Here is a 127,072-nt window from a genome sequence, read left to right on the forward strand (position 1 = left end):
AGACAGGGTGAGAGAAAGAGCAAATACGTGTTGTGAAGGAGGGGGCTAGGGAAGGTGCACTCTGGAAGCAAAGTCAAGCCTTATGTTGGGGTCAGGAATAGCTGGAGCCAGCTTTTGAGTCAGGACTTCTTTGCCAGCTAACCTCCGCTGCCGGGAAGGATGAGGAGGACAAGGGGGACCAAGGGGAGGGAGGTGGCCGGCTTCCAAGGTCTGTGGCTTCTGATGATCAGGAGATGTGGGAGGGAGATGCTCTCAGCTCCACTGGAACTGAGACCAGTGGAGTAGAGCCAGGCGTATATAACCCATTTGATGCCAGGGTGGTATAACAATGAAAAGAAGGGGACGCAGCCTGTGCAGTATTTGTCCAAAAAGGAAAACAAGACCAGGGCCCTCGTTCCAGCCCCTCCAAGAAAAACTGTTCTTTTTCTAGCCTCCCCTGTCTTGCCCTGCGGTCTTGATGTTGAATCTGGCACACTGTGTTTTCTGCCTCCATTTGTTTCCATGGGTTTAAAACAGGACATGGAAGGAATGGGCTACGAACAGTGTAGAAGAGAGTGGGAGAGGAGCCATGCTGGCCATCCAATGAATTTCAAAATCCGTACTGGAGTAACGCATATATTAAGGCCAACACAAAAGGCAGACACAAACATGCAAGCTTTGGAAGCCAGCGTTCAAGGCTGTCGCCAACCATAATATCCACATGCCAAAAAGTAAAATTCAAATTTCAAAACAAATATAATAAAGACACGGAAGGAAGGGGGGGAGTTTGAACTACAATGACAATCCATGGAAAAGCACAACTGTCCCTTTCAAAACAGGCGCCATCTTGAAAGCACTTGAATATCAAAGGTCAGATTGGGTATCAAAATACAGTGGTGCCTCGCTAGACAGTTACCCCACATGAAAGTTTTTTCACTAGACATTGACTTTTTGCGATCGCTATAGCGATTCGCAAAATAGTGATTCCTATGGGGGAATTTCGCTGGACAATGTTTGGTACCCGCTTCGCAAACCGATTTTTGCTAGACGACGATTTTGACAGCTCCCTCCACGCTCACAAAACGGGTGTTTTCGGGACCTAAGCTTCGCAAGACAGTGATTTAAACAGTGATTGGCGGTTCGCAAAGCGGCTTTCCTATGGCCGATCTTCGCTAGACAACGACGATTCTTCCCCATTGGAACGCATTAAACAGGTTTCAATGCATTCCAATGGGGAAATGCTTTTCACTAGACAATGATTTTGCTAAACAGCGATTTCAGTGGAACGGATTATCATCGTCTAGTGAGGCACCACTGTAGCTTAAATGTCAAAGGATGCCCTAATTGAAAAAAAGGGGTTGCCTGATGATGGAAGTTAAAAGGAGAGAGTGAATCAGCTTAGCTGATCTCGGCAAGTGAGTTCTAGAATTTGGGCGTGACCACCACGTAAACCTTCTTTCATCTCCGCGCTCATAATGTCTTTGGGGACCGCAAGATCAAGAGCTGTACATCCCTGCGGCTCTTAAAATCTGGGAAGCCTATAAGGTCTTTCAAGTGCATTTATTTGATTTACAGCCTGTCTTTCTCTAAGAACTGGGGCTTACAGCCATTCACAACAAGATCTCTCTCTCTCTCTCTTTTTTTTCTTTAAGAAGCAGCATGAAAACCTGAGAAATTATAATGTGAAAACAAATTAAATATTAAACACAATTGATTAAAAAGCATCTCAGGAAAAAAAAAGCGGGACTCGTGTCGGCAACCCCTTCCTGAGTGGCTGGTCGACCGAAAAAGGCCTGCTTGAACAGCCTGCTTCTGAGTTACGTACAGCACTATAACCAGCTATTTGCGTTATCTCTGGAAACAAATATGTAGTCAGGTTAGATGTGAATGGCCCTTCAAAAAGAGGGCTCTTTGAAAAAGAGGGTTGTTCCCTGATGCTGTTATGTGCTGTCATGTTGCCTCCATCTCATGGCAACTCTACTGATGAGTGATCTTCAAAAGGTCCTGTCCTCAACTGCTCTGCTCAGCTCTTGCAAACTCAAGCATGCATCTTCCTTTGGGGAGTCATCCCATCTCACATTTGGCCTTCCTCTTTTCCTGCTGCCTTCAACCTTTCCCAGCATTACTGTCCTCCAGAGAATCTTGCCTTCTCACAATGTGCCCAAAGTAGGAGAGCCTCAGTTTCAACATTTTTTTGCATCCAGAGGTAGTTCAGGCTTTATTTGATCCTACTTGTTTGTCTTTCTGGCAGTCCAGGGTATCTACAAAGCCTTCCTCCAGCACCCCATTTAAAACATTTTTTCTTTTCCTGTCCACTTGCTTTACTGTCCAGCTTTCACACCCATACATGGTGATTGGATAGCCCTTTTACAGATAAAGGTAAAAGGTAAAGGTTCCCCTTGAAAATTTGTCCAGTTGTGTCCGACTCTAGGCGGTGGTGCTCATCTCCATTTCCAACCCATAGAGCTAGCGTTTGTCCGCAAATAATCCTCCGTGGCCACGTGGCCAGCGTGGCTAGACACGGAACGCCGTTTACCTTCCCACTGAAGTGGTACTTATTTATCTACTCGCATTTTTGCATTTTGCATGCTTTTGAACCGCTAGGTTGGTGGGAGCTGGGACAAGCGACGGGAGCTCACTCCGTTGCGTGGATTCAATCTTACAACTGCTGGTCTTCTGACCTTGCAGCACAGAGGCTTTTGCGGTTTAACCCGCAGTGCCACCACCACAGATAGCCCTTTCAAAGAGAGAACTGTTGCCTGTACAAAAAAACACAAAAACATGGCCACCCTACTTAACTGAGCCCAACCACCAATTTGACCATTTCAGATGAAGTTTCCAAACACTTTTGAGACCACCCCCTACCTGGGTGTGTCAGACTACTCCAGATGGGATGTAAATAAGGTACGTGTCCTTGGAGCCCAGTGTACCTCTGACTTCTTACTGTCACAATGCTACAAACCATCTGATAGTATCTCAAAAGTTAGCACATCTATTGTGGCTCAGCACGGAGTCATCCATCAGACAGTGCCCCACATCAACCATTGGTTGACCTCAGCCACCTTCCTTCTGCCTGCTTCTTCCCAGTGGCAGAGGGTTTGCGTGTGGGAATACCAGTAGCCTGTCCACCTGCTTCTGTGTTTGTTGTGTGTGTGAGAGAATATGACAGAGGGAGAGAAAGAAAGAAAGCCTCCAATCCATGTGTGTGTGTGTGTCTGTGTATCTCTCTCTGTGTGTGAACACCAACTTTTGCTGCCATCTCTGCCCCGTTGGCTGCAGGGTCTTCTGCCCCATCAGCCTCAAGGGGTCCAGTCACTACAATTCTGGCGTAAACTTCCAGGGGCTACACATTCTGTTTGAACACCTGCATTCTTAATCACATGGAAAGTTAATAGCTCTTACTGCCAGGTGTACACTTTAGGATTCCAAGTGAGATGACTTGAATAAGCGCAGAGGAGTTTGAGGTAAGATCCCCCTGGCTAAATAAATCAAGATGGAAAGAAGTCCAAGATGGACAGGCATTCTGAAAGATGAGTCACTAAAAGTTCAATCACAAACAATTTCAAAGAGGAAGAAAGAAAACTGGGAGACGTTTGTGTGCCTTCAAGTCAATCCTGACTTATGGCAACCCTTTTCAGTGTTTTCTAGCTAGAGAGTGATTTATCATTCTCTTCTTCTTCAAGCATCCCGGGACTGTGCAGCTTGCCCAAGGCTACACAGGATGGTTCTTCTCCATGGATGTACAGTGGGGAATCAAACTCTCGACCTCTGCCCAACTCACTGAGCTATTGGACAGGATATAAATGTTTAATTTTTTTTTTTTTTTAAAAAGAGACAGTTGTAAAAATCATAGATGAAAAGCATCATCTTAAAAGAGTATGTGTTCTTCACTTACCCCACATGGATGGAAATGTCTTTTCTAAAACAAGATTCTACTGAAATATATTTGTGCATTTAAAGGAGAATGAAAACATTGCTTCAGAACTATTTTCCCTATATGCAAATTTGGTTACAGAGTTTCTCAACTCAACTAAAGCAACTAGTAGACTAAAATCTCTTTAAACCTTAGTAAATAACAGTTAAAAATGCAGAAGATAATAAAACTATTCCATCTAGCAAATGTACAGTCTCATTACATTTATACTGGTAGTAGAGAAAGGTAATTAAGTTTCTTCTTTGTAAATGTCCCTCTCTTTCTCTGAACCTTAACTATATATGTGTAAATATATTCCTAAGAGTCGGCATTACTGTGGAATAACTACCACCACCTTCTTCAATATTAATAGAATATTATTCAGTATTAAGAATCACATCACTTACATGGATGTGAATCACCATTAAGAGGATGCATTGGGAAATGTGTGTGCGAGGAGAGAATCATTCCTGTATCCCATCATGACCGTGAGCGTGACAGGCTGCTTAAAGCGTGTTAAGGGGGTAACCAATCTGCATTACGTGATCTTCTTGCATATGTCCCGTTAGAAATTTCCCTGCTGTAGCTCTCCACCCAGCTAACCCTGATGGAAATTAATTCTCCACTAGTTTGTCAGTGGCTTCACTCACACTTCATTTTGTTGAGGCTAAATTGGACGATCCATCATGGCTTCAAAGAGACATGCTCCTTTCCCCGCCGTTAAGCAAAGCACAGAATAGAAGCGTCATTAAACTAGAACTTATTCTGGGCTTTCAATGATCACAGAAAGCAGAAAAGAGGCTCTTTGATCCCGGGGAGAGAGGCCTGGCCGAATAGTCACACTGGGCAAGGTGGTTGAGTTGGTACCCCTGAGGAGCATCTGCAACTCTGAAGGAGTCTTATTCTCTTGAAAAGGAGGTTGGGAAGATTGCATAGGTCTCCTGGGTTCTTAGACAGGAAAGGTTGCAGCTTAAAGGTAAAGCAATTGCTCTTAACACAAAAGTCCCACATTCAGTTCATGTATCTTCTCTAGTATAAGGCTGGAACTAGGGGTGTCCCAGGGATACCCAGTGTGGTGTAGTGCAGTGGTCCCCAACCTTGGGCCTCCAGATGTTCTTGGACTTCAACTCCCAGAAATCCTGGCCAGAAGAGGTGGTGGTGAAGGCTTCTGGGAGTTGTAGTTCAAGAACATCTGGAGGCTCAAGGATTTGGGAACACTGGTGTAGTGGATAGACTGATGGATTAGGACTCTGGAGGCCAGGGGTTCTAATCCCTGCTTAACCATGGGAACTCACAAGATGTCCCAGAATTTAAATGCATTTTTGTTGTTGTTGTTGTTGTTGTTGTTGTTGTTGTTGAAATCCAAATCTTAGTTTTCTACTTGGTTGTGAGTAGGATCATGTTCCAGATCTGGACAAATCCCAAACTGAATTGAACGTGACGCAGAGTGAGGTGTGTGAGGTCGACCCTGAAGCCAGATATGATTCCAGGACAAAGCAAATGGACAAATCGGTACAACACCACCAAAAGGAACCGCTGAATTTAATTCTCTCTTTTATATGAATACATCTTAGGGAGATCACATGAAAAAGAAGGCAGGGCACCCGTCCCTACAAGATGGTGCAGAAGAGAACATTTCAGCACACTGAGCGTGCAAGAGAAATCATACAATCACAGAAGCATGGAGTTGGAAGGGGCTTGTAAGGTCATTGGGCTGAACCCCTGCTCACTGCGGGAATCCAAATCAAAGCAGATCTGAGGGATGGTTGTCCAGTTTTGAATGGAAGTCCTCTTTTATCTGCAATCATTAAATTAAATAAGCCCTCTCCTGTTTTCCATCTGGCTGCCCTCCCCCCCCCTTATGTTCCTCCTGAAGCAACTGCCTCACTTCGCTTTACAAAAGGATCTGTTGGTTGTTGTGGGTTTTTCGGGCCGTGTTCTGAAGGTTGTTCTTCCTGACATTTCACCAGTCTCTGTGGCCAGCATCTTCAGAGGACTGGAGTAGGAACTCTGTCCATGCTCTGGAAGAACAACCTTCAGAACACGGCCAAAGAGCCCGAAAAACCCACAACAGCCATTAGATCCCGGTCGTGAAGCCTTCGCAAATACAATAGGATCTGTCTTACTCCTCAATGCTCAGATTTCACTGAGCAGGATCTCCAAGGGACCTCGGATCCCCACCTCAATCTATATGCAGACCACCTCTATTTGCAAACAGGTGTGTGTCTGCCTCTCCTCATATTTCACCTCTTTCTTTTGGGGTAACACGAGGGTAGCCACAGTAAAGACCCAATGAGCATGTAAAATGTGGAACGGATTTTATCTGCCCCCAAAAATGGCATAGCTAAATGCCTGCCATATGCAGCCACATACCCTCTAACTCCCTCCAACCTCTGAGGCACCAGTACCTCTATGTTGGTTGGTTGCGGTGGGGCGGGGTCGTCTACCAGGGCTCTCTCATATCTTTCCTGGAGGCAGCTGTTTCTCAGCGGTGGGTGACCAATTTCTGAATAAACACTCTTAAGATGTTATGATTATTTTTCCTGCTTGGAGGCCAAATTGACCATTTAAAAAATTAACTCCACTGCTACCTTTTCCTGTGTCGAAACTCTTTTCATTACACCCTGGAAAATGGGTCTTAATTGGATTAGGCACTCATTTGTCAACTAATTAATTGGCTTTCAGAGATACCTGGAGCCATTTCACTTGAAAAGATGGCTATGAATGCAGACAAGTGCATTTTCTGATGGTGCGATTATCTTTCATGATGTGCGCCTGCGACAGAGAGGAGGAAAGGAACACAAGGGGAAACCAAACAGCCAGCCGATTTCCTTAAGAACATTCCTTCGCTACCATATAATGTGCTTAATGTTTTTTTCAGGCATGACTGGGCTAGAACTTGCAAAATTGTGAGAGATGTCACTCTTGACTAGCTCAACTGTGACCCCGGGCAGTTTTAAAAAGTGGATAGGAACAGTATTAAACGTCTTCCCTACCGAAAATGTATTTAAAATATTCAGAAACACTTAACAGAGATTACTTATCCTTCAGTGGCAAGAATCCTATTTCCAGTTCACACTTGCCCAAGGGAGATCATGTACATTTCGGCAGCAAAATGACGCTCGCTCCAGATGCTGGTGGAGTTCCTGGACATTTCCTTGATTGTGCAGCTGGGTGAATGGGCAGGAATCCCACCAGCATCTTGTTCATGAGTAGCAATTTGCTGCTTAAGACTCACGCAGATTTCCTTCTGTGAACGTAAACTGGCAACAGGTTTCTGGCCCATATATCTTAACTTACAAATATACTACGGGTTCTGCCAACTCTTACTCAGACTTTACTGACTGGCTAGCCTTCTGTTCTCAGGAAGGGTTCAGTTACACAGTTGAAGTGTTACTAATCACAAGCAAATACAGGAGTAACGCTTCTGAAGAGGATTCCAGATGAGATGGGAGACTTGTAATGGGTATATTATTTCAGGCTTCAGGAAGGCAAGTGTGCATGTACAAGTCTATATGTTTAAGGTAAAGATGGAAAGAATGTTTGCTAAATTCCTTGTTCAGTCAGGATGGACTAAATGTGCCCCCCCCCCCCCCAAATATAGCCCTCAGGAAAAGAAAGAAATTTGCTCTAAACATCTCCTTGTCATCTATAGAGGGTAAGAAGCAATTTCCCTACATTTAGAGCTGCCTTAACCATTTTAAGGGGGATGTGATGGCGCTGCGGGCTAAACCGCAGAAGCCTTTGTGTGCTGCAGGGTCAGAAGACCAGCAGTTGTTAGATATAATCCATGCGACAGAGTGAGCTCCCGTCGCTTGTCCCAGCTCCCGCCAACCTAGCAGTTTGAAAGCATGTAAATGCGAGTAGATAAATAGGTACCACCTCCGTGGGAAGGTAAACAGTGTTCCGTGTCTAGCTGCTCTGGCCACGTGACCACGGAAACTGTCTTCAGACAAACGCTGGCTCTACGGCTTGGAAATTGGGATGAGCACCACCCCCTAGAGTCGAACATGACTGGACTAAAAATGTCAAGGGGAACCTTTACCTTTTACCTAACTATTTTAAGCAGAGATGCATAATATTTTCTAAAGTAACTTTCAAGGTGTCATGAGCAATGTTCTCCAAATTAAAGGGGTATTTTAAGGCACCGTGAGAGATGTTTTTCAAGCTTTATGCTATGCCCTTATTATTCCTAAATGGGCAGAGATGTATTCTTTGTTCTTGATTTTTTTTTTGGTAAATATTTACAAGGTGCAATATCAAAATTGACCACTAAGGGGAACCATAAAGCATTTCCCTGTGTTCTGCCAGGAAGTACAGTGCAATGTGTCCATTAACACTATAAGAAAAAAGATTAGGTGTACCATGGGAACAGCATTAATGTCACCTTTACTGTGGAGAAGTCAAGTTCCTTCTAAAAAATAAAGTTCCAAGCAGTCTGAAGTAATACAGCCCTCCCTGGGAACTAGGCCTCCCCAGACTAATTTTGTGTGGGATTGCGAGACAGCTCTGAAACTCGCCAGGGAAATGGTTTCACCAATTAGGCCATTAATGGGGATCATCTTAATGGCTCCTCATCAGCCACGTTCCTATTTCCTTCACCCTTCCTTTGTTTCTGATTGGACCACAACAGCTGAGAGAAAGACTGGCTGACAGCTGTGGGAGACTTCCCAGCAATGACGGCAGGCAAAGAAGAAGAAAATCTTTTGTTTGTTTGTTGCATTTCCTGGAAGCTGTGTGCGGATGAAGGCATGCACTGACTGCCAAGTTTTCACTTCTAAAAAAAAAAAAACTTTGGATTGCTGGCAAAGCTAAGAAAAGTCCCAAGTGTTTTTATTCTGGCTCCCAGAAACATTCAGCCACCTAGGCAGAGGGTAGGTTGGCTTCTGTGACTTGCAGTCTTAAAAAAATTTAACTTTTCCATTTTCTGATACGCTGCTGAGACACACCTGCTGTCTTTCTGTAAAGCACTCGCTCGACAGCCGCACCTCCATAACCAGTTTGCAGTTCTCTCTGTGGAAAGAATGTTGCACATGCTCAGATGCACCTTGTTGTCCTCTTTTTTTTTGTTTCACGGTTTATATTCTTAATTTGATTTGTTGTTGTTGTTGTTGTTAAGTCATGTCTGACTTTTCGTGACCCCACGGACCTGAGTACATTTACAGGATAGCACTTTTCAAATACCTGAAAGACAGTCATACCAAAAGAAGGGCAGGATCTGTTTTCAATCGTCCCAAGAGTACAGGACACATGCTGTAGTAATGGGTTCAAGTGACAGGGAGCCAGATTTTGGCTGAATATCAGGCAAAACATCTTAACTGTTAGAGCAGTACGACAACGGAGCCAATGACAATGGGAGGGGGTGAGCAGTGCTCCAATGCTGGAGGCATTCAAAAGGAAATTGGACCACCACGTATCTGTCAGATCGGCTTTGATTTGGATTCCTGCCTTGAGCAGAAGGTTAGACTCAATGGCCTTATGGCCCCCCAGCCTTTCCAACTCCATGATTCTATGATTCTGCACCCCACTTTTCTTTCAAGGAGCTGAAGGTGGTATATATGGTTATCAAAATCTCTCTTGAATGCCTCCAGTGTTGGAGCATTCAACCACCTTCCAAGATCATTAGTTCCATTGTTGTACTGCTCTTACCATTTTATCTACACAAAAACCCTGTGGGGGTGGGTTAGGCTAAGAAATCCTAACTGGAGGAAAGATCTATAAATGCAATCGAGAGAGTGCCCAATCCTTTGCCTCAGGCAGCAAAATATATTGGGCCAATCGTACCTTCTTCCTGGGGTCATGCAATTAAAAGAAAGTTGCTTTTTGGACCACAATACCCCCCAAAATGCCAACAGCCACAACAGCTGTGGGGTTGTGTGCGCGCCGTCTGAAAAAGTCTGGTGATGGAGAGGAAGAACATAGTTGAGCCGTTTCATTCTCCATCACTGGTCTGAAGGTCACTTGCTTTCTCCTTTGGACACCCTAGGTTGCTCATGTCTTCTAGAACTATCTTCAGTTCCCACATAAGCAGGCTATTTTTAAAAAAAATCTCCTTTACACTGTGAAGCATTCACAACTTTCCTTGAAAAGGAGGGGTGAGATAAAAGGAGAGGGTGTGTGTGTGTGTGTGTGTGTGTGTGTGAGAGAGAGAGAGAGAGCCATTCAAAGCTGGCTGAACAGCCTCTGGAGATGTTGGAGGGCATGGCAGCCCTTCCTGTGAAGTGGTCCAGGTCAGGCCGTGAAGGCTTCCTGGTTCCTAAATGTGGATAAGAGAACCAGCCATTTTTTCAGCATGTTCTGTCTGTGGTCAGGTCCCCTCGCGGGGACAGAGAAGCTGCCTGGCAGCAGGTCAGCGTCTTGGCCCATCCGTCTCATGCCTGCCTCCTCAGAGAGGGTTGTCAAGTCTCAGGGAAATTGCTCTGTCTCTCCGGGCCTCCAGGCAGGGAGACAGTTTTCTGGGTGAGAATGTCACTAGGAGAAAGTTGTGTTTTGGGGGTAGGTGGGTGGGTGTCTTTAAAGCGTAGGCACCCATTTCCACGTCACCAAGGATTGTTTGCTGAGTGAGTGTCAAGGTGGTTGTGTGTTCTGTGCTTGACTGCCTGTGCAGGATCAGTCCATCCCCCCCCACAAAACCACCAAGTGAGCTGGAGAGAGTTAATGGAGGCATTAATTAGAGCTGAATGTTGTGGGTGGAGCACTAACTTTCTGACTCCTGAATCTTCTTGTTAGAGAAGCCCTATGTCATGGTGCAGGCTCTTGGGTGTGTGTGTGTAGAAATGTCTGCGGGCTGAGGTGGTGAGCCTTTCACATGACCCAGCAGCCACTTGGGGAGGGTGTTTTTTTTTCTCCTTTTCTTTGAGGAAAAGACATGCATGTGCATGATAGTTAAGGCCACCTAGGTTATGAGCTCACACAGGAATGACAGCACCTGCTTGCAGCTGTTGAGCACATTCAGCCATCTGCTCACCTGCCAAAACTGAGTTTTCCCCTCATTCTGGGGTACTGTATTACCTTATTAAGCATGGATTTAGAGCCTATATACCCATGTTATTCTCATGTACATCTGCAAAACAGTCCTTGCCAGCCCTGCCTCTGTGACATCATAAGGCCCTGCCCTGTGACATCACGATCCTCTAGCCCATGACATCATGAGGATCTGTAAGCATAAGGACCCTCTCCCAGACTCATGCTTTGCTCCACCCATTTCAGGGCATGAGATGACCCTGACTTTGCAACTCTAGCTGGGATGTGTAGTGTTGTGGGAGCCAGTGTGGCCTAGTGGTTAGAGTGTTGGACTAAGACGCAGGAAATCTGGGTTCAAATCTCCCTTTAGCCATGGATTTCATTGGCTCATCTTGAGCTACTGAGACTCTCCTAATGTTGCCTGCTTCACAGGGTTTTTGGAGAATGCGACTCACGTTTACCTCCTTGGTTTGTTGAATGAAAAATGCAATATAAATGTAACTAAGTAACAAAGGTGGGTTAGGAATTGGGCCTTGAGCTTGTGGGAGGACAGGCAGTCTATAACCATAATAAACAATACAGGAGTGGACCATTGCCATTGAATTTGGTGCAAATGTCTGGTTATTTAGTACAGTGGTTCTTAACCTTTGTTACTCGGATGTTTTTGAACTGCAACTCCCAGAAACCCCAGCCAGCACAGTTGGAGGTAAAGGCTTCTGGGAGTTGCAGTCCAAAACTCCTGAGTAACCCAAGGTTAAGAACCAGTGATTTAGTATGGCATACAATGTTTTCTGCCCAAATTAAATAAAATTAAAAATCCACCATCCTCACCTCACTCTTTTGCTTAGGTTGCTAATTATGAAATGCTGATCTTTATGCTTTTGTGAAAAACGTCAGTTGACGGTTTGTAGATGGGGTGGTCCCATGTGCTGAGACCCATTTGTTGTGTTGTGGAGAAATGAAACTAAAAGCGCTTCTCATGACCTTGGTCATCAACCCTTTTACTTACGAAGGCCTAAGGAGGAAATATGGAAGGCAGATGGAAACCAAGGCTGAGCACATCATGAGAAGGCAGAGTTCCCTGGAGAGTACACAGTCATTCTGGGAAAGTTTGAAGGCAGCAGGAAAGAGGAAGACCAAATATCAGATGGACTGACATGCAGTCCGTGTTTGTAAAAAATGAGCAGGACTGTTGAAGGAGGGACATTTTGCTCATTCATGGGGTCACCATGAGTTGAAGGCGATTTGATAGCACAAAACTATGACAGACAGAAGGCATATACCCTGTCCCGTTGCTCACGGGGAAGCAACGAGTCTCCTCATTGGGAGAAGGTTGGCCTATAATTGTTGTTGTTGTTTAGTCTTTAAGTCGTGTCCGACTCTTTGTGACTCCATGGACCAGAGCATGCCAGGCCCTCCTGTCTTCCACTGCCTCCCAGAGTTGGGTCAAATTCATGTTGGTAGCTTCGGTGACACTGCCCAACCGTCTTGTCCTCTGTCATCCCCTTCTCCTCTTGCCCTCACATTTTCTTAACATCAGGGTCTTTTCCAGGGAGTCTTCTCATGAGATGGCCAAAGCTTCAGCTTCAGGATCTTTTCCTAGTTTGTCAGTGGCCTATAAATAAATAACTAACTTGATGAGGCCACCTGAATTTATGTTTCGGATGGCCTTCAATGCATGTGATGGTGGACCTTGTCACAAAATGTCAGGGGAAATGACCTAAGGGCCTTGAACCATAGCTAGGAAATGTTTATGTTTGGGCTACTATTCCCAGATGTCCTAGCTGTGGGATTCTGTGGATCGGAGTCCAAGAAAAGCACAGTTTCCTGCCCAGTGTGTAGAACCATTCCCGTGGTACAGAAGGCCTTTGTATGCACACAGCGAAGAAAAATACTTTTGTTCCAAGGTCAATTTTATTGCCGGTGATATTTCTTAAGGGTCGGCTAGTTATGAAACAGAAGGGTGAGTGAGTCCATATAACATTGTCTCCTTGTGCCGCCTGCCCTGTTCTCCTTCAAGTCTTCTGCAACCCTCACGAGCTCAAGGCCTTCAACCCCACGGGCTGTCTCTTTGCATCTTCCCTCCTCCCTACCCCTTAAATGTTTTGCCATTCCCCCATAACCTCACTATGATTAGTGCCTCGTTTGCATTCCATTTGCATAATTAGCACTATGGCGATTACAAAGCCGATTACAGGGCAATTTCCAAAGGAAAATAAAAATTTAGACCCAATAATGGGCACAGGAGCCAAAGAATTTAATTGGCAGGGAGATGTGAGGTCTAGTGGTTAAGCGTATGCAGGCAGAGGGAGTAGGAGGGCTGGGAGCCAAGGTTCCTGAATGTTGACCTTGACTCTGGAAGGAGAATGCAGTCTAGTGGTTAGACGGTGGTGGTTTGTTGCTCTTGTTTCCTGCTTAAAATCCCATTGCAGAAAACCATGTCGGACAAGTGGTTTTCTTAGTTTGCCAGTGGTTGGCTGGGCAGCTGTGCGCTCAACCAGTCATGCGATCAATGGCACATTTGGAGAATGACTACGCATGCAAAACAACAGCCAGTAAAATGCCTCTCAGAGTTTGCATTAACATCTGTACACAATCATATAAAGGCAACAGGATTCTGGCCTACAGCTTAACAAATTACACGGAGAAACTGCATGCGTGTTTGGAGGGGCAGGAGAGGGCAGGGGGAAAGGATATCATTAGACAAGGGAGGGGAAATCTATCCATGTCGTCTCCTATGCACAGACTATTTGAAAGCTTGAGTTACTGTCTATTGTGAATAGGAATGAGGCAATTTGCACAAATATTGGTACATTTTTGGATAATTGTTTGTTTGCATTTGTTTATAATATTTCCCCCCACCTTTCCCCTTAAAAAGGACTCAAGGTGGCTTGCATCATTAAAAGATGATAATTAAAAGCTAAAAACAGAAAATATAGATAGTAAAAAGAATCAATCAAACACGATCAGTTTGCGAAGCAGGGACCAAACATTATCCAGCAAAATTCCCCCATAGGAATCACTGTTTTGCGAATCGTTATAGCAATTGCAAAAAGCCAATGTCTAGTAAAAAAACCCTGTCATGCGGGGTAACTGTCTAGTGAGGCACCACTGTACAAAGGTAAAAAGGCACTACACTCCATTTAAAAAACCCTCCCAGATAGTCAGTCTCTAAGGGGAAGCCTGTGTGAGGTGAAAGGTCTTCATCTGCTTGTGGAAGGATACCAAAAATGAGGCCAGCCTGGCCTGTAGCTTGGGTCCAAGCTCGAGGACCATGTCTCCTTTTATTTTATTTATTTATTTATTGAATTTATACCCGGCCCATTTATGAGCCTGCCTGAGTGTTAAAATCATCAAGGGGAGGCCTTTCACTCTATCCTACCATCTTTGCAGATGTGTTTGGTACGGGGAGATGGGAGAGGGCCTTCTCGGGCTGTGCCCAGACTCCAAAATTCCCTCCCACAGAAGGCCAGACTGGCCTCATCTTTGCTGTCCTTCCTAAAGAAGGCAAAAGACCTTTTCTTTTCAGGTGAACTTTCCCTCAGGGACTGGCTGCCTGGGTGGGGATTTTAAATGGATGGTTATGCCTGATTGCTTTGAATGTGTTTCTGATGTTGCTTTTGTTTGTCATCTTTTAGTGTTGTATTTGTTCGGTCCTATTTATATCCTTCTCCCGCCAACCTAGCGGTTCAAAACATGCAAATGCAAGTAGATAAATAGGGACCACCTCGGTGGGAAGGTAACAGCGTTCCGTGTCTAAGTCGCACTGGCCATGTGACCACGGAAGAGTGTCTTCGGACAAAACGCTGGCTCTACGGCTTGGAAACGGGGATGAGCACCGCCCCCTAGAGTCGAACACGACTGGACAACAATTGTCAAGGGGAACCTTTACCTTTTTATTTATATCCTTGCTGTCTTTAGCTTTGCCTATTGTCTTTTGATGATGTAAGCCACCTTGGCTCCTTTTTAAGGAGAAAGGCGGGGTAAAAAATATTTTAAATAAAATAAAATACTAAACTGTGTGTGAGGGTGACAAGCTGCTACAAATCACTGTTTTGGCCAGGTCTGATCAACTTATCAATCGATCTATCAATCAATCTATCTATCTCGTCTTTTTGTCTGAATCCCCTAATAATCTAACAAACCTGCTCTAATCTAATCATGTCTAAAGCAGCACTTTCTCTCCTCCCCGTTTTGCTCTTTGCTCTCCAGTTGATAGCTGGGTGGATTGTCATTCGCACTGATGGGGAGGGGGGAAAGACGGAGCGATGCAGAGGGAGGAGGGCTCTGAAGGCAGAGAGAGAGCTTAAGGCAGGCAAGCATGCAATCCGGCGGTCCTTGGGCATCTCCTCGGTGACCCAGGCGACCTGGCTGGAGACAAGAAACAGTACGGGGTAGGAAGGGGTGGGGAGACAAGGATGATTAACAGGCCTAGAAAGGCCCGGAATGATGGAATCAACTTGCTGTGAAATTGGTGTCGAAGGTTGAGGAATGAAGAGCGGCTGGCTGATGAGATGGCAATAAGTGGCGACCAAGGAAAGAGGAACGGGCTGTCACAAGGCAGGTGCTTTCTCTGGGGCTGGGAAAGCAAAGGGGCGGGAAATGCTCCATGGTAAATCTCAAAAGTCCACTGCTAGGAAGAGGTCTGCCCAATCTCAGGGCAACCCTCGGAGTATCTGCCCTGCTTTTCTGGGTCTTCCGCTCCCAACGAACAGCACCAGGGAGTGGGCAGATCCATTGATTGTGTGTGTGAGAGAGAGAGGTAGTTGTAAAGCCATAGCAGTGGTCCCCAACCTTGGGTGTCCAGATGTTCTTGGACTTCAACTCCCAGAAATCCTGGCCAGCAGAGGTGGTGGTGAAGGCTTCTGGGAGTTGTAGTCCAAGAACATCTGGAGGCCCAAGCTTGGGGACCAGTGCCATAGAGGGCATGCTTTGTCCACTATTCCTAGCAAGCACCAGAGCTTGCTGCCTCAGTTCATGAGTGTGTGTGTGTGTGTGTGTGTGTGTGTGTGTGTGTGTGTGTGTGTGTTTATGTTGTGTTGTGTTGGCTCCCCTCCAGAGCCTTATCTGCCCTGCCCTCCATTCCGTGAGGCCCCTTCCTGACATTCTGATCTTGACCCTGAACTCACAGTGAATGGGGCACTCCTGACCTGGCAACCCCAGCTGTGAGAGACACTTGAAGCCGCCCTCACCCGTTTGCCTTCTTGAGGTGGCACAGGAAATGCTCCTCTTCCCCTACCTATGAAACAGAAGAGAGCCACGTGGCCAAAACGAAATGCAAATGCAAGAGTAGGGGATATCTTTATAGAACACTAAAAATACCATCATACAATATGCAAGCTTTCATGGATCAAGACCACTTCATCAGTGTGAAGGACTCCAAAAAATTACATCACATCCACAACAAAACACACTGATCACCCTGTCTCCTGAAAAGGACAAAAGCTGTCCCCGCAGCTACAAGTACTCAACTATCCAACAAAACAGCAACAGAGCATGGACAGAGTTCCTACTCCAGTCCTCTGAAGATGCCGGCCACAGAGACTGGTGAAACATCAGGAAGAACAACCTTCAGAACATGGCCAAAGAGCCCAAAAAACCCACAACAACCAACTCCAAAAATTCATGGCAAGATGGATTTTGCCAGGAAAGTTACTCATAGATGTAAAGTCCAAAAGATGGATTTTGCCTGGCATGTCTTTATTGGATGTCAGGAAAGATTCAGGCAGCATTTGAGTTGATGTTTCAAAGGTAAAAGGTAAAGGTTCCCCTTGCCTTTTTTAGTCCATTCGTGTCCGACTCTAGGGGCCGGTACTCATCCCGTTTTCAAGCCGTAGAGCCAGTGCTTGTCCGAATACAGTTTCCGTTGCCACGTGGCCAGCGTGACTAGGGAACGCCGTTTCACCTTCCCACCGAAGTGGTCCCTATTTATCTACTTGCATTTGCATGCTCTCAAACCGCTAGGTTGGCGAGGAGCTGGGACAAAGCAACTGGAGCTCACTCCGTCACGTGGATTCGATCTTACGACTGCTGGTCTTCTGACCCTGCAGCACACAAAGGCTTCTGCGGTTTAGCCCACAGCGCTAAACCGCTTTAAAGTTACAGCTAAAGCAGCTGTGGGTTGGATCTCATACCCCGTTTCTTAAAACAAAGAAGTATAGGGCATGTGCTTGCGTGCCTGCTCTCTCTCTCTCTCTCTCTCTCTCTCTCTCTCTCTCTCTCTCTCTCTCTCTCTCTCTCTCACACACACACACACACACACACACACACACACACACACACACACACACACACACACACACACACACACACACACACACACACACACACACACACACACACACCCCTTCCTTTCTATTTGGCCTTTTTTTTGGAAATGTACATGTCCCCTACCAAGTCATGTAATATGGCACTCTGTTTTCTTCCACATTCAGATTTTGCTGAAATCACAAGTTCTTTCCCTCACAAACATGAAGAAAACAAGTTCAAGTCTTGTTTCCCGATGTTGTTGAAGACACCAGTTACACCACAAGTAACATAAAATGCGAGCATTCTCTGACTATTCACTGGCTATCAGTGGGTAGCAAAGGCTATGATGCATCTAATAAAGGGGTACAGTAACTATCCGTTCCTCATCACTGTAAATTTATTACTCTAAAATGGGGCCACCTGGCTATCATTCTCTCTCTCTCTCTTTCTCTCTGAGGAATAATCAGGCCAACATGGATTTCCCGTTTACTGTTGTGTTCGAAGCCAGTCAAATGCATGCTGTGGCTACGGCTCTCCTGAGACTAATTCCAGAGAATTTGCAGAGGGCTAATAAATTTGCCGACAGCAGCCTTTTGATTCCATGTGGGGAATGGAGGAGGGGATTCCAAGCGAGTCATACATCAGCTTGAATGCCTCCATGAATAAATGATCAAATAAAAAAAGGAGGAAAAGCACCCCTCTTACAACTTAGTAGCCATTTGGAGAAAATGATGTTCCTTTTTTCTCCAGAGAGCATCATTTCCCCCCAATTGCAGATAAAAGAAAAAAGAAAATATTGGGATACCAAACGACCAGAACGGAAAACCTCATGTAGTTGGCTGCTGCGTATAGTGTGTTCTACACAGGAATGTAGAAATAGGACAAATTCAGACCCAACTTTGGTTTTGGAATTAAGGTACTGTATTCTCTTGTCTCAGGACCTGTGAGCCCGTGTTTTCCAGCAAGGTTGTTCCCACATTCACTAGGAAGCTGTAGGGGGTTGTATATGTGTGAATGCAGCCTTCACCTAGCAGGAACAAATACGAATTTTGTGTGCTGAAGTTTCTTAAATATTCTAACTTTGTCCTGAGTTCATTCAAAAGAAGTTGAGAATTTTAAAAAAACTGAGAGAAAAATCTGACATATCATTGAAGTGGTTTTCTTTTTCTTTAAAAATGTATTTAATTAAATGAACATCAAGCATAGACAATATAAACCTAACACCACAATAAAATACAGTTACATAATGCACCAGTGCCACCTTCACCCTCAGGACTAGTATTCATAATATTTTCAAATTTCGTTCAATCCATTTTCTCTCCTAAAGTTCATTGTTTCTTTCCTCAGCGTATACTCCTTTCCCCTGCGAAATACAAATTTCAGAAATGCAATCCATGTTTTCTTAAAATCATTATTTTTTGATAGACCTCTTCTTATTTTCATATCACATGTCAGTTTATCATTAATTGCCATATCCCATGATTCTCTATACCATTCCTCTAAATTAATTTGGTTATCATTTTTCCAATTTCTTGCAAAAATTAACCCTGCTGCCCTAACCATTATTACAATTAAATCCTTTTTTTTTTTCTTTCAGCAATTGATCCTGCTTGACCATATTCAATAAGGCCATTAACGGGGACATTTGAATATTTAATCCAGTCATTTCCCTTATTTTTTTTAAAGATTTGCTTCCATTCTTTCTTACTTACTTCACATAACCACCACATATGTAAATACATCTCTTCTCTTTTTTACACTTCCAACATAATGATGATAATTTTTATTTATTGTATTCAGTTTTACCGGCATTAAATACTACCTCCATCTTCCCTTATACCAATTCTTTTCTGTGAAATGCTCTGAAATTTTTGTTTGTCTTTACCTCACCTTTCTCCTTTAAAAAGGACTCAAGGCAGGTTACAAAAGACAACATCTAAAAAACAATATGTATGCAAATATTAAAAAGAATCAAACAAGTACCACATTAAAAATTGCAAATGAAAGCAACATGCAAAACAGATTCAAAGCAACTATCTCAGCACATTCTGTTCCGCTGGTTGGGCTGAATTAGCATTTTCCTTCCTTCCTTCCTTCCTTCCTTCCTTCCTTCCTTCCTTCCTTCCTTCCTTCCTTCCTTCCTTCCTTCCTTCCTTCCTTCCTTCCTTCCTTCCTTCCATTCCATTCCATTCCATTCCATTCCTTCCTTCCTTCCTTCCTTCCTTCCTTCCTTCCTTCCTTCCTTCCTTCCTTCCTTCCTTCCTTCCTTCCCTTCCCTTCCCTTCCCTTCCCTTCCCTTTCCTTCCTTCCTTCCTTCCCTTCCCTTCCCTTCCCTTCCCTTCCTTCCTTCCTTCCTTCCTTCCTTCCTTCCTTCCTTCCTTCCTTCCTTTCCATTCTATTCCATTCCATTCCATTCCATTCTTTCCTTCCTTCCTTCCTTCCTTCCTTCCTTCCTTCCTTCCTTCCTTCCTTCCTTCCTTCCTTCCTTCCTTCCTTCCTTCTCATTTTCAAAAGCTCTGTGGTACGACAACAACAAAATTAATATAGAAGCAAAAACAAAATTACTGTTAAAGACTGACAGATTTATTTGTATGAACTTCTGTGGCTTAAAATCTACGGCTTCACCCTTATCGAGTGAAAGGCTGTCCTACAGATTTATATATTGTGGGAGTGGGGATCCTGTGAAGATGGATACAGTCCCTGAAAATGAAATTTCAGAAGTTTTATGCGCATAACTGATGAATATTGGAGAGAAGGGGTAGTCTTCAGCCCAGAAATACAGCTCCTGTACCTTTAAAAGTACATGGAAGAGGGAATTTCAGTAGGTTGAACCTGCACAAAAAGCCACCTCAGCTGAGATCCCTTCTTCCACTCAGTTATTATTATGATAAGAACAGCTATTGACTCATGGTCTTAGCACTCACATATCCGAGCTGGACCGCCAACAGAGCAGCCTGGTAACTCTGCCCCAACAATATTCTTGTCCATTCCCTCTCTCCAAGTTCTCCCCCTTCTCCTACAGCCTGCTGTAAGTCTTCTCTGAGAAGAACAGAGTCATGTGGGAGACCTCACACTTTCTTCATCTCTCATTTTATTGGCAGACATAAAACTAATCAGAGATCCTTTGGGTCACCACCTGGCGTTTCTAGAGCAGCCACTCTGCGAAGAGCACAGCGTTCTGGAATGGAGGAGATTTTCGTTGTGTTTGTTCCTTCAAGGTTCTCTTACAGTTGGAGGCTGGCCAATCCAACCAGGAAGGAGATCCACAGTGGTTTATAGTCCGAACTTTTGCATCCACTCTCTGAGCTGTTGGACCATATTCCCCCCAAACGGATTCAGAACTTTGAATAATCTTGTAAGAGAAAACATGGATTCACTTCTTCTCCACTCCAATACTCCCCAGACTTACCTGACAGTTCAGTGATTTAAGTAACTGCAGAGCCAGAATTTGAGCATTCGATTTCCCTGCTGTATCTTCTTGACAGGGGCTGAAAATGATGATCCATAGGGTCCCTTCCAGCTCTGCAGTTCTAAGATGATGCTGATAATGCTAGTGTTGTGTGAAGTCTACACTCAAAAACATCCACACCACTATTAAAATCACAGGAGCCGTCATCTGTCTTGTAGTTGGCCACTTCTAAAGCAGTGATTCCCAATTTTAGGTTCCAGAAGGTGTTGGATTATAACTTCCAGAAACCTTGGCCAGCACAGCTAGTGGTGAAAGTTTCCGAGAGCTTTACTTCAAGAACCTCTGGGGCCCAGATTTGGGATTCATTGTTCTAAAGTCTTACAGAACTACAAACCAGATCTACTAGTAATCTGGAGGTACATGAATCTCTTTGGGTGAATATTAAAGATCAATCGAGACCCTGTTAGATTTGATGCTGGAATACTTAAGGGTAGGGGTGCCATTGCTTAAAAAAAAAGATATTGACCTTTTTCCTGTGCATTTAACAGTAGATGAGAATTAATCACCTGAGATTTCTCTCCTCCTTAGCACAACAATACACCCACAACAAGACACACTAATCACCCACCTCCTGAAAAGGACAAAAGCCTATCTCACAGCCATAAATACTCCACTCCCAAGCAAACTCCACCAGAGCACAGAGTGCTGTCCTCTGAAGATGCCGACCACAGAGACTGGTGAAACGTTAGGAAGAACAACCTTCAGAACATGGCCAAAGAGCCCGAAAAACCCACAACAGCCATCTGAGATTTCCTTATCCAAAAATGCTTCTAACAAATGGATTTCTGCAGATTAAGCCAGGGAGAAGAACTGGGGGATAAGCTGGTGACGCCTTCTGAGCAAGGGTACTCTGCCCATGTTCAGAGGCGCGCTTGCTCAGTAAGGGTTCATGGATTTTCCATGAAGGGCCGAGTGCCATTGTTCCAAAGAGGTTCAGCAAGTCGGCTTCAGAACATCACAAGCAGGAAGACTCAGCGAAAGCACTCGTGTTTAACTTCTTCCTGTAAATAAATATCTAGACAGAAGTTAGACCCCGAGGGATGCTCTGTCTGCTGTGCAGACCCCCCCTGGCACTTCCTGACTCTTCTGTTGAACGTATTCCCACGTGCTCTTTGTATGAAACATTGATGCATTGACAAACATGCTGGAGGCACATGGAGAAGAAGGGGGGGGGTCCACTTGGCAGCTGCTGCTGCAGCATATCAGGATTTCTTGGGCTTGGGTACCGCGCCCCCTGCTGGGGATTCCCTGGCTTTGCAACGCAAAAGGGCTGCTCAAAGGTTAAATACATTTGTAGGCCATATAGAGTCGCTGGTCCGTTGGGGTGGCAGCACACGGGAATGATCACAGCCCAGCTATATGGAAGGCAGGATGGGGAATGGCATTTTTCTAGACTACAAATCCCAGGATGCTCCAGGCAGCAGGGATGGTGAGAATTCCAGGAATTGCAGTCCAGAAAAGTTTAATTCCCCATTTCTTGTGAGGTTGTTCTGCCTGTTTCTGACCAACTTATTCCCCATATTAGAATTTTAAAAACAAACATTTAAACCCGTTTCTTTCCATAATACAAAGACATTTGTAGATGTGGGATTTTTTATTATTATTCTTAAGACACCAACTGAAATGAAATTCTCTACTGTGCCAAAGCATAAGGTAGTCAGGGACGGGCTTGGTTTGGGTTAAGATTGTGCCCAAGAACCCTATCCAACTCGAATATATCCCAATTTAATCCAGAGTGATTTAACCCAGTGGATGTTTTGGATGTGAGTCAATTTATAAGCTTTTCATTGACTTCCACTGGAAAACCAAAATGATTTTATATATATATATATATATATATATATATATATATATATATATATATATATATATATATATATATATATATATATATATATATATATATATAATCAACCAAAAATCAACCTAGATTTCACACTGATGTACAGTGTGAAGTAAGAAATAAACTTGCCAAATTTTAGACACCCCATAAGAACCTAAGAAGAGCCCTGCTGGATTAGGCCAAGGGCCCATCTAGTCCAGCTTCCTGTATTTCACAGTGGCCCCACGAGATGCCTCTGGGAGCACATGAGACCACGAGATCCCTGTCTCCTGACCCCCCTCCCCTGCATCTGGCCTTTTGAGGTACCTTCCTTTTAAGCCTAGAGATTGTACATCCCCATCATGGTTTGTAACCTGCAATGGACTTTTCCTCCAGAAATCTGTCCGATCCTCTTTTAAAGGCATCTAGGCCAGATGCCATCACCACATCCTGTGTCAAGGATTTCCACAGACTAACAGAATAACAGCCCATTTTAGGGGGTTTGCATTCTAAGCATCTTTAGTTATTTAGGCATCTAGCAGTCCCTTCCAGCTCTAGTTATATCATCATCGTCGTCGTCCTCGTCCTCCTAGTCGTCGTCGTCGTCCTCGTCCTCGTCATCATCATCATCATCATCATCATCATCATCATCATCATCATCATCATCATCATTATCAAGTAGACATTGGTCTAGATGGGTGGGGTAAAAATTTAATAATGATGATGATGATAATTACTACTACTACTACTACTACTACTACTACTATTACTACTACTAAAACATAGATTTTTTGCCATCGCTATAGCGATTCGCAAAACAGTGATTCCTATGGGGGAATTTTTCTGGACAGTGTTTGGTCCCTGCTTCGCAAACCGATTTTCGCTAGACGACGATTTTGACAGCTCCCTCCGCGCTCGCAAAATGGGTGTTTTCGGGACCTAAGCTTCACAAGACAGCAATTTAAACAGCTGATCGGCAGTTTGCAAAGCGGCTTTCCTATGGCCGATCTTCGCTAGACAACGACAATTCTTCCCCATTGGAACGCATTAAACAAGTTTCAATGCATTCCAATGGGGAAATGCTTTTCGCTAGACAATGATTTCGCTAAGCAGCAATTTTAGTGGAACGGATTATCATCGTCTAGTGAGGCACCACTGTATTATTATTATTTCTAAAGGAACCGGTAGGTTGAAGTGATATGTACCTTCTCTGCTTCTAGAGATGTTTGTACCCTTGATCTGAACCAGTTTGTGAATTTGCTTCACTTCAACTCAGAGCTCAGTCTTCAATCTGGACTCCCTAGAAAGAAATCACTCTGCATCAAGCTGATTTGGTTTGGCATTTGCAATCTGTCCGAATCTGGTACTGAGCCTCTGTCCGTATCTTTTACGTGGCCTGCATCCTCAGACAATGCTTCCCCTGTCCCTTCTCGGCCAGCTGAGGTCACTGTTGCCGTGTGATTCCTCACCCTGGCTCATCCTTGCACTTACATTATCCAAATCCCAGCTGCGTTCTGTGGCCACTGACAGCACAATGATGCTGCGAGAGGGCATCATCGCATGCCGAGGCACACGCATCCCAAGGAGAGGAGCGCAACAAGCAGCTGGATGGACAGTAAGCGGTTGTTTGCTTTTCCGAAGCAGCAAGGGGCTCGTTCTGATGGCCAGTGGGGAGGCTTCTGTTCTCATTGATGCATTGTTTAGAAGTGGCAAAACATCTCATCCAAAGAGTCACGCAAACAGCCCGCTCAGAGAAACCTTCCTGATACAAACTGATGAATGGCATGGAAAACAGACTTATCCTGCCACTGTCTCTTTCTTTCTGAAATCTCTACACAAGGCTATGTCCTGAGCAAGCTAGATGTCCAGATATCTTGACCATCCCTAAATCTCATCATGCTTTCTCCAGGGCTAGATTGACCCATCTTCGTTCTTCATTACTAGAAAGGCAAAACTGTAGCATCCCATGTGAAGATTGGATGTGTTTTTGTAGGAATCAAGTAATTAAAAATTGGGCTCTTCTTGCTTTTTTTTGTAAAAAAAAACCCAGCTTGTTTATGTATTTGATGTAGCCTTTGGGAGGGCAATCAACATCTTTGCCCATTTAGAAGGAAATGCCCTGAACTGTAGTTCCCAACTTTGGGTCTCCTGATGTCCTTGGACTAAAACTCGCAGAAGTCTTCACACTAGTTCTGTTGGCCAGGGTTTCTGGAAGAACATTTGGGGACCCAAGGTTGGGAATGCTGAGCAATCGTTAACATTCTACAGTGGACCCTCTACTTACGGAATTAATCCGTATTGGAACGGTGGCTGCAAGTCGAAAAGTCTGTAGGTCGAATCTCCATTGACCTACAATGCATTGAAAACTGATTAATCCCATAACCAGTGGTTTTTATTCTATTTTTGTTCCATTTTGGTTTTTTTCTGGTCTGTAAGTCGATTCTCCGGCTGCAAGTCGAATCTAAATTTTGCGGCCAGAGAAATCTGTAACTCGAAAAGTCTGTAAGTCGAGCCGTCTGTAAGTCGAGGGTCCACTGTACCTGAAATATTTCTTGGCTATACAACCCACTTCACAACAAAACAGGTTCCTTTTTCTGTCATAAGGACTCCAGAGCAGATCTTGCAGTTTCAGTCGATTACACTGGATTTGAAATACATGGATGTTCTAAACAATGGTATTCTTTGAATTAACAACATACATATAATACAAGTATTTATCATATGTTTATTTCACAGAAAACCTCTCAACAGTTTTTGTCTCACAACTGGAATGGTGTTTTCAAGGGGGGGGATTTATAATTTATAATTTAAAAAACAAACACAAATAGACTATATAAGTTACAATATAAGAGCAAAACTTTTTAAAAAGAAAACAAACAAACAAATAAGATGTGGGAGGGGTGAGAGGAAACTACAGATTTACAAAAGGCCTGTGGCGAAATAAATAAACAACCCAGAACACTTATCCTTGGAAGAAGAAAAAAAAGGGGGGGGGAGTTGCTTCTCTTTAGGTCTTAGGCATCCTTCAGTCCCAAGAGACTATGGTAATGTGCTCTGAGCTGGAGTGTCCTCTCCAGAGCACGAAGCCTGGGTAAAATCATATGGAGGATAGGCTGTTACCCAAGCAGCAAATCCCCCCTCTCCACGTTGCTGACTGTCCTGTTTTCAGAATGTTGATACACGAAATATAGGATATCGCCTGTTGGCGTCATTTTCACTAAGGGGAAAGACACTGTTCTGCTAAATGAAGCATATGAAACAACCCTAGTGAGACCCCTTTCTTATTTAGCTCAATGCCTTTCGGTTATATGAAGTTAGATCTTCAGCACCTTGGACAGAGGTATATCTCAGTCCAACTGCCTTTGGCCCTTTAGCTGGGATTGAACCAGGGGCCGGAGCATGCAAAAGTCTACATCCCATATTTGAGGTCTACATCTTATACAAGCTGCTGCTGATTATGGGAATGCCAAGGCCAGTGGAGGAATCAACAACCCCAGCCGCTTCTGCTGCCTTTTGCAGGGCAGGTAGGCCTGAAGAAGGCCATGGGCATCCCCTGCCCCAGAGGAGGATGTAGAAAGATAAACGGGGAGGAAGGGGTGTGAAGTATTCAGGAGGGAGTGATTTCTTCCAAGGACAATACAGCACATTGGAAGTGCCTTTGTCAAGAAAGCTAAATGATTGTGAATTACTATATATCTGCCTGGCTTCTTGAAAAGTCTGAGGACTGTGATTTCTTGACTTCAGCGTATTCTGTTGGGGGATTTTCAGAAGTCACTTTTTGGTGGGGTTCCCGTGGAATAAATATAACAGAGACGTAATTCACAGAGTCAGGCTCACTGTAGATTTCATCAGTGCCTTTTCCCATCTTTTCTTGTGCTTGAGAGACGTTCTTGCCTTCCTCTTGGTTACGTCCTATGCTGTTACACTCCTATGAAGTGGAAAGGGAGGAAAACACAGAGTGAGAGAGAAAAAAAATATATACAAAGCCTTGAATTATGTTCATTTTTCAGCCTACAAGAGGGCTGTGATTCTTATGAAAGTCTTTTTAATTCCACAGTTCCAGATATCAGAAGACACACTCATTGGAAGATTCTAGGCCAGCTGTCCGCCAAACCCCAGCTGACATGAGCTGGGGAAAGTTACTTTTTGGGGCTACAACCCACTAAATCCTCCAGCCAGAGGCTCAGAATCCTGGCTGTGGAATGACCTCTTTTTTTAGGCCCAACAGGGACTGACTGTCCCATTTTGACGTCAAGTCTTCACCCAAACGTTTCAAACCTAGTGATCATAGTTTGACTGGTTATTCCTGACTCCCTGCTATTTCTTCTTATTTTAATGTTAGCTTTCATGGACAAGTCTACTTCCACAGAGATGAGAGTGGGACAAATTTTTATGCACCTATACATGGCCCACAAACAAAGAGGGTGTTTATTTCCTGGGCACAAGTTGTTGATAGTGAAGCATTTCACACCTGGCAATACCCTTTAAGACCTTTGTCCGTATTCATTTTCTGTTCCAGGAAGTATTGTTCTATAAACAATGATTGGGACTAAATTAATCCCAAGCTATAGACAATAAACAGGAACATCATGGTAATAAGTATCTCTAACGCTGCTTGTGAGGTGGCGTTGGTTAATTAGTAAACACAGCTGGGAATTACAGCAGATGCAACACAATGTTTTACATTGGATCAGAACTCTAAGAACCCTTGGCTTATATTGAGTCCACTGAGATGGGTTTTAAACATATGTATATATTTTATCTCAGCTGTCTTTCTCTGGATAATTTTTTCTGCTCCAGAATGGCAACTTTCAGATCTTGTGAAGAATGCCCAGATAAATTAAAATGGTGTGAAACAGGTTTATCTGTATTTCCCTTCCTGATGTCAAATTGGTGTCCATCATTTGTGTACGGTGTATACATTAGTGTTGCAATGCACCAACATACACAAGTGACGTGTAATGCTGAGAATCTCCCAAATCCCCAAAGCAGAAGTGGACGTCTAGACCTTGTTTTGCTCTCCTAATTTAAACAACAACAACAAACTACACAGACTCCTGGTGGAATCTGTTATCTAAGTACTGGGGGGGGGAATACAGGCCCACTACCATTGTCCACCTTAGTTATCAAGGGACAGCAGCCCACTTAAATACCAAAGGATCCACTCAAAATGACTTGAAGTCCCATGGCTAGGTAAAGATGGCCCAGGCTGGTACTTGTATAGGAGACCTCCCCAAGGAATTCCAGAGAACTCAACAGAGGGCTTGGGGGGGGGCGATCCTGCTTCAAACAATGACTAACTTAGCACAAGGCAGTTTTCTGCATTTCTAGACACAGTTCTGATGTGGATGGCTTAGAAGTGGCAAGGAAGAGGAAGCGCTACAGACCTTGGCAACTGGGGAGTTGATGCTGTGCATTCTTTTCTGTTCTGTGTAAGATTCCATGTCAATCACTACTTTTCCTTCCCTTTCGCACCTGTAAAGAAAGTTCATTCACTTTACTTTTAGCTGAGCCCGGACCATCTCCAGTCTGCTCATAAGACACCTCTCTGTTATTCATATGAAAAATCTACAGGTTCCACACCACTGCCAACAAGAAAAGTGACGGAAGTGCTGACCCTTAGGGTAGGTTTAATTGCCAAAAGGAAAGTCATGATTAGCAGCGATGCGGCAGCCAAAGCATCATAGAGTTTTTGAGCATGGACAGATGAACAGACCTTGTTCCTCACCTCGGAAAAAAGGTTGTGGGGAAAGAAGGCTCAGGGAGAGCCTATGGCACCCCTCTATGTAAGGACCCTTTGCAAACAATCCTTTCTACAGGGATGTTCCGCCTGCTGTAGGTCTTATTTAATAATAATATCCCTTCTCCTTTCATCTCTCTGTTTTTCTTATTTCCTTTATTTATGAATCTGATTACATGCAGACTAATAAATATTTGTGAGTTAAATAATGTGATAAATGAGAGGAGCGGCCTCTTGTTGAAAGGAATCTGAGAAAACCGAGGGCGTATTAGTCATTCTGAGAAAACACATTGATTCAAGCCTCAGGCATCAGAATGTTTTACCGAACGACAACTCAGGGGGCTGCGCGCGCCCGACTCTGTTATATCAAGAAATCTGTACGGAAAAAGAAATCAAGATGGATTGCGAAAAAGACTCGTACATATATTTATAAACGGGCAACCACCATGAGGAAGGAGGAACACCTTCCCCAAGAGGGAACCTTAGATATGCATTTCAGTACTTGGGCAAGTCGGGTTTTCTTTATTACGACGCTTGAGATCCCCCAGACAGCCAAAACATGGGGTGAACTCTCCAGGAGACACTGTGAATTTTACTCCTTAACAAAAGTAAGTTTTACTCAGTGACGAAAGAGTCTTTTGTCCCCTGTTTTATGAAATATCTCTTTTGCAGCCTGCTAACTAGAAAGCCTCTGTAGAAATGGATGGTAACAGAGGATATTTAAGTTGATCAATAAGAACAATGGTGCTCTAGGAAATTTAAAAAAAATGCTACTGCCAAAACAAGGTGGTGTACTGATAAACAAAGGGGATTCTTCCCCCCCCCAAACTTAATAACACTCCCCAGAAGGATAAACTAACTATATCAGAATCTAATGAGGTTGATATTGGTGGAAACATTCATAAAGATTTCTTATGCGAACTGAAGACTTTGAAAATGTGACAAGGAAAATAAAAGGAGCAAGAATATATTATCATCAATGAGACAGTAAGAGGGGAAAACGTAGCATATTATCCTCTGTAGGAAATGGAAGAGAAGCTTTTTAAATCAATTGAAAAGATTATACATGTTGCATAGATAATATTTCCAAAAACAAAGGAAGAAAATACACAAAGCCAATTTGTGTTTTAATGTTATGGACCACTTTTCCATCTGTGGAAATTTCTTCATCTGCCGGACTACCATTCTCATAACTTCCAGAGAGAGTGAGTGGATGGGGATAATGGTCTTTGTACTACTCCTAAGCATAAAGAGGTTGTGGGGAGCTGACACAGAAAGGTGGGAAAGATACGACTAAATACAGGTACAGACAGTAGAGATGTCATGTGGAGTGACCAGGTTAAATTGTTGATGGGATATTCTTGATGATGATCGTGATGATGACAAAGTCCTATTGCCCATTTACACATTCATAAGTGAAATCACATTGGATACATTGGCAAACTGCTGCTAATTAATAAGATGCTACTTGCATTGCTGGTTGTGTGCATCATATGACATGCTCAGATGTGCAACCAGGAAAGTGGAAAGAATCTTGTTAATTAGCAATGATTCCCTGATACATCACTGGCCAAAATGACAATTTACCAGCAATAGGGAAATTTCTTGTGCTGACATCTGAGGTATGCATTTATAATGTTCGAGTAATCTTTGTGAGAGAAGTTGAGAGTCTGCAAAAGTTCCCTAAGGGGTAGGGGCAAAAAGGGGTAGAAATTCCCAAGAACTGGTACAACTTTCAAAGATCAAAGTGGAGGCAACCATTTTTTTTGGGGGGGGGACTACAACTTCCAGAATCCCATGGCTGGGGGAGTAGGGGAGTTGTAGTCCAAGAAAGGTGTCGTTCAGAAAAGGTTGCCTCCCCAGGCTTTGGGAATAACAAAGCACCTTAGCTCAACATGACTCATGCTTCATAATTAGGGCCACACCAATTGGATCTAAACAAAAACTCCAATTATGCCAAACTGTGAAGATCACAATTCCTTCCTGATGGGGGGTTGTTCCTTTCCAGGATGTGCCCCCCCTCTCCCATTCTCAGCACTCCGCAAATATTAACAACACGCGACTGCTTACTTTTTGTACATCAAGATGGCTGCCACGATGAGCATGATGACGCCAATCACAACGAGGCCGACGATCACTCCATTAATGACCGTTGGTGACCAAGCATTCCTTGCTGGTTCAGAAAGGAAAAGGGAGAGTTAACAGGAATATAAATTCCTTTCCTTGTTCTTCCCAGATACCTTTAATTTTCCCTGTTGATTTCCCATTTATACACTAACCAAGACTTAACTCTGCTTAGATTTCAAATCAGTGAGATTTGTCTCTTAGTGACTGGGTTTTTTGGGTTACAAATCCCATAATTCTCCATTCTTAGAGTTCTACCTGCCAGACGGACACCTTGGAGACCCCAAACCGTGGCTCGCCTGGGAGAAAGGCCTAAACTTTGAGGCTTTGAGGCCTAGCTAGGCCTAGTTCTGTCCAAGCTTTCTGTTCCTGCCCCAGTGCTTGCTGGGAGCTTCCTTTCTGCACAGGAAGCCAAGTAGAGCTAGGCCTAGCTAGTGTCTTCCAGTTCAGGTCCTTTTCTCAGGTGACCCACATTTAGTGTTTACAAGCTGTCTGTCAGACAGAAGGGAACAAAGGCTATGTCCTCCATGGGGAAAAACACATTTCAGCATTATTATCTTTTTCTGGACCATATGCAGTGGTGCCTCGCTTGACAAGGATAATCCATGCCGTTGAAATCGCTGTTAAGCGAAATCCTCATCAAGTGAAATTAAAAAGCCCATTAGAATGCATTAGAAACTGGCTAATGCGTTCTAATGGGCGAAATACCTCATCGTAAAGCGAAGATCCTCCATAGGGCGGCCATTTTTTGGTGCCTGTCTTGCAAAAAATGCCTCCTAAAAACAGCGGGGGGGGCATTTTGAGAGCCAGCAGCCATTTTGAAAATTGCCAATCAGCTGTTGAAAAAACATCGTTTAGCAAAAAATCGGTTCCCGAAGCAGGGAACTGATCATCACTAAGCGAAAAAAAAACCCATTCAAACATAATTTTGCAATCACTTTTGCGATCGCAAAACATCATTGTGAAGCGGATTCATTGTTAAATGGGGTAATCGTCAAGCAGGGCACAACTGTATTTCTGATTGTGTAGTCAGCTTCAATTCATGGAGGAAATGAAATTTCTCCCTGGCATGCTTTTTCCCCTACATGCAACACGGTGTTTCCCTTTTTCCCCTTGTTCTCTCACACCCATCTCACAACACTACCTTGCAAGGCAGGCTGTTAAGATTGTTCCTATACTGCAGGCAGAAAAACAGGGGCAGAAGTATTGCAGGTCATCCAAATCTAGCAGTATTCACAGCTATGTTCAGATCAGCATAAGGGCCTTCGAGTCTCACAACTTTGCACATGCTTACTTAGAAGTAAGCTCCAATGAGTTGAATAAAGCTTATTTTTTCCCCTCTCCTATCCCCAAAGGGCTGGGCAGAGTGTCTTTTATGAACACCCTAATACGTCTTCCAATGGCCTGTCTAACTTTAAATGAGAGGTAATTGCTAATGTTATCCCTCATTAAAATAGCCCCTTAAAACACTGTGATGATTTTAATAAATTGAAAGTATTATTTCTACAATTAAAAATAAATACATGGAAGTACTGTTGCTAATCACTTCCCCCCCCCCCCCAGCCATTAGACGAAAATAATAAACTTTTAATAGTTCGGCAGTGAATTATTCTAATAGCAATCATTTATCTCTAAAATTAACGTTATTAACAGAGATACACTTAATAAAATCTCACGCAGGTTTGCCTTCTGGCTAGATGTCGAAAAGCTCTTTAGGGAATTGGGTGAAAGGATCATAAAGTCCTCATTTTAAGAGCACACGATGACCCAGAAAGGAGCCTGGTCATCATTTCAGTTGCGAAGTTCACCCCAGAAACTGTTTTCAAACCTCGTCTTCAATTCTGACTTTTCAGGGTAGAGAATATACAGAAATGGTTTACCCTTCCCTTCCTCTAGCCCTGGGACTGTGCAGCTTGCCCAAGGCCACCCAGGCTGGGTCTTCTCCCAGGAAGTATAGTGGGGAATCAAACACCTAGAATTCTTTGAGAACAACATCATACTGAGCTTCACTTACATGTCACATAGAGGCGAAAGGTCACACTGGGAGAGCCCTCTGTGTTTTGCGCTTGGCACTCGTATTCACCTTCATCTTGCATTGTGACATTCGTAAGCCTCAGTTCATCATCCAAAGTCTCATTGAACCTGGAGGATTGTGGAATCTTCTGCCACGTTACAATGGGCAATGGATTTCCTTCCACCTCGCAACGTAACACGACAGTGTCACATTCCTCTACTGTGAGCCGGACGTGATTTGTATAGTTCTGCAAACCTTCCAAAAGATTTTTGGATTCAGATGCATCCTAAACAAGATGTTTGCTTTTGTTTCAAAGCGTCACCAGAGTAAGCCAAAGAGATTTTGCTGCCGGGAGCTGCCGGGCACCCTCCCTCCCTCCCATTCTACATTGAGAAACAGATAGGGCTGCAGATGGAATTCTCAAAGGAAGGGGAGAGGTGAACTCGCCTCCCACTGGATAGAAGTCATAGTCCCAAAATATGCACCCATATGGGTTGAGCAGTAACAAAGGTTGCAAGGTGGGTGCACACTGGAACATGGTGTTTCATTTTGATTCATAATTCGCGAAGGTCGATGAAACACAAATAATGAATTCACATTTTTTTCCTGACAATCAATGAATTTGTTGACTCATTTTAAACTTTAAAACTAAAATTAACCTCCCCCCCCAGCACCTGGAGATGCCAAAATTGCACAGAAGCTTCCCCTGACTTTCCTGTACAAGCTCTGCACATTTGGTGAATATTGGGTTATGGACATTTGAGTTATACACCCACAAACTGGGCCCCCCAGGAAAGTGCCCTTTAGCAGCTAGCTTGAAGGAAACCCAATATTCACCAAAGTTGAAGGACTGTAGAGTCAGGAGAAGCTTCTCTGCAATTTTGGTTTCTCTAGGTGCCTCTAGACTCCAATTTTGGTGTCTTATAGCCCAACAAATTGACAAATCAAAAATTGCAAGAAATGCATTGATTCGTATTCGTTGGGGGGCATTGATTGGTACAAATACAAATCAATGAATTAGCAATTTTTGTGAAGTTTTGCAATTCGTTTTTAAATTCGTTCCCATCTTTAAAGTAGTATTGGCTGGTATTCTATTCTCAGCATCAGGGAAATCTAATAAGTTTTCTTCCATTCTAGCAGACTCAATATCACGTGACTAGCCCTGTGGCCAGTTGCACACAACCCACCTTGTAACCACGGCAAGATTGGGCATGTAACAGGGAGCCCATCTGATCTTGGGGAGCAATTAGGCAATCACCTCCAGACATTCCTACAATACCACAGAGCACTGGCCAAGAATTTCTCCCCTACCTACCCCACTTTGAGTTGTAGGAAACCCAAACCCAATCTATAGGGGTGCCCTCATTTTCCTCTGGAATCTTGGAAAACATTTACATAACGAGGAAGCCACTATCCCTAAAAGGAAGAGAGAATGGAGCATAACACGGGACCACACTTCCCTCCTTTAGATCACTATTACACCCATTTTACAGATGGCTGGAAAGGATGCTCATGGGTAAACAAATGAGGTGGGAATTGTCTGCAGGTCTCTCACATGTCAAATGCAACACTCCAGTTTCTGGGATGTGCTACTTTCTAAAATAAATATCCACATCTGCAGGAAAATCATGTGTTTTTTTCCTCCATGCTCTTTGCTTCAATCAGCTTTGGATGAACCATCTCTCTTTATTTTAAAGATCATTATAATAATTGGGAGCATATTCAAATACCCAAAACCTTACTTGTATTCGACCGTATAACTTCTGCATTGATCCGTAGCTTCTGGGGCGCGTCTGTAAGAGAAGAGCAAGCCTTTTAAGGTGAGTGATTCCTTCCAGCAAGGATTTAGGAGAAACATTATGATCCTACAGTTTCTATCATCTTCTTAACCCCCCACCCCTCTCTCTCCAGGCCAAGGTAAGGTGGGCTGCTTCTCGAAAAAGGTGCATCATTGGCGAAATCAGATCATAAAGGGGGTGTCCTTTTTTGGCCACAGCAGAGAAAAGTAGCAACACCTTATAAAAATACTTGTTGTCAAGGGATGTCACTGGAAGGCTATGAGCCCGAAAGGAGGTATTGCTCTATCGTTATGTAGCCTCTCCCATTAAAGACATCACTCTCAATGTCATCAGGACTTTTCCCCAAAGGACCAATATGGGTGATCCCACAAGTGTGAAAGTGAAACTAAACATTACAAAAAAAAAAATTAAAAATTAAGTTCTTGAAAAAAAATGTATCAAATACCCATGGAAAAGAGAAAGGAACTTCTCATGATAAGGTTCATATCATGTAGTCTATTGTTTGGGTATTAACAGGGAGAACTGCAGTATAAACAATGGAAAGATATTAATTTAGTCATGCTTGGAGCTAGCAATGAACTAGGAAGTCTTCCTCGCTAGTTCATTCTCATCCCCAATGACCATGAACGGAGGACAGCCTTTGGCATAAAATGACAGTCAAAGTGGTTCTAGTGGGAAAGAGGTATTGACATCAAGACCAACTCACAGCTGACGTTCAGATAGACTGTTTCATTTCTGTAAAGCGGGTCACGCCCTTCTTCGCCATAGGTGACTTGGCAGGTAAGTTCCCGGCCATCGTCTGCAGCTGAGGGTATGAAGCTGAACACAGAGATGTGATCCTTGAAGTTGTTTGGCTGTGTTACATGGGTCCCAGTTTTGACTTGATCGGGAAAGCCTGTCCAGCTGACGTGCGGTCGCTTCAAGGCACAACTTTCTGGAGCTATGCAAGTGATATTTACTTGATGCCCTGCCCGAAGATTCCCCGGCATCTGTATTTTGGGGTTTTCTAGTTCTAAGAAGACAGAAGAAGCGTCAGTATATATCTCTGCCCATCAGCCATGCAATCGCGCCCTCCATTCCCAGTGTTAACTAGATAAACTAGACGTTTTCAGCTGCTCTTTTCATCCTAGAACAGAATAACGAATCCAGGCATTTTATATATGCCTGTTTTCTCAAGAGACGAGGCACTGGTAGATTCAAAGGGATGTGTGAGGGAAGGGGTCTTTGCGTTGCAAACCGGGAATGCTAATTAATGAGCCAGTTAATTATGCGCAAGACATTTCAGGAGGGAAAAGGCCCTAAAATGGTCATGCTTGAGCAAAACATTATTTTAGGATACCAAGATTTACTCGCTGACTTTTCTTCTGAGGTCAGTGTGGGGAGGTACCACTCAATGCTAGAGATGGGCACAAACTGAACTACAAACAAACAAAAAAAAAGCCCCAAGCTGGGCTGATTTGTGGTTCGTTTCATGCAACCCATTTTGCCAAATGAAACGAACCACCGAACTTTTCTTCTGCTTGGCACTTCACTTTGCTTCAGGAAAACCGGTGCCTCCTGCCCCTTTCCCGATGCCCCTGTTTCCTCGCTACCTGGCGTGCCACCTCCTCCTCTTCCAGGAACTGAGCCGGCAACAGAGTGGCGATGGGAACAGCAAGAAAAGGGCAGACCGGTGGGCAGCAGAGGGGTGGAGGTGTCAGGTTCTCCTCTCCTCAGGCAAATTTTGGAAAAACAAACCATACAGCACGCAGTTTTTCCAGGGCTCAAGGGTGGTTTGTGAGTAGTCAAAAACCACAAACTGCCCCGATTTGTCATTTTCTCCAATTCATGTCCATCTTTACTCTCTGCACAAAAGCAGAGGCTACAGAGAGTGGCTGGTGTCTCTTCAGAAAAAAAAGAGTCTCACCATTTCTGTATTTGTGTTTTAATCCAGGATTCTCCTGCAATACTGGTAATAATGGAAACTTAAGAGAACATCCATTTCCTAAATAGCATGTAAAAATCTATGGGAAATGGGCATTGGTGTGATACGACGGAGAGAGCACATTAAAAACAGCAACAACCACACACAATGTTGTGATACTTCCAAGAGCATTAAGAACATTAAAGTGTTAAGGACTCTGTGCTTTTGCCTGTAGGTGATAGATGCAGGAGGGGAAGGGGTGTGTGTGCCAGCTCAGAAATGAGGATTTGGTCATGAGCTTGCAAAAAGTCAAGGTCCCCCCAAAGTCTGCTAAACCTCCATTGTTTGCCCTGATCCCCATTTACTGAGCCACTGAGGTCAATGACACCCCTATTTACGTAAGTCTACAGAGACTGTCGGTTCAACAGACAAAGGCTTTGCAACCCTGAAAAGGGTGGGGCTGGAAATGAACAGAGCATCCATGAGGCATCTCCATGGAGAGACTATTTGGGAGCAAGTGGGTTTGTGCCTTGCTGTATCTGCATGTCAGAGGCCCAAGGACTGTCTTCCGAGCAGGGATTTGCCAGGGGAGAGAGGGGTGTTGTGCTGAAAAAAGGCAAGGTCGCCATGTGGCTGTACCTTACTGTTCTTTCTTTGGTGACCTCAGTTGAGGCTAGGACGATCACCCACCTAAGTATCCTTGGTCCAAAACTCTGAGCCGCCTCTAATCCTGATACAAAGAACAGGGACGACATCTACAGAGAATCAAAGCTTTGTCTATGATTTTTTAAAAGAGTGATGAAGCCGAGGTCTAAAATGCTGGTTTCCATTAGTAAGGTGAATTAAATGCTGAATCGTTAGATAAGAATTAGATAATCTGCCAATAGATAATAAGGCTGCAATTTTATGAAGTGTTTTGTTTTGCTGTTTCTGTCTATTTAAAGGTCATTATTGTTTGTTATGTCTATGGTTCTACGCAATGCATTTGTAATAAATGTACCATATTTTTCTGTGTATAAGACACCCCCATGTATAAGACACCCCCCACTTTTCTAATCCAAAATTAAGAAATCTAAGTGGGGCTTAGCAAGTGTAGGGGGAAAGGGATCAAAGCGCTGCAGGATCGCTTTGATCCCTGCTTTCCCCTCCACTTGTTTTTGTTCTCTCCTCAGCTTACTTCCGTGTATAAGATGACCCTCAATTTTTAGTCTAAACATCTTAGACAAAAGTATAGTTTTATACATGGAAAAAATACGGTAATAAAAAAACAGGTGTGAATGAATCAGGGATGTCCCCCTGAAGGAGAAAGTGAGAGGTCTTGAACTGAAAGATCCTCCTGAATCCTTTTTGGGTACTCTCTAAGCATCCTGGCTTCTTCTCACACCGTACGACAAATGTGGCACAGCATAGATCACATTTTCTGGAACAGTGTCTGTACACTCATATGCATGTACTTGTGTGTGGAGACCTCTGTTGTGGAAGTGAATCACTTCACCCATTTTGTCGTCCTTCTTTCCAGCCCAGCCCACCTCAAAGCCGCCCCCCCAGTGGAGACTTTCACCAGGGAGCCAGGCATCACTGTTGGCACTCACTTGTCACGTTCACAAAAGGTTGGACATATTTTGGTCGAATGTAACTAAATTTTGCATCGGGTTCTTTCTCCATTCTGAAAAAGTACTTCTTCTCATCCGTTTCTTTGGCATCCCTGATGATAAGGGAGCAGTTCCTATTTTCTACTTCCTCTGAGAGATTAAAGCGACCACGAGCATAATTCTTGATAGGTTTCATCTTATTATTGGTGGCCACTGCAGGCCGCTCCTCCGTCCATTTCCCTTCCTCGTACCAATAACCATACAATGGGGAGCCAGAGCTGGCAGCCTTTGTGTCATACGTGAAATTGCAGGGGATGATGACGCAGAGACCCTCCTGTACTGACACCGTGTCTGGGGCATGGATCTTATACTCTTCATGAACACATCGCACCCCTAAAAAAGAGAAGACATAAAGCTCAATCATCCAAGCAGAGGACAATAGCCCTCTCCCCCAGAACAACCATTACTGAAAAGTCCTGGTCGGTTCAACGGCAATCTCTTCTTTGTTCCCATCACTCTGCCCTCTCTTTCTTTCCATTATCCTTACCCTTCCAAAGAAGACACATTGAAACCAGACCAAGACTCAAGAATTCAAGGAAATGACCCATCTTCCGTTCTTCCTGAGACTTCAGTTTCTTGGCAGCTCTTCTGGGTCGCCTGTAGGAGCCTAAGAAAGAGAAATAACGAGGAGAAAAGCAGAGTGCAAAAACAGAACAAAGTTTGTTCACCATCAAAGCCTGGTGAACACACTTTTTGGTCTTTGAAACAAGGTATTCGAGCCAAGCCTTCCCCACCAGCTGTGCTGGCCAGGATTTCTGGGAGTTGTAGTCTAAGAACATCTGGGAACTCAAGGCTGGGAAGCACCGGTTTAGAGTGAAGGATGGCAGAAGAAACTAGTTAGAGATATTATACTTACCTGTAACTAGGTACCTGGGTGTAGCAAATAATAATACAGTTGCTTCTTAGGTGAAAAAGATAGCACATAATGTAGGAAACCATTCGAAAGTTACTTTTTAAGGGCATTTCAAGCATTTTAGAGGTATTTTGATAGGAAATAGTCAGGCTTTATGCCATTTATTAATTCTAATTGTCAAGGAGAGTATACTTTCATTTTGTGGTTTTATAAATATTCCCACCATTTGCTATTGGAATAGCTCAGTGATCTGCGTATCTGGCAGCAGACCAGGAGGTTGGGAGTTTGATACGTCTCTGTGCCTCCTTGGAGAAGAGTCAGCCTATGTAGCCTTGGGCAAGCTACAAAGTCCCAGGGTGCCCCCAGAAGAAGCTAAATGATTAACCACTTCTCAGTACAGTGGTGCCTCGCTTAACGATTGCTTCGTACAATGAAAAATTCACTTAACGATGGCTTTTTCAGAGTGATCTTGTGCTTCACTTAACGATTTTCCCTATGGGCAATTTTCGCTTAACGATTTCGGGACCATGCTTCACTTAACGATGACAGTTTTAGGTCCCCTTGTTTCGCTTAACGTTTTTTTTACAGCCCCGTTTTTGCTATTTTTAAAATATTCTAAAATGTTTAAAAAATGTTTAAAGTGCTTGGAATCGTTAGTGCACCTAATAAAACCTTCGTTAACTTAATTTGGCTTTGTTCTCAGTCTTTTTGAATTTTTTGTGAATTTTTTCCCCCATTGAAATAGGCTTCAATGCATTTCAATGGGTTTCGCTTAACGTTTTTTCCTATGGGGATTTTTGCTTAAGGATGGTAATCCATTCCAATTGGAATGGATTATCCGGTTTTCAATGCATCTCTATGGGAAATGGTGTTTCGCTTAACGATGTTTTCACATAGCGATGTTTTTTTGGAACCAATTAAAATCGTTAAGCGAGGCACCACTGTATTGTCTACCTGGAATTGATGGCACATGACCAGAACTAGCCACTAGAGGGAACTAGAGAATATTCCCCCTGTATTCTTCTGGGTGCTTGATAAGACCTCAAATCTACTAGCCAAAATTATGTTGTGTATGCTTGATGATGTCATAAGCTATGATCATTTTTCTGAAATCAGAATTTTCTGATCACCCTTCCCCGAAAAGTACCACTCCTTCTGTGGGATCCCTTTCGTTGTAAGGCAGTTGCTGGAGGCTGTTGGATAGGGGAAAGGTCAGATCCTGGTGCTGATAATTTTCAGAAGTCAACAGTTCTCCTGTTCTGAAGCCCCCCAATAGCCTTCTTATGATGAAAGGGATCTCAGAGAAGCTTTGGGTCCTTTTGGCAGGGATTGAATCAGCTTTTATTAATTGCCAAAATAGGATACTACAAATGATAACATCCTCCATCTTACAGGGCATAAATTGCACTTCTGGACAACCGACTAGCAACCCGCTATACTGATGGATTGTTTGTACAATGAGACAGAGAAGGGAGAGCATTTCAGAGAGGGAACATATATATCATCATGGCTAACATGTTGACCATTTCCTATGAATTTGATTTATGGTTGAGAAGCACTTCATGCTAGTGAAGACTGAAGACTCCAGTGACAGTGGGACGAGGAATCCAGTCCATATTTTACAGGAGCTATCTAGAATACTGAGCCCTAAACTCCAGAACCTCGGAACCTGAACTCAAGGCCATTTCAGTTGCATGAGTAGCAACCACAGCATAGCATTTAATTCTGAGCACTGAGAGAGTTTACCTTGGGGCTGCAGTGGCAGGGGAGGAGAGATTTAACCCTTCTTTCCCCAGCTGTAATCACACCCTGCTTTCTTTTCTGTACACCGTGGCCCCAATAAAAATCACTAGCCCTGGGACCAGAATCAAGTTTAAAATATCTGGTGAAAATGTTGGCAGACAAGCAGTAAATGTAACCTCTTGTTTCTCCCTTAATCTCAAAAAGTTGGGGGTGGCTTTCTCACTATACAAATGCAGCCACAAGACCGCTGGGCATTCACCCTCGCTAGATGTAACATAGTACCATCAAGTCTAGTGCAGGGTAGGTACAAGGGCTTACCAACAGAACTGAGAGTTTGCCCATGTGGCCAGGGAAAGACTGAATCCCTGCAACACATGCTATTTTACTGTACACTGTACAAGGACATCCGTCTGTCACATCTGACGGCTTTTCTCCTCTCTCATTCCGGATGGGCAGACCTGAGGAAAATACAATACCTTCTATGTGACCTTAGTAAGGAAGTCACTCTATCCACTGCTAGATACGTCCAGGCCATTATTCAGAGACGCCGCAACATGCTTCCCCAAAACGAGGGGCTCCAATTACGATTTCCTGGCACCTCCTCTTGCCTGTAATGAATCTTTCCCCAGTATTTTATTGTGTTTTTATGTTATTTATGCAGCATGCCAATAAAGGTTTCTGTTTCTATACAAATGCAAGAGTAGGCGGCACCTTTATAGACCACTAAAAACAAATCATCATACAATCTGCGAGCTTTTGTGGATCTATCCACTTTGTCAGGCATGTACCAGGGTGAGGAATAAATCCAAAGTTCATGGCAAGATGGAGGACTCAGGTTTTCTCTCTCTCTCTCTCTCTCTCTCTCTCTCTCTCTCTCACACACACACACACACACACACACACACACACACACACACACACACACATCTCTGTTTCAAAGAAAGGTCGAATGGGGAGGTTTGTGTATATATGGCCTGCACCTCTTTATTTGAAAAACTGGGCTGTGAGAACCAATCCACAGCTGATATAGCTGTAGCTTTAAAACAACAGCGCTAATGCAGCCTGCATCTGACCTGACCTACACCTGAGAAAGATATGCTTGGTGAAATCCACCTTGCCAAGAACTTTTGCACCTTATGTTCTCCACGCTGGTACACACCTGACAAAGTGGGTGGTTCTCATCCATGAAAGTTCAAAGACTGTATAATGATTTTTAGTAGTCTTTAAAGGTATAACCTGCTGTTGCATTTGTATTTTGTAATAACCACGTGGCTCCCTTTTATTTCACTGTCCAAAGTCACAGTTCCTCTTCGTGACTCTATTTGCATAACAGACTTTGCTTTGCATCTTAATGACTTCTATAGACTAACGTTCTAAAGCTGTGAGGAGGACTTTGTATAGTGAGAAACAGTCCACGCCATTTTAGGGTGGGAGGGATATTTTTTAAAAAATAGGAAATTGCTTAGAACAGCCCCCAAAGTGCCAAAAAACAAGAAAACTGATGGTGAGAAATTGCTCCACACGGTCACTCTGGAGAGCAAGGCGGCTCTTTCAGTACACAAACGAAAAAGAAAAATATTGGAACAAGTTCCAGAGGTGAATATAGGTAAAAGTTCCCCTTGCCATTTAGTCCAGTCGTGTCCAATTTTAGGGCGCAGTGCTCCTTCCCATTTCCAAGCCATAGAGCCAGCGTTTTGTCCGTAGACAGTTTCCGTGGTCACGTGGCCAGTGCGACTAGACACAGAATGCCTTGACCTTCCCACCGAGGTGGTACCTATTTAGCAACTCACAATTTTGTATGGTTTTGAACGGCTAGGTTGGCAGGAGCTGGGACAAGGGAAGGGAGCTCACTCCATCATGTGGATTCGATCTTACGACTGCTGGTCTTCTGACCTTGCAGCACAGAGGCTTCTGTGGTTTAACCCCCAGTGCCACCACAAGAGGTGAATATATGCAGCCCTTAATCTCTGGACTCTGTGCACTCTTAGTTAAAAAGACATTTTACTGGTAATCTTCACCAAGAAACTACTGCCCAGTTTGTTCTTCCTTGCTCAGCCTGTCTACTTCTAAGTAAATATGAACCCTGCAAATCTCCATGGACCTCTCTCCCATAATGATGTGAAGCGCTGTAATGCTGCAGCTTGAACTTTATGCATTCTACTCTCTGAAACCCTCTGCTCGGCTCTGCTCTGCTCAGGTGCAACAGCCAGCCTGCTAATAATTCAACCACCTATTAAAAGAGCAAGAACTTTACCCTTCTCCCTTCTTTGCATCTGGTTCCCCCAGTGATCTTCCTGGTTCAACTGGGGCTACAGAAGGAAAGAAACAAGATAACCAAAAGGAGAAATGAGCAAGGGTGTCTCCATCTCTCTGTCCTGTTATTTCACCATTTGAGTTCAGTGTTTCAAAACTTGGTATTTTTTTGGTATTTTCTGGGAAGTCACGGTTTGCCTTACGTGGATTGTAGCGCTTGTTAAATAATCGCTTCCTTGACCCTTTGGATATTAAAGTTAATGTGTTCTATGTATATATGAGAAACAGGCCCTTTGGGGGAGAAACAAGCCTCTACTTTCTTGAGAAGGGATGACTATACCCCATTTAAAAATGCCTTTTTATGCAAATATGGAGGGTGTCATAGCTTACTTGCTATTATAAAAGGAGGTTGTGATTCAAAACAAGTTAGGAACCACTGATTTAATTCATTGGATGATGATGGGTTCTGGCCTTATGGGTGTATGTGAAAGAAAGAGGGGAATGAATGAATGAATGAATGAATGAATGAATGAATGAATGAATGAATGAATGAATGAATGAATGAATGAAATCAGATGAGGATACAGTTTGGGTTCTGGACAGCTTGTGGCAAGGTCTAGTGCCAGCTGTTTCCTGAAGAAGAGATTATATACAGGAGATTGTGAACCAGCCTGACCCTGCTCTGGACTCAATCCAGATGTTTTTGATCCATTCAAAAAAAGGGGTATGCATTTTTGGAGCTGCACTGAAGCCATTCCTGTATGCAGAAAAATATTGCTTTAAGGGAGATTGCTTCTAAGAAAGCAACTCTTTTCAATGCAATCAGACACAAGACTTTATTAAAATTCATCACACCCAGAGAGAGAGAGAAAGAGAGAGAGAGATTCTCTTCTAGAGAGCTTTGCAGATACTCTGGATTGACAGAAAGACAAGCAAAGGGGTCCTAGACCCAATCTAGCCTGAACTCTTTCTGAAGCTGTCCTACTTTGGCCACATTCTGAGAAGGCAGGATTCTCTGGAAAAGTCAATAATGCTGGGGAAGGTGGAAATCAGGAGGAAAAGAGGAAGACCAAATATGAGATGGGTTGATTCTCTAAAGGAAGCCATAGACTTGGTTTGCAGGAGCTGAGCAGGGCTGTTGAAGACAGAACATATTGGAGATCACTCCTTCATGTTGCAGTCGGTCTGTGCCATCAAATCACCTCTGACTTATAAATTGGAAGCAACTGGACAGCATGCAACAACAACATTAGAATTGTCAAGTCAAGAGAGACAATTCTCAGGGCAAACTATTCAAGTGTGCAGTAATTTTAAAGGCTGAGTGCCCATCCCTATGAATCCTGAGCTGGCACTTTTACACATTTTGCCTCCTGCCTGGCCGGCCTTCAAAGGGGCAGCCACTCCCCTGCCCCATCCCCATGCCTCTGAGTTGCCCTCTTAGGGCAGACCCACACACACATAAGGGGGTGGAGAAGGAGAGAGAGGGACACTAAGGGGTGTGGGAAGAGTATGAGGCTTGAGAAAGAGAGAGACACCAAGCCGCAGCCAAAACCAACCAGACATTTTGACTAGGTCAGCCTTTCTAGAGGTGCAAAGGAGGAGCACACACACAAGGGTGGGAGAGAAGAAGAGGAAATCACAGAAGGCATACCAGTAAGTGGCAAACCCCACCGACCCAATTTATACCAACAGAGGTGTTCACATACACCAAAATGATTCGAAACAATTTGAATTGACATTTGAGTTAAAATAAATCATGCTCTTGCAGATGAATAAAAAATATGATTCTACATCAAACAATTTTCACTTCCATGTCCATTGGCTTAGTCGCCATTTTTTTTAAAAAAAATCAATTTAAAACACGGTAAATCCCATTCAACTACAGAGATTTCCCCCTGCCTGCCCAGTGTATAATCACGCTTTAAATTAAGTAGTTCTCTGTTGCATTTTAAAACCACCCCACTAGCTCAAGTCCTCTTGCCAGTTATTAGAGAGGAAGTGTGCCGTTTTCCCCACAGCTCCTCAAAAGCAGGTCCCATGGAATGGTGGAACTGATTTTCTTGTGTGTGTGTGTGTGGGGGGGGTTGGATTGTAACTCATGTTCCATCAAACTGGGAAGGACTCACATTTTGAATAAACATGGCTTTGTCTTTGCGGCAAGACCAAAATAGAGAACTCAAACCACATAAAGTTTTTTCCCAGCACACGAGGTTCCTTACAACATCAGAACATCTGTGTTTATGCTTTAAAGCAATTTCCTATGCTCAGATTTCAAAATCTTCTTGTGATTTTAGTCAGAGCAGTTACAGTAGCATAAACCTGTTGATTCAATAGGTCTACTCTGTTTGGGGAAACCAATCCGGTAGGTGCCTTTATGTTTACATTTTAAATATTAGAGAGGACATTTAAAAAATCGTAACTACCCATGACATTTATATTTTCCAGTTCTGGGAACCTTGCTTACATCCGCTTGTGCTTCACATACTGCCCTATTGGGAATCCCACCTATTGTGGTGTCTGATTTATCTATCAGTTAGTTTTATTTTAATTTCATTGTTGTGTTTTATTTTCTTGCTGTAAACCATCCAGAAAAGTGCTTTGCACGAATAGGGTGGTGTACAAATCAATCAATCAATCAATTAAGGGTCAGTTGGATCCGCGAGAGGATCTTGAAAAAAAATATCAAGGTTCAGATAGAGATAATGAATTACATCTGTGAATGAATTTCATTTTTTGGTGTTTTAAATTCAATTACCATAGAAATGGGACTGAAGAAGGGTGCAAAATGCATGAAGAAATAAAATCTGGAAGCAGTCTTGGGCAGGCAGAGGGAGGAATGCTCTGATATTTACCGTATTTTTCTGTGTATAAGACGCCCCCATGTATAAGACGCCCTCCCACTTTTCTAATCCAAAATTAGGAAATCTAAGTGGGGCTTAGCAAGTGTAGGGGGAAAGGGATCAAAGCGCTGCAGGATCGCTTTGATCCCTGCTTTCCCCTCCACTTGTTTTTGTTCTCTCCTCAGCTTACTTCCGTGTACAAGACGACCCTCAATTTTTAGTCTAAACATCTTAGACAAAAGTATAGTCTTATACATGGGAAAAATACGGTAATAAAAAAAAAACCCAGGTATGAATGAATCAGGGATGTCCCCCTGAAGGAGAAAGTGAGAGGTCTTGAACTGAAAGATCCTCCTGAATCCTTTTCGGGTGCTCTCTAAGCATCCTGGCTTCTTGTCACACCGCACAACAAATGTGGCACAGCATAGATCACCTCAACATTTTATTAAGAGGACAGACTTGGACCGAAATGATAGAAGATCAAGATTTGAGTGACTGGGAGGGACCTTTCTGGCCATGGGAGGACTGTCAATCTAGCCAACATGAACCAATCATTCCTCCCCACCTCTAAATTCAGAGAGAGTCCCGCCTCTCTGTGGAGTGCTGTTCTCTTTCCCCCTCTGTTGGAAGCAGTGTTTGTTTGTTGTTGATCTGTTCACAACTATAATGACATTTTTTAAAATTCTTCCTCCGATAAATGTCTCAGAGTGGGTTACTGAGACTCTAAGTGCTGGTTAAAGAGAAAAGAGTAGCCCATCTAGACAACTGGAATACTGTATATTCTCCTTTGTGAATCTTTGTACTCCTGCTATGTAGTGAAACAAATTTTACCATAAATTTAAAATTCAGCAACAAAGCCTGGATATAAAAATATCTACAATGGATACATCCATATCCAGGGTTGTACCTAAGGTGATGTGACAGGAACTTTCACCCTGGGCACCAAAATTTAGAGGGCAGCAAACTCTGGCAGTGAATCGACCGGCAAGCAAACAATAAATAGAATCGAGACAAACTAGAGCCCTTTAAAATGTATAGGGTCTCAGTGCCATTTCTTTGGATCCGTAACTAATTGAAAGCAGAACAGTAATTAGGAGCAGGACTTAGAAATTCCCCCAGAATCCTCTAGGCAGCCAAGCAAGGATAACATTATAAAGTTAAACCCTTCTAGCAGTTTCTTCTCGTGCCCAAATCATACCCGGTTGGATGAGAGAAATTTCTCCTTACCTTTTTGTCAAGGTAGGTCTTTGCTCCAGCCCTGCTGAATCTTCTGTGCCTCTTGTGTGTGTTTCCTGCTCTTTTATCAGTGCCGGAGGCAAAAGAGCTTCCGTAGAAAAGAATACCTGCCGAAAGCAGAAGTGGTTATACTTCCGAAACCCATCCTCAATCCATTGCGACATCAAATGAACAGTAATGACGGGTTTGATTTGGCAACTGACAACTGTCAAGGATGTCTCGTTTTCAGAAATGATTACTAATGGCCCAGCTGGGCTGGATATCTCAGTGGTTACGGTCTCTGCCTATGGACCCAGAGGTTGGGAATTCGATTCCCCACTGGGCCACCTGGGAGTAGACGCATCTTGTGTATCCTTGGGTAAATCTCACGGTCCCAGGTCGGCCCCAAAAGAAGGAAATGGTCAACCACTTGTGAATATTCTCTACCTGGAAAACCCTGGAAAGGGTCAGCGTGAATCAGAATTGACATAACGGCATGTGATTACAGTACAGTGATGCCTCGCTTAACGATGATAATCCGTTCCAGGAAAATCACCATTAAGCGAAAACATCGTAAAGCGAAAATAAAAACCCCATTGAAATGCATTGAAACCCATTCAATGCATTCCAATGGGGTAAAAACTCACTGTCCAGCGAAGATCCTCCATACAGTGGCCATTTTTGCTGCTTGTATAGCGAGGAATCCGTCCCTAAACACAGCGGGGAGCCATTTTAATTACCCGGTGGCCATTTTGAAACCGCCGATCAGCTGTTTAAAAAACATCATTTTGCGAAGAATCGGTTCCCGAAGCAGGGAACCGATCATCGCAAAGCGAAATTCCCCCATTTAGACCATCGCTTCGGGATCACAATTGCAATCGCAAAAAGATTGTCGTAAAGCGGATTCATCGTAATGCAGGGCAATCGTAAAGTGAGGCACCACTGTACTAATAATGGCCAACCTCTACTGGTTCTAAGTAGGGGTAGGTGAAATTTTTGTTTCAAGATCATTTATTCTGTAAGAATCTAACAAAATCCACAAATGTATTCTCAAAGGCTTTCACGGCTGGAATCCGATGGTGGTTGTAGGTTTCTCAGGCTGTTTGGCCGTGCTCCGAAGATTTTTCTTCCTAACGTTTCGCCAGATCTTGGATTTGATTATTGCAACACAAGTAGTTTTCACACCTCCTAAAACTCATTGAAAGAAAAAGCATCTCTTGCTTCAGGAATATGTGCATTTATGAGGCTTCCAAAGAATGATGGAGAAATGCAGAAATTAAATAAATTATGCAGATATTTCCAGGGCGATTCGTCATAGCCAAGTGGTTCCCAGCCTTGACATTCTCCATCACCTGTGCTAGCCAGGATTTCTGGGCATTGTAGTCCAATAACATTTGGGAACCCAAACTTGGGGACCTTAGGTAAAGGTAAAGCTTCCCCTTGACATTTAGTCCAGCCATGTCCGACTCTAGGGCATGGTGTTCATCCCCATTTCCAAGCCGTAGAGCCAGCGTTTTGTCCATAGACTGTTTCCCAGATCATGTGGATAGCGTGACTAGACATGGAACACTGTGACCTTCCCACCGAGGTGGTGCCTATTTATCTACTCACATTTTTATATGCTTTTGGGCGGCTAGGTTGGCGGGAGCTGAGACAAGCGACGGGAGCTCACTCCATTGCATGGATTCGATCTTACGACTGCTGGTCTTCTGACCTTGAAGCACAGAGGCTTCTGCAGTTTAACCTGCAGCGCCACCACGTCCCTAACTTGGGGACCACTTTACCTCAGAAACAATGCAGTGTTTTAGGGAACCTTAAAAACTCATTTTTTTTTTTTATTTGGCACAAGCTTTCTCAGACAGTGGCCCACTTCTTCAAACCAGAGCTTACATTTCTGGCCAGAACTTCCGCAATTCTCTAACCAGTGTGATCATACGTGGAGCAAGCAAAATTAAGAAGCAGAGTCATGTGTTTAGAAGAAATGTGCAAAAGAGGTGCATGAACTTCCATTCAGGAAAGGGAGGACTTGGGCCTGGAGACGCAGAGAGAGAAGAAACTGCAAGTGAGATTTTTTTGGAAGAAGAAAATCACACAATGAAACCGAGAGACAGAAAAATTCCCAGTCTTAGTGTTTAGCTATCACATATCTGACTTCAACCACAGTGGTGTTTTTCTTGTGGATTTTTAGTATTTATGTGCTTGTGGGTGGTGGATGGATAGATGCTTTCATTGCTGTTAGCCTCTGAGAGTAGTGCTTTGTTAATAGATGGGTGAGATACAAACACAATAAAATAAAATAGTTGTGATTCTGAATTAGGGTGTGTGTGCGCCCCACTGTGTCTTTTTTTATTATTATTATTTTTAAATTCCCAACCGTGGGTCCCCAGGCATTCTTGGACTGCAACTCCCAGAAACCTGTGTATCTCAAGGGCTTCTGGGACCCAAGGTTGAGAACCACTGATTCAAGCAATCACACATCTGAACCGATGCAAATGGATCCGTTTTTCCAGAAAGGAGAAGCTCCAGCTTTGGAGGCAAAAACTATGGATTCAGAGGCAGAACTTGAGGCTGATTCCCATTTCCCTTTGCATCATGTGGTCAATGGGGGGGAAATGCAAATTGGCCCACCCCAATCCTCTAGTGCTTCCAAGATTTTTCCCCATTGTAGTTACAGCAGAATGTCTATCTGAAATTCATGGGAATGAACCCCTTAGCTCATATGCTGTTAAAGTGGAAACGGAGATGGGTTCAGCCGGTTTCCTCCTCACGGGCAAGCACGAATTGTCCTGGATGACCTTGCTGCAATCATCTTCTCTCAGGCATACTTAATCTTAAATGAAAAATATGTATCAACCAACCGCAAAAGGATCCCAGGAAATGAAATGATTCATGCTTAAGAGAGAGAGAAAAAATGGAGGCTTTCTGCCTGCACCGATTTCGTCTCTGCATGAGTCGTGTTGATTGACTTGCCTGTACGAGTGCTGATGAAATCACTGAGGTGCTCTGAATAGTCTAGCTGAGATCCTAGCTTTGGCTGATCATCATCCAGTGACTGTAACCAGAATGAAAGCTGCACTTCCACAATCACCACCTCCCTGCTTTCCTTTTTCTCGTCCCAGATCTGAGGGACTTCCCCAGAGACTACCAACCCAAGGGCGTTGTGCAGCTGCTCCATCTTTTAATCCCTTACATTTGAGGAAGGGAGAGATATTCTCGTGAGCTTGAGAGCAGTGAATGAAAATGGAAGGGAAGGTAGAAGAAAACCCAGGAGTATTATATGTTATTATCTGGCTCGCACATTAAATTCTGGAAAATTGCACTGGATAACTGCAGAACCGACAGCCTTCTCTGGAAGCACCAAACTTGGTTGGTGCTTGGGAAAGTGGCTGTGTTGGACTACAGCTCCCATTTTCCTGTAGCCAATCCTGGCTGGGGGATTCTGGAAATGGTTGTTGTGGGTTTTTCAGGCTCTTTAGCTATGTTCTGAAGGTTGTTCTTCCTAACGTTTCACCAGTCTCTGTGACCGGCATCTTCAGAGGACAGCACTCTGTGCTCTGGTGCAGTTTGTTTGGGAGTTGAGTACTTATGGCTGTGAGATCAGCTTTTGTCCTTTTCAGGAGACAGGTGATTATGGTGATCAGTGTGTTTTTGTTGTAGGTGTATTGTTGTGATAAGGAGGAGAGATTATCTGTCACTGTGGTTGATGGGTGTCGTTAGATTCTGGAAACTTTAGTCCTAAAAAAAAAAATCAAAGCAGCCACATGAAACAGGTGTAAAAAACAAAAATCTGGATTCAATAATACCTTTAACCAGGTCTCTAAAGAATAATAATTGTGTACTGTCCAATAAAGTCTGACTTACGGTGACCCTTTTCAGGGTTTTCCAGATAAAGAATACTCAGAAGTGGCTTACCATTTCTTATTCTTGGGGCACCCTGGGATTGTGCAGCTTGCCCAAGGCCACCCAGGCTGGCTCTTCTGGGAGGCACAATGGGAAATGTGAGCTTTTAAGTCCTGTTCAGTGGGATCAAAAGCAAAGACTACCTGAGAAATATTACATGAATGCAATGGTGTCATAAGAATTTCAGTCTGCGCCATAAAATGCATGTTGATGCATGAATGTATACGTCAGGCATCAATAAACTCCTCCATTCACTCATTAACATGAATGTTGTGCTGACTCACAGGGATTTGGCCAGAGGCCAGAGAGGAAACTGTTTTGTCTCATCAGTGTGTCAATGAGGTTGGTGATCAACCTGGTGCCATAAGCTGGGGTGGAGGAAGTGGTAGGGAATTTTTAGGCCCTAGCTCGAACCCATCCCTCTGAAGATTCTCAGAAGACCATGTTCTCCTCCTTACGATACCAGAGTTTCATAGCTGCTCTGATTCTATGCATTTTTTCCCTACTCTAAAAACAAAATGACTCTCATAAGCCTCAGTTCCTAGACATCAGAGCTTTAAGATAGTGTTTTGAGTCCTTTTTTTAAAAAAAATCTTTGGTACCAACATGCTGCTGGAATGTAATTCCCAAAGACCGTCTCGGAAACCAAATTTAGCTCTTGGGCTGATATAATGATATATTGTTGATAACAACCCATCATTAAAGCAAAATTCATGATAGTGTTCCATGATGTGGTTCCAGCATTTGTGCCTGAGAGAAAACCAGACTTTTAAAGAAAAACAAACAAAAACATGCTCATGTTGTGATGACCCATCACAAAACAAAGTAATTTAATTTGCAAACTACAGGAGGTGGGAAAAGCTCCTGCTGTGACCATCACACTCAATTAGCACTCGTAGAGTTTCCTTTTTGAATAATGGGTTATCTGCGACATACAGTACATTCCAGAAGTTTCCCTCTTTGGTGGAAGAGACGTGCAAACATCTAGCAAACTCGTGGGAAGAGTGGGCCACTAGAGAGGGACACAAATTCCTTGAAACTGGAGTCACCAGCAGGCTCCACCTTAGTGGTTCCCATCCTTGGGTCTCCAGGGGTTCCTGGACCACAACTCCCAGAAATCCTGGTGAGCATAGGTAGTAGTGAAGGATTCTGGGAGTTTGAGTCCAAGAACATCTGGGAGCCCAAGGCGGGCAACAACTGCTCTACTAGATAGGTCCAGGAAGGACTAAGATAGGCCAGAGCTTGGAAGGTCACCACACTCCTGTTACCCTTCTTCTTCTTAGGCATCCTTCAGTCTCGAGAGACTATGGTAACGTGTTCTGAATGGAGGACTTGGAACAGCGTCTAGTGCAGCTGAGGAGGCCAATTTGAGAGTGATTATCCCTTCCACACTGAAGACAAATGCAATCTGTCCCCTGTCCAGCTCCTTAATTTTGCTGCTTTTGGGACTGCCTCTTTGCCCCTCGGCCTGCTGGACAAGGGTCTCTTCAAATTGGGAGAGGCCATGATGCACCGCCTGCCTCCAGGCTGAATGCTCAGATGTCAGGGTTTCCCATCTGTTGAGGTCCATTCCTAAGGCCTTCAGATCCCGCTTGCAAATCTCCTTGGATCGCAGCTGTGGTCTCCCTCTGGGGCGATTTCCCTGCACTAATTCTCCATTCAGGAGATCCTTTGGAATCCAACCATCAGCCATTCTCATGACATGCCCAAGCCAACATAGACGTTGCTGTTTCAGTAAAGTATACATGCTAAAAATTCCAGCTCAGTCTAGGACTACTCTATTTCAAAGAGTTTGAAAAGCAACTATTTGTCATTAGCCTTTATGATGTCACAAAAATACTCATAAAGAGAGATTCGTTTTGGCGGTTCGTGCCAGTTTGTCCTTCGAACAAACAGGTGTTAAATGCTTCCTAGCTCTGCCTCCTCTGGCAACTGTCCACTTAGAGGCAGGGTCGAGAGGAGGCGGGGTAGAGAAGCCAAGGTGTTGCCTCAGAGCAGGTGCCTGCTGAAGTAGGTGAGTCTAGGAAGTGCTGAACACCTGTTCATCCAAAGGGCGAACGTGCACGAACTGCTGAACTGTCCGTTTGTGCCCATCTCTACATCATGCTACTTGCTGAATGGCTCATTCTTTTTGTATTACAGTCTGATATTTTTTTTCTTGAAGGAAAATAGTAATAACAAGTGGCATGAGACTTCAAAAATATCCTACCAACATGCTTCTAGAGTGCCCTGAAACATTCTGAATAAGTTGGAAGTAACTAGAAGACTTTTATAAAGAAAGAAATTCTATATGTAAAGATGGGATGTGTTTTGCTCATGTTCCGAAGCGTTAGGCCCTCATCTCTATTTTCTTCACTGGTTCTCTATCTCAGGCAATTCCTTTCTTAAGGGACCGTTTCCAGATAGTCCTTCACCATCCCTCCATGCACTGTCAGATTTCGGCCCATGGACATTTTTTTCTCTCACAGTGACACAACTAGGAAAAGTCACCCCCTCCCGGGACTTTTTGCTAGAATGGCAAGAGAGATGAGATCCAAAATATAACGACAATAATCTTAGAACAGCAGAGCTGGAAGGAACCCTATGAATCACCACGTCCAGGTCCTGTCAAAGAGGTCCAGTGGGAAATTGAACTCCCAGGCTCTGCTCTCATAGTCAGAAAGCTAAACCACTGAGCTATCCAGCATTTGTCTCTCAGGAGGGCACGGCAACGGGGTGGGGAAGGGCTGGAAAAGGCTAGGAGCTTTATCTTTGCCAGGTTTGCTGTGAGATGAGGGTGGTACGCGCAGGAGGAAATGTCAACGAAGCATTTAACGGCCTGGAACTAGTCAAGAAAAGAAAGGTTGAGGGAGTAAAAATAGATCTGGGAGTCATTGCCATAAAGGGTAATGGGTTTCGATTTATAAGACACCTGGCTCCCAAGGGCCTAAGGAGAACAACGTATGTGGAGAGAAAACGTATGTGAATGAGAAATACTTCAAGAGTTCGTGATTTTAGAATATTGTTTACATCGCTAAATACTAGCAGGAGCTGAGGGAACTTTGGCTGCTTTTGTCTACAGCCTCGGGTCTAGCTACAGTCGAAAGGGTTCTTCTCATTGACGTCACTCAGCACAACATCTTGGAAATATTTCCCTTTCCGAGGCAGCCGTCAGTATAAATGGACAGAAAAGCCAATGGCTCGAGGTGTTACCAGGATAGCTCTGTTATCAAAATGGGAGCTGGTGTGGTCTAGTGCAGTGGTCCCCAACCTTGGGCCTCCAGATGATCTTGGACTACAACTCCCAGAAGCCTTCACCACCACCTCTGCTGGCCAGGATTTCTGGGAGTTGAAATCCAAGAATATCTGGAGGCCTAAGGTTGGGGACCACTGGTCTAGTAGATAGAGTGTCAGGCTAGGCCTCAGGAGAGCTGGCCAGTATTTCTGGGAGTTGTAGTCCAAGAACATCTGGGGACCCAAGTTTGGGAAACACTGTTCTATATGTCATCAAAATGGGAGCTGGTATGGTCTAGTGTAGTGGTCCCCAACCTTGGGTCTTCAAATGTTCTTGGACTACAACTCCCAGAAGCCTTCACCACCACCTCTGCTGGCCAGGATTTCTGGTAGTTGAAGTCCAAGAACATCTGGAGGCCCAAGGTTGGGGACCACTGATCTAGTGGATAGACTGCCAGACTAGGCCTCAAGAGAGCTGAGTTCAAATCATCTGATCTTGGAAGCTCACCAAGGAGGTGGCAAGGGCGATATCTCACAAGTCCTGAAAACCCTATTAGGACTGCCATAAGTCAGAAATGACTTGACTACACAGAAACAACACCTACATAATCAATATATTGAATATTCATGACTGGGGTTAATAATGCCATTGTCACTTCAAAGTGCATCACCAAAGTAACGGTGCCCTTCTTCTTACCTCACTTAGTTCTCCTCCCACAACTGTGTCTTTGGTGTATGTGGCTTACCACATCTGTCCCACGTGACTGAGAACATGCATTATAAACCATGGAAGCTCACACCGAAATCGATCGGTTATTCCTTAAGAGAACACAACAATTTTGTTTTTGTATTTGCGAAGGCTTTCACGGCTGGGATCTGATGGTTGTTGTGGCTCTTTGGCCGTGTTCTGAAGGTTGTTCTTCCTAACGTTTCGCCAGTCTCTGTGGCCATCATCTTCAGAGGACAGGAGTAGCACAGAGTGGTTCCACTTTACAGTGGTTCCGCTCCTTCCTGACTGACCATGTCCAGAGGGTGGTGCTGGGGGACAGTTGCTCTGTTCCAATGGTGTTTATGTCATGGGGTTCCTCACGGCTCGATACTGTCCCCCATGCTGTTTAACATCTACATAGAACCGCTGGGAGAGGTCATCAGGAGGTTTCGGCTGAGGAGTCAGCAATATGCTGACGACACTCAACTCTACCTCTCGTTTTCCACCAATCCAGGTGAGACGGTTTCTGGAAGCCCAGGTGGACTCAGTGGCCAGGGGCATCTTCCTTCAGCTGTGGAAATTATACCAGCTACGGCCCTACCTGGACAAGCACAATCTCATGACAGTCACGCATACACTGGTAACAACCCGTTTAGACTACTGCAATGAGCTTCACATGGGGCTGCCTTTGAAGATGATCCAGCAACTACAACTGGTTCATAATTGAGCTACACAACTGGTGAGTGCAGGGTAGTATCTTTGAATTCACTTCTAACCAATATATCTCTTAAATTCTTAGTCCTTTTAAAGCAATGGTCCCCAACCTTGGGCCTCCAGAGGTTCTTGGACTACAACTCCCAGAAGCCTTCACCACCACCTCTGCTGGGCAGGATTTCTGGGAGTTGTAGTCCAAGAACATCTGGGGACCCAAGTTTGGGAAAGACTGTTCTGTATGTCATCAAAATGGGAGCTGGTATGGTCTAGTGTAGTGGTCCCCAACCTTGGGTCTCCAGATGTTCTTGGACTACAACTCCCAGAAGCCCTCACCACCACCTCTGCTGGCCAGGATTTCTGGAAGCTGAAGTCCAAGAACATGATGATCCAGCAACTACAACTGGTTCATAATTGAGCCCTGCACAACTGGCAGGATTTCTGGGAGTTGAAGTCCAAGAACATCTGGAGGCCCAAGGTTGGGGACCACTATTTTAAAGGATATCTGTATTCCTTCTTCAAACCCCTCAATCTTCTAGAATGTCCCAGTGCCTTTTTATGCATTTGGTCAGTTAATTTGTTACATGGTCATATGTCAGTATACAGTTTACACGATTCGTAGGTGTCCTTACTTTTTTATTTAGGAGATTGCTGCACCTCGTCCTGGTGGCCTTAGCAAGTCTATTTTCTATGACCTCATCCGGATAGCCCCTCTCTTTTAGTTGGTCTTTCAGCATTTGGGATTCCTGCTTACAGTCCTCTCTCATGGTGCAATTTCTCTTTATTCTCGAAAATTGGCCATAGGGGAGATGCTGACACAGAGGTCTAGGGTGGAAGCTATCAAACCTCCGGTAAGTATTGCAGTCTGTTGGCTTTCTACATAAACTAGTGTATAATTTCCCAGACTCTTTCTTGATGGCGAGGTCTAAAAAGCGTATTTCATTAAAGTTGTATTTGGTGTCAAATTTGATATTGCTGTCCAGAGTATCCAGCCACCCACAAAATTGCATCAGTGAGCTCTCTGAACCCCTCCAAATCATAAAGATGCCATCCATATATTGGAACCATTTGATCAATTCCCCTTCGTAAAGGTGTGTTCCAGAATACATCCTATCTTGCAGAGTCTGGGCAGCATACAAGTCGAATAAATAAAATAAAATTTAAAAGCAAACAGACGCAGAGCCAGAAAGAATTTGTAATGCTTCCTGAAAATAGTTCTAGAAAAATAGAATTGTGCAATATTTATTTTTAATGCTGAACACTTCCTTATTGATATTTTCGTTCTCCCTTACTAGGGAACACACATTCTGTGACATCACGGCAATTTAGCCAACCACTCTGAGGACAGGCAATGATTTAGAAATAAAGACACACATAGTTTGCCACTGTCATTCAGTTTGTTGTTGATGAGGTAACTAGCTAAATCCATTGTCGTCCACCTCCATCTGGTTCCTCCTTTTCAGCTTATGGGATCATGGACACCCACCCAAGAAGGACAAGAACTGCTGTAATGTCCTCCTGTTCCAATATCTGCTGTTTCTTGAGGCTTCTCCCACGCTATCTTCTGGGATTTGGAAAATGATGGACAACAGAGTACCTGAAGATTTTCTTTTTATCCCTTCTTACCCCATGCATCAGTTGGATCCATCTCCGTTGTGCACTCCTTGGTGAGAAACATTCCATCCAGTCAAGATTTTAAATAGTCATCACTGTGCCACAGGAGCTATTCCCCCGAGACCACCTTGTGGACAGCTGAAGGAGAAAGCCTTTATTTCGGTTTGACTTCCGAATAATCCACAGAGTCTTCCTCTGGAACCAGATTGCCTCTCTTTTTCGGATCGAAGTCCAGAGATGCATAATGGAGATCCTCTGTCTCATCCGGAGCCGGAGTGGGAGCAGTGGGAATCGGGCCCCTTTTCGGAATCTTCTCTTCTGTGGCTTTGAACTGACCAACGTGAGGGGTTCTTCGACCCTAAAGGAAAAGAAACAAAGATTGCAGTCTTCGCTGTACAAGCAACACACATCCGCCCTGAAACCTTCCTGATCAGAACGTACCGCTAACCTCACTGGATATGCCAAAATATTGTCCGTGCGAGTTTAGAGAGGACACATTCACAAGAAATGCAAAGATAACAATGAAGACATTTGTATCAGCTTTTTGCCCAAGGCCACACAGGCTGGCTTTTCTCACTGGGGACAAAGCGGGGAATCGAACTCCCAACCTTTGGCTCCACAACCAAATACCTAAACCTCTGAGCTATCCAGCCAGCAATTTCTGGGAGGGAAAAGGAACAGTGTCATCATCACAGTCTATTTACTTTATAGTCTAGGCATAGGCATCCTTCAGTCTCGAAATACTATGGTAACATGCTCTGTATGGAGGACTTGGAACAGCGTCTAGTGTGGCTGAGGCGGCCAATTCGAGAGTGACAATCCTTTCCACACTGAGGACAAATCCAAGCTGTCCCCTGTCCAGCTTCCTGATTTTGCTGCTTTCAGGACGGCCTCTTGGCCTCAGCCTGCTGGACAAGGGTCTCTTCAAATTGGGAGAGGCCGTGATGCACTGCCTGCCTCCAGGCTAAACGCTCAGATGTCAGGGTTTCCCATCTGTTGAGGTCCATTTCCAAGGCCTTCAGATTCCGCTTGCAGATATTGTTGTATTGCAGCTGGGGTCTCCCTCTCGGGTGATTTCCCTGCACTAATTCTCCATATGGGAGATCTTTTGGAACCCGACCATCAGCCATTCTCACAATATGCCCAAGCCAACGTAGATGTCACTGTTTCAGTAATGTATATATGCTCAAAATTCCAGCCCGGACTACTCTATTTGGAACATTGTCCTGCCAGGTGGTCTAAGGAGATCCAAAATAACAGAGCTGCGTTCGATACCTACCAGAGGTAAAATGTTGCTGTAGATCAGACTCATGTTGGTTGCTTTTTGGGGTTCTGCATGTACAGGTTCTACAGCCTCGAAGTGTCCTGGGTTTGACAGCGTTTTCCTCCGCTTATAAAACCTAAGGGTGGATGGATTTCGATACTGTAAGTGTCTCTCAGCGTAAGCCAGTGTTTGTTGGTGGTTTACGTACATTTAACTTCCCATGATTAATTGCAGCTAATTGCCAAGATGGTGGGGAGTATCTTGGTGGTGCAATTGGGAGCATGAGCCTGTGCATGACTAAGAGAGCCCCCCCCCCATTTTATCTGCCTGTGGATTATGGGAGTTGTAGTTCAAAAGAAGTACATGTTCAGTTGTGCTCTGACTAATAAAAGAAGGGACTGCCACTGATGATCCTAAGCAGAGAGGCAAGATCCAGGGAGAATCAGGGGTAGAAAGAAGAGAGGCTAAAACTCACGTGAACAGAAAGAGGCCGATCAAGAAAAGACTTGCCGTGAGCAAAACGCCACACAAGCCAGAAACGACCACCGCCTTTTGGTTTTCTGCAATGAGAAATCAAGATCACAGGAGAAGCAAAGTGATGGGTGTTCAGCAATCTCAGTTTCTATCCTCCCTCCAGTTAAATATTCCTTGTTTCCCCAGGAAGGATCTTCCAAAAACTATGAGCTTTTGGAAAGAAATGCTAGCAACATTTTCACTGTGGAAGCCCCTTTTCCTTTGCCATGCAGCTGTTAACATTTAAGCCCACAGGTCTGTCGGAAGGATACAAACAAGGTTGTACCTGAGCCAGGATTTGCTAAGTTGAACTGCTGCGACAGAGCAGGGATAATAATGTCATCTTATGATCCTCATTCTTCCCTGTCTCTCCTGATTTAGCTACAGTCCTCAAATACGTAGTTGGGGGGGAAACCATTTTTTCAACAACAACACATAGCTGTGAATTACATCACTTGCATTATCCTGGTTTTGAATCACCAAGATCCATTAGCTGTACAAAAGACTTGCTCCTGATAGGAGATTCATAGAACTGGTTTGTGGATATGGAATAAACCAGCTGCTTGTATTTTTGGACTCCCCGTGAGGGCACCACTCTGATGAGTTGCAGGATACCAAATTTACCACAATAATACTGGTTCTAAAGTGTTTATTTCACTCAGTGTCTAGTTCCTCCAGAGCTGAAGGGTTATCTTTGTTTCTCCCATCACTTAATGCTTTGGCACCGTGATACAAATGGATCAAAGCCGGGATAGTGATAAAAATGAAGGTGAGATGTCAAGAACCAAGGTTTTAGATCAACCCACATCTCGTTGTGTGGCTTCTGGTTTGCATTGCTGGCCATCTACCAGGGAGCACCTCCCAGCAGTGACACCATGGTCTCCGGGGTCCCCTTGCTTGACAATGGTGTCTCCAGCTTCTCACTGTTTTTTTTCTCCACTCAGAGCAAAGAAACGTGGGGTAAAAAGAGAAAGGGAAAGAGGCTTTCCTTGTCTTGCCTTCACGCTTTATTTGGGGTGGTGAACCTCTGGTTCTCCAGATGTTTGAGATGAGAACTCCCACGTTCCCTTTTTTTTTGGCCATGTAGGGTTTGAAAGAATGCAAATGCAAGTAGATAAATAGGGACCACCTCGGTGGGAAGGTAACAGCGTTCTGTGTCTAAGTCGCACTGGCCTTGTGACCATGGAAGATTGTCTTCGGACAAAACGCTGGCTCTATGGCTTGGAAACGGGGATGAGCACCGTCCCCTAGAGTCGAACACAACTGGACAAAAATTGTCAAGGGGAACCTTTACCTTTAGGGTGGAACTGATGGGAGTTATAGAAAGAAATATCTCAAGAACCAAAGGTGCCAAGTGATGGGAATTGGGATCAAAAAAGGCAAACAAAGGCGCAGCAAGGAGGAGGGAGGTGTATGGAGGGAAGGGAACCAGGGAGAACATCTTGCCAGTAGTTTAGGGCATCTGGCTGAGGAACCAGAGGCTGGGAGTTCTAATCCTCCACTGTGCCTCTTTGACAAGGTCTGGATCAACGATCCATAGGATCCCTTCCCTCTCTGAAGTTTTAAGATTAAAACTTGGCTCTAACACTTCCTCCTCATGTTTATTGAACAGGACTTGGTAAAAAAAAGTGACAGGTTAGCTCTTTGAAAATCATCGGTACATACAGATTGGATCATCTCATTCTAGTTTGGGTACATCACAAGGCGACAAGACTCACTGGGAAAAGATATGAATGCCGAGCAGGAAAAGAGGAAGACCGAACATGAAATAGATTGACTCTCTAAAGGAAGCCACAGCTTTGAGTCTTCAAGACCTGGGCACTATTGTTAACTACAGGTTCTTTGGAGATCACCACTTGATAGGTTGGAGACAATTTGGAGACACAGAGCCACATAGTTGGGTATGCCTCAAATGACAATCATATTCTGGAATATATTTTGCTTTGAAAGATAAGAAGGATGGGACTAAAATCTAAAGGACCACAAATATCTGAAGCCTAGTTTTAGCTGGCTCTAATTTCAGCAAGGATTAAAGGGAAGGAGCTTCTGAGATCACGAAAGGAGTCCAAGGCAGAACTTATAACTATGAATATAGTTTCTGGTCCTGGGATTTAGGGATTGTTATGAGGGTGTGTGTGTGTGTGTGTGTTTTGGTCTGGCTCTTTGTGAATTTCGTTGTATGTGTATACGGTATATATATGTTCAATGACAATACAGTGGTGCCTCGCTAGACAGTTACCTCGCATGACAGTTTTTTCGCTAGACACTGACTCTTTGCCATCACTATAACGATTCACAAAACAGTGATTCCTATGGGGGAATTTCGCTGGACAATGTTTGGTCTCTGCTTGGCAAACTGATTTTTGCTAGGCGACGATTTGCTTTTTGCTAGACAATGATTTCGCTAGACAATGATTTCAGTGGAACGGATTATCATCATCTAGCGAGGCACCACTGTAAATTGAAATTGAAATGGTAGATTAAGGAAGACTGAATAACAGTCATATGTTGCAAGAGCATCTCTGAGCATGTACGGGTTAGGGTTGTCTCTCCTATGATCTCTGTGATCTCCTACTCATTTGAGATGGTGGAGCCAAACACTTAGCACAGGAGAATTTATATTTCCAAGTCGTGGAATGCTTAAAAAGATTTTAAAAAATCTTGGAGAACTGCATTAGCATCAGCATGATGTACCATCAAGTGACTTACGATGACCCTTTTCAGGGTTTTCCAGGTAGAGAGAACTCAGAAGTGTTTTTTTCCATTCCCTTCCTCTGGGGATGTCCTGGGACTGTGCAGCTGGCCCAAGGCCACCCAGGCTGGCTGTACTTCTCAAGATGCACAATGGGAATTCGAACTCCCGACCTCTGGTTTGGCCGCAACCACTGAGCTATCCAGCCAGCTACCTGCTAGTAAAACGTACTTAGGATTGGGGTTTTTAGATTAGATTTTTCTCCTACCTTGGGAAATGTGAAAATAAATCCAGACCCTGGAGGCGCGCCTCACCTGTGGAGGAGGAGGAAGCGACGGTAGAGGCACTAAGAAGGAATTGCTTGGCGAAGACTCCAAATGCATTACGCCCAAGGCAGGCGATTGTGTGGTCCACCTGCCGGCTGCCGGTCCAGTTGATCGAACTGGTCACCTCGTTGCCCTCAACCAAAGCAGTGATGTGGTGATTCTTTCTGCTGCTGTGCCCAGTTACAGCCTCCCCATCCACTTCCCACTGGATGATGAGGCGAGGGTGGGCTTGCAAGGAGCAAAAGCAGAGAAACCCGTTGTCTTGAGGCCAACAGGTGCTATTTCTTTGGGGGTTCCTGCTGAGCCTGGGGGCATCTGGAGAGAAGCACCAAAACAGACACAAAACATCCATGATGAATTGTACATAAGAACTTCCTTGCAGAAGTACAGTCTAAATTCTTGAGAATTTTATTTGATGTGCCATGCTGTGGCCCCAGCGCCCTCCTCTGAGCAGAATCTGGAAGGGTCCCACTTAACGAAAGTGCTTGGCTTCAAACAATCCATCTTGGGCTGACATTCAAGCTTAAACCTATGGGTTCAGCATCTCTGATTTTAACAAATAACTACCCCATAGGCTGGGCAGGAACAGTGGAAGGAAAACTGTTGTCCTGTCGGTTATCCACTCCAGCCCTGTTACATCCAGCATTTATTGAAAGCTGAAGAACCTATCGAGAAGTGGATTTGGGAGACACCCTTCCAAATCAACAGAATACAGTGGTACCTCGCTAGACGATGATAATCCGTTCCACTGAAATCGCTGTTTAGCGAAATCATTGTCTAGCGAAAAGCATTTCCCCATTGGAATGCATTGAAACCTGTTTAATGCATTCTAATGGGGAAGAATTGTCGTTGTCTAGCGAAGATCGACCATAGGAAAGCCGCTTTGCAAACAGCCGATCAGCTGTTGAAATCGCTGTCTTGCGAAGCTTAGGTCCCGAAAACACCCGTTTTGCAAGCGCGGAGGGAGCTGTCAAAATCATCATCTAGCAAAAATCGGTTTGCAAAGCAGGGACCAAACATTGTCCAGCGAAATTCCCCCATAGGAATCACTGTTTTGTGAATCGCTATAGCAATCGCAAAAAGTCAATGTCTAGCGAAAAAACTGTCATGCGGGGTAACTGTCTAGCGAGGCACCACTGTATGGGTCCCATACTACTCAGTGGCTGGGAATCACAGTAAGATCTTTACCCCAGCAGATTACCTTTATAATTTAGAAATTACGAGACACTGAAGAGCTTTTACCCTGGCCTGTTTCAATCATCTACCATCAGCCTTTTTTCGAGAGAAGATACTCCTGTATCCCTTAAGCCAATGTTTTTGCCCCTGCCAATTTGGTATGGTGGAAACTGTGGAACACGCTCTGCTTTACTGCACCTTTTTTAAAGATTCATGCAACCTACTTATTTCCCTAATTTTAAAGCATCATCCAGACAGACTCAATGATTTTTACATTTCTTTTCTCCTCTCCGATTCCTCGAGTGCAATTACAGCTGAGGTTGCAAAAAGTCTGAGCAGCAACTTTTGCAGGAAGAAAACAGACAGCTAAATAACTGCGGTAATCAGATTAAAGAGCTCCTTCTTAATTGTATTCTGAATTATAGCCTGTTTTGGATCGATGGCGAATACTATATGTATTTGTCATTGGATTTTAGTCTTGTAGATCTAACATGGCTGATTTAGGGTCATAATAATCATTTTTAAAAAACTATGATGAATGAACTGAGGCGCAAGAGGTAAAAATGCTAGTTGCAATATCAAGGTCGCTAGAAGCAGTTCGGAGATGGTGAATCGTAAATTTATATTACATTTTATATCATTTTGTTTGTAATGTAAAACTGTATATTTTAAATTGTTTTTATCTTCTAAATTGTGAGCTGCCCAGAGTAGACTATGTCTAGATGGGCGGCATATAAATGCAATAAATAAGTAAATAAGTAAATCAATCAATCAATCAATCAATCAGTCAATCAATCAATCAATCAATCAATCAATCAATCAATCAATCAATCAATCAATCAATCAATCAATCAATCAGTCCTCTTGGTCCAGAGCACTAGTTCAAAGCCAGGGAAATGCCAGCCTTCCAAATATTTTATACTTCAATGACTGTGAACCTCACCCCAATTGGTCAACGGAAAGGAATTATGGGAGCAAACGGTCCCAATTTCTCCAATACTGTGATCCTAATTCCTTTGTAGGGCTTCTTGTACAAGAAGCTCCCCTGTAAATATATTGTCTTTTCTCTTGGGTTCATTTTTAAAAATTATGGAAAGATTTTGCTATCATGGTTTGCATAACATTAATTGCAGCATGGAGGCAGGAATGAAAGTAGCATGGTATCTTTTCCCAATGTCATCTACCTGCACCACTAGGTCTTCCCAGGTAATGATCCTTCAGAAGACTACCCCAAAGGAGGCCAGGAAATCATCTACTAAAAGCAGGGCCTTCTTCGTGGTGGCACCAACACTCTGGAATGAATTCCTGGTAGAGCTGTAGGTGGCCCTCTCCCTCCTAATATTTGCAAGGCGCCTGAAAACACTGCTTTTCAGAGAGGCCTTTCTCTGTAACACTGTCTGGGAATATGCCTTGTATTCCCTTTTTAAAGCTGAAGATCCTGCCTCTTTGCATTTATTGCTATTCTCAATGTATTTTTCTTTTGGTTTGATTGATTGTTTAGTTTTATTGTTGTAAACCATCCAGAATAGTGCAATGCACTAACAGAGAGGTATATTAATTCGAATTAATAGATCAATTAATTAATATAGGTAAAGGTAAAGGTTCCCCTTGACATTTAGTCCAGTCGTGTCTGACTCTAGGGCGCGGTGCTCATCCCCATTTCCAAGCCATAGAGTCAGTGTTTGTCCAAAGACAGTTTCCGTAGTCATGTGGCCAGTGCGACTTAGACATGGAACGCTATTTACCTTCCCACCGAGGTGGTCCCTATTGATCTACTTGCGTTTGCATGCTTTCGAACCGCTAGGTTGGTGGGAACTGAGACAAGCGACGGGAGCTCACTCCGTTGCGTGGATTCGATCTTATGACTGCTGGTCTTCTGACCTTGCTGCACAGAGGCTTCTGCAGTTTAACCCATAGCGCCACCACATCCCTATTAATTAATATATGTTATATAAATTAATTAATATACCACCCTATTAGTGCAGTGCACTAGTCTGGGTGGTTTACAAGAATAAAACACAATGACCAATACAACTAAAATAAAAGCACACTGAGAATAGCAATAATCAATTTAATTATTAATTAATTTTAAAAAAAGAGAGAGAGATGATAGGACCCAAAGTTGCATTGGTTGACTTTCTCCCCATTACTCCAAAGGTGTGGAAGATTGTTTAAAAAGGGAGATACTGTTCCAGTCGCTGCTCAGGCAGAAAGTAATTTCTTTAGGTGATCAGTGCTTCAGTACTGAATCTCAGCTACATCCCACCAAAGAGAAAAGGATGGAATTCAGTGACCGAAGCATTTTCTCTGGAGCACAGAGTTGCAGAGGTCAACCCCAGTCTTCTTCATTCACTCACATGCTACACAGAGGTGGAAACTCCCTTGCACCGATCCTCGGCCATTCGCGGCTCGGCATGCGTACCAGCCCTCATTCTTGACAGTCAAGTCCATCACTTCTAGAGTGCTATTAGGCCAGTTCTTCCCATCTGGCTTGGTCCAAATTGCTGAGACTGGAGGGTAGCTCTCTGCGTTGCAGAGGATCCGTAGGGAATCTCCTTCCTGAGCCATCAACTGAGAGCCATTGGCCACTTCTCCAGGGTAATCTGTAATCACAATAATGTTGAGTCGTCACTACAAAAGAAAAAAAAATAGCCTCCTGTTGGAGACAATCTCACTATCAGATACTGGCTTTCGCAACATTAGGCTCTCTTTTACCATGAATGAGTTCTGGGTTTCTTGCTGAAGGTCGGGAGATGCTGAAGGCCACTGTTCTGGGAGCATCTGGAAGAGACAGATCAAATGAACAACAATGGGTATGTTATGCCCATCTTTTCCCATCTGGCACCACCTAGAGCAGTGGTGTCCAACCTTGGGCCTCCAGATATTCTTGGACTACAACTTCCAGAAGACTTCACCACCACCTCTGCTGGCCAGGATTTCTGGGAGTTGAAGTCCAAGAACATCTGGAGGCCCAAGGTTGGGAACCACTGACCTAGAGGCTCCTTGCCATACCTAGCATGGCCAAGAGTCAGAAATGATGGGAGTTTTGGTCCATCCAAAATATAGGGTGGGTACCAGGCTGGAGAAAAGTGCTTTGCACTAATGAACTACAGTACCTCTGGATGAAACAGAGGGTTTCCTAACAATCTTCAAGGAATGCTGGTCCAGCAAAGGCTCTGGGATGAAACAGTTACTCATGTTTAATGTGCACTGGAGGTGTGTACGAACAGAGGTTTGACACTGAAATGTCCTCAATGTTAAGATTAGAATCCAAAATCTGTTTTACACTCCATCCCCTAGAAGATTAATTAGGATTTTCCTTAATCTAGATAACATATTATAAATGGTTTTTTAATTGTACATGATATCGTCTGCTCCATTCATTGTTTATATTTCCAAACCACTGCATTTTTGAATTGGATTTTAGAGGGGATCTGAGAAAGAAAAAAAAAATACAGATTGAATTCTATGCTGTGTTATTTGGGGGGGCGCACTGTGAGGACCAGCCATTTGATGTTAACTAAGTAAGTAAGCAAGCAAGCAAGCAAGGAAGGAAGGAAGGAAGGAAGGAAGGAAGGAAGGAAGGAAGGAAGGAAGGAAGGAAGGAAGGAAGGAAGGAAGGAAGGAAGGAAGGAAGGAAGGAAGGAAGGAAGGAAGGAAGGAAGGAAGGAAGGAAGGAAGGAAGGAAGGAAGGAAGGAAGGAAGGAAGGATGGATGGATGGATGGATGGATGGATGGATGGATGGATGGATGGATGGATGGATGGATGGATGGATGGATGGATGGATGGATGGACTTCCTGAGATCCAAGCCAGCTATCAAATTCTGCTTTAACATATTAGTCCCACAAATGGGTGGCACAGAATACTGGCAAGATTTGTGTTAACGAACAGAACAGCAATAAAATAAAAATAAAATCACAGTGTACACAGAACATCTATATAGAAGACCATATAAATAACTCCTTAAACAGAATTAGCTTCACCTGCCTTTCCATTGAGGCCCTTTGGGGCATGTCTCCCTTCTGCAAATACTCTTAAGTAACTGGGAGAAATCTTATCCAGCAAATATGCACGAAGGAGTGAAAAGAAAAGAAATATGAACATTCATAACCCATGTAACGGGAGGCGAGCGGAGAGAAGCACATCCTGTACTCTCTATATGAAGCTGGACAGTTTTTAAACAAAACATATCCATGTGCCCTCTTCTGGTGGAAGATAACATTTCTCTTTGCAAAAATGTGCGATTTTACCTCCAGAGGGCACATTTCTTCAACTGTTAGCAATGCTCTGTAGGGTTGATGGGTGGTTTCTGAGGCTTTTATAGCTCCCCTGATGAATAATAGCTATAATGTGCCATCCGGTCAATTCTGACTGAGGGTGACCCTCTTCAGGGTTTTCCAGGTAGAGACTCATCAGAAGTCGTTTCCCCTCCCCTTCTTTTGGGATCTGTGCAGCTCGCCTAAGGACACAGAGGCTGGTTCTTTCCCCAAGAAACACAGGGTGGAACCAAGCTCCCGGCTTCTCATTCTGCAGCTGGAGACCTCAACCTCTGTGGATTTCAAATCCGTAATGCCTTCATTGTGGGACATGGTGGTGCTGTGAGCTAAACCGCAGAAGCCTCTGTGCTGCAGGGTCAGAAGACCAGCAGTCGTAAGATCGAATCCACGTGACGGAGTAAGCTCCTGTCGCTTTGTCCCAGCTCCTCGCCAACCTAGCAGTTCGAAAGCATGCAAATGCGAGTAGATAAATAGGTACCACCTCGGTGGGAAGGTAAAATGGCATTCCCTAGTCACGCTGGCCACGTGGCAATGGAAAATGTCTTTGGACAAGCGCTGGCTCTACGGCTTGAAAAACGGGATGAGCGCCGCCCCCTAGAGTCGGACACAACTGGACTAAAAATGTCAAGGGGAATCTTTATCTTTAATGCCGTCATAAATGTTTTAAACTACAATTCTGTTGGGGGGGAAAAAACCTGACCGCCCGAGGCTGATCAAGCAAGCCACGCTCATACATTGGATGGGGTGCCTCTTGCATGACCACTCGCTATACCATCAGTGGCGTGACTGGCTGTGTGAGGGGCTTCGCACCAAATGGGGCAACTGCTTGCAGGATTACCGTTGTGTGTTTTCCCCCTACAGTAGGATTATGGGCTCTGTCTCTAAGTTGCCAATTTCTCCTTTCAGCTGTACTGACACCGTTTGCCATGCAAACACATCTGTGCACATTTCCAAAGATCTCAACAACAACAACAACGGAGGGCATGTTTGAGGAAATTAGAGCATCTATCTTATGACACAAAAGCTATGTAGGAAAAAAAAATTCTCCATTAGGTCTCCCAACAGCCCTCCCTTACATTCCACAATGACTGTGACGTTCTCCTTGATGGCTCTGAGACGGTTTTCTGCTTCGCACTGATACTCTCCGGCATCCTCTGGTTTGATCAAGGAAAAATGAAGCAACCCATCCATGGAGATCTTAGTGGTGGTGCTCAGCTTCATCCAGGTCAAGGTTGGTTCAGGTTTGCCCCGAGCCTCACAGAGCAGGTTTAATGAGTCACCTTCCTGAGCCACTACATGCTTCAAACTCTGTGGGGATAATAAGTCTGCAAAAGAAACACAGCTTGGTTATAACAGTCTTGGGGAAAACCCTTCCTGTTCAGAAAACCTCTTGTGGCTTTTCGAGATGACCTTTTACACCACTCCGGAAACATCTGTGACCCATGAATCCTACTGCAGCCTCTCCCTCTCAGTTATACATTGCTGCGACCCAGCATGTTCTTGAGAACTTGCTTTTCTCCAGAAAAACAGTAAGAACAAGCTGTAGGTGTCGTGGCTCTGATACATAGAATCTTGGGATTTGTAGCTTCGTGAGATACAAATACAGTGGTGCCCCGCATAGCAACGATAATCCGTTCCAAAAAAATCATCGCTATATGGATTTGTCGCTATGCGGGGCAAAAAAGCCCATAGGAACGCATTAAAACACGTTTAATGCGTTCCTATGGGCAAAAAACTCACCGTTATGTGGAAATCCTCCATACAGCCACCATTTTCACTGCCTGGTAAGCAAGGAAAGGGCACGAAAACACTGCGGGCAGCCATTTTTTTTTTTACCCAGCAGCCATTTTGGAACCACTGATCAGCTGTTTAAAAAAACATTGCAATGTGAAAACTGGTAAGCGAAACACCGATCATCGCAAAGCGATGTTTTACCATTAAAAACATCATTATGTGATCATTTTTGTGATCACAAAAAAATCTCTATGCGGATTTGTCGTTAAACAAATCGCTCATTATGCGGGGCACCACTGTAATTCTTTGCTAGACTGGTCTAGTGCAGGAGTTCTCAAACTTGGATCCCCAGATGTTCTTGGACTGCAATTCCCAGAATTCTGCAATTCCCAGAATTCTTCTCCACCAGCTGTGCTAGTCCATGAACACCTGGGTGACCCAAGATGGGCAACCACTGCCCTGAAGGATAACGCTAAAGATTGGCTGCTGAGGACAGACCCAGCTGTTCTTGAGATCCTAGGTTTTGTCAGTGCAGAAAGATTATAAGGGATCACAATTTTATGGCTTCATGAGGTGGCTTTCGGTAATGACTATTGGAGAGACAATGAATCCAAACATTTGACGTTTACATATGGAAAGGTGCAGTGCTTCGTTTTAGTACTGAGTTTTTACTTGGAAAGGAGGGATGGCTGGCCCAAGAGCATACATTAAAAAGCACTTGAACATCCATATTTTGCATGCAGGGTGACACAGATGTACGAAAGCGTTTAGCGTTTCAGATCTCACCAATATGTTGATCGTCTTCTTTCTTTCTGATTCTGACGATCTGAGGTTGTTCTAAAACACAAGATGGTGACCAGTTAGGCTACCAAAAGAATTGCTGGAGGAAAAGGCGAAGAGTAAAGTGGACCAGGGCTTGATCCAAAGGCTAGAGGCTGTGACAGTTCATGGCCAGCTTACTTAACATGTGTCAAAGTGGAACACAGTTCCCATGGCCCACAGCAAACTGAGATGCTTGCAGCAGAAGGCGCAATACAAAGGATGAGAAGTCTAACACTCAGGATTGCAACAACTTTCAGACCGCCTGACGGTGTGAAGGGAAGAGGAAGTTCATGTTTCTCATGCTTCCCCTTCCACAACCACAACATGACACCAGAAACAGAACACTCAGGTGTATTTCGACGAGAGTGCTCCTGCGCTTGTGCAGAGAGCCGCTAGAGATTAGGGTCCCTTGTTCCCTACTGGCCCAGGGGGCACTTGGAGGGGCCCTCCCGCAGTGTGCAAAGAAGTCTTTTTGAGCTGGACTTGGGGGTCATTTGCCCCCCAGATGCTCTTGGATTACAGTGCCCATTACCCCCCCTCACCGGTTTTACTGGCTAGGCCTAATGGGAGTTGCAGTCCAGCATAGTCAAGCAAGACCATGCCTTCCAAATAACTGGTGGAGAGGCAGCGATCCAAACCATGCCCGCTGTGGGGATGCATCCTGCGCAACGGAATAGAGGCGGTTGCTCCCGCCTGGGGCAGAATACAATCTGCCTCAGAGCGATTCCCCTCCCATTTGGTGTCTATGAATCCCGGTGAAAAGGTTTGTGAGCTTCAGCAGACAAAACGTGTCCAAAATCAAAAAAAGGAAATGTCTACTGGAGACATTAGACTAATATGGATGAGAAGGAAGTGCCGTTTTTCTACTTGATGAAATCCTATTTCTTAAGGCGCATTCAGATAGCAGTAAAACTCAAAATTTGGACCACGTAGTCCAGTATGAGCTATTTTCCAGCAACTACAAAACATAAAGGAGATCCTGACTCTCCTCCATATTCAGTCTGGATATTTTCAGTCCAGAGGCGGGATTCCTCTCTTTTTTTAATCTTTTTTTAATCTTTTTTCTTTTTGTTAGACAGGCTAGAGTGATCAGGACTGGATCACATGTGAACAAAAGGATTGCTTTAAAGGAGATTGTGCCCAAGGACCTTTTCCTGGATGATCCGACACAATCCTATATCACTGTCTGATCATGCCCAGAATTACACCAGTGAAATTTCAACAGTGTAAATTTTAGTAGCGTATTACTACCAGTTAGGAAGTTGCAGCTTGCATTCCTTGCCACAGGCCAAGCCCTATGACCGGCGTGTGACATGCAGTACGAGTGCCGAATCCCTAACCTGTGGTGAGTGACCTTTGAGATTTACATCACAAGACTTATAAAAGCAGGCATAAGTAGTAGGATTTTGGCTCTTCTTTTGATCTGTTTTTATTACGTTTTTGTTTTTTTAAAACTGTAAGACGCCTTGAGTGGTATCTTTAAGAAAAAAGGCAAACATAAATGTCATAAATAAATGATCTCACAGTGCTCAAAGATGTTGCCCAAGCTGCAGAGAGGTATTTTCCCATCCCCACAAACTTTTTTTTAAAAAAAGTGGGATATCAATATATTAGCAGGAAACACTTGCCTGTCATCATAATGCGAGGTGAAATGTGTTTTGGAGGCGAATAACTGTACTTTAGCCAGCCGCTCCCGTGAATTCTCAAGTAGTAGTTCCCCTCGTCTTCGGGTTGGGCATCCACAATGAGAAAGGAACAGTTGCCTTGATTTGGATCTCCCACTCCAAAGAAACGGTTTTGAGTCCATTTATCCACAGCCTGTGGGTTTGTGGCCATAAGAATACCAGGAAAGCACCTTGATGGGCTGTAATCAAAACAGTGTCTGGTTCCTTCTGCAAACTTCAACCAGTAGACAGTTATTGTCTCCCCCAACCAGTAAGCATCTCTCCTGTTATATGTGAACTGGCAGGGAATGTAAAGGGAGGAGCCTTGTTGCACATAAGAGGAGGGAGGCACCGTCACCGTATACTCAAATGATGATGCTTGGCTCAGCAGACCTACCAAAAAGAAAAGGAAAAGACAGCAAAATTATTGGAACAAAATACTAATGCATGTAGCAGGTGGTTTTGTTTGGGACTATGAACAGACTGATACTCAGATTGACCAGACTGCTTCCCCATCTTGGCTTTTCTAGATCTAAACTCAGATTGGTACTCTTAGGTTTTCTTCATTCTTTCTCTGAAGTCACTTCTGGGTGGTCTCATCTCATCTTCCATCAGAATAGAACAGCAGACTTACAAACACAGAAACCAGGTTTAGAAGCTTCTGTAGTTAAGTTTAGTGATTCTTTTCTTCCTTTGCTCTCCTTAAATTCCCCATAAAGTCACAATAAGCTTCCTTTTTACCTTGCTGTTCACAATAAGTATTCTATGCAATCAAGTCAATTCCTTACCAAGACAAGACCCTTTGGAGGTTTTCTTGCACAGAAATGGTTGAACAGCTCCTCCTTCTGTTAGTGCTTTGAGATCATGTGGCTAGTCCAAGATACTCAAGTGGCAAGACTTGTAAGCATATTAGCCACACACTGTCCAGGTGTCTTCAACCGGCCCCTCACCTGGGAGGTCCCATCAGAATTCATACTTCTCCCCCTTGGCTCCACAGAGAGGTGCCCCAACTCACTGAGCTACACGATTTCCTTTGCTTTATTGTAGGAAAACGGGGTGGAGGAGATCTCTCATTCTGATTTTGTGATGCATCTCTGAATAATACCTACACAAACACACATTGCGTTTCCTTCCCAACCTGAAATCTATGCATTTTGGTACTGTTTTTTAAATAATATATGTATTTCCCTGCAAGCCTTATAAATATATGAATTCTCAAAGTCAGGTAAATGTCTTCCTGAAACGAATCTTGAAAGGTCTCTGGACCTTTAAGCAAGACTATAAAATCCAACAAAATTCTTTTCCATTTCTATCTTCTTGTTGGTGATGTGTGCTAAGTCAAAACTGACTTATAGTGATCCTAACAGGCTTTTCAAGGTGAGATATTTAAAGAGTGACTTTCCATGGCTGAGCAGGGATTCAAACCCTGTCCTCCAGAGTTCTAGTCCATCACTCCATCTACTACACCACACTGGGAACCTTCTATCTTATGTAAAGGTAAAGGTTCCCCTTGACAATTTTTGTCCAGTCGTGTTCGACTCTAGGGGGCGGTGCTCATCCCCATTTCCAACCCATAGAGCCAGCGTTTTGTCCAAAGACAATCTTCCGTGGTCACATGGCCAGTGCGACTTAGACACGGAACGCTGTTACCTTCCCACCGAGGTGGTCCCTATCTACTTGCATTTGCATACTTTTAAACTGCTAGGTTGGTGGGAGCTGGGACAGGCAACGGGCGCTCACTCCGTCACGTGGATTCGATCTTACGACTGCTTGGTCTTCTGACCCTGCAGCACAGGGTTCTGCGGTTTAGCCCGCAGCACCACCACGTCCCTATCTTATTACTGGCTCCCAACTATTCAATAGCTATAAGCTCTGCCACACTATGTCAGTAAATATCAAACAATACTGATGAAAGTTAAGCAGAAACAGACAGAAATCAGTTCCAGCTCTGCACAAAGGAAACCAAGCACTGTAAACAATCAAGTAATATGAGACATTGCTATGTGATTACTGTAGGTTGGATAGCTCAATGGTTCGGGTCTTTGGCTGCAAAGCCATAGGTTGGGAGTTCAATTCCTCACTGGAGCTCCTAGGGGAAGAGCCAGCCTATGTAGTCTTGGGCAAGCTGCCACAATCCCAGGGCACACACACACCCCTGAAGAAGGGGATGGTCAACCACTTCTGAATATTCTCTATCTGGAAAACCCTGGAAAGGGTTGCCATAAGTCAGAATTGACTTGGTGGCACATCATCATCAGATTGGAAAATGGTGGTAAAGCTCAGTGCATAACAGTATTTATTTCCAATGTTTTCTCCCATGCGATCATTGTTCATACCTTTGCACAAAAAAGCAAGGATCAGGATTATCTGCATCACCCGCAAGGAAGACTTCTCCCATGGGAGGTCCACGGCCTGCCATGTTCTCCCATCTTTTGCCATCTTCTTGGGAAGAAATGCTGCTGTTGAGGACAGAAGCTCTGTAGTGGAGGAGAAGCAATGGGCCAGAATCCAGTGAATACTTGTGTAATGTCTGCCTAGGGCTGCGGCCACATTGGCAAAAGAAACTGGACAGATATTTTTCCAAAGTTCTCCATAACATGCAAACACATATACACATCCCATGGAAACACAGTCGTCTGATGCAATTTGTTGCAGTTGTTTCTATATCATATCAGTTTTTATCTCTTTCTTTTCCGGTTCATGAACTGGTAATCTAGCGCTAAACTGTGTAGTGATACGGTGATATAGCGCTAATCTGGGTAGTTTGTTTAAATATCCTGGTTGCACAATCAGACATATAACTGAGATAGGCCCATCAAATACCTACAATTAGGTATTTGATGGGCCAGTAACTGTTGGCAAGGATGGTCCTGGAAAATGATAGGTCATGGAGGAAGGAGTGGGGGAGATGTAGCCGTCCAAATAACTCTTGGAAACTGTTCAGCTCCCATCTGCCAATGAGGGAGAATGATGGGAGTTGTAGTCCTGCATCATTTGAGCCACACATTCTTATCCCTGTCTGTGAAGAATGAACATAACCCCAGAGGGAATGAAGTTCAAAAAGTTCATCTTGACCATCAGCACATGGGACGGAAGCTTGGGTTGCCCTCAACAATGGGGCGATCATGGTGGTCTATCTCAAGAGGGCAGGCATGATCTATTTTGATGCTAAGATGGAAAATCTAATAGACTAGCATATAAAATAAGTACATAAATAAAAATTTAGTTAAATTTGCATTTTGTCATCGTTTGATAAGACTTGGAACTGCTACCTGAAATGGATGTGTTACTTTACCCCTGGGGCCTTTGCCTTATAAAGGAGTTGAAATATTTGCAAAGGTCATTTCAGGAAAGACCTCCACAGCACAAAGTTTTTTTAAAAAAAAATGCTAAAGAGAGTGTGTTTTGTTGCAAAGCTTTGAATTTTGGTTGAATTCGTCCAGCTGCACAATAAAAGTGCAGGGACTCCCAGAGCAGAATAGCTTCAAGTTTTCTCCAAATAGAACACCCCTTTTTTCTCATCAACTGGCTGTCTCAATAACTCACTCTGAGACATTAGCAAGAGAAAGAATGGAAATACTTCATTACTTACAGTGAACAGATAATAGCAAACTAAGAAGCATGACTGCTTTGAGCAACAGGACCCACTGACTGCAATACACAAAAGAAAAGGAACGAAGGAACATAGCAGAAATAGGAAAGGGACTATTGGTTAGTGCTGTTAGAGACTGGCAGTCACCCCAGTCAAGAAGACTCCCTCCCAGCCACGCCTACTAAAAGCAGCAAGCAAGGTTGCAAAACTCCAACATGTTTCATGTATTATTACACAACACACAAGTGAGCTGAAGTCTGTTTGAGTGGCTGGGCAAGAAGGAAAGATCAAAGTCTTCCACCTCAGCATCAACCTCCCCAGAAATCCTGACGATGGGGGAAAGGAAAGAAGGGGAAACCCCAGCTCAGCCATTTCACCCGACTTTCTCTTAGCAAAATGTGGTTCTTTGTAAATCTGTACAAATAATACAACTACCATATTTTTCGCACCATAAGACACACTTTTTTCCCACAAAGCAAAGAAAACAGATTATATTTTCCTGTTTTCTTCTCCTAAAAAATTGGTGCGTCTTATGGAAAGGTGCGTCTTATGGCCAGAGATAGGGAACTTGGGGCCGTCGTTCAACTTCATCTCCCAGCATTCCATAGCATTAGCACTACTGGCTGGGGCTGATGGGAGTTGTAATCCAAGCCACACTCCCACAGAATACATCCCCTGCCATCTGTCCCACCATATGCAGAGGGCAAGTTAAGATGTACTCAAGACATGGCCTTTTGACAGCAGGTTGCAAACTGCAGGGTTGGTGCAGGATTTGATACCTGCGCCTTCTTTGTTTTATTCATTAACATGATTTATTTGTTACATTTACTCCACATCTTTCTTCTTCTGACTCCGGGCAGCACACATATATTTTCTCTTCCACCATTTTCTATCACAACAATAACCATAACCCTACAAGGAAGTAAGAGAAAGGAGAGAAACGGCAATTGATTAATTTCCACGAATCCCTTCCTGCACCATTTTCCAATCAATCATAAACACTCACCACAGTTTGCCCCACTAAGAAAAATGGAAACCAAGGGTTTGGCAAAAAGAATCAGCTTAATTAACCAGACATAGACAAAACATTCACAGTAATATTTAAAAGTAGTTGGCTGGATAGCTTAGTGGGTTTACGTATCTGGCTGGCAGTTTTATTCCTCACTGTGCCTCTTGAAAAAATAAAGCCAGCCTGGGTAGCCTTGGGCAAGCTGCAGTTCCAAGATGCCCCAGAAGAAGGGAAGGGTCAACGACTTCTAAATATTCACTACTTAGAAAACCCTGGAAAGGTTCGCCATAAGTCAGAATTGACATGACGGCACACTATGAATCTGTAAAAAGGAAGCAGACCAAGAAAGACAGTTGAAGAACCGAAATGAATGTATAGAATTCATATGCTGAGGAAAATAAATAACCTTGAAATTTTGGTTGAATGAACCATGGAATCAAGCCCACACCACAGAAATCAGAACAGACATGACCTGGATTGCTTTCCCTAAGATTTCGAATGTAAAATGTTAACAAAATGTTAAAACTGGAATTGAAAATACACATCATACAGTGTTATGCATTCTTAATCTACTGAATTAATGTTGAATCATGAACTTTAATGCCAGCTACTATAAGTAAGATAGAAGCACTTAAAATGTGCATTTAATGCAGGCTGCTGACGATTTCTTGGACTGAGAAGGTGACCAAGGAAGAAGCATGAAGACAAATGAACGAAGTCCGAGAAATCCTGAAACAAGTGAAATGTAGCAAAGCTAGCATACTTTGAAATCCACAAGCACCAGCAGAACTTCAACAAAAAAGAGGAAAGTTTGAAACTCAACAACAGTTGGCTTCCAGCTCTCAAAATTACAGCGTGCAAAAGGTCAATGAACTCTACCCAGCCACAAGGACAGGGGATCACTACACACAAAAGACCAGCTAATGACACCCATCAATCACAGAAACAGATAATCTCTCCTCCTTATCACAACAATACACCCACAACAAGACACACTAATCACCCATCTCCTGAATAGGACAAAAGCCTATCTCACAGCCATAAATACTCCACTCCCAAACAAACTACACCAGAGCACAGACTGCTGTCCTCGAAGATGCCGGCCACAGAGACTGGTGAAACGCTAAGAAGAACAACCTTCAGAACACGGCCAAAGAGTCCGAAAAACCCACAACAACCACTAACATGCTTTGTTCCCATAGGAAGAAAGGGAAAGATTGTTACAGTGGATCGTTCAAGATAAAATAAATGGGGAAAGAAGCACAGGAAGGTGAAAAATGTCTCAGATGAGGAATTTAGGGGTGGGTGGATTTGGAGGCCAACCTAATATCGTTGATTAGAGCTACCACATCTGAAGTCAAACAGTCTTAATGGCATCCAATCTCTCGTAGAGGTAGAAGAAACAGAAAAAGTAGAAAAAGACATAGATGAGTTGCAGATCAGTCACATCACGAATCACAGGAAATATAACACTCTTTCAAAATGCCAAGCTGGCCCTGAGCTTAAATTAAGACAGAGACAAAGCTAATTTAACAATCAGACGACATGTGAAGCCAGTCTGTCCCTCCCTCGTCCCCCGGCATTTCTTTTCCTCTTTATAGTTAGTACGAGCTGCACTAATCCTGCCCTGAATTACACCAGCACTGCAAAGCACTCAAAGAGAAGAATATCTAACTATTTCCCCATGCTTCCTGCATTGATTTATACCCTGCCAGATGTTATTTGCTCCCATGGGGAAGATGAAGCCTCTCTGTGGCATGTTTCAGTCTGTACCTCTTTCCACCCTTCCTTCCTTCGGTTCATTTCTTCTTGCCTGCCTCAATTTCCCCCCCATCCTATCGGGACCGAACTTTCCCCATTTCTCTCCTCCGCCAGGCACACTTACGTCTTCAGCAGCAAGAAAGGAGCCCTCGGGGTTTTCGTCCGACTTCTGTCCACAGACTGAACTCCCCTGAGAGAATTTGGCTAGAAGCAAAAGGGGAAATAATGTGAAGGAAGTAGAGAAAGCAGATGTGCCGGCCAACGGCTTGAGTAAGAAGAGGGGTGATGTGTTTCTGAGATACGCTTTTGGGTATCATTATGGGAAGTCTCCAACGTTATCACTCCAGAGCTACTAGCTTCGTATAAACTTTGAGCCATAGCTTGAAAAAGATAATTTCTTTGGGCAACATGACGCTCAAAGATCAGACTGGCCACGGTTCTTGGAGGTGGAGTTCAAAAAATAACTATTCCAAGATCTGTCTTGGGTAAAGAAAAAGCAGTAAAGACGTGGAGAGGAAATGAAAGGAAAACTGGGTATCAAGTACCCTTCTCTCTAAAATTTAGATCCTGCTCTCTTTCTGTTTTGGAAGTCAGTTCTTTGGAACCTTTATATCTCAATGGTATCTCCTTTTCTAGGGTTGCCTGGCTGGCCGCTTTCCATCCCCTGAGATTTGAGGGCCAGATTCAGGAAGAGGGAAGAGATCCTTGTGATGTCCAGGTACACAAGGGGTCCTTCCACGCTTTGCACCACAGATGCCAGGACTTGTCTTGAGAAGGAGGCTCAGGAGTTGCGATGCTGGTGCTCTGTACTCTGTTTTGCCTCAAAATGGTACAATGGGGGTCAACTCTTGCATACCTCAACGCTAGGAATGAGGGGAAGACACTGGAGAGAGTGAGCTGGTTGGGGCATACAGTTGATCCTAATGTGTGAATTGGAGTTACACACACACACACACACACACACACACACACACACACACACACACACACACACACACACACACACAAACCACCACTTCTTCAAGCTGAGCCAACAAACCCTGCCACCAACTGTGAGGTGGAGGTAGGCAGTGGAAGTTCAAATCCACCTCACGCATACAAACCTGAGACAATTTTCTCCAACCATTCTGCTCGCCCTGAGATTTGCAATTCTTAACTGTTAGTCATGCTGGCTCCGACTTATAGGAGATGATATCCAAAATATCTGGCCAGCCAAAAGATCCCCACTCTTAAACCACAACGCCAAAGGATGAATGAATACTATTGGGTCACTCTCTGGGTTACTTGGAGCTAGACACTCTCGGAGTATCTACCTCCCTACTTTGCAAGGCTGTACAGTGTGAATGAACTGGGAGGGACCAGAGCAATAGATACTATCAGGAGCTTATTAAATGACAGGCAGGATAGAAATATAATAGGTAAGTAATACATGGACATAAAGCCACTGGCAATGGTGCAGCTAAAAAATATTGTAAATAAATAAATAAATAAATAAATAAATAAATAAATAAATAAATAAATAAATAAATAAATAAATAAATAAATAAATAAATAAAACATAACTAAGTAAATTTGCCATTCACCAATCTCTTGTAGTTAAATGTTGATAGGCTACCCCATCCAACATATCCTTCTTCCTAAAATTATTTTTCACAATGTGGTTATGGTTCTCTCTCTCTCTCTCTCTCCTTTCCTCATACAGTGGACCCTTGACTTACAGACGGCTTGACTTACAGACTTTTTGAGTTACAGACTTCTCTGGCCGCAAAATTTAGGTTTGACTTGCAGACTGAGATTTGACTTACAGACCAGAAAAAAACCAAAATGGAACAAAAACGGCCTGTTACGGGATTAATCGGTTTTCAATGCACTGTAGGTCAATGGAGACTTGACTTACAGACTTTTTGACTTGAGAACCGCCTTCCAATACGGATTAAGTTCTCAAGTCAAGACCCCACTGTAGACAAACCATGATGATAAATATGGGACTGTCTTGGTTTTATATCGTTAGCTGTGTTGACCGAAGCAGAAAGGCCAACGGAATAAGCCCTTTCTTCAGTCCTTCCTTCTTGGCCCTAGTTGGTGATAGCCATAAATGTTGACATCTCTTTCTGTTCTGAGTCTTCCTACTTCCTCCAAGTGACAAAAAAAAGCCTGTTCATATGGGGTATCTATCTGTACACCAGAATTAAATTTCCCATGGATTCCAGTTGATGGCTATAGGCTACCAGTACTCACTACTTAGAAAATGTTGAGCCTAGGCCTCCATCTGGACAAGAGGGAGAACACTAACTGAAAGTGAGAGAGAGGCAGTAAGATTATTCGAAGTGTGTTTCAGAGGAGATAAGGACAACCTTTAGATCTACTTGCCTGTGTGATGGAAAAGAAACAGTGTTCAAGCATCTCTCTGCACTAGATGTATAAGGAGATTATATTGTTGGGTTGGTGGGTGTAGATGATTGTCTCCCTGCCGTTATGTCACTTCTTCAGCGAGGTGTCATCTGATAAAACAGATTTAGATGGGGACGGTAGGTGGGCCCTAAATGACAAGCTCAGGGCAGTTAAGAAAAGGAAATTCAACCGTGGTGTAATGGAGTCACATGTTTGTACATCACTGGTGCATCTTAGCTCAGACATGGTGTTTTTGAGAGAGATGTGGTTGGAAGCTCTTAAACAGATATGCAAATCTTAAGAAATTGTGTCGTGATATATAGTTTATTGCTCCAGACTATTTTTGAATAATTACTCGCTGGATAGCTCAGTGGTTTAGGTATTTAAACCAGATGAGGGAGTTCAATTCCCAACTGTGTCTCCTGGGAGGAGAACCAACCTGTGTGGCCTTGGGCAAGCTGCACAGTCCCAGGATGTCCCAAGAAGAAAGGAATGGTGGATCACTTCGGAGTTACTGTCCACCTGGGAAAACCCTGAAAGAGGCCATCATTAAGTCAGAACTGACTTGATGGTGCATGATTATTATTATAATACAATTGTGAAGAAGATCAATAAAAAATAGACCAGTTTGGACTCAGTGGTTCCCGGAGGGCTATCCATAGAGTCAAATATCTTTGACTCTATGGATGGAGGTACCATTCCTAGATTCACATGCTTCTCTCCTTCTCTTGCTTGCTAAACAATCTGGTAGGACTCAGTCAGAAAGGTGCTGCTTGGGTTTCTACCTACACAATAACACAATGGTGACCAATTGCTAGCCATGGGCCAAGGTGCATCAACACAGTCAACAGTGGTGTCTCTGTTGCAAAAATCTGGCAAACATAAGGTTCAACAACTTAACCGAACACTAGGAGGTGCCTAGGGATGTTGCAGATTTTGGAATGCAATGGCATGAAAATTAATACAGTGGTGCCTCGCTTAACGACGATAATCCGTTCCAAGAAAATTGCTGTTAAGCGAAAACATCATAAAACAAAATTTAAAACCCCACTGAAATGCATTGAAACCCATTCAATGCATTCCAATGGGGTAAAAACTCACCATCCAGTGAAGATCCTCCATATGGTGGCCATTTTCGCTGCCTGTATAGCGAGGAATCCATCCCTAAACACAGTGGGGAGCCATTTAAAGCACCCGGTGGCCATTTTGAAACAGCTGATCAGCTGTTAAAAAACATCATTTTGCGAAGAATCGGTTCCCGGATCTCAAAAAAGATTGTCCTACAGCGATTTTGTCGTATGCGGGGCAATTGTTAAGTGAGAAACCACTGTATATATCTTCGGTAGCCCATATTGGAATGACAACTCCAAATCTAAAGTGGCTTCTGGAATGCATTATGGATATTCGTTGGAATTTAGAGTGGGTGGGGAATATAGTGAAGGAAAACAGGTTGCACCTAGTTGTCTTTATTTATCACTGATCATCATCTCCCACATAAGCATTGTGTTGACCTGCTAAAGAGATTCACAAGACATTTTCAAAGAAGTTGCATCTTCCACACAAGGGAACTTTGAACAAGGATCCTGCTGCCTAATGAAGAATTCTAGCATTTTTGCCTTTTGTTTCTGTTTCTTCAAGTTTGAGAATCCAGGGACATCTTCCCACCTCATTGATTCCAGGTTCTAAGAGCAAGAAACCCTATTTAGATGGTAAAGAAGGGTTTAAAATCAGCATGAGGAAGGATGTACCTAAATCTTTGTCCACTTTGCTTTGCTCACGGGAAAAATCAGGTTTCTAACGAGCAAAGTCTTTCTAGACATGTCCAGTCTCCATGCAAATTAAAACTCGGCATGTTCCAATAAGGTTCTGGCTTGCATGTAGACCTTCTAGGCATAAAAAAAGTTTTCCTTCTCAGAAGTACAGTGGTGCCTCGTGAGACGATGATAATCCGTTCCACTGAAATTGCTGTTTAGCGAAATCATCGTCTAGCGAATAGCATTTCCCCATTGGAATGCATTGAAACCTGTTTAATGCGTTCCAATGGGGAAGAATCGTTGTTGTCTAGCGAAGATCGGCCATAGGAAAGCTGCTTTGCGAACCGCTGATCAGCTGTTTAAATCGCTGTCTTGCTATGCTTAGGTCCTGAAAACACCTGTTTTGCGAGCACGGAGGAAGGTGTCAAAATCGTCGTCTAGTGAAAATTGGTTTGCGAAGCAGGGACTAAACATTGTCCAGCGAAATTCCCCCATAGGAATCACTGTTTTGCGAATCGCTATAGCGATTGCAAAAAGCCAATATCTAGTGAAGAAACTGTCATGCGGGGTAACAGTTTAGCAAGACACCACTGGTACTACTTTTTCCACACGAGCAAAATGGCAAGAGGGTGTGGTGGGGCTACTGCTTCCTTCCTTGAGGCTGGTTTTACAACCTCCCTCCCTTCAAGGCCTTGATTTTACCCATCCTGAAGATCCAAATAGGACTATACCGCTGCATCCATGCCCGTGCACAACCTTGTCCGTTGGAAATACATGAGAATATTAAGAATACTAGGAAGAACTAAATAAAAACAAAAGGGCTGTAACGCTGTTAAGACTCACAAATCTATTTCAGCTAGAGGTGTTTTTTTCCAGATTGTAGCACACTTCTTCACACACCATTGGACTGCAATTGAGCAACAAACTTCACACTGAAATGAGTTTGTTCAGATTAAATGTGCTACATTTGTACCGTTTTATAAAATTGGTCTTGCGGTTTTATTCTTGTTGACCTCTCTGAAAAAAATTTAGGTAGCACCCAGTGATCTCATTCCAAAGGAAATACAGTGGTGTCTCGCAAGACGATGTTAATTCATTCCACGAAAATCGCTGTCTTGCAAAAACATCGTCTTGCGAAACGCAGTTCCCCATTGGAATACACTGAAATCTACTTAATGCGTTCCAATGGGAAAATCGTCATCTTGCAGAAATCGTCCATAGAAAACATCATCTTGTGAAGCGCAACAGCGATCACAAAAACTAATCGTCTTGCGGATTAATCATTTTGCGAAGCAATTGTCTTGCGAGGCGCCACTGTAGTTTCACAGGTATGTGCTGTGCCGTTAAAAGTGTTGGAGTTTTATTTGCAACCTTGCACGCTGTCTGCAGCTTGAAGGGACTTTTATGGGTTGCGGTGATCGTCTATCTGTCCAGAACTAACCAATCATACATTTCGGTTTTTGAATTCAAAGAGAGGTCCACCTTCCTGCTAAATGTTTTCCCCTCTCTCCTGTCCGTTGGCATCAAGTTGTTTCTTTGCTGTTGATCAGTTGGTTGCTAAACATGTGTGCAGAAAAGAAAGCAGCATGCACAAGTCTGTGATCTCAAGCAACTGTAAGTAAAGAAATTCTTCCCCCCTCCACCATAAATGTCTCAGAGAAAGTTATTGAGACTTTTAAGTGTCAGCTAATGAAAAATGGGTGCACTATCTGGGGAACTTGTAGCTATTTTCCTCTCTGGGTCTTTGTTCTTCTACTGCATAGCAAAAAAAAAAGAAAAGAAAATTTACCAGAAATTTCAATACTCTGCAACAAAAAAGTTCTCATGGCTCTGAGAACTGGAGCGCATGCAAGACAGTCCCACCAATATTATTCAGAGACGAGGAAACACTGCTTTTTTTTTTTAGGAGCACAAATGCCAGAATAACTCAGCCAAGGTGACCGATTTCTTTACTGGTTTTGCTCCAGCGGTCCATAAAAGTAACTTTTCCCTCCCTCTGATATTATTTTGCAGCTTCCCGTTTGCAAAGCAGCGTTGGGTTTTCCAGGACAGCCATTGCAAGCTGAGTATCCTCATATGGAGAGAGTCCTGGAGACTTCATGGTCGCTGTATAACCTTTGTGGTTTTCAGTTGAGGCTCAGTTCCTGTTTCACATATTTGCATAAAGAAAAAAAAGAAATTAGATTACCGATCTCAGGGAAGTAGGCAAGGTTTTGGAGAAGGTCACATTCTAAAACTTGTGGCCGTTCCACTAGACAAGCAAATTCTTGAGAAACTCGGATGACTCTCTTGCTGTACTCTAGCGGCATAGATACATTTCTTCACAGTCTGATCAGAGTACAGTGTTGCCTCGCTAGACGATGATAATCCGTTCCACTGAAATCGCTGTTTAGCGAAATCATTGTCTAGCGAAAAGCGTTTCCCCATTGGAATGCATTGAAACCTGTTTAATGCATTCCAATGGGGAAGAATTGTCATTGTCTAGCGAAGATCAGCCATAGGAAAGCCGCTTTGCAAACCGCTGGTCAGCTGTTTAAATCGCTGTCTTGCGAAGCTTAGGTTCCGAAAACACCTGTTTGTGAGCACGAAGGGAGCTGTCAAAATCAACATCTAGCGAAATTGGTTTGCGAAGCAGGGACCAAACATTGTCCAGCGAAGTTCCCCCATAGGGATCACTGTTTTGCGAATTGCTATCGCAATCGCAAAAAGCCAATCTCTAGCGGGGTTATTTATTTATTTATTTATTTATTTATTTATTTATTTATTTAATATCCCGCCTATCTAGTCACTTAAGACCACTCTAGGTGGCTTACAACAAGCATAACTGTCTAGCGAGGCACCACTGTATGTTCTATTGCTAGTTGAGGCAGGTCAAGCAGACAATCCAAACTCAATGAAACAAGCATCTCCTAATCAGTAAATCACATCCAAGAAACAGGTTTAGAAACTTAAGTGAGGGTTGTGCAACTCATAGACTTTGACCTGTACAAAACGCCCCATACACAGGTGACACCCCCAAGTATCCCCACACCCCTCCCATCACTGTGAAATAGTGGTCTTCTGCCTCTAAGGGAGCCACATCTCCTTTAAAACAAAGCACATGCTCCCCCTTGTTTAGCAACATATTCATGTTCCTGGGATTGCTAATCTACTTGTGAGCAAAGAAGAATTCTAAAGAAGAAATGCCTGGCTAGTGCAGTAAACCCTGCTTCCCCTGCAAAGACAGCTAACCGAGGATGGGGGAATGATTTGTTTGAAACGTGGTGCTGGAGAATTGCTTTGCAGTAGTTCAGGACTGTCAGAAAGACATACAAGTGGGTCCTAGGTAGGGTTGCCAGATGTCAGGCAAAAGGAGGACATGTCCTCCTTTTTAGCCTAATGTCCTCCATCAGGCAGGCAAAGATAAAAACCTTTACAATGTCAGGCTTTTGTATATTTTATGTTATAATTTTGGATGGGACAGGGAGAGGTGGAAGGACCCCCTTCCCCATGGCTTTCCCCTCCCTCACCTGCCCACCCCCCCTGGTATTTGGGGGGGGGGAAGCCTCCATTGAATTTATTTTTAATTTTTAACATGACTGTTTCTTGGTCGGTTCACTAAGAGACATTTATTGGCAGCTATTGTAATAAAATTTTATTGATTTTGGGTTTAATCTGGAACGATTCAAATGAAACATTCAATATGTCCTCCTTTTTGTCCTCCTTTTTGTCTTTCTATGTCTTCCTTTTAGTACCCGTGTATCTGGCAACCCTAGTCCTAGGTAAAACCAAGCCTGAACTATCTCGGGAGGCAAAAATGTTGAAACTGAGGCTGCCCTACTTATGGCACATCATGAGAAGTCAGGACTCTTTGGAAAAGACAATAATGCTGGGAAAGGTCAAAGGCAGCAGGAAAAGAGGAAGACCAAATATGAGAAAGATTGACTCCTTAAAAGGAGCTGCAGGAAGTGAACTGGGTTGTTGAAGACAGGACACTTTGGAGATCGCTCATTCATCAAGGTGCCATATGTCAAGAGCGACTTGACAGCACATAACAAGATTTAGGGAAGGGCCTCCCTCCTCTGGAAAGCCATGGTCTGCCATAGTATATTTGTAATGCAATATACCTTTGCTAGTGCTTTATTTGTTGTTCTTATGCTGCAAGGAAGCCAGACAGTTAAACAAGACCAGATAGACACCCAACTATCTGCCTGCAGACCTTTGCATCATTTCTCAGGGAGACAGGCAGCTTTGCTTTGAGAAACTCCGAAATGACCAGTTGCCTGTACTTCTGATCCATGCTGTCACCAATGTATTACCAGAAGGAGTGTAAAGCAGCTGCTCGGATGGGGATTTACCCACCCGCACAATGTATCCTGGAAGAGTAAACACAATTCTGCTTCTCGTGAAAACACTTAGTAAAATGTACAAGTGAAAGCAAATATTCTGAAAAATTCTCAGTTCCTCAAAACTGAGTAGAGTTATTCCCTGGGGCAGTAACTCGTGTATCACAAGAACGTCTATGTCCAAATGAACAGGTGGGACTTCAGTTCCTACTGTGCATTAGTCAAATAAAATAGTCTATTTCTAACCTCATTTTGTGGCGACAAGGGGGCAGTTTCTCCATGTCTGGTGGGAGAAGATCCCTTTTCTGGGGACGGGGTGGCGCTGATCAGCACAATGGAGAGATCAGGAACATGTTTGAAGCCTATTTCAACATGCACCTCAATGCACAATTTCGATGCACGTTTTTGAGGGCTCGCAGGTGAGATCTTCCGTTTGGCCATTTGCTTGGGATCGGAAAGCAGAAGAGGGACGTGTTTGGTTTCTGCTGCTGTCGAAAGACTGGGGCCTTTGGTGGGGAGAGCAAAAAAACCACCCCCACCTCCATAAAAGCAAAGAAGAAGTAAGATGGACATCTGAAGACAGCCCTTAAGACCTGTGGATATCCCAAATGGGACTTTCATAAGGCTGTGTCTTGACCCAGCAGGACAAGGGAACAGTCTGAGACCCAGAGCCCATGGAAGAACATCATCATTCCTTATATGGTGGGTGTGTCTGAAAAGCTCAAAAGGGTTTCTGGTAAGCGCCACATATCCATGCACTTTGAACCCACAAACACGCTAAGGCAGAGGCTCATCCCTTCAAAAGGCTGGACACCAAAGCACAACAGGAGCAATACAGTATATGTGGTCCAATGTAAAGAACAGTGTTTGGAGTTCTACTCTGGAGAAGCCAAATAGCCAATAAGCAAGAGAATGGCCCAGTACAGGATGGGCAATGGCTCAGCACCATAATCAGCAGGGTTCCTTCAAACTGAAGGAGAAAGGGCAGTCTTTTGAGGACCAAGATATACTCATTTTGGACTGAGGTGGTTTGAGAGAGGGGGTCAGGGAGGCCACACATGTGCAAATAGAAAATCCCTCATTCAACAGATATGGAGGCCTTAGAGACAACCTGTGTTCTATTTATCACAATGCCCTTTCATCCCTCACAGAAAGATCGGGACCACACCTATCAAAAAAACCACTGTTAATGACTGCTAGCAAATTGTGATAATGGGTGAAGAAGGAATACAGAAATGGGATTTACACACACACACACACACACACACACACACACACCACACACACACACACACACACACACACACACACACACACACACACACACACACACACACACACACACACCGTCCTTTGTCCATCTAAGGAGCCTATTCAGACCAGGGGGAAGTGAAAGCAATGTGGAGGCTATATGAGCAGTCTTCTACCAACTCTCCTCAGACTGAAGAAGCTACTTGGATGAGTAGCAAAACTTCCAACCTAGGAAGAAAGAACTCCAGTTGCCATGACTCAACTTCCAAAGAACCTCACCTAGATAACTAAGAATCTTCAGAGATATATTTTATTTACAGTTTAAGAAAAAGGAAAACATCTTGGCCAGGATCCTATAATATCTAGAAATGCAACCAGGACCTCGTTGATTTCGTAGCTGCAACACAATTTCATTTAGGCAAACATAAAAGATGAATAGGATTCTGGGCCCCTAACTTTTAAAAACTAACCATAATAGCAACTGTTGGCTGGATAAATCAGTAGTTTAGGTATTTGGCCCCAACTGTACCTCATGTGAAGTAGAGCCAGTCTGAAGAAGTTTGTTTATTCATTCATTCATTCATTCATTCATTCATTCATTCATTCATTCATTCATTCATTCATTCATTCATTCATTCATTCAAAACATTTTTACCCCACCTTTCTCTTTAAAAGGACCCAACACAGTTTACATCCTTAAAAGGTAATATTAAAGCTAACAACAGTGAGTATACAAATACTGTACTCAAAAGCACCAAATAAATGCCATACTAAAAAACATAAGCAACACCACAACTTATAGTTTATAGTATATTGTTGATATCTTTAATTGTTATATGTATACGTTATTGTATTCTTACATGTTTGGAAGCCGCCTAGAGTGGTCATATCGACCAGATAGGTAGGGTATAAATAAATAAATAAATAAATAAATAAATAAATAAATAAATAAATAAATAAATAAATAAATAAATAATTCAGACCAATAAAATACAACCATCCATTTAAAGCCCCACTCAGGCAGCCAGTCATTTGGGGAAAGCTTGTATGGAGTGAAAGGTCTTTGCTGGCTTTTGGAAAGACAATGAAGATGTCAGCGTAGCCTGTGGCAGGGAGTCCCAAAGGCTGCGAGCAGCAACAGAGAAGGCCTTCTCCCATATATGTACCAAGAAATCTTTTCCACGTAAAGTGTACTCACTAGTAGTTTACTATTCCCTTCTTCTGGGAGCATCCAGAGACTACACATTTTGCCCAAGGCCACACAGACTGTTCCCCATCCCGACCCGAGTCCAGGTTAATCCTGGCTAACCAGATAATATACCAAGCACTAGCCAGAAAAGGGTCCATTTTTGGTGATCAATCCAATGCCAAAATACAGTGGCTTTATCTTCACCAGACACGACCAAGGAGAATTTCTTCCACACCCTACATCTTTGATTAAAGTGATGGTTCACTACCGCTTCGTGGAGAATTCTCTTCTACATTCTGCACCACTGGGAGTTATGCAACAGGAAGGCAGATGGGTCGTGGGCTCTAAACCAGTAGTAAGCCAAAACTGGAGTAGGGACTGTTAAAATCAGTGGAGATGTGGTGAGTCCACTCCTCTGTAGGTCCCACAACCTATCTGAGACTTTCTACTGGATTTCTGCCATTCGGTCATAAAGCGTTGTCATACTCTGGTGCCCCTCACTCTGAGATTTATCTTCTTCTCTGGAGACCTGGAGGAAGCAGATGACGCTTGAGGACATCTTGTAGCCCTTGGAGAGCTGGCAATCCAGTGGGGCACAAGGCAGTCAATGCAGAGGAGAACAATGTTCATCGTTTTGCCTGGCCGTTTCCTCCCCGTCTTTGTCATGAAAGGGAAACCATTTTATTTTCCCTAATGGTACTGTCAACCCTGTTTCTAGATACCAGAGAAAGAGAAAAGAAAGAGGCAGCAAGGAGAGTTTCTCTGAAGCTTAGATTCCTACAGAGGGCTGGCAGATTTACTGATAATTATAAGCCGCCGGGCAACGAGACAATGAAAGGGTTTATTTGCATGCAAACACCGGCTCTCTCACTGTCCTCTGATGTGCTGTTTCTTTTAGAAATCATGAAAAATTGTAACAAGGAAGTTGGGGGAACTCTAAATTTGGCTAGTTGGAAAGGAAAAGAGGGGAACTGTTGTGACTGGGTTCGTCAAAAGCCTGAAGCAGTTCCTCCTTTTTGGCGGGAAATGACAAGGGAGTCTCTTTTGGAACATCAGCAAATTTATTTAACTTAACACTGGGTAGAGTCTATAACAATTTCTACAGGTTTAAAACAACCAACGTCAGAGAATTGTCCATATTGAGGGGATGACAACTCTGTCCCAAAATTGATGGGATTCATTGAGGTGCTGCCCCCAAACGTTCTCGATCTGTTGGTTTCCTCATCGGCGTACTTTGTACTGCACAAATTGTGCCACAGCAGGGGTGTCTGGCTCAATCTCCCCCCGATAGGGGTTGGTTGAAGGAAGCATCTGGTCGGACCACCTTCTTCCAGGGACTGTGTCCCTGCGGATAAACCACCACAGTCCATTCCAAAAAACCTATCGATGATCACTTTTTCATAGATGCCTCTGGATCCGGCAATAATCCCCCTATCTTTAGGTTAGTAGTCGTTAAGTCGTGTCCGGCTCTTCGTGACCCCATGGACCAGAGCACGCCAGGCCCTCCTGTCTTCCACTGCCTCCCAGAGTTGGGTCAAATTCATGTTGGTCGCTTTGATGACACTGTCCAACCATCTCATCCTCTGTCATCCCCTTCTCCTCCTGCCTTCACACTTTCTCCTTCTTTCTTTTCTCTTCTCTCCCTTTCCTTTCTTCCTTTTTCCCCTGTCATGGGTAGACTAAACTCTCAACTCCCCCTTGGTTCTTCTATATCCTCCTCCCATACAGACAGAATTAGCCCCTCCTCTCCTTTTCTCTGTCCCTCTTCCATCAGGCATATCTCAATCTGTTCTCCTTTCTCCTTTGACTCTGTTCCCTTTTCTTTCCCTACATTCAGTTCTTTGTTCTCTGTGACTCCCTTTGCCCCCATCTCTTTCTTCTGCTCGGGCGTCTCTGATTGAGGGGACAGCTCACTCTGCCTTTCCTCCTTTTACAGTTCCTTCACAACTGCCTACAGGCAAGAAAACCAACACAGAACATGTCTGGTATACAAAAAAAGCCATTCTGCACATAGTAACTGCCTCCCCCCCCCCCGTTTATGCAAAACAGCAAACAGTTAATGATGTCTATCTAATTGGGGTGGTGTTTGCATATATGATGCTAAACGATACTTTCTTCTCATACTTTCTAAAAAGTCACAGCTCAATGCAGTCGCATATTAATTAAAAAAATCTGGAGCATGTCTTGTGGCATCTTAAAGGCTACCAGATTTATCACAACTTAAGCTTTCGTGGACGCTGTCAATTTATTTCATTAGTGTCACAAAAGCATGTGCAGTGATAAATGCATTTGTCTTTTAATGTGTGAGAAGGCTTTATGTTGTTTTTTCTGCAATATTATAACATGGCCACTCCTTTGACAATTATGTATCGGTGATATTTTCATCTCCCTTCCTTGCAAATAATGTAGGGTAGAACAGTTTTTTCCTCTCTCTCTCCCCCCACACCCCTATTTTATCTTCAGACAAAACTGTAAGGTAACATAGGCTGAAGGATAGTGACTGGTCCGAAATGGGTGGCTCAGAGACCAGAGCCAAAAGGCACCTTTTCCTAAAATCGCCGAGGAGATTTCCACCTCCACCCCAGCCCAGTGACAAATTACCCTCATTGCAAAATCAGACAGCGGACTTTGTGATTTCAGACCTTATCCACACAGTAGTGTTGTCCTTGATGGATCTGGGACTGCTCTTGGTAATTCAGGTTTGTTTTTGTTTGCCACATCCGAATACATCATCCTAGTACTGTATTTGCATCATCACATAGAGAGGATATGCGTTGGTGGGTACTGGAATGTACTAGGTCATCCCACTATCATCTTTCCACACACATCTGGTGGCATTGTTTTTTGAATGTCCATCTCCACGTCCTTCGCCCTCCCATTTTGTCTGTCTTCTCCACCCTCAAACATCTGGGGTCCCAAGGTTGGGAACCACTAAATTAGAGCGAGGTCCCGTGTATCTCCCAGTGCATTATTGGATGTGGCCATTGTTTCAGAAGTGCAAAGACACATACATCTCTACCTCTATCATGTTTCCCCAAAAATAAGACAGGGTCTTATATTAATTTTTGCTCCAAAAACACATTAGGGCTTATTTTCAGGGGATGTTTTTTTCCCCAGTTACAACAATCTACATTTATTCAAATACAGTCATGTCATCTTCTTCTGGTTGCTGCACAATGCTGCACAATGGTGGAGGGTGGGATTTCACTTAACTGGAGCTTATTTTGGGGGTTGGGCTTATATTGCCAGCATCCTGAAAAATCATACTAGAGCTTATTTTCAGGTTAGGTCTTATTTTGGGGAAAACAGGGTAGTAAACAGTATCATAAAACCATGAAGTGATAAACCTAGACCTAACCTAAGGAATAAAACCAATTTATCATGTAGAAACACAACTAGATGCCCAAAGGAATGTTTTCCTTAGGACATATTCTGAGAAAGGAGCTTCAAAGGAATATCAATTTAAGTCACTCATTTATGACCTTTTGTGTGTTTTCTCTATATAACTATGCATATATAATTGTTTCATATTTGTAAGAAGAAAACTCTCCATACATGCACCGATCAGCATGTAACAATACAGAACTATGATCCACGTGAGCAGGTTGTTCACTGCAGCAAATCGGAGCAAAATAGAACAAAAATACACCTCTTCCCCCCCACCCGCAGTATTTTGTCTCCAGACTCTGGAACTCTCTCCCACAGGAGACCAGGTTGGCCCCACCGTTGCGGTCCTTCCACAAGAAGGCCAAGATAATAATAATAATAATAATAACAACAACAACAACAACAATAATGACAACAACAACAATAATGACAATAACAATAACAATAACAATAACAATAATAATAATAATAATAATAATAATAATAATAATAATAATAATAATAATAATAATAATAATAATAATAATAATAATAATAATAATAATAATAATAATAATAATAATAATAATAATAATTTATTGTCATTGTAAGTATATACACAGTATACCCATACAACGAAATTCACAGACACCCAGAGACCAGACACATGCACACACATAACATTCCCCAAACACTCCCCACCCACTAAAAGTCCCCCACTAAAAATACAAACATCTACACCTCAGGCCAAGTAACACAGTCCAACTAATTATTCACTACTGGTGGTCTTTAAGGTTATTATTAAGTGCAATTATAGCTCTAGGATAAAAACTATTTAGAAAACGTGTGGTCCGAGTCTTAAATGTTCTATATCTTCTGCCAGACGGTAACAGTTCAAAAAAGTTATAAGCAGGATTGGGAAGTGTCTCTCAGGATGCTGTGTGACTTCCTCAGACAATGGGATGTGAAGATGTCATCCAGGGCTGGTAGCTGGATGATATTCTGGACAATTTTAATGGTTCTCTGTAGAGCTTTTTTGTCCGCTACAGAGCTACTCCCAAACCATGCCAGAATGCCATAGGTTAGGACACTCTCAATGGTGCTACGATAGTAGGACAGAAGTAAATGCTGTGATAAATTTAACTTCCCGAGCTTCTTTCTATTCAAGCAAGCTTTTCTTAATGACTGGTTGCTCTAGTGGGGTTCTTACATGGATTGTTGTGCCTTACTGCTTTAAATGTGTTTTGATGTTGCTTCCGTTTGCTTTCTGTTAGTGCAGTATTTGTTTGATCCTTTTTAGCATTTATATACTTCCTGTTTTTAAGCTTTAAATATCATCTTTTAATGATGTAAGCAGCCTTGGGTCCTTTTAAAGACGAAAGTTGAGGCACACATATTTTAAACAAAATAAGTATCATCTACCTGAGGCTGAACAACTTCATACATTTCTTGAATGAAACCACAAAGGATTATATCAAATAAAGCTTCTTGTGTTTGGGGTATCACAAGGCCTTTTATTGTTTTATTGATTACTGTAACAAACAGAACAGCACTTGAAAAACACAGTGTTTAAACCAGTGTTTAGAAATGTTACCCTTTTTAAATTTTACTAAACTCCTAGAATTCCTCCAGCCTTGTTGGGGGATTTTGGGAGTTGTAGTCCCCCAGAGATAATGTTATCCAGCTCTCCTTTAACCTGAAATTTGCGAAGCCTTTTTTCCATGTTTAATCCCTGTGGGCATTTTTAATGTTGTTTTATTCACTCTATTCAAATTTTATTGTTCCAAATTTTATTTTGTGAAGCTCCCTGGGGCAGTTTGTCCTGAAAAAAGCTGCGTAAAATATTTTAAATTATATATTGTTTAAAATTAATAAGGTATATTCCTATGATGTCATCTCTCAGTGATGACATCATGGATACGCAGCGTGACGTAATACTATTAACACGCTTTTCTAGCCCTGGCAGGTAAACAAAGCCAGCGTTGCTCTGGAAACGTATAAATACCCTTTGCCCTTCTCTGTTCTTTCTCCACCCCTCCGGGCGAAACAAAAGCCTGTTCTGCACTGGGATTGGGTATAAAGTCATGTCTCTCATAATAAATGGCCAATCGTTTTTCCCCATGGGGGAGAGGCGTTGAACCTCTATCCAATAGTATGTCAAGAAGGAGCTGCCCGGTTCTCGTGGTGTTTGACGAACTGCTGAGCGCTCCTCGCACTGAGATGTGGACTTCAGCCAATTGTTCCGTTCAATAGGCGGGAATACAGACCCTCGGGCCAATAACGATTAGCGAGAGGTGGGCTCCTTTCCCAAACTTTTTTATGAATGGTCAAAAATTCTGAAATTCTAGCCCAATAAGTTACAAGAGTGAGGATGATTGACAGAAAGAATTCTGGATTAATTGAGCCGAATGGCTGGGATTTGTGCGGAAGAGACCAATAGACTATAAGCGCAGCTGTGACTGACATTTCAGTAACCCAATGGGGCGTAAACCGCCCCTGCAAGGCGTCAGCGTGAACCCCGCGCACCCTTCAGAACCGAAGCCGGGAGCTAAAATGGCGGCTGCCGACGGAGATGACTCCCTTTACCCTATTGCTGTGCTGATCGATGAGCTTCGGAACGAAGACGTTCAGGTAAGGCCGCTGCCTGCGGGAGCTTAGCTGGGACTTGAGGAAAGCGGTTTGGAGATTATTTGGGTGGTCGAAGCCTCTGAGGAGAGTGCCCCGGCACAGCAACCAATCAGCGGCCGCTTTTCATCTGAGAAACGCGGGTGAGAATGATGAGACGCGGAGGCGGATTGGCTGAGACGCTTCTCATTTAAAAAAAAAGTGAGGAGGAGGGTGTTGGCTAATGAAAGGCTCCCTATTATCCGTGGACCCTTCTTTTGCGGGGAGGGGGATGAGAACGGCCACGTGATTGGCTGGGTGACCTATTTGTCCGTCATTGGGGAGGGGGACCAGGAGGGTCGAGGGTCTCGTTTTAGTGTACGTATGTATTCGGCTTAAGAAGAGGAGGCTTCCGCTTGGACTAGGCCTCTCCCATTCATAAGCGTCCTGCCCGGTCAGGGGAAGGGTGCTAGGCAACTCCCTAGTGGAATTTAGGGCGGGGGAAAGGGAAAACTACAACTCCCAGAAATCCTGGCCAGCAGAGGTGGTGGTGAAGGCTTCTGGGAGTTGTAGTCCAAGAACATCTGGAGGCTCAAGGTTGGGGACCACTATGCTAGAGGATTATTTAGGTAAAATCGCAGCTCATTTGCATTTAAACAGAGAGGAGAAATGGATGCCTTGGTCATAGAGGGTAGTTAATAACGAGATCTCTTTTTTGGGGGGGGGGAGTGTTCTCCAGAGGGAAGCCATGTTAGTTGTGGCCCTGTGGTGTCTATTGGGGGGGATGTGATTTTCCTACCATTCTGTTTCTTGCTTTTTTTCTCTCGTTCCCACCCCGATCTCCTGCCCTCCCCTTCCAGTGCATCGCTTTTGATGCCTGGTTTAATGCCTGCCATTTGGGTCTGGGCCTTTTGCATCACTGATATAAAGATTTAATAATGCACAAGTAATGAGGTGTTTGGATCCCATACCGCAAGGGCTGCAGAAATCCGGTGTGATGATGGTTGGCTGGGAGGAGCAATGGAGCACATCCTACACCCACTTATCCCTGTTGCTTTTTTTGTGTGTATAAAAGCAACATAAATGTACAGTATTTCTGCAACTAACAAACAAATGTGTTGAATCTTAAAGACAAATAACAGCTAATTCTCATAGGCTTTCCTACCATGCTGCTTGCTGCCTTCATCAGATATTATCTTTGAAAGCTTATGTCAAGTAAAATGTGTTAGTCTTGAGGCTTGCACAAGACTTCATTTTTTTCTGCTATAAACTAATATCGGTTTAGCCTTGAAAATTGTCAGTGCAGAGTCTCATAAAACAGACCTTTGGAATAACTTACAGTCTGAATTTCAACAAAGTTGGAGTAAGGGGGGATGGCAAAGACAGAGATATCTAGAGATCTGGCAGATAGATATAGATGATGTTGAGTAGCTTTGACTTACACAAAGTTGTAAGTGTCTCTTCTGGATTTTTGTCAGATTCAGAATTCACCAAGTGGCTAGCCTTGTCACTGTAACCAAACGGAAATCTACATAGCCTTTTATCTTTCATCACCTTTGGTGCTCCCATCCCTCCCTCTTTATCATACTCATTGTGGAATGCAGTTTGTATATTCCTTGGGGTCCCGCTTCTTGCTTCATTAATGTGTACATTGATGACGTGAGATAAAAATATATGTAGCAGGTGGGATGTTTGTTCCGCAGCGTAAGACAAGCATAGGTAATAAAAAGAGTACAGGACACCTTTTCTAATATAAGTAGCAAGTGTGAACTCCTGCCTGCTTATCTCTCACACAGTACTCATAAGGTAGATTTATCGAAGTCTGAACAAATCGAACATAATGATTTTGGCTGTTTCAGTGTGGTCTCATTCACCTAATAAGACCTTTCACAATTTTTAAAGTTAGAGAACACCAATAGAAGTCTTTTTGAAAATGGGATTAATAGGTGTGTTTGAGATGTCCTACTCAGCAAATTAGCAGCTGGTGGTGGGTTTTTTTTTGGGGGGGTAAACTTTAGTCTGTCGCACAATCTCCAAGGGCAGTCTTATGTACATTGCATTGTTGTGGTGCCATCTGGAGCTTCCCAGACTGTTGCTAAACACTCATGTTCTATTTTTGTTTCATATTTGGTGCCTCAGTCTTGTTTACATGCGAGTGCTATGTGTCGTGTGTGCTCTTTGGGCCTTCATTGAAAATGCTAGATCAATCCATCTTATGAGCGTAATATTCAAGGGACAGAGGTGGGCAAAGTGTGGTTTTTCCAGATATTACTGAACTATAGGTCCCATTAACCCTAGCCAGTGTAATTGGTGACGAGACATACTGGGAATTGTACTCAAACTGCAACATCTGGAGGGCTACAGGTTGTGTGCTCCCAATATGAAGAAATGTAACCCCACCTAAAACAGGTTAAATACTACCATAAACCCAGGCAGACAGATTTCCCTCAGCAATTACTTCAGTCAGGACTGGGCTTCAATTTAAACAAAGTATTACTTTCATATTAGACAAGATGTCTTTTTGTGCTCTGATCAGCTCTAGGCAGGAATGCAAAAGGGCCTCTCTATCAGCTATAGTTATTTTTTTATGTGTGTCTAGAGTCATGCCTCACTTGTCCTCCCCTGTCAAATCCTGCTAAGCTGAGGATCTATTGGGACAGGGAGGGGACTGAGACTGGTTTTGCAGGTCAGTGTCATAGCATGGGGGACTTGGTGTGTCTCATTCATGTCGAGGCACAGTTATGCCCTGGGCAGAGCTGGGAGATGATCCTCTTTTGGGCTGCGTTTCCCAGCCATGGGTTTTTGGGTGGGAGATTTAGGGAGGAGTAGTCCAAAACAAAGAAGCTTTTTCAAGTTCTGACATTGCATACAGGCAAGCTTCTGTTTTCTGTTCTTCTTTGGCCATCACCATTTATGCTCAGAGGGGTAGAACGTTAAAGCTTTTAACATCTTCTCTTTGAGGAACTAGAAGGAAGAAATCAGCTAATAAGAACCACTTGCCTGTGGAAATTTATAAATTCCCTGTAGCAGAGTGGCTAAAACTGACTTTTTTTAAAAATTGGGATTTTAAAATGTAAAACCTTTTTGTTTTTATTGTTAAAATGCATCATGTTTAGAGAAGTGATAGTTTTAATGTAAACATTATCATTCAAATATTTCATTATGGAATAGAGATTCTATATTGTAATTCTTTATTATGAGACAGTGTGTTTGTATTCCCCCCCCCCCCCTTAAAGTTATGTAAATATGCTTCAACAGTTTTGCAGTTGAGGCCCCAGTATTATAGGGTTCTATAGGTTTCTCTGTGAATTTTTTTAGGTTAAATCATTTTCTCTCCCCAAGGACTCAGTCTTGTACTTAGTCTAGAACAGTGGTTCTCAGCCTAGGGTCCCCAGATGTTCTTGCCTCTAATTCCCAGAAATCCTGGCCAGCACAATTTATGATGAAGGTTTCTGGGAGTTTTAGTCCATGAACATCTGAACCCAAGGTTTAGAAGCACTGGTCTAGATGGCTCAGAAGTTTATGTCACTGGTTGCAGAGTCAGAGGTTGAGAGTTTGATTCCCTGCTGTGACAAGGGCTGGACTTGATGATCTATAGCAGTGGTCCCCAACCTTGGGCCTCCAGATGTTCTTGGACTACAACTCCCAGAAGCCTTCACCACCACTTTTTGCTAGCCAGGATTTCTGGGAGTTGAAGTCCAAGAACATCTGGAGGCCCAAGGTTGGGGACCACTGATCTATAGCAGTGATGCGAACCTTTTTGGGCCCAAGTGCCCAAACCGGGGGGGGGGGGGAGCGGGTGGCGGCGGCAGAACCGAAAGTGATGGTGGAAGGGAGAATCCTGGGCACGGAGGTGCTTTTCCCCAATTTCTGATGGGTCCTGCATGCTTCCCTTGCTTTTGTGCATTTCCGGTGTGCTCCGTTTGTGTTCTTTCTGTTTGTAGTGGGTCCTTCATGTTTCCCTTGCTTTTTCCTTTGCATTTCCAACCTTGTCTCTCTGTTTTCTGTGCATTTCCAATCTGTTCCGTTTGTTTTCTGTGCATTTGCAACGGGTCTTGCATGCTTGATTGCTTTTCTCTCTCCCCCCCCCCCCTTGGCCCAAAGGGATTAATTGCATTTCCAATGAGTCTTGCTGTGATTTTTTTGGCTATTTTTTTTCCCTTTGGCTGGAATGGATTAATGGGGTTTCAGTGCATTCCTATGGGAAAGGGTGCTTCAACTTACGACCATTTCGACTTACGTCCATCTTCTGGAGCAGATTATGGTTGTTAAGTGGAGGCACCACTGTATAGTGTACATCTTGGAACTTTCTGTAACCAGCTTATCCATCTTTAACCAGTATTGTATGGGGAGCCCAGTGAGCTCCTTCTTAAAAATGATTATTTGCTGTTTTCCTGTCTACCATTCTGTATATTCTGTAAGCCACCCAGAGTAGATTCCCAAATCTAGAAGGGTGGAGTAAAAATGGAACAAATAAATAAAATAAATAATAGCATCCCTTTATTGATTCTGCTTCTTTATAGTAATTGCAGATCCAGACAATTGAAAAGAGTCCAGTTAAGCTCTGTTGCATGTCCTTGGAATATGAGGTTATGAACCCTCAGGGAAACCTTATCTTATATTGTACAGTTGTTCCAGTTTGCCATCAGCCTGCTTGATAAATTGCATGGCTTATTGTGAATCTGAAGGGATGACTTAGCATAGAGCTCCTGATTTAGGAGATCAGTTCCCATGTGCTTGCTGCAGTTACCACAAGTTTAGTTGCATTAAATATTCTCTGTGAACTCCCGTGCAGCAGTTTCTGTTCTTCAGCAGAGAAGATTTTGTGCTAGAGCAAAACAAGTGCAATAAATGGGGAGGTACAGGAGCTCAAATCCTTTTTCACCCTTGTATATGCCAGTCCTTCGCATGTAATGTCTGCTACATTGAAATGTGTTTTTTCTCCTGTAGCCAAATCCAAATTCAGTCTTTGACGGTAGTATTTTTTTTAGACAGCAGTTTGTGTTTTCTATCCATGATCAGAGAAATACCCATCTTAGATTAATGAAGATGTTAGACTAGGTTCTGTGTAAGTGGACTTCTGAAAGAGCGAGCTGGGTCAGGCACTGGTGAAGGCAAAGGAAACACACTGACTGCCTTGGCACCAGTAATCTGTAGCTTTTGTGTACTGTTTTCTCATGGAGAAGAAAGTGTAAAATATTCTTGGATCCAGCTCTGGGCTTAGGTGGTGGCCTATGTTGTGTTTCTAACCAGTGTTACTCAGTTACTCAAGGATACTAACTGAGTAACCTGCCATTCATGCCATCGCAGTTTGTATACAGGCATATCATTACAACTGGATGTGTGCTCGCGCAAGAGAACTGGTGCTGCATCCTGGAGCAAAGCTGCTCTTTTCATGATTATCCATCTCCTGTATGTGTAGCCTGGTTTATACAGGTCTTTCTCAGTGTGGCTGTATATGTGCATGCATGAATGGATTTCAGTATATAACAATATGGTGTGTTTCAGTGTGTGTTTTATCTATATGTGCACAGGAAGTATTGTGAAGATAGGAGAAGAGTTAGTCTTCACTATGGTGTCCTCCTCATTTCTAGCATGCTCAGGAACTATGGCGTTTAAGACACCAGACACTAGGTTGAGGAATACCAGCTTATTTGATTAGCATTATAGCAGTGCGAGTTGTCCAAGGACTAAGGTTACAGTTGGACCGTGCCCCCTTTGGAATCAAGTGTGGCCAGTTACCATCCGTCACTCCTCTTTTTGAATCTTTGTTTTCTGTTTTTTCTCGTTTTCATCCACAGCTTCGTCTGAACAGCATCAAGAAGCTGTCTACCATAGCACTGGCTTTGGGCGTTGAGCGGACACGCAGTGAACTCTTACCTTTTCTCACAGGTACTGGAACGACCTTGCTCTTTAACAATTGCTGAGCAGAGGAAATAGACACGGGATCTGAATACTGAAACTCTGGTGTGGCTTGTGCCCATGTGTCTGTGCCAAGCTTTCATAGCAGTTTTCTTTTCAGAGTAGCACTGTGAGTGTGCTCTGTGGCATTTCAGAGTCCCACAAAGCACTACATCCTCCTTTATTGTGCTTTGATTGATAGAATGGTGCCAAAGAAAGATTTAAGGTTTTCCTTTTGACTAACTCCTTGTGACTCAAGGTTGTTTGCCTGCCCAAGGTTCTGCTTTGTAAAATTAATTAATGGCCCTCCCCAGTGCTTTCCAAAGCTTCCATACTTTGGCTGCTTTAAGAACAAAGAATTGCTCATTAAATTCTGCAAAAGCCCAGAGACTTCAAGATTAACAGATTTATTATAGCATACATTTCTGTCTGCTAGATTGTGTATGATGAAGCTCTGCGGTCCATGAAAATTCACACCAGATTTTTCCCTCTAATGCATTTTGTGTACAGTATTTTGAATTACAACTCCCAGCATTTGTGCTGACTAAATGATGGTAGTCCGAAACATTTGAAGCCTTACGCCATAATACAATGGTTAGACTTTCAGGTCCCACAGAACTCTAGCAACTTCAGTGTTGTGGAAAGCTTAGTTGTGGAAACAGACCAGCAATGAAACAGACTGACTTAGTTTATTCTTCTGGAAGCTGTCTCCATTTAAGTTGCTCTAAGTCACACTATCTGGGTTGTCCGGGATATCCAAATCTTTCTGGTACAATTCCTCTGTGTATTCTTGCCATCTCTTCTTGATATTTTCTGCTTCTGTTAGGTCCCTACAATTTTTGTCCTTTGTCATCTCCCTCTTTGCACAAAATGTCCATCTTTGCATAAAGAGTCGGACACGACTAAATGACTAAATAACAACAAATTAACAATTTATTTTGCCTGCTGGTGGAAGCTTACTTCTTTCCAGTGCAGTATATAGGAATTTCGGAGACTAAGAGCAGCAGTAACATCACTTACTGAACACATGGCAGAACAGAAACAAAACAGACTTAACCTGTTTCTGGAAACGCAAGAGTCTTGAGGCAAGTTATGTCTCTCACAACTGACCTTTCCAGGACACTGATATTACAAAAGAAGTAGTCTTGATAGATCAAATTTTTTAAAGTAAGTCTCCTTCTGAAATAGTCAGTGTTATTGGTTGGTTTGGAAGAAGAAAATGCCGTTGGTGAGATAATGATAAATCAGGACATATACAGAATAAAAGTTTTATCCTTTAACATCCAGGTATTTTAGTCATGTTTACTGTGCACAAACATCCTGGGTTTTATTTGCAACCATGACTGTTAGAAGCTCACTCTCTAAAATAAATATAATACATGGACACTCTGGGCCATTTGCTACATGAAGTTTTGGTGCAGGATAATATGTTTATACTCATGAAACAAAGATCATCTATTGTTAACTAGGTATGAATCCATAATTTGCTGTTGGTTGGGCTTTCTGTTGCATTTATGTACAATAGCAAACGAGACTGTGTGTTGTTTTGTGGGACTGTTTATCCTCACAGTGTACTTATTGCCTGCCCTGAAGTGACAGTGAAGTAGTTCACATGAGTTAGCTTTCAGATGTTCACCTCATTTTAATCACAGTAGGTCCCGGGTATCAATGGGGGATCAGCTCCAATCCTCCCAGCAGATGCTGGAAATCACGGATAAGCAAATCCTGTATATAGCATAGTCTCTGGTTCTCTCTAGTGTCCAGTTATGGTAATACATCTTCAAAACATGTATTTCAGAGGGGGCGGGGGCGGGGTGTTAATATTTTCAGGCAGCGGATAAGTGAAACCATGGGAACTGATCCTACAGATATGGCAATACTACTGTACCTGATTCTCATGTTCCATTGCCAAACTAGTTTTAGCTATAAGTAATTTCTTTGTCTTTGCTTGGTTCAATTGTTTTGTGTCTTCCCCCACTGTAGATACTATTTACGATGAAGATGAAGTTTTGCTCGCTCTGGCAGAACAGCTGGGTACTTTCACAGCTCTGGTTGGGGGCCCTGAATATGTCCACTGCTTGCTTGTAAGTTACGGCGTCCCTTTATCCAAGGTGGTGGGAAAGAGCCTCACAGATGACCAAAATGTCTTGGCTGAGCTTAGCTTCTGTCCTGTGTTAGCTTAGCAGGACTTGTCAGATGATTCGTGGTGCCATGTTTAAACTGCAACATTCTGCTCATGGCCCACATATGATGGGTCCAGGTAGCTGTCTCAATGCTGACTCAGCCTTCCATCCTTCTGAGGCTGGCAAATGGATTACACAGCTCCATGGGGAGTGGGCAACATGCAGCTTTCAGAGTTAAATTGTAAACTGTCCAGAGAGTGCTCTTAAGTGCTATGGGGTGGTGTATAAGCAACACTTTGCTTTCTAGAAAACAGTGATCTCGTGACATAGTCTTAATGTCATGTGTAGGTTATGGTATGTAATTTTGAATGCTTTTTTTTTATCCTCATACATCACTCCTGTGACTCGGCACTTAACTTGCCCAAGTGACAAACACAAATTTCTGACAACTGCATCATTTGCTTTACAAATAATCTTCCCAGTTGACCTTGCTAAAAAGAAGAGAGCTGGATTTTCAGCAGTTCAGCTGAGGCCCCAAACTGTAACGAATGTATTATTTAATTATCATTATGTAATGAATGCATTATTTAATTATTATGATGATGATTCTCTGGTAGTTCATAGCACCAAGGTGAATGGTTTATTTTTCTTTCACAGTATCAAGTTTGTGGTGAAATCCAGCTTTATTTCCGTTATTTATTGTCATGATGATCATCGATGGTTTATGAAAATACATTTTGGATGTAATGTGTCTTTCTTCGTTCTGCCGCAGCCTCCACTTGAGAGCCTCGCTACAGTTGAGGAGACGGTCGTGCGGGACAAGGCAGTGGAGTCCCTCCGAGCGATCTCCCATGAACATTCTCCATCGGATCTCGAGGCCCACTTTGTGCCTCTGGTGAAGCGCCTGGCCGGTGGTGACTGGTTCACTTCCCGCACCTCCGCTTGTGGCCTCTTCAGCGTCTGTTACCCCAGAGTTTCCAGTTCGGTCAAAGCTGAGCTTCGGCAGTAAGTCATAAATCTTGCCGAGTGTGGTGGGAGACGTATTAATTGAATTGGGGATGACAGAGAGGAAGAAATGCTGATCATATAGAACCATAGGTCCTAGACACCAAGCATTGTTTTGTCTCCCTTTTCCGTAGGTACTTCCGTAACTTATGCTCAGATGATACTCCAATGGTGAGGCGAGCCGCAGCCTCCAAGCTGGGTGAATTTGCCAAGGTCTTGGAACTGGAGCATGTCAAGAGTGAGATCATCCCCATGTTCTCCAACCTAGCTTCTGATGAGCAGGTCTGTGTGATGGTGTGTTCAGATCTGGGAGAGAATGGGAGGTAACTGAAGAAAGGTTAGGACTCTATAAAGCACCAGTACACTAAAGGGAATCTCTTTTCCATTACTCATTCCGTGTCTCTTATGCAGGACTCTGTGCGCTTGTTGGCTGTGGAGGCATGTGTTAACATTGCTCAGCTGCTGCCACAGGAAGACCTGGAATCTTTGGTCATGCCCACACTACGGCAAGCAGCGGAGGACAAATCTTGGCGTGTCCGTTATATGGTGGCTGATAAGTTCACAGAGGTGAGTGCAGCTGCTTGCCTGTTTCAGCAGTGCACAATGATTTGGGTGCTGCTGCTTCTGTTTTAAAGATGGCACCTTGCCTTATGTTCACCATAATATATCAATAGTAGATCAAATCACACCCAGCACCCTTGTTACTCTGGGCAACAGAGTGTCCCCACACTTCTGCATTCTCTCAGGCTATCCAGTGGTTGGAGCAGAATTCTTTTTGGCTGGGAGAGGGATAGAAGATAAGGCGTACAGTGGACCCTCGACTTACAGACGGCTCGACTTGGAGGCTTTTCGAGTTGCAGACTTCTCTGGCTGTAAAATTTAGGTTCGACTTGCAGCCAGAGAATCGACCTACAGACCAGAAAAAAAACAAAATGGAACAGAAACGAAACAAAAACAGCCGGTTACAGATTAATCGGTTTTCAGTGCATTGTAGGTCAATGGAGACTCAACCTACAGACTTTTCAACCTGCAGCCACCGTTCCAATACGGATTAATTCCATAAGTAGAGGGTCCACTGTATCTGATTGACTGAGTCCAATCCTTTCTTTATAGCTCCAAAAAGCTGTTGGGCCAGAAATCACGAAGACTGACTTGGTGCCAGCGTTCCAGAACCTCATGAAAGACTGCGAAGCTGAAGTCCGGGCTGCTGCCTCCCACAAAGTCAAAGGTAAGTTGCAGTACTTGTCTTTGAGCTTGGCCCTGTAGGGCCACACTCTTCTCTTTGTAGAAACACATGAATTGTACTGAGCACAGATGATTCTGGTGGGGATGTAGGAGTCAAGGAGGTATGGTGGTGGTCTGTGCCTTAGAAAATCATTGAAATCAAAGTGGTTGCAGATGTTCTAGCCTGCTTTTTAATGTCTTGAGGCATGCGTGATATGCTAATGTTTAGATGAGGTGTAGTTATTAAAGGCCTGGTGAGAAATGGAGGGAAAGGCTGTGCCAGAAATTATGTGAACAATGCAAAATCCATACCCTAAGTTGGGAATTGCCTTCCTTTCAAGCCTGTTCCCCTAAACATAGCATTCAATACACGATAATTCACAAGAGTAAGGAATCTCAGGGTTTGGAAGCTGTGGGCCGCAAGAGGTTGTTTTGACCAACTCTCATCTTACCTGACCTGTTGGTTGATTGAAGGCTGATAATATAGTGGTGTGGTGTAGTACACATACATGCCCCATACAGGTTAGATAGAAAGTAGCATACTAAATGAGTCTCTATATTGCAGCTGCTAGGCTTTATGCATCTGTGTGCATAGAAATGAATAGGATTTCTTTGGATTCAACTTAAAAGCTGGACATTTTAGAAAAGAGGTCAGTTTTGGGCCTTACACTAATTTGTTTGTTTATACATTTATTTATACATTTATTTGACTTTGTATATCATCCTTTTAGTGCAATGCACTATTCTGGGTCATTTACAGCAGTAGCATATGACACATACTGTAAAGTACTAGCACACACTCAAAAGTTAAAACATTAAGCGAATAAAAACAAATGGTGCCAACAACAAATTCTCAATAAAACAGCGGGACTAGAGGCCAGTCTAAATGACAGAATGAGAAACAGAAGCAGATTTCTCCCAAGGCTGATCCTTGCTGATGAGCTAAACTGATTCTTGCTTATTTCATGGCTGTGATGCCATTTTTTTCTCCTCTAGAATTCTGTGAGAACCTGTCTCCTGATTGCCGTGAAAATGTCATCATGACTCAGATCTTGCCCTGCATTAAGGTAATGCCACCATCTCTGAAGAGTTTTGATTCAGTTCCTGTGCATCTAACTGTTCAGTTAGTCCGCTTGAGAGCAAGCTTGCAAGAAGAATGAGAAGCAGAGGAATGCTTGGAAACAGGGCTCTCTTAAAAGGAATGTAAAGAAGGAGGTGATAAACGAGGGATACTTTGTTCTACTTCTGGTCAAGACCTTGATGGATCGTATGACCGCAATGGTTTGAACACGACTGATGTTGACTATGTAGGAAAAGGGGATTTGGGGCAAAGGAGGTTGTAGTTTTAGTTTGCTTGTCTAGGCACTGATACATCATATGAACAATGCCTTTTATTTTATGGGTTACATATTATACAGGACTGGGATGCCAGACAGGTTTGCTTATCAATTGGCGAAAAGGAGGCAGTATTGTGTTAGTGCTTATCCAGTTTGTGATGTTTGAAAATCCTCCTTTTATCATCCAGGAACTGGTGTCAGATGCCAACCAACATGTCAAATCAGCCTTGGCGTCAGTGATCATGGGTCTGTCTCCCATTTTGGGCAAGGACAACACAATTGAGCACCTTCTCCCTCTCTTCCTTGCTCAGCTCAAAGATGAAGTAGGTGGTTCCTCAACCCTTTTTTCCCTCATTTGTTTTTTTGACCACTTAATAGTCTTTGCAGAAGTTCAGGGATGATACCCGGAGGAGGAGGACTTCCCTCCTGTAGTTTCCTAACTGGCAATATAATATGCCTGTGTAGCTTCCTCATCCAAGAGGTATTCCGTGTTGGTGCTGTGGGAGCAGTTTTATGGAATTCACTGTGGCACAAAGGAGGGCCTAGAGATAAAGCTACCAGTGGAAAGCTTTTAAGGGTATAGCTGCCTCCAAGAGAATTGAGCCATATTTAAGTGATAATACAGTTACGTTATATTAGGTGTGAATCGCTGATGCAAGAGCAAGTTTGTCTGAATAAGAACCACAGGTAAGTTGTAGAGCCCCCTTTTTTGTATATATAACGCCCAAGCGTCGGCTTCTGGCTTCTCCAGTTAAACAATCTTGAGAACTCACAGGACTAAGCTAGATGGAACAGCTGTTTCCTATGTGGTGCCATCCTTGCCCCAATTTCATTTTTCAGGGGTTTATGACCACATTTGCCCATTTAGATTAGATCAGTGTGGCTGTTTTCCATATCTGAAATGAGGACCTTCTGAAAGGAGCCTGACAAGATCAGAAGGCCGTCAAGCCTAGTTTAGATGTGGTGGAAGAAGGTACCGTATCTTTCCATGTATAAAGCACAATTTTTTCCTAAAATCATTACACTAAAAATTAATTTTACATGGAAGTAAGCTGAGGAGAAAACAAAACAGCCCATACCTTGCCTCTGTAAACCAGCTTCCTCCAATCCCGAACTTTATGGTACTGACGTCAGCTGATGCTGAACAAACCAGTTGGAACACACCTTGTTGGAGGTGGAGCTATAGGCAGTGATCAGATACAACAGTGGCTCCTAATGTTCGAGCATTCTGAACCCAGAGGCTGAATACTCAGAGCTAAGTTTTCTTAATTTTTGAGTTAGAAGGGGGCATCTTATAAATGGGAAGAATGGTAACACAAGTATTCTGCAGCTGGAGATGGGTATGTCATCCCACTCAACTTCTGTCATCAACTAGTTCTCCTTGTTGCAGTGCCCCGAAGTCCGTCTCAACATAATCTCCAACCTGGACTGTGTGAATGAAGTGATTGGCATCCGGCAGCTGTCCCAGTCCCTTCTGCCAGCCATTGTGGAGCTGGCAGAGGATGCGAAGTGGCGTGTGCGGCTGGCCATCATTGAGTACATGCCCCTGTTGGCTGGGCAGCTGGTAAGTGCTCCTTTTGGCCTCTGGGGAATAAAGGAGATTGACTTGATGGGCCAGGAAAATACACTGAACTGTATGTTTTGCAGCGAGCTGGACCTTGCTATCAGCAGGACTAGGTGATGGCTGTGTAACAGCATGTTGTTTGTGTTTGTTCCAAGTTACAGTGAAATCATGGGTTCTTGATAGTAAGCCTGGGAGTACTGCCTATTTGCACCCATCACATTGGGACTTTATTGAACCCTTTGTGTTGCTTTGACCTGTGTATTAGAACCTTGTCTCCAACAGATTGCATTTATATTGTATTTAGATTGCATTTCTGGCTGCAGGGAATCCCATGAGGGACAGTTGTGCAAATTAATTTGAACTCTTCACAATTTTTCCATCTTTAGGGGGTAGAATTCTTTGATGAGAAGCTGAACTCCCTTTGCATGGCATGGCTGGTGGATCACGGTAAGGCTCTCGGAGATGAAACTAATGGGCTTTGGCTTTTTCAGTTGCCACAGGCTACTGCTGTAATGAAAATCACGCTACTTGGAGACTCAGATGCAGAGTTCTCCATGAGGATGTTCCTTGAGCGTGCAAAATTAAATGAGGAGGGTACATGCAACTTGTAGGTTGTATACCACCCACTGCTGCTCTAAATGATTAGATTCTCAGCTTGGGGATGCCCACTCACCTGGCAACACTGCTAGGGCACAGCAGGCTTCTGTGCTCGTCGTCATTCACCAGTTTCGTTTGCTACCCTGTTTCCCTTGTCCATGCACTGATAATACCTCTTTTAGATTATTTCCATGCATTGTATGTCAGGTTGTCTTTGAAAATGGTTTTGGAGTGTCAAGCCAAAACGTGGTTGGAAAATGTTAACTGGGAATGAAGAATTGACTTAAAATACAACTCTAGTTTGTCTCCTGTGTTGGCATCTTATCTATTTCTGGGCCAGATTCAAAGTTCCTGAGCTGAAAAAGTCCCAAATGGTTTTGGAAGCAGGTTACATATGGACCTCTTCTCGCGTGTCAACCCCAAACACTGAGATCTTGTGTAGAGGCTCTTCTCCAGGTGCCATTATGAAGACCAAGAGGGCAGATAGATGCTGGAGAAAGCCCCTTTTTTAAAAAACAGGGACTCACCCCCACCCTTGTGGCTCATTTTTGCTGTTAAGACCCGCTTGGCTTCTCCTTTCAGCTCAGTTCTCTGTGCCAGGTCAGAGCATTGTTTTATTTTCCCAGGCTTTTAAAACTTTAATTTTTAAATCTAATCGGTTCAAACTGATTTCTTGAATATTCTTTATATCTCTATATGCTTTTGTTCTTAGGGGCCATCAAATTGCTTCCAACTTATGGTGACTCTAAATTACTGACCTCCAATATACAGTGGTGCCTCGCATAGCAACGTTAATTCATTCCGCAAAAATCGCTGCAGAACGAAAACATCGCTATGCGATATTAAAAAGCCCATAGAAATACATTGAAACCCCTTCAGTGCATTCCTATGGGCTTAAATCTCACCGTTCAGCGAAGATCCTCCATAGTGCGGCCATTTTCGCTGCCTGATAAGCAAGGAATCTGTCCCTAAACACAGCAGGTGGCCATTTTGTTTACCCGGCGGCCATTTTGAAACCGCCGATCAGCTGGCCGCAAATGGGGGCTTTGCAATGATCGCTTCCCTGCGATCATTGCAAAGCGAAATTCCCCCATAGGGAACATTGCAAAGCGATCGCTTTTGCGATCGCAAAAAATGCGTTGCAAAGCAATTTCATCATAAAACGAAGCGATCACTGTGTTAGGCACCACTGTACCTTATCGTTAGCAGCTCTGGTTGGATCTTGCAACCTAGAGGGCTTGGCTTTTTTACTGAGTCAATCTGCCTTGTGTTAGATTTTCCTCCTTTCCTACTGCCTTCCACTTTTCCTAACATTATTGTCTTTTCAATTGAGACTTGTCGTAATGATGTGCCCAAGGCTTCATGGGTTCAGTTTAGTCATTTTAACATTTGGCGACCAGTAGAGCTTTGCAGTTCCAATATAATGATGATGATAATTGGCCAGTATATCAATATTGTGAAATACTAATAAATTTTTTGAAAGGACTAGAAGTCTGTCTTCTTTATATTATTTAAAGATTTGATAGTTTGAATCTTTGGAATCAGGACGTTTTGTGATTGTAGGGCAAGTGGCTGTATCTCAAGAAGAGAGCATAGGCCAAAGTAGTTCTTTGCTAATCGCTTTAAAATGTCAAGTGCTTTTATCTGTGACTAGTAATCCATAGTATTGAAAGTGTTCTTTGAAACTAATGGGAATCCATTGTGTGAGCTCCTTTTTCCAGCAGAGAAAATTGATTAATATGGGCTTTTTAGCACAAGGGTAAAATCGTATTTAATGGGAGAAATATTTTTCTAGCCACAGAAGCAATTAAATTCAGGTTTTCTGCCAGTATTTCACAATGAAGTAAAAGTAATATAGGTTGTTTCCATGGTTTTTACTGAGATGACTCAGGACAAAGAGTGTTCACTGTTTTTTTCTTTTTTTCTTCTTTTAGTAGTTTCACGTAATTTTAAAGAGGGTTTTTTTTTTTCAATTATAAAAAGAAGTTCCAAGTTTTTTTGAATTTGCTTGTTAGTATGAGAACTTGAAATCTTGTAAACAAGAACTACCAATGTTTAAAGTTTCATGTTTTCTTTCTAAATGCTTTCCGTCAGTTACTCAGCATAGGCGCAGTGAGTTCCAAAATGAGCCTTTGCTCTTCATTCTCATCCTTGCCCAGGGCCAGGATGTGACATCAACAAAAGCTTCCTCCTTAAATTTCCAAGGACTCAAATGTTCATTGTTAGTTTGAAATATTCCCTTGTAGGGTTATTTAGCGATAATAAATACTAGGTTAAGCATATGTTAAGTTGCTGGTAGAAGCATGCCCATTGATCCTTAATATTGAGCTCCTGGGATTCTACCACTTCATCTCCTGCTTTGAATTCTGATGGGGGAAAGATGCAGGTGGGTCCTCATGAGAAAAAAGATAAAGTCCCAACCCAGTCTTTATGGTTCTTGTATTCTAATTGTCTTCTTAGTGCCCCAGTGCAAAGCCTGTAACATCTTCTCTCGCCCTAGAAGTAATAGAGACTAGAATGATAATTGTGCGACTGCTGATTTTAGTTGATAATAGAAATGCAGTTCATCTCAAAGGGGCTGGATGTGCCTAGCTTGGGCAGGAGAAAAGGGGGATGTGATGTGATAGGTCTTATTTTATTTATTATTATTTATTTATCAAACATTTGAAGGGCTGTTTGTCGGAAGAAAGAACAAGTTTGTTGTCTGGGCCTTCAGAGAGTTAAGGGCCCTGATATAGATTTAAAAATTCAAATTAAAAAAAAAGTAGATATCAGCCAAACATTGGGAAGAACTTCAGGACAATAAGAGCTGCTTGTCGGTAGATTGGATTCCTCAGAAGGTGGTGTTTTCTCTCTCACTGCGGGGTGGTGGTTTTAAAATGAGATGGGTGGTCATCTGTTAGGGGTGCATTACCTGTGGTTCTCCTGCTGCAGCAAACAGGTAGACTGCATACCCCTTGGGATGCTTTCCACCTTACAGGTCTGTGAGTCTGTAAAAGGGTTACCCTGCTTCCCATCTCTGTAAGCATTGCCCAGAGTAAAAGCATTATCAAAAGAAGTCTTTGGTTTAGATTTCTTCTTGTACGTTTTAGCAGAAATCTACCTCTTTTTATTTATTTTTGCCGGTCTGCATGTATCCATGCCGCACAAATCAAGAGCAAGATCTGTTTATGGTGAACCAAAAAATGACAGAGCTTGACCACTCATGATTTTCTGCGTTGTGCAGTGTTGTTAGCATAGACCGAAGGTGGCTTTAAACACACAGTAAACTCGTGCTGGTTTCTCTTTTCCCCTTCTCAGTCTATGCCATCCGAGAGGCGGCTACTAGTAACCTCAAGAAGCTAGTGGAGAAGTTTGGCAAAGACTGGGCTCATGCCACAATCATCCCAAAGGTGCTGGCCATGTCCAACGACCCCAACTACTTACACCGCATGACCACGCTTTTCTGCATCAATGTGAGTTGGAGCAAGGGTGGAGCAGAGGAAGATACTGGGGTGAACTCAGGGTCAGAATTGCCGGTTTTCCAATTGGAAGAGGTCTGTTGTTACTGGAACAAGCACAGACACCATCGGGTGTCTGTGTATTTTCTTTCCAGATTGAAAATAATTTTGACCAACTATACAATTTTACCGTGTGGAATAAATTCTGAACAAACGACGCCAAGCACATGTTTTAAATCTTAAATACAGTGGTGCCTTGCTTAACGAGCGCACCGTACAACGACGAATCCGCATAGCCATCCCCTTTTCGGGATCGCTAATGCGGAGGCATACCGATCGGTCCAATGGGCAAAACTCGCATAGCGACGATCAGTAAGCGTTTCGCTTACCAATCTTCGCTTTGTGATGCCCGCGGATCAGCTGTTCGGCGGTTCTAAAATGGCCGCCCGAAATGGCCGCGCGCAGCGTTTTTGCGCCCTCCCCTCGCTTACCGAGGGCGCGAAAATGGCTGCCGCTATGGAGGAAACTTCGCTGAACGGTAAGTTTAGGGCCCATTGGAATGCATTAAACGATGTTTAATGCGTTCCAATGGGTTTTTATGTTTCGCTCAGCGATGTTTTCACATAGCGAGGGTTAATCCGGAACGGATTAACCTCGGTATGCGAGGCACCACTCTATATCAACCACATCTATAAAATTTGCTCAGAAGACCTAATACTGGTTCTTTCTGAACTTTGTGTTGCATAGCAATAGTCCTTTCTCATCTTCTCTTGTCTTTATATAAATTGTTAGCTTCTCTAATGTTATTGTGTATTATATTTTCCTTACCCTTCTGACACAAGGAAAGGAAAACTAATGAGTTTCATAAAGATACAAATAAAAGTCCTTCTGCCAGTAATATATTACTTACCAATATTTTATTCATGTTTATAACTATTTTTCTCATGTTTATTCAAGAGTCAAACTACTTAGATTCAGAGTACAGTGGAATTCTTATCCTTTTATTTCCATGAAGTTTTAACTATAGAACTTGGTGTGCGCCCCCCCCCCCTTAAAAAGTAACTTCCGTGAACAAATGAGATGGAGAATTGTTTTAGGGACTTATAGAGAGGAGGCGTTGGCGGGGGGGGGAGAGTAATGAAGCCATTGAAATAGATGCACAGTCTTCCCTGTCATCTCCTGCATTCCAGACCTGACTGTAAGAAACTTTGTTCAAGTTGCATAATTGAGATTTCCATGACACATTATTTGAGTTGCCTAGCTGCAGATTCTCGCCTAGTACACCAAGTCCTGTGTACAAAAATAGTTCAGTACTGGAATAAACTGTCTTGTAGGTTTTCGAATGCCCTTTCTTGGAGGTCTCGCAGGGAAGTAGGATTGCTGGTGGTTTTTTTGTACTGAATGTCCTCTTGTGAAGCATCTACCGCCTGGCCTGCTAGCTCTGTTCCTGAGTGGTTCTTCTAATTGTCTTTTGATAATTAGTGGTTTTTCTTTTTGTTAACCTACCTGCCCCTGAATCTCTGAGGCACTTTCTTTTTTGGTGGAAATGTGCCGTGACAGGGACCCCCCCCCCCAGTGTTTTCTGATGGCCAGGTGCTATTTTGTTGAGGCTTAGCTTGAAAGATCGCAGTAGTCTTCAGAGTTCAAGCGCCCCTTGAGTGCACATTGTGCAGGGCTCTTTCCTCATTAGCTTCATAACTCCTTTGCTTCTCAGGTGCTGTCGGAAGTGTGTGGACAGGAAATCACTACCAAGCACATGCTTCCCACCGTGTTGCGAATGGCAGGGGATGCGGTAGCCAATGTCCGCTTCAATGTGGCTAAATCTCTTCAGAAAATTGGACCAATCCTGGACAACAGGTACTTGAACCTTGCTGGGTGCCCCCCGAGCAGATTGCTTTTGGCAACCGTCTTGCACTTTGCCTCTATCAAAGATGCCTTTGGATTGGGAGAAAACTGTGAGGAGGCAGGGAGGCCTTTGCAAGTCCTTGGAGGCTGGCCATGCTCTGTCTTGACTGCTTCTCTTCTGTTCATTCCTTTCTATGCTTAACTTCGCAGCACTCTTCAGAATGAAGTAAAGCCGGTGCTGGAGAAACTAACACAGGATCCAGATGTGGATGTCAAATACTTTGCTCAGGAGGCACTGACTGGTGAGTTGGAAGCAATTTTTCCACAGTGTGGTGGGCACTCAGCTCTTTTAACTTCAATATTTTTAGCGAAGAGGCTTCTGCATTTGGTGTTAACAAGGGGAAATTCCATCCTCCGCACTCCTAGCAGCGCAAGTGGTGAGATGAGACAGGAAGCAAGCTAAATGGATCACAGGTCTAAGAATGTACTTGAATTCCTTCCTTGATTTTACGTAAAAGGGAATCTCATTAGAACTGTAAATCATAGGTATATCACTTCAGACACCTGAGATAGTTATGATGTCCATATGATATCAAGTAGCCATTTTGATAGTGTCATCCTCCATACATTTGTCCAATCTTGTTTCAGAACCACGTTGATGTCCATCAGATTTTGTAATTCAGTTGTGCATTGTGTGAAGAAGTACATCCTTTTGTTTATCTTGAGTCTCTCACTGTTTTGCTTCATTAGAAAATCCAGGGTAATAACATAAAATGTTGTCCTTGCCTGAAAAGCCCCCAACATTGTTGACCTTTTGTCACAAGGCAGCTGCACCAACTCACAAATGTGTCTGCCTTTCTCTTGAACACAGAAGTAGTTTATTTAACTTGGCTCATTGACACTATACATGTACACTGCCCAGTAACTCAGGGACTGTTGGCTGTTTCTGTGAGCTATTGACGTGTCCTGAGGTTGAGCTGACTTGAATGTTCTGGCTCATGCATTTCTGCAGGTCATCAATTCATGCTGCAGTTATCCCCTCTGTGGGTGGGCAAGGATGGGCTGTTCTTTTGACTTGTTTTTGAGCTCATGGCCTCCTTCAAGTTAGCCGTAGTAGTAGGTGTAACACAGTGCACCACGCCTGGTACCAGAATTATTTGTGAAGGGGAGAAACTCAGCCTGTAACGAAAGTGTAGGGCAGCTGACACTTTTTACAAATTGTCCTGAAGTTCTTAATTTGTTTTCTTTGTGTTTGTTTCTCTCTTTCATGCAGTATTGGCGCTGGCTTGAGCCTTAGGATCTGGCTTCGTTGTCTCTACAGCTTGGATGCCGTTGGACCGATCCTTCCTCCCCGCTTTCCCTGCATGTGTATTGCCGGCCATACTTGCCATCGGATCCACAAGGTGGTATCAGCCAGCATCTGAGTCTTGTCCCCTCTCCCCCCCAAGTTCATCTTCTCCTACTCTTTAGCTCCATGTTCCCCAAACCTTCTTGGGCAGCTGTAATGTTCTCTTCCTTTTCCATCTTAGACAAATTCATTTTTTAAAAACCTTGTTTCATCATCAGGAGACAACAAATGGGTAACCCCCAGTGCAGGCTTGCAGGAGAGGTAGAGCAGCCCCTTAGTACTTCATTTGGCATGATAAACATGACCTGGGCACAGGGCAAAGTGTGGCCTTGGCCTCCATTTGGTCATTGTTTGCATGAGAATATCCCCAGGGTACTGTTTGTAGCTGAGCATGTAGGATCGTTATGCCCTGCCTCTTTATCCTTGCTTACTTGGCAGCCAGACTACTTTTGCTACTTTCATATTCCAAATATGAAGTCGTCTGTTTTTTTTTCTTCATTCAGCTTCATAGCTCAAGTTGCGAAATACTTGATTCAAAATGAGATGGTTGCCAGGGAAGCTGAACCCAATTTTAATCCCATCCTGATCAGATTTGTTGAAAAGAATGGGATTTATTGGTCACTTCGTATATGAATCCCATTTATTCCAAGGGGGTCTACATGAGATGAGGCTAAAATGAGATTTAGTCCTCGGTTAAGAAAAGTAATCCTTGGCTTAAAACGGCGTGCAGAGCTCCCTCCGCAGTGTTCCTTTGAAAGATGGAAAGAGCTGTAATAAAAGAGCTTCTGTTAAAATCTGCCTGTTGATTAAATTTGCAACTGACAATTTTCTCTTGTCTGGGTATATGAGCCTGTCTTAGCTAGAGGAAGGGAGGTGTTGGAATCGCATCTGTAGTTAGGGCAAGAGACAGCAGCTATTACAGAACACGGTGCTCAAGATGGTGGTTATGACGCTGTTAGGTATTGAATTGCCTAAGTTCTGGAGTACTATCTCTGAACAAAAATCAGCCACCGATTCCCCTGCCTTAAGCCAGCTTCCAGGTTAGGCCCTTTGTAATGGAGAGGCACATTTCAAGGGCAACTGGGAAGGATGGGAGGAATGAAGGGGATGTCAGATTGCCAGATCCTGAGAGGTGGCGATCAAGTGAATTTCTCCCGCGGCATTTGGACTTATCTAGTGGTGTGTAAACTTATCAGAATTCCCATTCCTATCATGTGACCACAGAAAATAGGATAACTTCTCTTTTCCCGTTTTCAAACTTTGTCCAGTTATCTCCGAAATGATCCGTTTCCAGCTGCCACCTCTGTGGCTGTCTTGCACTGGACGAATGAAGCAAGTATGTGTGTGCGCGCACGTGCGTGCTAACCACACACTTCCTAACACAAATACACCCGCACAATGTTAGTGGCATGTCATTTTTTTAATTGTTGATTTGTGTGTGTGTGTACACTTGTTTTGTTTTTTCCTGTCTCTGATTAATAAAATGCTCAATCATTACTTGCCATTGTGTTTACTTCAGACTTCTCTGGATTAAGTTGATGAGCTTTTTTTATTATTATTCTGCTTTAGTAAAAGTTCTTGAAGCATTTAAGAAAGGGTTAAGGTAACTTGTGGGTCTCCAGAGATTGCTTGGCTCCAGTCTCCCCCACCCCCCAGGCTCAAAGCAGTGTTGCTGGAGGACAGGCTGTAGCCTATTGACAGAGCACACACTTTGTTCCCAAGATCCCAGGTGACACCCCCGGCATCTCTAGGTAGGGCTGGAGAAAATCCTGTTAAACACCCCGAGGAGCTGCTGTCAGTTCGGATGGTGTGGGACTGAATGGACCACTGATTTAGTAGAAGCAAGTTTCCTCTCTTCCTGTTCTAGTGGAAGATGAAGTCTTAACATGCGATGAAAGGGATCGTGGCTGCTGTCCTCCAAAGAGCTATAGTGCATTTATAAATTCTCTCTGCTCATTTTATAAAACTTTCAAAGGAGTTATCACAGCCTCAGTGCAGAGCCTTTTATTCATCCTCCGTACACAATAGATCCCTCTTCTAATCAACCATTTGTATATTTGAAGAATATCAAGTTCCCTCTTGTGTTTTCAGGCGATAGACACTCAGAAACTACTTCAAATTTTACATTCTCTAGTGCTCTTTTTTGTTCTGTTGCTGAATTTCTCCCCAATCTTGGGCTGCTGCTCCTGTGTGGTCTGGAATATGCATACCTGTCGGGGCTCCTTTTCCTGAGATCTACCACCTGGTACCTCCCAGGCATTGATGCTGTGAGTGGCTATCTTGAGAGAAGTCAGGAACTCTGTGACTCGGCTCCAGGCTTTCTCAACAGAGGCCTCTTCCCTGTGGAATGCTCTACTTGTGCCCCTACCTCTCTTGACATTTAGAAAGCACACCAAAACCTTGCTTTTTTGAACAGGCATTTTAGGACATCCTTTTTAGTTTGATCCTTACTTATTCTTGCTTGTTGCTGCCCTCTTCTACTTTTTTGAGAGTTGTTTTTCTGAATGGCTATGGTTTAGTAGGGGAGGGTTGTTATTTTGAATGTATGATTTTGTCCTTTCTGGAAACTGCCACTAGATGGTGTTGGTCTAGAAATCTAATAAATATATAAATAATTGTCAGAGATCGCTCAGCAGTAGAGTCTAATGAGGTTATTACAGAACTTGTAAAAGATTTAGTTTTCAAGAATTGAACCCCCCAAGGGCTTGAATGGTGGAGAGAGTAAGTGAAATTGGGACTTAAGTCTTCATCCCTTTCCCCCAACTTCACATCTGTTTATTTGTGTAATCTCCCAGTAAATCTTTGCATCTCCCTGGAGAGAGGAGAGCATTCTGGATGAGGACCAGCACTGGCAGCATGCAGAGATGATGTGGATAGCAGCTGCAATTCCTTGGCGTCTCTGCATTAAAACCTCATTTATTCACCCTGCTTTTTTGTATTCTCATCATGTTCCTGGCAGGATGCTTGGAAGATAACGCAAAAAAGTGCAAGTTTTGCCGATGCCATTGTTAGCAGCAATCAGAGGACCTATTAATTGTACGATTGTACTTAATTTGGTCACATTTGGTATTAACATGATACAAAAGCCAGCAGCAAACATCTTGGGATTGTAGCAGCAGAGGGCCTTCCTAGACTTAATATTCTCTGTTCATATGGGCTCCTGAGGTCTGTATCCAAGGTTTACCTTGGAGCTCTTGATTAGAGCTATCCATGGGTGGAATACTTTTTCTGATGCCTCCAAATTCTGCTGTTAGATGGCAGACCTTCCAGAGCAAACAATAGGGCCTAGAGGAAACCTCAGCGCTTCTTATTTTGGGAAACGAATGACATACTGTATATGCTTTACCAAGAAACAGATTCGAAGCTTAACATTTCCTAGTTGGGAGCATATTGCAGTCTTAATGTTGGCTTTCCGTTAAAAGTATCCAAGGAGTGTGTAAATAGAGGTAAACCGATACTCCATGAAAGCAGATTCCTCCCCACCACCTTTGAACCCCCTTGAGTAATTGGCTTTTTTGTGAGTTGTTCCGTGTTTCCTGCCCATCACTACAGACCCAGCCACCCCTTCCCATGGGCCATTTTGGAGCATCTGCTGTCACTGAAGGAACACTTCTGTAAGTTAATCATAGGCACACCCAATATAATTTGAAGATCTGGTAAATCATATTTGTGTGGCCGGATGACAGGCTGAGGTTGAGAGGGAGCAGATTTTGAAGCTTTAATGCAGTGTTTGTCTTGATATATTGAGATAACACTGTTTTACTGAAAAGATTTGGTGAACCACACCAAATGCTGGGAAGTTGCTGCAAGATGTTGATCAAAGGCAACTTTTTGCCCTCTGGCTCTTTTATGTGCCTGCTGTTAATCTTGCATTCTGTCTTTAGGGCTGTGGAGGAGACTGTCCTTTAGTCTCTGTCAAAGGAAGGTTCAGGTGGCAGTTCTGTCAGCTTTTATGCACATAAGTATTGTTCTAGAACTACAGAGTTGGAAACGGTGCTTTGGATCAAGTCCAGCCCTTGTCTGAGCTCCCAACCAGACACCTAAGCCATAGACCTCTCCAACAGTTTCATTTCCTTGTCTTACCTCAGGTAGCAAAACGATTTTGACTGGACTTTTAACGTGTTGGCGCTGCGAGTTAAACCGCAGAAGCCTCTGTGCTGCAAGGTCGGAAGACCTGCAGTCGTAAGATCGAATCCACGCGATGGAGTGAGCCCCCGTCGTTTGTCCCAGCTCCCGTCAACCTAGCTGTTCGAAAGCATGCAAAATGCGAGTAGATAAACAGGTACCACCATGGTGGGAAGGTAACAGTGTTCAGTGTCTGCGCTGGCCCCGTGACCATGGAAGATTGTCTTCGGACAAAACGCTCGCTCTATGGGTTGGAAGTGGAGATGAGCACCGGCCCCTAGAGTCGGACACGACTGGACAAATTGTCAAGGGGAACCTTTACCTAATGCTAGCAAGGAGGATATGTCCAGAAGCCTGTAAGACGGAGGGGACATTAGCTGGTGGCCTAAAAAGGCTGATTCGGAGACCAGCTGCTGTAGAGGTTCTGAGGTAGTGACAACCCCATGGGCCATGTCTTTCAGTGCTTCAGGTTGTATCCCTTGGGCTCTTGATTCTCTACCCCTCCACCAGCCCATTCCAGCAAAAGAGATGCCACAGACCTTTGGTCTTAAAGTGCTGTATTACCTCAGAGATAATATCTGTTTCAAACTGCATGTGGATAAGCAAATGATTACATCCACGCTTGGGGATCTTAGCAAAGTCCTAGAGGAGGCCTTTAAGCATGAGGCAGTGCTGGCTTCTACCATTCCACAGGCCGTCTAAATGATTGGCAAATGGAATATTTGCAACATGCCAAGTCAATAATTCTGCACTTTCTGGAGTCAGTTCTGAAAACTACTGAGCAGTTCAGTTGGAAATGTAGGTGTTGGTTCCAGAAGAGCAAGGATCAGGTCAACAGCCCTGATGTGTATACAGTGGCTGTCATGTGTGCTGATACCAAAGCAGGTTCTGGCATCCAGTTCCCGTCAGTCAGTTTAGACACACTCAATTATTGGGTGGTTTGGTTCCTTCCAAGCTATGTTTCCACAGTTTTCTATCAGTTGTTTCATGGGCCGGCTTCCACATCTTCTCCCCATGGCGAATTGTCTGGTTACAAAATTACTGCTTGGAAGAGAGGATCTGTTTGCACAGTAAAGGTTGATTTTTATTAAACACAAACAGACTATCACAAGAATCCTGCTAATTTTAAATCTCCACAGAGAGAGAGAGATGTAAATTGAAGAGAAGCTAGAAACAAAAACTGGTCAAAAGCAAAACTTGGATGTAACATTTAAAAAGGAACTCACATTAACTTGTTGCTTCTTGGCAGCCAGTTGTCTTCATCACGGCCCCAATCCCACATGTAATGTGTTGTGCGTTATTAGTGCATTGCATTGTCATTTCCACCAGGAGAGAAAAATACACGGAGATGAATTCTATTGCCATCTAGTGACCGATTCTAATATTGTAACCTAATATTTACAGAAAAAGGCAAACAGCAACACAAAACAATACTGTACGTCTGTTGCCATATTGGATTGATAAAAGAATTGTATAAAACCTAAAAACACCCTATAAAAATAACATAACATGGTCCTTAAAAGTACTCTTTGAAAAGCAACTTAAAAACATTGTTATGCCTGAAGAGTAACAATTACTTTTTCTGTGACTTTGGAACTATTCATTACATTACATGTTGCCTCCAAAGTAACTACTGTACTTGTAAGTAGTTACTTCCAGGCACTGGCAGAGAAGGAGCATTTATGGTTCTCTAAAAATAGGAGGTACTAGCAGCTAGTATAGTCTCACATGCTTCATCTTCACATTTTTAAACATAAGATCAAATTTCTAAGTGCAAAAGTAAAAAGCAAACACAATAAATGTGTGCAGGAGGGTTCAAAGGCTTAGAAGCTGAGCGTGCTAATGTTTCGTACATTTCAAACATCTTCATGACATTTGCTAGCAAGGCAACACCCATCTCTGGATGAACATCAGCACATTTAATTACCTGTGTCAACCCAGCCACACCAGGTGCTGCTTGCAAGTGGGGAATGAGCAATGTGGAGCCCAGCTCTTCAGATTCTCCATCGTGTAGGGCAGTGGTCCCCAACCCTGGGCCTCGAAATGTTTTTGGACTTCAGCTCCCAGAAATCCTGGCCAGCAAAGGTGGTGGTGAAGGCTTCTGGGAGTTGTAGTCCAAGAACATCAGGAGGCCCAAGGTTGGGGACCACTGATGTAGGGGAAAGGAACCTTCAGCCCACCTATCCTTGATATTAAGAGTTCAGCTTCCAGAAAACTCATCACCATGGCCAATAATTAAGGATTGTGGGAGTAGTTATCCTACACTGTGGTTCTCAACCTTGAGTCCTCAGATGTTCTTGGATTGCAACTTCTAGAAATCCTGGCCAGCACAGGTGCTGATGATGGCTCCTGGGAGATTTCCAAGAACATCTGAAGACCCAAGGTTAGGAACCATGATCTAATACATCTAGAAAATCAAAGGTTTCTCATCCTTGCCATGACGTACTAGGACTCTTTGGGGCTCTGGTGTCATCATCAACTTTACCATGAGAGAGGGAGGTGACGAACTGGATCAGTACAAATGGCCAGACTGATAGCCTACCCCACCACTCACTTGTGGAGGAGGAAAAGAGTAGATTGAATTAGCCATGAATAGGTCTTGCCTGGAGCCTTGTACAAAGTTCCTCGCACACTGCCATGGCCTGCCTGTTCAATGAACCAAGGGACCAACCAATCATTTTGTTCTTTTTATTGTTCCCGCGATCAAAGAGACCGCTGGGTAAGGGTCTAGCAACTGTACACACTGACAATATGCAGCCGAGTTCAGTGGGACTTAATTCTGAGCAGACATAATGCACTGCACTGTGCCAATGATGCTCCAAAATGGTCAGCTTTGATGATGCACTCAGGTGTCCACATTTGGTAGGCTCTGGGTGTTCAGCCATTTGGGACTTCAACCACACTAGGGGGTGGTGAGGTTTGCCCTGGGAATTACTTGTCATATCGTGCAATGTTCAGCTATAAAACAAAACAAAACCCAAGTTTCTACCTCTTGTGGTTGTTAAAAAGGGAGAGACAGGGAGTTCTCGGGAGTCCAGAGAATACTTTATCAGACTTGGGCTTCCAGTGCATTGTTCTGAGTCCCTTCTTCTGGCTAGTGGAAGCAGGAGAATGCCAATTCTTTTTTCCCAATAACAAAACAGCCTATGTGCATTTTGCAAATTTTTGTACAAGTCGTTGAATTTGGTTTTGAACTATCTCGCTGCAAAAATGTTGCATGGGTCTGCCTCCGAGGAGGCTGTCCATTGGGGCAGGTAGAGCACTACCTTGGGGTTTTGCAAAGGATTGCAGAGACCCAGCAGAGAATCATGGATGATAGTGTGAAGGCTAGTGGACCAACATGAGAAATTGTTCACCAGTAGCTGTTAAAACATTACAGATTTGTACTACAGTGACGAAGAAGGGAACACACCAAAGTTACTAAGTTCCACCTGTTGCTGACTTTGTACCTCCTTTCCATTGCTCCACCAGTCCTAGTGGGAATCTTTTGCCACGGGCATGCCTGATGATAGGAATGAGTTGTGACCCTCCAGATGTGGCTGGATTCCAAAACTCATCAGATCTGATCAGTACAGTAATCAAGGATGATGGGAGTTGTAGTTTAGTGGCATCTGAAGGGCCACAAGTCCATTGTCTATAGTCTAGTAGGTCATCTTCTCCTCCCCTATCTTGCAGGATAAGGAGGTCTAGTAGCACAATCGGATCTAACTCATTAAAAAGAGTGATTCCCCCTTCCACAGATGAAATCCCAAGAAGTCAGCTCTTGTTTGTTTCTCAGACATTGGCTCCCGCTGGTGCCTCCTCAAAAGCAGTTCTGAAGACCTGCAGCAAGGACCGCCTTACCGCATCCTGGAACTCCTGCCCCACAAAGACATATAGCAAAGGGTTGATGCAGCTGTTGAACATGGCAAGGCACTTGGAGAGGGGGATGGCCACCAGGCGCATGGCATCTGGCACATCGTTCATGGAGATCCTGGCCAGAGCCAAGGCATGGTAGGGCAGCCAACACAAGAAGAAGCAGAAGACCACCCTGGTGACCACCAATAAGGGTTTGCTGGATTTGTTGAGTTTCTTTTTGTGCATAGTCACCACCAAAATGGTGTAGGAAATGGAGATGACCAACAGAGGCAGGAGGAACTGGTAAAGAAAGATACAGATGGTGAGGACTTCAGCTTCCTGCCAGTCCTGGAAGACATCCAGGTTGTTGCAGGAACTCCTGTTGTTCTTCTCAACTGAGACCTCAGTGAAGAAGTAGGAGCTGGGGACGAAGAAAGCTAAGGAGAGCAGCCAGAGGAACCCACAAGCCCCCCAGGTGAGACGCGGCGTGCGGTAGTTCTGGCACCAGACGGGGGCTACCACCAGCACACAACGGTCCACACTGATGGAGCTGAGCAGCAGTACACCGCTGCACACGCTCAGGCCAAAGAGGCAGTTGGCCACTTTGCAGGCCACGGAGCCAAAGGGCCAATTCAGATCCAAGGCCAAATTTAGTACCGTGACGAGGATTAGGGAGGTGGAAGCCAGGTCAGCCAATGCAAGGTTGAAGAACCAGACAGTGTTGGAGGTCCAGCGCAGCTTCCAGCCAGTGACCCACAACACTATTCCATTCCCAGTCACCCCAGCCAGGAAAATAAAACTGAAGATGACACCAGTGATGATCTTCACTGTGTCACGGACTGTGCTGTCTCCAAGGATCTCCGGGGAAGATGAACTGTTGGTGGCTGAGCTTGTTGACATCTCCCTGCCGAAGAGAGAATGAGAAGAGAGGAGAGAGATATAATGATTATTTATCTCTTAAGATAGCTTCATCTAGTTCCATAATGAGGATTCCCAGTGTGGTATAGTGGACAGAGTGAATCCCCATTTTGCAGTGGAAACTTACTGTGGGAAGCAAAACGGGTAAAGGTAAAGGAAAAGGTTGCCCTTGACATTTAGTCCAGTCGTGTCCGACTCTAGGACACAGTGCTCATCTCTGTTTCCAAGCCATAGAGCAAGCGTTTTTTGTCCGATGACAGTTTTCCGTGATCATGTGGCCAGCATGACTAGACACAGAATGCCGTTACCTTCCCACCGAGGTGGTACCTATTTATCTACTTGCATTTACATGCTTTCGAACTGCTAGGTTGGCGAGGAGCTGGGACAAGCGACAGGAGCTCCCTCCGTCGCATGGATTCAATCTTACTACTGCAGGTCTTCTGATTCTGCAGCACAGAGGCTTCTCCGGTGTAACCCACAGTGCCACATCTTCCTTACCTTGAAAGCCCTACTAGGGTCACTGTAAGTCAGTTCTGAATTGACAGCACAGAACACAAACAGTTCCATAATGCTTTAAAAACTTTGTTGACTTTGGCTGATAGTGAAAACAGTACAGAAGTATCAGCAGCAGCAACACAGGAATAAGGAAGTGGAAAGGGACATAAGAAGCTGATTTGGTCAATTCAGTCCAGGGTCGCCAAATCTCACAAGCAGTTTTCCGGCAGGATTCTCTCATGGTGGGGAATGAACTTTGGACCATTCACGTGCATAACTTGTCTCCTTAACACCTGAACCACCACTGTACATGGGAAAGGAAACCCTGATAATATCTTCTTTTTGTGTAAAGAGAAAATATTATGGATTGAACAAATCAGAGACTGGTTTTGATGCAACACAATATTATCATCTTAGAACTGCAGAGCGGGAAGGGACCGTATAGATAATTGAGTCCAGCCCATCAAGGGGTCACAGTGGGGAATCGAACTCCCAACCTCTGGCTCCATAACTAGATGCCTAAACCACTGAGCTAACCAGCAGTTCATTATTTAGAGGTGCAGCATCCAAAATCAAGATAGCAACTATGGCATGTGCGTGAGGAATAAGAAGCAGAAGCATGTGAGCATCATAATATAACAACAATCTTAGAACTAATAAGCTGGAAGAGACCCTCATCGAGTCCAGCCCTCGTCAAGAAGGTACAAATCGGAAATTGAACTTCCAACTTCTGCCTCCACAGCCAGATACCTAAACCACTGAGTTATCCAGCAGTTCCTCATTTTGTCATTGGCTTTATGAAGTGAACATGGGCTTCATTTGCAAATATAATTTCTGAACCATGAAAGTCTACCTGAAAGGCATCTTTGGAAGAATAATGGATTTAACTCCTAACTGAAAGGACTTTTTGTAATGTGTAGTTTGGCCCTTAGCCTTGGGAACAACACACTTACAGATGTGGGAGCATGAGAGGCACTTCTTTTCACACAAAAAAAGGGCATAACATGTACCACAGGTCTCAGCTGATGATCATTGCACCACATAAACCATAATCGTTAGTTTGACTTCTAGGTGGAGTCCCAAGGAAGTGGAAGAGGGCATCTCAACACAGAGTCAATGTACTCAGTGCAACACCCTGTGCTCAGACAATAACTCTAGGACAAGTTGGCCTCCAGATGTTTTCTCGAAGGCTTTCACGGCCGGGATCTGACGGTTGTTCTGGGTTTTTCAGGCTCTTTGGCCGTGTTCTGAGGGTTCTTCCTAACGTTTTGCCAGTCTCTGTGGATGGCATCTTCAGAGGACTGGAGTAGAAACTCTGTCCATGCTCTGTTGCTGCTTGTTGGATGGTTGAGTATTTATAGCTGTGGGGACAGCTTTTGTCCTTTTCAGGACATAGGGTGATCAGCGTGTTTTTGTTTTGATAAGGGGGAGAGATTATCTGTCACTGTGGTTGATGGGTGTCTTTAGCTGGTCTTTTTTGTGCAATGATCCCTGGTCCTTGTGGCTGGGTAGAGTTCATTGACCTTCTGCAGGCTGTATTTTTCAGTGCTGGGAGCCAGGTCTTGTTAAGAAAGAAAGTCTGAAACTTAACAAGACCTGGCTCACAGTCTGCAGAAGGTCAACGAACTACCCAGCCACAAGGACCAGTGATCATTGCACAAAAAAGACCAGCTAAAGACACCCATCATCCACAGTGACAGATAATCTCTCCCCCTTATCACAACAATATATCCACAACAAAAACACACTATCTCCTGAAAAGGACAAAAGCTGTTTCCACAGCTATAAAAACTCCACTATCCAACAAACAGCAACAGAGCATGGACAGAGTTCCTACTCCAGTCCTCTGAAGATGCCAGCCACAGAGACTGGCGAAACATCAGGAAGAACAACTCTCAGAACACGGCCAAAGAGCCCGAAAGACCCACCACGACCTCCACATGTTGTTGGACTGCAACTCCCATCAGCCCTAAAGAGCACAGTCAATGGTGAGGAATGCTGGGAGTAGAAGTCCATCAACCTCTAGAGAGCCTCACTTGTCCACCTCTTTTAGGCAAAGAAGCAACAGGTGAGTAAGGGATATGAGCAACCCAAACTGTCAAGATTCCCTGTTCTTTTCTGAGACAATCCAGTGTGCTCACTTCAATTCTACTTCCCCTCTCCCCCCCCGAACCCAATGTTCCGAATGACCTGTCATCTTTCCTCCCAGAGTCCTCCCTCCACCTCTTCCGACTGAAATTCTCAAGGGCAATCAGAGTTGCTCTGGTTACAAGCATAGCACGTCTGTAGCTAAAAAACATTACACAGAACGGGGGGGAGAAGCATCAATGAAAGTGCTTCCATTCAAAGCTGGAAAGTTACCATGGGATTCGAGAGAAGCTTGTGTTGCCAAGAGATGGGACTTGGGAAGGAATGCTAGAAGATTCAGCGGTCATACCATACAGCAGGTTCAAGAGGTGCAGGAAACTAGCCGGGTCCTCCTATCACTGAAGATGTGGGAGCTGAACAGATCTGATTGATACAGCTTGATATTTCCAGAGCATGCTACCAAGTTCACATTCAGTTTTATGCCTTTTGAGTGGAAGGACTGGTGGGTTGTGGCCCTGTACTAGCAAGCATTCAGGCCCAAGATGTAGGCTGGTGTTCATGAATTATTTGGTCCTAGTTAGATCCAGAGAAATAGCTGGCTGGATAGCTCAGTGGTTGAGGAATCTGACTGAAGAGCCAGAGGTTGGGGGATCAATTCCCTGCTTGGCCTCCTTTGAACAGAACCAGCCTGTGTGACTCTGGGCAAACTGCACCGTCCCATGGCATCCACAGAAGAAGGAAATGGTAAACCACTTCTGAGTATTCTCTACTTGGGAAGCGCTAAAAGGTCAGAATTGTTTTGACAACACACAAACACAAACCTAGAGAAGTGAAT

At 43.6% G+C, this 127,072-nt stretch overlaps 4 protein-coding genes across 5 annotated transcripts in view; 1 reads left to right on the forward strand and 3 right to left on the reverse strand.

Annotated features, from left to right (window-relative positions):
- Positions 1–25,100: 25,100 nt before the first annotated feature.
- On the reverse strand, positions 25,101–46,626 carry LOC110086516 (sialic acid-binding Ig-like lectin 13). The gene is made up of 9 exons (XM_020807463.3): positions 46,544–46,626; positions 38,115–38,234; positions 37,568–37,960; positions 34,779–35,084; positions 34,016–34,066; positions 32,274–32,528; positions 30,206–30,308; positions 27,783–27,870; positions 25,101–26,323 (listed from the first exon to the last, which is right to left on the reverse strand). Exons 2-9 carry the CDS (start codon positions 38,173–38,175, stop codon positions 26,084–26,086), a joined length of 1,497 nt encoding a protein of 498 aa, XP_020663122.3. The 5' UTR covers positions 38,176–38,234; positions 46,544–46,626; the 3' UTR covers positions 25,101–26,083.
- Positions 46,627–56,295: 9,669 nt separating this feature from the next.
- Positions 56,296–77,787, reverse strand: LOC110086508 (sialic acid-binding Ig-like lectin 5). Of its 2 annotated transcripts, none has more exons than XM_078380299.1 (11): positions 77,635–77,787; positions 73,485–73,625; positions 71,113–71,541; positions 69,449–69,499; positions 68,005–68,253; positions 65,365–65,430; positions 65,007–65,252; positions 61,462–61,788; positions 58,418–58,502; positions 57,958–58,078; positions 56,296–57,036 (listed from the first exon to the last, which is right to left on the reverse strand). In XM_078380299.1, exons 2-11 carry the CDS (start codon positions 73,585–73,587, stop codon positions 56,833–56,835), a joined length of 1,881 nt encoding a protein of 626 aa, XP_078236425.1. In that variant the 5' UTR covers positions 73,588–73,625; positions 77,635–77,787; the 3' UTR covers positions 56,296–56,832. The 2 variants fall into 2 exon arrangements, with proteins under 2 accessions (XP_078236425.1, XP_078236424.1); XM_078380298.1 differs by having other exon boundaries at positions 77,523–77,775.
- A 14,670-nt stretch (positions 77,788–92,457) lies between these two features.
- Positions 92,458–116,271, forward strand: PPP2R1A (protein phosphatase 2 scaffold subunit Aalpha). The gene is made up of 15 exons (XM_020807455.3): positions 92,458–94,417; positions 100,192–100,282; positions 102,275–102,375; positions 103,187–103,419; positions 103,554–103,701; positions 103,831–103,986; positions 104,533–104,647; positions 105,640–105,710; positions 106,169–106,303; positions 107,371–107,544; positions 107,931–107,991; positions 111,442–111,596; positions 113,296–113,438; positions 113,637–113,728; positions 114,700–116,271. Exons 1-15 carry the CDS (start codon positions 94,265–94,267, stop codon positions 114,714–114,716), a joined length of 1,845 nt encoding a protein of 614 aa, XP_020663114.2. The 5' UTR covers positions 92,458–94,264; the 3' UTR covers positions 114,717–116,271.
- A 5,302-nt stretch (positions 116,272–121,573) lies between these two features.
- LOC110086503 (C5a anaphylatoxin chemotactic receptor 1) overlaps positions 121,574–127,072 on the reverse strand; it is a 12,558-nt gene continuing 7,059 nt past the window's right edge. Inside the window, exon 2 of the mRNA XM_020807443.3 lies at positions 121,574–123,640. Coding sequence (XP_020663102.1) covers positions 122,674–123,636 — 963 coding nt within the window. The 5' untranslated portion in view covers positions 123,637–123,640 and the 3' untranslated portion in view covers positions 121,574–122,673. The remainder of the gene's footprint in view (positions 123,641–127,072) is intronic.

The sequence above is a fragment of the Pogona vitticeps genome, chromosome 9, assembly GCF_051106095.1.
Source record: "Pogona vitticeps strain Pit_001003342236 chromosome 9, PviZW2.1, whole genome shotgun sequence".
Taxonomy (NCBI): Eukaryota; Metazoa; Chordata; class Lepidosauria; order Squamata; family Agamidae; genus Pogona; species Pogona vitticeps.

What these genes read in the sequence shown, in the direction of transcription:
- LOC110086516 (XM_020807463.3), bottom strand. Translation starts at nt 38,175, where the DNA reads ATGGGTCATTTCCTTGAATTCTTGAGTCTTGGTCTGGTTTCAATGTGT. An exon ending in ACCTTTTGTGAACGTGACAA is followed by an intron (nt 35,085 to 37,567) that starts GTGAGTGCCAAC and finishes CTGTCTTCTTAG; the next exon opens with AACTAGAAAACCCCAAAATA. An exon ending in TCAACTCCCCAGTTGCCAAG is followed by an intron (nt 26,324 to 27,782) that starts GTCTGTAGCGCT and finishes TCCACTTCATAG; the next exon opens with GAGTGTAACAGCATAGGACG.
- PPP2R1A (XM_020807455.3), top strand. Translation starts at nt 94,265, where the DNA reads ATGGGGCGTAAACCGCCCCTGCAAGGCGTCAGCGTGAACCCCGCGCAC. An exon ending in TTCGGAACGAAGACGTTCAG is followed by an intron (nt 94,418 to 100,191) that starts GTAAGGCCGCTG and finishes TTTCATCCACAG; the next exon opens with CTTCGTCTGAACAGCATCAA. An exon ending in AGATCTTGCCCTGCATTAAG is followed by an intron (nt 105,711 to 106,168) that starts GTAATGCCACCA and finishes TTTATCATCCAG; the next exon opens with GAACTGGTGTCAGATGCCAA.
- LOC110086508 (XM_078380298.1), bottom strand. Translation starts at nt 77,583, where the DNA reads ATGGGGGGGAAATTGAGGCAGGCAAGAAGAAATGAACCGAAGGAAGGA. An exon ending in CGTCACAGTCATTGTGGAAT is followed by an intron (nt 65,431 to 68,004) that starts GTAAGGGAGGGC and finishes TGTCTCTTCCAG; the next exon opens with ATGCTCCCAGAACAGTGGCC. An exon ending in ACAGCAACATTTTACCTCTG is followed by an intron (nt 57,037 to 57,957) that starts GTAGGTATCGAA and finishes CTTTTCCTTTAG; the next exon opens with GGTCGAAGAACCCCTCACGT.